This window comes from Rhinichthys klamathensis, unplaced genomic scaffold (genome assembly GCF_029890125.1).
Source record: "Rhinichthys klamathensis goyatoka isolate OS25496 unplaced genomic scaffold, OSU_Roscu_1.1 h1tg000678l_1, whole genome shotgun sequence".
NCBI lineage: Eukaryota > Metazoa > Chordata > Actinopteri > Cypriniformes > Leuciscidae > Rhinichthys > Rhinichthys klamathensis.
In genome coordinates this window covers 132,638-273,568 of record NW_026607110.1, presented here as the reverse complement: position 1 = coordinate 273,568, position 140,931 = coordinate 132,638, and the positions used below count along the sequence as shown (strand labels likewise).

Here is a 140,931-nt window from a genome sequence, read left to right as displayed (position 1 = left end):
CTATGAATCATTTTTGCAGTGTACATGGTTTTTTTAGTTCATTGTCGCGAAGAGACTTGAAGGCAAAGCATTTAAAACAACAAGCATTGCACTGATGCCGAGCTGTTTTCTCTTAGTACCTTCCACTTAAATCCTTTCAGGTATTTCTCTCTCTCTCTCTCTCTCTCTCTCTCTCTCTCTCTCTCTCTCTCTCTCTCTCTCTCTCTCTCTCTCTCTCTCTCTCTCTCTCTCTCTCTCTCTCTCTCTCTCTCTCTCTCTCTCTCTCTCTCTCTCTCTTCATCCTTCACTTTTAAACTTTGTTCCCTTATCCCCGCTGTCTTCTCTATTTCACTCGCTTGTTCTTGCTCTTTCTCTCTCTTTTTCCCTCTGATTCTCCCAGGAGCCCAACTGACCTAATTCTCCTCCGAAGACATGGCTGCACTCGCATGGGCGCGCAAGGCTGTTTCTCACACTTGCATCTTTCATATCCCAGATTCAACTCACCTTGTGAAAAAACAATATTTTTTATTTCATCAGCTGCAGTATGTCCATGTAGTGTCCTCATTAACTACCACAGAGCCATTTTTTCCATTCACAGCAACTTTAGCAAGGTGTTAGCAGTATAAAACTTTGTTTCTGGTGTGAGCTTACTTCCTCAGTGGACTCATTACTTATGTTTGTTGGCAAGTTCTTCATTAGCTTGAAGACCCTTCTGATAGGGAGGTCTGATTAATGAAGATTAAAGTTCTAATTTGGTGGGTGACTTACAAACCAAAATGGGTCACAACAAGTCTGTTCTAGTTGGTTAGAGAAATAGTTATTCTTATTAACTTAAAAACATGTTGTTATTGATGTCAAACCCATGTGTCCATTCAAACTCAAATTCACTTTTCACTTGGTAGAATCAGTGATCGGCAGCAGCGTGGCTAAATTTCTACATTTCTCAGAACTGTATCGTCTCTGTTTTTTAAAGTCACCATGAAATCAAAATTGACAACTTTTTTTACAGAATGTTGCAGTGCTTATTATAGGCTAAATGGTTTATCTATGCACATCATTATTTTTTTTTAAATTCATGCGCCCTCGTAATCTAACCTTCCTCTTCCCCTCAAAACGACATCTGTTGTCTTCATGACGTGTGTCTTGGCGGAGGCTGGGGCTTATATATCCTCCACAACTGACTGCAAAATGGCATTCAGATCTGACACCGTTTAGTTAGCAAAGCCCAACTTCCTACGATCCAATCAATTCCTAAAGGAATCAAATCTTTCTCATTCCAAGGCTGTGGGAAGTTTATAGATAGACCCTTGACCCCTCGCATAAATAGAGGCCTGGCGCGTAATACAAATTCATAAGGAAAAAAAACTGTAAATAATAAATCAGCTCCATATCACATATAAGCAATGACGTGCATCCAAGTGAACGAGACAGAGGGAAGTTAGTGAGACCCGAAGCCGTTTCCATTTCATGCTGACTTGAAATCATGGAGCTTTTCAGTAGCTAAGCTATTTTATTTCATAAGTATCATAGGGGTGTTATTAAACTCTAAAGTGTCATGTTTTTCTTAGGAATATTTCAGCAATAAAGTGTTCTCTTTACGGTTGTTCAGAATTAGAACAAGCGATGTCCGATTCGGTAATGGGTGACTCTTTTGAATCTGTTATATTTAATGAATCGGTCGATCCTTTCTGAATCATTGAAGTTATCAGTTGGAATTTGATCGATCGGACGGAGCTGTTCCAGCATAACAAGTGACTCACTCAACTGAATCAGTTGGGCGGTTTCTCCAACTGCACGGAGATCGCCTCTCGCAGCCCGGGTAACAACTTGTGCTCTACTATCCAGTACAACCTGAGTAACAGCTCACCCTCCCCATGTCTAAGGACATTAAGTCACCATGGTCACACCTTGCCATACCGAGTTGTATGAGATTAACAGAAATAAGCAAAATAGGTATTAAAATGTTACCCTCTAGCTCGAGGATAAATCAATTTACGAACACGTACTCAGGTGAGGTAACACCAGGTTTACTGATAAATAGTTAACGCACTCCATTAATATAGATCTGCAGCACAAAATACATTTTATAGAAGTTTAGAGGGAGAAGCATTGTGCATTATAAACGATGTGGTTGTTTGTAGCTTGGAGATGGTAACATATTATTCATACTCTCTTAAATACTATTCTATAGTACTCCAGTCTTGACAGTATGCGACCATGAAATAAGTCCACATTATTACTTTATTCCATCAACAATCAGTAATGCACTTTTTACTTCTCTTTTAGAGATTTTATGTTCATTTTATTGTTATTTAAGTCATTTGTAGCTTAGCCAGCAAAACCTTTTGAGTAGCTTGCCCAACACTGTGTTTGTGTGTGGTTTTTGGTACTGTGTTGATGTCAAATGTAAAACTATGACCTTGGATCTATATGATCTTGAATCTATGATCTATATAGCATGTTCATAAGTCTCACTTCTATAGCAAGCAAGCCTGAGGCTCATACTGGAGATGACCAGCTTACAGCTGCTGTATGGCTGCTTTCTGAGATCATTCTAACTATATGGCATCATTATGGCTGACATATAATGAATGAGGCATTTACAGTATTTGACCTGTATTGACCGTATTTCTACATTTCTGTTAGTGGATCATATAATTAAGCATTTTTGTGATTGTTACAAACAATGAATGACATAACAATTTTTTAATTGGCTGTGTGCATAACAGATGCTCTCCATTTCTGTTGCCAAATTTGACTTGTATAATAACATTCTACACAATGCCTTTGTTCAATGCTGTTTAAAATCTGAAAAAAAAAAAAATCCTAGGTTGTGTCCTTTATTCGCTCTTTCTTTTTATGTGTGTTCTTTCCACATTTGAAAACAGAGGCTGAGCACGAAAAGGGGGAGCTGGGTAAATGAACAATAGTATAAAGGATCAAAGCTTCATTACAATAAAGAGATATAGCGTCGAGACAAACTGTTTATAGTACAATCACCAATTGGGGTTTGAGGGGAAAAGAATAGGCTATACCACAGCTTCTGTAATGGTTAATTTTACATGAAAATAATAAAGTAGTGCAGAGTAGCTGAGGCATTTTTCAAACAGAACCTTGAACAGTCTGCAGTGTTAGTTTAGCATCACAGCTGGTGAAAGAAAGTGCCAGAAGGATGTGTGTGTGTGTGTGTGTGTGTGTGTGTGTGTGTGTGTGTGTGTGTGTGTGTGTGTGTGTGTGTGTGTGTGTGTGTGTGTGTGTGTGTGTGTGTGTGTGTGTGTGTGTGTGTGTGTGTGTGTGTGTGTGTGTGTGTGTGTGTGTGTGTGTGTGTGTGTGTGTGTGTGTGTGTGTGTGTGTGTGTGAGAGAGAGAGGCAATGCATGTGAATGTCTAGGTGAGCTGAATGTTGTGATTTTACTTGCACATATGCAATTGTCGGTCAGTCAACCTCAACATTATATACCAGAGAAGGTTTTTAAAAATCGATAATTATTACACCATAAAGTCTTCCTATTCTCCACTAAATTTATCAGCTGACAGGCCTATTTAATGACTATAGTAAACCATGAGAAGCTGAACCAAAAATACTGACACATTAGAAAGCAGAGCGCTTTGCATCATATTAAGCTTTAACAAAAACATTTTTTTATGTAATTAAATTAAATTACTTGCGATTAATTCTATAAAAAATAACCAGATGAAAAAAATAATCATGGTCCCTGACCTGTAAGCAAATTTAGCATTTTCCTTCCATCTGAAGTAGCACCTTCCTGTTTTTGCGGGTCTTCAAGCTGTTGGGTTGCACATACGGCCTTGCGTAACATTAGAAACGAGTAGGTGAGATGTATTTTTAAAGGAATGATCTGGATTTAACTGATCTGAAGTTCAGATTTATCGACAGCATTTGTGGCTCTCTGTCGATTACCAGAGACAATTTGTACTCATCCCTCAGCTTGTAAAACTGGTCTAAATTATTTTCAGTGGTAATTGACAGTATGTCACCAGTGCTTCCGATAAAGCTTAATTTGTACTAAACCGGAAACTTTCATTATAACAAGGTGCCTGATCGCATCAGTCTAACCTTTACAGTTTGTGCGACACATTTCAGTGTGGTTTGTTTTGTGAACCTGTCGCCACTAATTGAAAAGGCTGTCTTTGCTATAACAACTATATTAGACCTGACATCAAACCCACAACCCATAAGGATTGTTACTCACATCTATGTAAATGCTCTTTTTAAATGTGACATAAGACAGAGAAGCAAAAAAAAAAAAGCCCATTAAAATGAATATTTGGGGTAAAGAGTTTATGCTTCAGTTTATAAAAAACAAACAAAATGTGTTTTCGTTACTGCAGTTATAACTATGGTTATGTATTATTAATATACTGTTGTTGTAGTATTTATTAATATTTTGAATTATCTTCATTTTTAATGTTCAGTTTTCGTTTAAGTTTTAGTAATTCTGTTGTGTGATTTTGTAATTTTTATTAGTTTTTGTTTTTCTCAAATGTTTCTATATAGCTTTAATATATTTTTATGTCAGTTAGTTGCCGAGGCAATATTTCATATTTTTGTTTAAATTTAATTTTGAATTTACGATTACCATCTAATATTTAGATTTGTATTTTATTTCAGCTCTATTTCAGTTACTGAAAATTATTTGTAATTTTTTAAGTTTGCACCATGGAAGATTTTTTGGGTAAAGTGTAACAAAATGGCCATACTGATGATTACATAAAGAATTAGTGTTCAAAAGTGTCTTAGTCTTACCCTGATTCACAACGGTAAGCCTCCAATCCTGATTTAAATTTTGAGCAATCAGGTTCAATTTGGCGGGAAATTGCAGGTTTACATAATACATGTCTGTGCATTATTTTCATTATTGTCAGAATAGTCTGGTGCTGTGAGAGACTTCCCAAAGTGCATTATTGTAAACATGTTTTTTTTTTTTTTACTGAGGGAAAAAAGTACAAAGTAAAATGTCAAAGTACCATGTTTTTGGTGCAGGAAACCTTAACATTATAAGTGAGCATAAGGTGAAAACATAAAAGTTTTTAAAAAAAAGTGGATATTGGATATAGTGCCTGTGGGTGGATTTAATTTCGGAGTCACACAAACCCGTGTGTGTGTGTGTGGGTGTGTGTGTTCAGCTGAGAAAGTGCATCTGAGACCAAAACACTGAGCAACCCAAAGGTTTGTTCATAATGCTGAAATAAAGTCAGAGTTAGTTGGTAAGCAAGTGTATCTTTGGTCATAAACATGAGTTACTGCATTTCCTTTCAGTGATAAATCCACTCAATGCTAATGCATAATTCATAAAAAATAGCAAGCGAACACGTATTAACCCTCTCAAGTCTCTATCACAACCTGTTTTTGTTCCTTATTCCAAATGTAAATCTGCTAATCAATCATCAAACAAGAATGAGACATTACGTTTTATTACTCCGTTATCCTTCCTGTGTTTGTATCTCAGTTTTAGCTGTTCCTCACTCGTGAAATTGATTTTTGCTTCAGTCAATCGCTGCTTTTATCCGTAGGTGTCCATTGACCAGAGGTGGCACACACCAGCTCCTGTTTTAGCTCCACTCTCTCCCCTCTGGGAGATAGACAGTATCTATAGCTGAAGAACGGCCTGTAGGGAGACAGAGAAAGGTAATGATGCGGATGTCTTGTATGTGGCCCTGGCTGTGCGAGACCCCAGGGACCTCATTTAGATTCTGCTAGGACACAGGCATCTGTGTTAAAAAAGCAGCAGAATTGCTGAAAGAAGGCTCTCATGAAGGGCCCTTTTACCACAGCTGCCAGCATGCTTTAAAAACTCGTTATACAGAAAAACCGGAGCAATAGTCACATCTCCTGCTGTACCGGGCCGGCGAGAAGCCTAGCTTCTTCTAGCCTTAAATGGCTTTGGTTATATTTGATTTCCGCTAATGGCTTTAATGTAGCTTGAAAAAAAAAATTGTCGCAAAGAACCAGGACCCATTCACAGTTCTGTGTTTCTGCCGCAAAGCAAATGGCACGGGCATCATTTCATCGAAATCCATTTACAAGGCTTCATTTGCATTTGTTTTGGAGCTTGTTTTTAAAATATGTCCATAATTCTGACAAAATAAATAAATAAATACACCCGCTGTTCCTCCCTCAGACTGATGTTGTAAATTTACATCGGCGCACTGAGCAAAGTTTGCTTATTAAAAAGGCGGGTGTAAATTATTTTCTGCTCTGTTGTTACTTGCAGACAGTTCAGTGATGAGGGAACTATGAACGATGTGGAGATCGCTGATTGTAATTGGGAGGAGAGTTCGCTCATGCAGCGAGCAGGCAAACGGCTTAAAAAGTAAATGCAACATTTGCATTGGCTTCTCAGACGCAGAAGAGAGTACAGCGAGCAGCAGGAGTGCCTCATTATTGTGGCAAAACCACAATGAAATCAATTTGTGTCATCATTGGTAATGATTCCACTTAATATTAAAGACAATAGGAGCAGATTGAAGTCTCAGACAGAAAGACGAATGAATGCTTTGATGGCTTCTGTCTTTCTAATGAATAAAATCTGTCCTCCCACAGTCTTGTTGTACCTGCGGTCTTTTAACACAATGAGTTCCTCTCCTCTGCCTACACGAGTCTCAAAATACCATTATGGTTACTTTAACATTCCTTATGAATCATTGAACCGATTTTTAGAGTATATTTAGAGTTTTCATATTATTTTTCATTCCCTTCCCACTGGAGTAAGATGAACACATCAGTGGCATGTAGTGGATTTTGTTCTATGCTATCAACAAGAAAACAATATTATAACAATATTTTTTGTATAACATAGTATTTATTAAAATAGTATGTTCCTGTAGGTTAAATAGTAATATATGATAACAATGCCAAGGTCATGGAGATTCCCAGGGAACGCATGATCTAGTAAAATGTATATCTTGAATGCAAGTCCCTTTGGGTAAATGTGTACGCCAAATGCATAAATAAAATATCAAAAAGACTCATTAAAAATGTAAATTCTGTTGTCATTTACTCACCCTTGTGTATTTGTTTCTGCTGTGGGACACAAGATAAGATATTTCAAAAAATGTTTCATGTTTTTTTGTATGTAACCCCTCAGGTCCTACTCGCCCCGCTCTGTGCGGGCCTTGAATCTGGGCGCGCTAACAAGGAGGCTAAAGACTGCAGCCGGTAATGTCAGTTGCTAGCGCACTTCTTGCGGCGTGTGATTTTTTCCCCCCCAAACCTATTCAGCGGAAATCCCGCCCTGCTGCCGATTCTAAAGATTTCATTGGTCATGTCAATCACTGTACTGATTGCCTACACCAAACACTGATCCCTAAACCTACCCGTCACTGTAACCTTAACCAATGAAATTAGCTGCAGGGCGGGATTTCCACTGAACTGGTTTGGGGGAAAAAATCACAATCTTGAGACCAGGGGAGTGAGGTTTACCTGCACAGCTCTTACTAGCTAGTCTTTGTTACACTCACCCCCCTAAACCTCACTCCCATCCGGGTCACGGCACCAATGTAGCCCCTCAGGTCCTACTCTCCCTGTTCTGTGTGGGCCTCGAACGCGGGTCTCCGGTGTGGGAGGCGGGCACGCTAACAAGGAGGCTAAAGACTACAGCCTCTAGCGATCCTCTTTAGGCTTGGGGAGTGAGGTTTACCTTCACAGCTCTTATAGCTGGCCTCCGTTACACTCACCCCCCTAAACCTCACCACCCATCCGGGTCTCGGTATCAGTGTAACCCCTCAGGTCCTACTCACCCCGCTCTGTGCGGGCCTCAAACCCGGGTCTCCGGTGTGGGAGGTGAGCACTGTAACAAGGAGGCTAAAGATTGCAGCCGCTAGTGTCAGTCGCTAGAGTGCCTCTTAAAGATCAAGGGAGTGAGGTTTACCTGCACAGCTCTTACTAGCTGGCCTCCAATACATATACAATGAAAGTTAGTGTAGACCAGTGTTTTTTTTTTTTTTACGCCATTGTCTTTCATTGTATAGACAGTTGAAACATTTCTCAAATTATCTTCTTTTTTTTTTTTTTTTACAGACGACAGGTTTGGAACGACATGAGAGTGAGTAAATTATGGCAACATTTTCATTTTTGGATGAACTACCCCTGTTTTGACAGTGTAATCAGAAAATCGCTGTGATGTGGAGGCACTGCCTCCTTTCATGTGACTTTTCATCACGCTTTAGGACATTCAGTCTTCTCCTTCATCTTGTGCTGTTGATTATTTTCTCATCCAAATCTTACCCCCGGTAAACATTTGTGTATGTCACAAGTGGTCTATTCTCTCCCAGTTATTTTCAATCTATTCTCCTTTCTGTTTGTGCTCCCTGTGTCTTCACCTATGTGCACTTAAGCTCAGGGATCAGGCAATCATTCTTGTCACGTACATCATGTATGACCTACAGAAACAGGCAAAATCAACATCCATGTCTTCAGCATCAGTCCTGGTCAATTCGTAGCATTCCACCTGAAGGGTAACAGATTGATTTAATCCAGGCCTTCACTGCCCTTCCTGTATGGAAGCTGTCCTTTTGCATCAGCTCCAGATTTCTGAGCCTCCCTCCTGAGGAGCAGACAGTTTGGATGAGCATCTTGTGTTTGAATGAGAGCCTTTCCCTCCTCCCTCCCCTGATCTGTGGAGCATCCAGCTGCTCCAAGCAGCAGCCCAGCTGGACTCACTCAGTCTGGGTGGGGTTAACACTGCCCCCTTTACATTCATGCCAAAGTCAATTCCAAGAATTCACCACTGAAGTCCGACACGTTATTGATTTTGGAGTCAGTCCAAACCATGGATGGTTAACGAATCCAAGGCTGTGTTTACACTTGGTATTAAAGCCTGTCTCGGGTGATCCGTTCACAAGTGGTCAGAGTCAGACCAAGAGAGGTCAGTGTGTTTCTGCATGTTGATATAGCAGAAAAAAGTCTAAAAAGTAAAGTAGATTGACTGTTGCTTACAATATAATTCAAAACTTTAATCTCACCACAAATGTGATGTTTTAAATGTAAATTGGTTGACTAAATGAACTTGGGACATGAGTGTCAGTACATTATGACATCTTTTATATAGTCTTGTGTATGTTTTAGCAGGCGAACAAATGACATTTTGAAGAATACTCTGGTCACTCTTTTTCAGACAATTAAAATGAGTAGGGAAATGGAGCTTTCAAGCTTTAAAAGGACAAAAATATGATAAAAAGTGGTCTGTCTGTATACGGCTCATGAACTATATTTCTAATCTAAAGTCAAATGAAAGCTTTGTAAGACAATTAATATTCAGTAATATCGTCGCTTTAATATCATCAACTGCACTGACACTATCAGATGAGGAAAAAGCTTGAACTAAATAATGAATCTGCAGAGCTGCCTTAACTACATTTTATTTGTTTCATAATTAATGGATTTGGCGACATTAACAATGTTATTTTCACAATCTGTATAGTTTGAAGCACTATATAAATAAATGTGACTTGACTTGTGTGAGGAACAGACTGAAATTTAAGTCTTTACCATCAAATATTCACCCTAGTTCTCCTTGGCATGTTTATGAGAGAAGTAGCAATGCCCAATTTGTGAACTAATCATTCTTATGAGTCAGTGAATCATTTGATTCAGTTCACAAAAAGGCATAAAGGATGGGTAAATTAATTAGCATTTTTTAGTTGTGAATGTGATCGAATCGGATGTCGGAAGTTGGCATGAAATGGAAATTCACTGTATCTATTTTCTTAATGTATGTTATTGATCTTATTATGAATGATTCATCCATGCATGTTTCTTTTTTTTTTTTGACCTTACAATTTTGAATCAAAATAAATCTCTGGTGTCAAATGTCCAATCATTTACTTCACTTAAACCCTGCCCTTTTCTTACAATTGACAACAAGCTTGCATTCAGATCTGCCTCCATCCACTCAACAACTGATGAATTGAACCAAGTCACCTCCAAACTTTTTTTTTCCTTTTCGATAATTCGCTCGGATTTATGTCACAATAAGGAAGTAAATATCTGACGCTATACTTTCATTACATCACAACTTTAATACTAAGTGTAAATGGGGTCCTGTTTATATTTCTCTTTAAAGGAAACTTCCAAAACTCTGTGATAAAATTTTTGATTTCACATGAAATGTAATTGTAACAATTAAAGAAGCTAAACATTTGCTTTACTAATTCGGATGAGTCTTCTCTCAATATTTTCACTACATCTGAGGCTTCATCCGAGGCTCTGGCAAATATTGCGCTTAGTAGTGCCAAAATTCTGTTTCAGAACACCAAATGCATAATAAACCCAGCAGGATGATAATGATTATGGTGTTTGTCTGTGAGAGGTGGACATGAAAGCGGGACTGCATGCTATAATTTAGCACCAGATTAAGCAAGGGGAAAAAGGGAGGACATCAAACTTCTACGCTCCATGCTGTGACTTTTGAACTTGTTGCTGTGCTGGATTGTGAGGAGGTGTGTGCGCATTCGTGTGTGTGAGTTTGGGTTCAGATGTGTTTGGAGAACAGCACAGCTCCTCTCATCCATCCTGTGGGATTGGCTCTGGTGTTTAATGTGTGTGCCTCTGGAGATGAAGATTCATTGCTTTAATAAGAGCAGTACAGACAGGAGAGAGAAGAGCGTACCATTACAGAGAAGTGTCTTGGGGAAGGCTGATGGTGAGGGTCTTATGGTCTTTAATGATGGAGGGAGAAATCTGGTGCAAGCGAGTCTTTGTAGAAGACACCCCTCAAACCCTTTGGTGCTTCCTCGTCTTTTGTCTTGTATCTTTCTTGAACTCTGTCTCCAGGCTGGGGGAATGTTCAAATGCTAATTTTGGATTGTATGTAAGGGGTGGGCGTGTGCAAAAAATAGCCATTATGAATATGCATGGACCCTCAATTAAAACAACATACATTTTTGCCTGAACTGATCTGAGAAATCACAAGCTCTGAGACAGTAATCCTTTATCCCACCGCATCCCATAATGGCCATCTCTACAAGGTTGCCTTTTTTCACACCGGAGAGAGAAGGATGTGCGATTCCGTACGTGCGCACGAGTTCTGTAACACAGGGCACGTATTGAGTGTAACTAATGAGCGAGGACTGTCAAATGTGATCCATCCTTCCAGTGCAAGGTTCCCATCAAAACATGCGCATCACTACCCTAATGTAAGCATGTCACCTTCTGTATTTGCATCCAGCTCCGGAGGGAATCCAAGCTCGTTGTGAATATATCTTGTCAGCGCGTTCATACCATACGGAAAGAGTGTTAGAAAGTGCCTGTAGGAGGGAAGTAGCAACTCTGGCTCATAACTTCCTGGCCTGCACTACACAGTGGCCTACAGTCATCCAACAATGACAAGTCATATTTATTCAAATTAGCTATTTATTATCATATTATAAGTAAATGTTTGTTTGTTTGTTATAAAATTATCCAAATATGTTTTAAATACAATAATTTATTGACATGTATATATATTGTACACTCCCTGCCCACTTTATTAGGTACACCTTGCAAGTACTGGGTTGCACCCCCTTTTGCCTCCCGAACTGCCGCCTTCGTGGCTTAGATTCAACAAAGTGCTGGAAACATTCCTTAGAGATTTTGGTCCATATTGACATGATAACATGACGCAGTTGCTGCAGATTTGTCAGCTGCACATACATGATGCGAGTCTCCAGTTCCAGCACATCCCAGAGGCGCTCTATTGGATTGGGATTTGGTGACTGTGGAGGCCATTTGAGTATAGTGACTCATTCACATGTTCAAAAAACCAGTTTGAGATGATTTGAGCTTTGTGACATGGTGCGTTATCCTGCTGGAAGTAGCCATCATTTACAAACCATTGATACAAGGCAGGATGGATCCATGCTTTCATGTTGTTTAGCAAAATTCTGACCCAGCCACCTTAATGCCGCAGCAGAAATTGAGCCTCATCAGACCAGGCAATGTTTTTCCAGTCTTCTATTGTCCAGGTTTGGTGAGCTTGTGTCCCCACGAGCTTTGCAGCCCTTTATATTTCAGAATTGATGCACTACCCTCTGTGCCACAGCTCTGAAATGAGTGTTGCATTTTTAAGATGACATGTCAAGTTAAAAATAGTTTAACTTTTTAAAACACGTCTGTGTTCTGTTTCACGGTGCTGCGCCTCATCTAGTTAAATTTGAATGCAGGAAGACATCTTATGTAAAGACCCCCTAAGAAACGTGTCTGATTGGGGTCAAGTGATCCCGAAACCAGCCGATTCAGGAAACTAGTCGATTTTAAAAATCCCTACTTTTCATTGGCCTTTCCAAAGAAATCTGTCCATAGCAGTTCCTTATAATCTTTGTGCATGTTTAAGAAAAAAATACAAATAATTCTGTTGCAACATGCACATGAAATATTGTCACAACATTATTTTCTCATCTTGACTACATCTTAATTTAGACACAAGCCCCATGACTATCTTGGCGCTCTTGTAAAATGTTTTTAGTGTGTCATATTTTATTTATTGAAATGCGGAAATGTTCTAACAGGCCTGTCACATACAAATCATTGTGGCACAATTTTATTTTAATTAAATGTTATGGAGTTGTTTGCGTGGTACCAGAAGGCAGGTAACAGAAATAGCTATGCAAATATAACAAACATGATATCTCAGAAGTATGCGTAACAATGCCATGTTGACTTTGCTGTAGGATGAACAGCTGTCTAGCAAAAACTAGGAAGCATGCCTCGATGATTTTAATGTCTTCACTTCCTTTTCTTAGCAGACAAAACCTCACAATTTAGATATTTAAAAGATATCACAGTATTCCAGTTTGTCACTTATCAGATTCTCAGCATAAATTCAGCAAAGTCCTTCACAATGTTCCTGTTATGTAATATTTCAGTTGTTCCCGACCTCTCCTACTGTATCCCGACCCCTCCCGTGCATGGATCCATGTGAGGGATTAGGGATTAGGGGCAGGAGCTGGAGCTGGATTACACAGCTGACAGTCCAGTTCTCTCTCTTCTGATAAAGATGATGTCACTCTCATCACGCTCTTCCACACTGATACCATCAGTCTTAAAGATCTACTGTTTCCCTGCGCTGAGAAACATGTCCGCCCAACCATCTGTTGAATTATTTTCACTTGAGCACTATATTTCTGATTTTGTAATTGTGTGATACATCAGAAACACCTTTTTACAAATAAGATTTTTTTTGAAACACAATAAAGATACAAATCGTGTTGTTTGGAGTGATAACAGTCATCTATTATCAACCAAAAACATGATGTCCTTGTTGCTGCATGATTTTCTCCCTATTAAAAGTGTGTGTGTGTGTGTGTGTGTGTTGTTTGTGTGTGTGTGTGTCTGTGGTCCTGGTAAACCCTACGTTATGATCCCCACAAAGATGGCAATATCCGATATCCTTGTCCTTGTAGAGACATTTTTGGTCCCCATGTGGAAAACTATCAATCATAAATGGTGTTTTTTTTTTATGCAGAAAGTTTTCTGTGATGAGTAGGTTAGGGGATAGAATATACAGTTTGTACAGTATAAAAACAAGGAATGCACGATATATTGGCCACAATATCGGTATCGGCCGATATGTTCATATGTTATCAAATATGTACATATGATATATATCGTTATTGGCCCGATAAGAAAATTTGTCCTATATCTTAAAGCAGATAAATAATGGACTATTTCCTTCAGCTGAGACACTTCTGATGTGCACTGTTTGCCATGATGGTTTTGAATTGCTTTAAATACGATTGGAAGTCTGTCAAATAGGTTACATAACATTATAATGAGAACATTGTAATTGTGTGCTTGGGACATGGCTTTCAATAGTGAGACTTTTGTTTTTGTAATCAGGCTCTCAAAAATCATTTTAAAAAATTGGATTTAGATTTATTTGCCAATATATCGGTTATCGGCTTTTAAATATAAAGAATTATCGGTTAACGGTATCGGCCAAAATATTCATATCGGTGCAGCCCTAATAAAAAACATTATGTCTATGGAATGTCCCCAATTTGTTTATTCACTTGTATGTTTATTATAAAATATCTCACTAAATTTATAGATCTCCTTTAAACGTGATGAATTTCTTTGTAGCAAATTGTTACATTCCATTTAATAGGAAGAAATGGACTCTGTTTTACAAGAATGTGTATGTTTTACACATAAACTGTTCTGCTTGTGTTGAATGGATAATGTCCAATATTTCCAGTTTATATTTTCCAGTTTATATATTTTTTATAAAAACATGTTGAAACTGCATTCATTAGTATTTCACAATTTCTGTGTAAAACCTGTCTTGGTGAGGCTAGTTTGTGAAGACATGCTCCTCCAGAGTGAATGGCATTAGTTTTATTGAGATTGATAGCTGTATGTGTATGTGTACGCTTCTTGTTCTCCTCTGGACAGGTGGATGCTGTCATGCCATTTGGGTGCCTTGCTCTGCGAGATGGGCGGACATACAACAGCCTGTCAGATGTCACTGACAAATACGAGATCGGACAGGTCCTCAAGGCGTGAGTGTGCATAGATCAGCCATTATAGCCTTAAGAAAGCCAATCCATCAATTACAGACATGTGATCTCGCTAAACATTAATCCCAATACATAGGTGTTTATCTCAGCAGTGTAGTTCTTAATATAACCGATTCACAAACATAAACATAAAATGCAGCATTCAGTATCATTTCTCTCTACAGGAAAGAATTTTGTGAGCTGTGCCTGGTGAAGGAACGACAGACGGACAAGGTCTATGTGTGCAAGAAATTCCTCAAGAAAGATGGCAAGAAAGTGCGGAAGGCAGCCAAGAACGAGATCATGATCTTGAAAATGTACATGGTGACTCAAAACATCAACAGATGATGTAGGGTTTTGTGAGAGTGCTGATCTGAAAGGACAAAGAGAACATTTAAAGGGATAGTTCGCCCAGAAATCTGAAATCATTTCAAACATCAAAATTCATCTTTCATCTGTGGAGCACAAAAGTAAAACTATAGCTGTATGTTTTCATTTTTGGGCGCGCTACTCCTTTAAGGATGGTGGGGTGGAGAGAAAGATGGAGAGGGTAAGAGAAGCTGAATGTATCACTCGTGGTGGGATTATTTCTGTCCTTTCTCACTCTTCTTGAAGCATTATTTTACTCTTTTTTTAACGTGAGATGAAGAAACTATTCAGCTTTTTGCTGTCATGTGTCATTATTCCAGGCTCAAACACCCAAACATCTTGCAGCTGATTGATGCATTCGAGACCAGGAAAGAGTTCTTCATCGTACAAGAACTGTGAGTCTGACCTTGCGTTTGCCCTGATCAGTCACGATCCCTTCCCTGTGCCATTCAGTAGACCAAGGACACATCTCTCCGCACCATAACATCACTCCAGAAAATCCACTTTTTCTGACTCGGCTCCTCACGCAAATATCCACATCTAGCCAGAGCTAAAAATCTATTAAAACCCTGTCATCTGATTGTGCATGAATGACTTTGACATGCTATTACAGCTATTAAGATTACAGTAATGAGTGTCTATAATAGAAAATCCAGTTTCTGGACATTTTGTCATTTACCATTTCTGTTTTAATCTTAAAGATCCTATAGAATGATGTTAGCTTGATAGATTCCGGTTGCAGATCTGGCATTCTGTAAATAAAATATTTGAAGTGTTTGAAAAAGTGTATTTATAATTTTGGTGGCAATGGTGTGTCAGAGTTACACTAAATTAGGTGCATAAGAAGTCAGATGTAGAATTACATACATAGGGTAATATTATGTTTATTTTGGGGTATTTTGTTGAAATCACAACATTTTTAACAGTCTGAGAACATATTCTGAGATTTTACAGTTTCACATTTGTGCATTGCTGCACGTATTGGCAAAATATTCAGATCCGGATTGAAATTTATGACGTTTAGTTTTTAATTTGATTTAAAATGTAGATTTATATAACATTTGAAAACTGCACATTTTCTTAATGATTTAGCAAATTTGGGCAGGTCTTTATGTAATGGTTCATCAAAATCCTTATAATATAGTGATATTTCACTATGTTTTAAAATTATCTAATTGTTTTATGTTTGGTGACTAACCACAAGAATGCATTTTGGTCCTTTTTGAGGCTCTGGATTAATCCTGAATTATCCTGAATATACTGAAATAATCCTATAGTTGCCAAAAGTGATGTCCAGAGGGGATTATTTTTTTAATGACCCTACAAGTTTGATTAAACCCACAAAATATGAGGATATATAATAATTGAAATATTAATAACAATTTAAATATGAGGGAAGAACAAAACTAACTTACTTAAGGTTACTAATTTACTTAATCTGACAAAATTATTTGGCAAAAAAGGGTCAAGCTACAGGTTTTATTCATATGCAAAAAAAAAAAAAAAAGCTTAGTAAAACAAAACACTCACAGAAAAAAGTATACTGACTATAACATAGTTATTAATATTTCATTGGTTCTCTCTAGTGTGTTCATAATTTCTTTGTATGACAACCTGGCCAAAAAGGTTGTCCGCACATTTTGACATGTTTCATTGCGATGATTTCATTTTATCACAAATAAAACAATTTACTTCAAGCACAACTATGCAATATGCTTACAAAATCATTAACACATTTCTAATAATGTTTGAATAAAGGGTAAAGAAGTACATTTTCCTAGAGGGGACATCACTTTTGGCCACTACTATATAGGTCAAATATATATGTATATTTGAATATACCAAATATATGTGTGTCAAACCATTACAGGGCTGTTGTTCTATCTGTAGCAGATTTATGTTTGCAGTACCTTGTTTCCAGCTGTCAGTCCACCTATCAGCTCAAGGTCCCAGTTAGTCAAAGGCCCTGGAGCACTGGCCCTATTGCCCTAGGGCATACCCCATCCCTGACCAACCTTACTACCAATTAAATACAGCTTAAATTAGAATTACACACTATACACACACGCATATCCCCTGCTTTCATCTTATGTTTTGACTGTGTGTTCATCACAGGGCCACAGGTGGAGATGTGTTTGATTGGATCTTAGACCAGGGGAACTACACAGAGAGAGATGCCTCCAATGTGATCCGTCAGGTCTTAGAAGCAGTGGCGTACCTTCACTCCCTCAACATCGTCCACAGGAACTTAAAGGTTGGTATGCAGTCATAATATGATCATTTGTATTAATGGAAATCCATATATAGAATAAAATAATGGAGTGCAAAACCATATGCACCATAGGCCGGTTTAATATCTGAACATGTGACTCAAAGGCTGTAACTCTGTGTTAAAACGTGTTAATTTGCATGTGTGTGCTGGGAATGTTTCTATTTGTGGAGTATTAAATGATAATCATCAGTTATATTAATCAAACGCCTAGTCCTCTTTGACTCATAACACTGTACAACTGTAATATTGCAGGTGCTCCCTGTGGGTGTCATTAATGTTCAAAACAAATATGAAAGGAATAAACAGCATTGCCAGCTCCTGTGGTTCTAATGCTTCATCCTAAAGTCATTAAGGTTATGATGCTGTTTGTCATGAGACAACATGTGTTTATAGTGCCCTCTAGTGCACGGCAGGATATTAGCATCAGACATTCTCTATTATGTGTATATATATGCATCTCATTTGCTCTTGTCAGTAATGCATAATTCTGTGTTGCCTCCTGGGTGTTTTTAGATTTAGCTTTGATGCATTTCCTTTTAGGGTTTGTGCTTGAAATATCACTGACTGAGATTCATATATTATACAGAGTAGGTCAGCTGTGAGTTTTCAGATTTATCTTTTAAAGACAGAACTCATTGTTCACATTGAGAGCGGGTGAAGGGTGTGTCCTGTCTGGTCTCTACTGGCCAGAAGATAGACGAATATCAATATCATTTGGGACACAGCAATCTTTTATTCAGCCATAGTTGGGCCTAATGCCATGTCTTTCCTCCTATCACTACTTATATATTAAAGTATTGATTTTTTTTGCCCTCTGCCTTTTCTGTCATTTCAGCTGGAGAACTTGATGTACTATAGAGAGAGTAATCACAACAAAGTCGTGTTGCGGGATTTCTACCTGTCCAGGTTTGAGAACGGCTCAATCACTGAACCCTGTGGGACACCTGAATACCTTGGTATTTATTCATCACCATGATCTTTATTTTTCTTTAACTTTGAGTATGCGAATCACTGGCAGTAATCTTCACATTTGTTTGTCATATTTCCTGTCAGCTCCTGAAGTGGTGGCGCGTCATCGCTATGGAAGACCAGTCGATTGTTGGGCGGTGGGGGTCATTATGTACATACTGTAAGTTGGTGTTGGATACAATTGGTTTGTCAAGGATACTTTATTTTCTTTATGTGTTTGGTTTTTAAAAAGAACAGGGGGCTGGGGTCAGAAATCATGAGATTATTTAAAATATTTTGATACATTTTTAATTTCAATTTATTTGTATAGTGTTTACAGTATTTTAAATATGAGGGAAGAACAAAACACTAAACTTGGTTAAGGTGTTTATCTGACACAATTATTTGGCAAAAAGGGCAATCTACAGCTACAGGTTTTATTTTACTGTGCAGGAAAAACCATACTGTGTGAGCATACTGTAATGAGTGCACAGCTGAACATAACAAGTGTCCGTGACAACAAATGAATGATTAAGGCAGGCAATGACGAAACACAAAGAGTCCAAACAAATGTGATTGTGACACATACAATCACTAAATAATATTTTGTTGATTCTCTCTTGTTTTTTCATGTGTTCATCATTTTTTTTGTATGACCGCCTGGCCAAAAATTATGTCCACACTATTTTATAATATATATATATAAAACACAGTATTAATGTGGTTTTATAAATAAGAATATATATCTGCCCTTATATTTTAGGAAGGGGGTCCCTCACAAGAAGATCATATTTAGATGGTTCTTTGGCACCAAAAAAATTTGAAATTGAAACCCCTGATTTAAAACACTTAACAGTAATTTTACAGCACATTTATACCTAAATTCATACTCATGATCTTGTACCAAAGGAAATGTAGTACAACACAGCAGAACATAATACAAATTGTACAAATCTCATTTGTAGGTTGTCTGGAAACCCTCCCTTCTATGATGAAACTGAGGAGGAGAACACCGACATGCACAACCGGATCATCTTCTGCCGCATTGTTGGTGGAGAATTTGAATTTGATTCACCGTACTGGGATGACATTTCCCCTGCTGGTACTAAGATCAGGAACTGAGAAGCTCCTGATCCAAACTAGTAATATTTAAAATGTTTATTTTATTTTATTTTGATGCTTTACCCCTGAGTCTCTTTCTTCCATGTCATGAAGCAAAAGAGCTGGTCTGCAGACTTATGGATGTTGACCAAATGCTGAGAATTACTGCACAAGATGCACTTTCGCATGCATGGTAAGTCTACACACAAATAGTTGATTTTATTTCAGAGACAACACCTTTACTTATGTTTATTTATTTATTTGCTAGGATCGCTGGAAATGGGGCTTCGGAAAAGAATCTGAAGGAAGGAGTCTGTGCTCAATTTGAGAAAAACTTTGCAAAGGCAAAGTGGAGGGTAAGAGGAATTGCATTACTCACTTTTCTAGCAAACAGCACAATAAATAATAAGTTAATGGATAAGGACAGTATATGTAAAGATGATAATGGCAAATTAAGCTGTTGTTTAATAAAGGTTCTGATGGTTATTATATTAATGTTTGCTTTTTCCTTGCATGTGATACCCAGGAGTTGAAGGTACTGTTGATATTTGCGGGGCAGCCTAGAGGCAGAGATTCTTTTCTCTGTATAACAATCTTTGACTTGGGCACTCATATTTCCTCTCGCATCATACCTAGTGTACGATAATACATGGCTGCAGTGTCTCATGGCCTGGCCTGATTCTTCAAGCTACGATCATTCAGGAAATATGTAGTTCAAGTCGGATTGTTGGAAAGACTCTCGCTGTACTTAAGCCTCCCTGTATCTGCACACCAGTAACTAACAAATTTATCACTGCCCAGCTGGTCCCATGTGCATTCAGTCATATGCCGTCTGGCTTTTACTCACAGTGTCCTCAATATTCCAGTTTGAATTCCAGTTAGCCCTTCATTCACTCAGACAAATCTCCAGATTGACTATTCATCGTATTGTATGTGTATGAAAAGTTGTCCCTGTGTTTGTGTGTGCCAGAAAGGACCAAAGTGGTTCTTATGAAAAGAGAGAAAGAGAGTGGTTTGTCCTTTGAGAAAGTGGTTTGTCCTCAGATGACTTACTGTAGCCCTGATTCATTTATTCACATCATGCTTTTGCCAATGACACATACATATCAAATTGGGGATCATCCTGTATGTGTGCTAGGGATGGGGACGAGCAGCAGAGCATTCGAAAGACGGCAATTATCGAGAATGAGAATATTTGCGGTACTTTACTTTTTTATATATAAATAGCTTAAAAATAAGGATGCACCGATATAAAAATTCTGGCTCAATACTGATAAGCTGATAATAATTGTGCAATGGTTGAAACCAGATAAATGACCGATATTAAAATTCTGTACTATTTTTTCTAAATAAATGTAAAATAAAACACACACAAAAAAAACACAAGTAAATTTTAGGCATCGGAAGTTGAAAAAAGAATATTCGTTTTAAGATTTGCTAAATATTACATTTAACAGTGTTATTAAATTAATAGTGGTTTTAAAGATTAACTTTAAGTGAGCTTTAGATGATGGCAAAGGTAATCTAAACGTAAAAAATAGAGAAAATGAGCGTACAGTTAAATATCCAATATCAACTGATACCAATAAATATTGGCAAATAATCAATAAGGTTCCGTAATGTTCTGTGCATCCCTACTTAAAACATTTCACTCAGATCAACAGCCAGTAACAACTAATTTCATTGTTTGGTTCAGACATAATTTATCTTGCAGTTCTTGCATTCTCACATTCGAAAAACAGCTAGAACCAAACATATCAGAACAGGGATTTGAAAAGTTGAACTATTACAGTAACTCTTAAAAATTTGTTGTTTCGAAACGCTGAAAAAGCGATATAATGTGACGCCTCCCTCTGACACAACAAAATTACTAAAACGCCCTTCTTGAATGTGTACGTCTCATGAAAGCGATAGAGAGGGAAAACTGCTACCACCGATTGCCACACTTTTAACTATGCATTTCACCTCCATAGCAAAGAAGACCTTACATTACTTGATAATTTACCGGGTACTAAGTGTTGGGTGTTTTTCATTTCACTTTCAGAAAGCGATTCGTGTCACCACATTCATGCAGCGCCTCCGAGCCTCCGAAGCTGGATCATCTGATGGTGCAGTAGAAGCCAAGGGCGAAGGGGTCAGAGCAGATGGATTAGATGGTAAGGGGACACTAAAAGACTCAGGTGGCGTTTCTACTGTGAGCAAGTCCCATGAGGTGTCCGTCGTAAGCAGATCCGTGAAGAATCAAGAAGAAGACGAAGCAGAACACAAAAAAGTAGAAGAGAAAGAAGCAGAGACCCTTGCCCAATCAAACAGCTCTTTAAAAGTACAAGCAGAGGAGCCGAACAAGATAGAGACTAACGAAAGCACTTCTGAAATAGAGGACAAACCATCAACGCGAGCAAGCCAGAAAGCAGCGCCCATCCAGCCAATCAAGACCTCAGACAGCCGAGAGAACCACATCCCCACAGAGCCAGAGGCCACAACTGTTGGCAATGTTGAAAAGAAATCACCTCTCCCTGATACTCCAAATCGACGCAAGATGGCTGCAAATCTCTCGATGGATCATAGCTCATGTTCGGATGCCAAAACCAGTTCCTTGTCAGTGGAAAAGGAAACACCCCTTCAATCAGAAGACAAGAAAGACACGGCCCATGATATGGCCGCAAGCAGCTGGTGTCAAACACAGCTCCCAGAAGCAGTTGCAGAGAGGCCAGCAGAAGTTGGGGCCACTTGCGAGGTCAACCCCAATAGCAGAGAGTTGAAGAAAGGACGACCGGACAAGGGGAGCCAATCGGCGAAAAACATCCAGTGTACGTATGCGGGATTGGGATCTTCAAGTCTCGGCCATGATAAAACGGTATTTGAGCAGGAGCTGCAGGAGATGGTCCATGGTGCATCAGGGTACGGGAGCCCATACTGTCCAACCTACTCTGTCGGACAGTACAGTGGTCTAGAACCAGGAAGTGGAACCAGCGCGGACTGGCAAATGGATTGTGTAATCGAACAAATTGAGAAGCAAATGGCTGCCGTGCTAGAGAAGATCGAGGGGGATATGCCTTCTTTGCTGGAGCAGATCAGCGATCATCCTGAGACCCTTCCGAGAGCAAAAAGCGCCAGCTCTTCCCCATCACCCAGACCTCGCTCGTACCATCATTCGACCCCGCCACCCCTTCCCACCACACCTCGCCCAGCAATGCCTTCTCTACCACACCTGACCATCCCGCCTCCCTCGTACCCGCCACCTTCCCCACCCAGTCACGTCCAGGGTCACAGCCATCCGACTGGTGACGAGGGTAACAGCGATGACCAGAAGTCTACAAAGCGGTCTGGCCAATCACCAAGGGGAAGTGTGTCAGGAAAAGGCTTGTAAAAATGCTAAGAGGATGTGAAGGCTCAAGAATGAAGTAGGTGCACCATGTAACAATAAAATCTTTGGGATATAGATTATGGATCCTTGAGTACAGCATACCTTTTGGGGCTGTACAGTGATATTTGGGGCTTAAACGCCAAGAGCCTTGTTATTGATTGTATGTGAAGGATAAGAAGCTTTTTTAATGTGTAAAGAGGAGAGTAACTGAGCATTTTGTATTATTAGAGGAAACCGTTAAGGTTAACCCACTTGTAAATGGTTCTGCTCTACACTACCAGATCATAGCAAGCACTAATATGTTTCCTAAATAACAATTTCATAATTGTAATGTAGAATCTGTGGAGAGTTTGGATACAAAAGTTTATATAACTTGAAAAAAAACCCCACCTTTAATGAAACTTGTTCCCTTAAAACAAGTTGGCATCCTGCTCTGTTTTGGAGAACCGCTGTGCAATTGCTCTTCACCAGTTACTGACTTTGGAGGGTGTTATGATTTTTGTCACTTCATCCATCTTGGATTTTTGCTCTGAGATAGTGAAGTTGAAGCAGTGCATTTGTGTCCTCTCATCAATCATTTACCTTCTGTAATATTTCCAATAAGACTAGTTCATTTATCATTCTTATTGTATATTCTCACATTGTACAGTAGTTTCTATAAGTCTCTGCCAAACATGACAGTCTTTCATTGATTGAGAATGATAATACTCAGAATGCGATAATTGATCATAACTTTGAGACTGCTTTACAGCTATATTCTTTTTCCTGGCCCCCTTTGTTTCTGTTGTATATGTCCATATACACGTTTGTTTAATTATCATTCTCTCACTCTCTTTTCACAATTTATTATGCATACTAGTATATCTTTACATTGTATAATACTTTTGCTAATATATCTTAAAGTAAGCTCTAATGTCTATATGTAAAGTCCTTGCAAATGTTTGTGAATTGTAACTGTGGCTTCCACCTCCTCAAATATTATATAGTTTTTGGTGATGTGAATATTCTTCCAAGTTATTTTTTGCACTCTCTACACAAATATTTCAATAAAACTCAGATCAAACCATCTTGTTTTATAGGCTTTCTTTTGGCATGACATCTTGGATTTGTAAAAAAAAAGAAACTTTTTAAACTTTTTAAAGCTTTTTAAACTTCAACTTTTCTATTTATTTTTGAAATGACCGATCGTTTCGCTAGATAAGACCCTTATTCATCGTCTGGTGTCGTTTAAAGCCCTTTGAAGCTGCACTGAAACTGTCTTTTGGACCTTGAACCGTCTGGTTACCATGGAAGTCCATTATATGGAGAAAAATCCTGGAATGTTTTCATCAAAAACCTTAATTTCTTTTCGACTTAAGAAAGAAAGACATGGACATCTTGGATGACATGGGGGTGAGTAAATTATCAGCAAAAGTTTTTTTAAAAGTGAACTAATCCTTTAACCTAAGTATAGACGTTCAGCAAGGATATTCCAGCAGTATAAACTGAAGTATTTGATATGCAATTTAACTTTATTTCCAGACTCAGGGTCCATTAGAGAAGAAGAAACCACAATAGCCAGTAAAAATACAATACAAAACAGTTATAAAGACATTTATACCAATATTTTCTCATAGGTGACTGGTATTGCACCACACTACTGTTAGGGACAACAGCATAATAGCATTCTGTGAATCATCCAGCTGACAAATAAATGTAGGCTATACATCAAATTTTAGCCAGAAACTCATTAAAGCCAAAAAAAGATTTTACTCTTGCCTTACAAAATAGATCATTTACACTGCTCCACCTTAGGTTTTTTTTCCCAATGTCATTGTAGGCAACCTGAAGCTTACATACGTTTCACTTTTTTTAAACTTAACCCACAAAGATTAATTCATATATACATAAAAAAAGGCTGGTGAGAGTAGACCCGGCAACTTATTCTTAAGTCCCTCCCACTCTCCGACATCCCTTGTCACAGCCACCACAGAGAAGATGAGCAGCATTCACGACTCCTGGACCTGCCTTCGTTGGTGACAGCCAGGTAACAAAAAGTGATAATCATTTCATTTTATGAGTAACCTATATGAATTGACAATTTTTAGACACAGCAGAACATTGTCAACTTTGACTGTTTTTGCTCTATTTGCCCAACGAAAATAGTTCCAAACAAAGCAGAAAAGTGGCGTCTCCCAGCAACACACAGCTGTGTTTCATTATTGAATAATTCACCAATTTTTTTAACGAATCGGTTATGTCAATGATTCAATGACCCATTCATAAAGGTTGAATGATTATTACGACTTGCCGCCAGCTATGGTGGGTTTAGTTTCATAATATTAGCTATCATTTCATTGTTCGCATTTCAGATTTCTATATTCAAAATGTTATATTTAGAACATTAATCTCGTAACATTATTTGGGAAATTGTAATTGCAGTGTAGATGGATTTTGTTAATACTGATTTCATTCATCTAGGCTACTGATTTCCCATGTGTTAATAGTGTAATTCATTATATTATTAACAATATAACTTTAATTTTTTTATAAATAATTAAGAGTGGAGCCATTTTTTTCTCTTGCACAGGCCTGTAATTGGTCTATAGTTGTCCAAAATTCCCGCCTTGCTAGCTTTATCCTTGATAACAGACAACAAGGCAACAGACGCTGGCATGAAGAACCGTCCGTACATTATAACAAAGCTGGTTTTCTGCCATTGAGTCTGCTCTCATCAATTGTAAATCAGATGCCACATAAAGAATTTCCACTGATGGGTAGAATCAGTATAAACAGTGGTAAAGCCATGAGGCTGTGTGCCAGGCTTCATTTATCTAAGTATAGCTATCCATAAGAGCAATTGACTGGAAAACATGTTGATATAACAAATTAAAAGTGTTTATGTTTTAACTTTTCACACATTTTTTTCTACAGTCCATCTGACAGTCACAAATTCACCTTTGTCTTAGCACTTTGTCACTTGTCAATTAGATATGGTGTTACACCAAAAGCCTCTTTAATGCACTGTCACTCTGCTACATCCATTTAGCTACTTTTTACTACAATACAATGTCTTCAGGAATTCCCATTACATAGAACATTGTTTAGCAGATTTTCAAAATGTTACATTAATTACCTTTGTGTTTTGCATAATCTATGCATGTGATTTGTTTCTATTGTTTGTATTGTTAATGTCCTGCAATCTGAGCCTCCTCAATGCCTAGAAAACCCTGCTTTGAAAATGACAAAAGGCCAGTTGACATAAATTGTTTTGACATGCAATGTGGTGTGAGCTTACTCACACCACATTGTGAGTATGAGCTTACTTTTATGAGCTCATTTATTGAAAAGCATTAGAATTTGTTGCAAAACATTTCATGCACGACCGTTTCAAATGATAGTGAGAAGGAAAAACAAATGGTACGATATACAATTTTTTAAACATTTTGTTTTAAAATAATTTTAACCTAAAAACTTGATGTTGATAATAAAAGTATCATGTTCAACACAAAAGCAACTTGACGCACATTTCAACGTATAAAAACTACTATTCCCATAGTGCATTTCGCAACCCAAGCTTTGGGCGGGTCTATTTTGTAACTCAATGGGGGGATATCAATGGTGAAATTATGATTTCGACAAACTATATAAAGGTTTTTTATTATTACCGAATTACGTTTCTTATAAAATATTACTCGAAACGTTTAACATTGGGCCATCTATGCAATTCATGTATCTGGGGGTCTAATATGAACACGAGTTTGTGTTATTTCCCTGTATCTTGAATAATAGCACAATCTCAACTCAAACTCTGCACATGTTGGTTGTTCTATGCTCGTGAACTGAAGAATACTTGCCGAACTGTTAACGGTACAGGGAATAGCCGGTCAGGCAACCGTCCAGCCTCCCCTCACACTGGAAAGTCACGGAGCTCCCGCCACTTCCAGGGATAAAGTTACTGAAACGGTTTTATTTGACCTTTTTGTTGTTTATCTTTTGTCCGCGAGGTATTTCTGTCTTCAGTACCGTGGAGAGGCCAAGTAATATCGGATGTGGTGAGTTCTGCATACTTATGTGCCTAGCTAATGCTAACTTGCTAACGTGTCCACAAGAACACAGTTACAGCCAGGCAAAGCCAAGTTTTAACGCTGAAGTTCAGCTAGCCAGGCGCAACAATTTGCCTGTAAAAATTTTAACTGGCCACTTTAGGAACAGCCAGCTAACTGCATGCGCGAGACAATGCGCTCCATGCGCGCATCACGAGCCGGGGATGAAAGAAACCAACTCATCCTTGCGGAAAAGTTGGCCAGTTCTCCCGTCATATGGTTTAGGTTATTTTTCAGAATTCCTCCATGCTCTGCAAGAAGGTTATGCTAAGCTAACAAGCTTCGTTTTTGCAGGCTAACGTTATCGCAAAACGTCCTCGCATCGTTTCCAAGAAAGCTAGCCTGGATAGATAGCGAGATAATCTTGACTGCCCATAAATCTGCATAACTGCTTAAAACTATCTCAAGATTCACATTAGGAAAAATAGACCAAATACTGAATCCAACTTGTAAGTTAGGGATGTGGGGTACCCGGTCATTGCTTTGCTTTTCTGGTTAGATCACCGATCATTAAACCTCAAGCCGTTTATGTAACCCTGTGCATTGTTAGCATCGATTTGCTATACTGTAAACTGCAGCTTCTTTAAATCCCACGTTGCCCTCTTTAGTACGCATATAACTGCAATCTGAAATTATCATCTTAAGATTGTGTTTTGCAGCGAGCTAACTGGCTCACGCGACGCGTGAGGTTTTGACTATAAGTGCAGGTGCGTGAGCGGCACAATGATGCGATGCGTTGGGGGTTGTTTACGTTATTTTTACCTGCTATAAAGGTAACTCACACAGGGGACATTTGCTTCTTTTATGCACCATATGCGAGAATAAGCGGCCCACTTGGGCCTTTGTTACAAGTATCACCCCATCCCCCAACGCTTATTCCTCTCATTTAAAAGAAAGCCCATGCCTAACCCCTCATTTTAGCAGTCATTGCTTTCAAAAGACATTTTCTATGGGTTTGTTGGTTTAGGAAAGGCAAACTGATCCATGAAGGGGATGTTCTTCAGAGGTTACGAAAGCATCATTACCTTCAGGTGCATTTAAACTTTGGACAAGTGTAGACGTTCTTATTATTGTATGGTCATATGTAATTGCTTTATTTTATGCCACTCTTTATCCCCATCTGCATGGGTGAAATATTTTACCCACATGGTTTACATCAATTATGTCTGCTCCTTAGTAAAATATTTGTGACCTACTTAACAGTGTCAGCTGTCAACGAGCAGGTTGTAAGTTTATATGTGAATAAGTAAGTGCAGCACCTGCTTTAGTGTTTTGGTACTTGATGTCTATTAAAACATCTCATATAAGCAGCTCCTCCATCAGCCATTTAAAAATAATCTGCAGATTTGAATGATTATTTATTGCAAAAAGGTTTTGCATGATACAATGTACTGTAATTACCAGAATGCTGCTTGTCTGATCTGACGGGAGGTGAGTTTATACTGCTTCCCATGACTAGTAGTAATACATATTCATTGTTATCACCAAATGTACATTTAGTTTAGGCTATTAATTGTAAATAAATCATATCTTTACATTGCTGTAGCCTAAAGTGGTGCCATTGTGAGACATTTTCAAAAGTCACTTTTATGAGCATAAACATTTTCCATCCACAACAAGGTTATAATTGTACTGTTTGCATATAGCATTTAAAGCATAAATGGGTAGGGACATTAAATATCTTCGAAAATGCATTTGTTATTTTGCAGCACATTACGACTCAAATAATACGTTGTCATATTTTCCCTCAAAACATTGCTTTTACATTTAGTATCGTTTGTATCTCCCATGTAAATCGTTTAGGATATAAAACCCATTTAAAAGAATAGTTCACCCAAAAAAGAAAATTGTCATTTTTTTCATACTTCATGTCATTCAAAAACTGTTGGGCTTTCTTCTGAGCATGTTGAGTAACCAAATAGTTTTGATTAGCATTGATTTCCATTGTATGGAGGGGAAAAAAACATACAATGCAAACGCGTTTGTTACTGTAAACCTTTATATTTGCATGATGCTGCATGCCGGTAGGTGTCAGTATAAGGAGCCTTAGTAGTACCAAAACTTACGACAGTTGAGGAAAATCCACAGGTGGTGTATTTGTTATTTGTTTGTGAGTTAGACGGTAGCAACAACAAAACGTAATCAGAGTCTGAAATGGATTTAAAAAAATATGGACACAATTTAATATCTGGTTAGTGGTTCTCATCTATGGCTTTAATATTTTGCAAATAATGTCATGGATTTATGTAATAAGAAATAAAACCATTTTTAACAAATGTCAACATGCATTCTTTCTGGCGATGCCTGAATGTTTTGAAGTATTTGACTGGCTGTAGCCACATTATAATAGACATCCAGTTTAATATAATATCTAACAGACCTACATTACACTCTGCATTGTGAAGAGCCAGTGTCAAGGTCCAGCACACTTCTGAATGGTTGGTGTCAGTTTTCATAATATATTTCAGGATGGTAGGTGTCACTTTATAATGACACCTATGGCATTTTCTCTCATGGTAGTTTACAATATAAAATGCTTAATTGGTAAGTGTCAATTTGTGGTGGCACATACCCCTGCTCGTTTCACTTTTGTGTGAATAGTGTCTTTATTCTTTTATAATTCCAAATGAGACAGCTGAACTGTCAATCTTATGCAAATAGAGAAAAAATATTGGGTTATCAACAACTGTGTATTTAGAATATGTATTTAACCACATTGTACATTTTTTACATTTATTATAATAAATCTAAATACAGACAACGGGCCACGACGCAGATATTAAGTATGGAGAAGCCCGATGGTTGTTGTAACAATACACTCTGGGATACAATAAACCCCATGTTTGAAAGCAACATATTATTTAAATGTCGCTCTGCAGAATAGTGCATATGTTACACTATCTGGCAGAGAGTGGCATGTGACTCTAGGGCAGGGGTTTTCAAACCTGTCCTGGAGCGCAGCACTGCACATTTTATGTCTCCCTCGTCTAACACCTGATTCAAATCATCAGGTCATTAATTGAGACTGCAACACATGAATTGACATACAAAATCCACTGGCATGCAGTGACAACTGGATGTGCCACTAAGCACAGCGGCATGCGCCAATGGCTTCTGTGCCCAAGATGCCATGCCATACCATACCACTTACTAATACCACTTCTCAGGGAAAAAAAACTGAGACATTTTTCAAAATAGCTTCTTTTGTGTTTCACAGAAGAAGTCATACAAGTTTTGGAACAACATGAATGGGGAATAAATTGACAATTTTTGGGTGACTATCCTTCTGCAGCATGGGCTCAGTGCTATATTCACAGCATCTTGACAGTCAGGATAACTTGGTTCAGTTAATGCACATCTGAAAAACAATTACAGAACCCTAAAGTCCCGGCATAAACCGTGTACTTACTTGAAGTGGGTGGGTTTTTCCGTAAAGTCATAGGTAGGGCAGCCAATGGGCGACTGCGGAGGATTGCAGCACTCTTGGCGAGCCCACCTTTTCCTGTTCCTCTTTATCCGAGCAGCTCCGCCCCTGTGCCACAGCTGCCATTTTGGTTTTGTTCCTTTCGCTGAAACAAAACCAGAAACGAGATATACAGGCAGGCAGCAGACTGGACGACACAGTGACTCGGCAGGATAGTGAAGGGGGCTTTCACACATCATCTCGCCCAGCGCTGTTCGTGCTGTTCCTGTCCTTTTTTTTCCTCGAATCTACATCATCCCACAATCCGCACCATCTAAGTTAGTTTCACACGAGGAGCGGTTTGCTGACACTGAGAGTGGACTGAGAAGGATTATTGGTAAGAGGCAAACCATTACACTGTATGCTAACTCGGTGCAAGCAGCTGTCTGCTTGAATAGAGCTTTATAGCGAGTAATTCCTCGCTTATGCTCGTATAATTAAGCGCTTTTTGATCGGCATTAATCAGATCGTTGTGTTTGTGCAGGTGCGGCTTTCTTTCATTCACTGGTTAGCATGCGAACTTGTGACTAGTGAGTTAGGCCTCAAGCTCAGTAAACTGCCTGCACCAACTATTACAAAGCATGTAGCAAGCTAGGTGTATAAAAAATCCTTTCGTGTTGCCTGCTAACTTAACGTTAAGTGATCATCCGGTTAAATTAATCAAATCTGATTAGCGGCACGAGACCTGTTTGGATTTCACCTGGCGTGTTTGTTTAATTTAACATTTGATGTCTTGACATACTGCAGATTATTTTTTTCTGTCTCGTCGAAGCGGAAGTGAATATCTGAAAAGTATAAAGCAGGTGAAACCGTTGATCTTTACGTGATAATCGATATTGTAGAAATTATATTTTTTTGCTTATGTCACGCTCGGATTTATTCATGTTTCGGTTTTGCTTGGGCCATCCCAAATTAGAGGATGCACCTCAATCTGTTTGTACCGTAATTTTGGTGTGAAAGATTACTTGACCATCTGTACGTACGCTAATGGAATTTGTGGGCATTCTTCTGATTTTATTAAAGGGTCAGTTCCCCAAAAATGTATTTTCATTTTCTTACCGTCACGTTGTTCTAAACCTGTATGACTGACTTTCTTCCGGGTGGGAAAATTGTCAGGCAGAATGACAGCCTCAGTCGTTAGTACTATGGAAAAAATGAAAGTGAATAAGTGCTGTTATTTTTTTGCCTAATAACTCTTATGTTTCACAGAATTCATACAGGTTTAAAACAACATGAGGATGAGTAAATGATGATAGTTCACCAAAATTTTTGAATACTAACGTTATCCCGTTTAAAATTGAAGTATGTTCTGTTGACAACGGCACGATTGAATGCGGAATTTCCGCTCGAGCGCAGCTAGTGAGTTTGTCGTCATTCTAGAATAAACGGTTTGATTCTAGGGCCGTCGAACTCTATGCAACTAATAAGCCTTAATACAGTTTATTTTCTTTCCCAGTTAATGAGATATCTTAAAGTAAAACGCGGTATTTTGGATGGATGAGCAACCGTAATACCATAAGTGTTTGTGCTTACACGGAGCCGGTCTTGGGATTTGACATTCACTGCAGCTTTGTTTTAATGAATCAGCGGTTTTGTTAAGGCAGTGGGTGAGCCAGTAAATACACGAGCCATTCACCATAAACAACGCTTCTGTCCGCGAGATATTTATAGACGAAGAGCTTAATCTTGCTGCAGAAATCAGGCTCTCCTTGTGCTGTGAATAGACAAAACTTGATTATTGTAAATCCTCACATAAGTGATCTGAATGTAGTTTGGTGCTTTCCTATTCATCATATTTTCTTTTCATGGTACAAGCTCATTTAAATGCATTTATTTGCAAAACATTAGTAGTCTTGTTATAATAACTCCGCCTTGGTTTTATAGACCAGATTTTTCCTTTGCCCTTTTGATTGACAATGACTTCACTGCATTGCTGGTACAATCGTTTTTATACTCATAAAGGAACTGTCCAGTGCTGAAATAACCATTTATCTGCGGCATATACTGGCATATTTCAGCATTCTCCTGAATGCACATTACATATACACGGACGGATGATCATTTCTCTGTTTTCTTCTAGAAGTTTCAATGTTGTGCTCTTTTAATCCATCTTGGCTATATACCCTGATCTTAAAACATGTTTCTTCATTAATGAATAAAAGTACAATCCGTAGAGCAAATTTTTTTCCCCAGGTGCTTGCACATTAAATAATGTATTCAAACCATCTGGATGTTGCTATTATTGCTCATTTGCGCCACTGCTTTCCAGTTGTTTGTGGGAGTAACACAAGAGCTTTTAGCAAGCCCTAGAGCTAATAGCCTAAAAAAGCTTTTAAGCCTCTAGTAAGATATGAATTGGTTTGTTTAATTTGGTAAACTGATGTTATTCCACCAAAACTAAGTGACCTTTAAACAACTACAGTACAGAGAAAATTATTTTAATGTAATCCTAAAATTTAGACACTTCAAGCTCATAATATTTGCTTGTAAAACTCAGAGATTGAGTTTTCTTTCTTTTTTAGATGTCCAGCTCGCCGCTGTCCAAGAAGCGTCGCGTGTCAGGATCAGAGACGAAGACGGGATCCCACTGCTCCTCCTCTAACTCTGTCAGAACTGAACTGTCTCACACACCAGCTAACGTAGGTTCAAGTCAGGCTTTTTTTAAGCCATCTTGTTTGGATTTAACTTGAACATCTAGATGATCTAAATTTATATTGATTGATTGAATTGATATAAAATATTCAGATGTGCATTTTTTGGTTAAAATCTTTATTCTTTACTGCGCCTGGATGTTGAAAGGCAGCCAGTTTAATAAGTCATGTGCTTGACTGTCTATTTATAGTCTGTTAACTGTGGTTTTCGGTCTCTGCAGGGCATGGCTAAGAATGGAAATGATGCTGAGATCGACGAGGGTCTGTACTCCAGACAGCTGTGAGTTTGGCCTTCATTTCAGTTTGATGTATCCTTGTAACGTTCTTTTTAAGCAAATTAACTGACTTGATCATGTGAGTAGTGGCTAAATTTAGGATGTGTCTCTCAGGTACGTACTGGGCCATGATGCTATGAAGCGAATGCAGAGCTCCAATGTTCTGATCTCAGGCCTACGAGGTTTGGGTGTAGAGATTGCCAAGAATGTCATTCTGGGCGGAGTCAAGAGTGTCACCCTGCACGACCAGGGCATGGCCGAATGGAAGGACCTTTCATCACAGGTCAGTGGATGGGCATGACATATAAGAAGCTTTGCAATCACAGGAATACAATTTTTTTGTTAAAATATAAAACAATTACTTTAAATTGTTATAAAATATCACAATATTACTGTTTTACTATATTTTTTGATCCAATAAATTCAGCTTTGGTGAGCATGAGATTTAAAAAAAAAAAAGTACATTAACATAAGACAACTATATAACAGTGTTTAGTGAAGTAAAAATATGAATACATTTGAAGCCTAGCAGTGTAATAATAGTAGTAGTAATAAGTGTTTGTTACATGTCTGTCTTAGTTTTACCTGCGCGAGGAGGATCTTGGGAAGAATCGTGCAGATGTCAGTCAGCTTCGACTGGCAGAACTGAACAGCTATGTGCCTGTAACTTCCTTCACTGGTACCCTCACCAACGAATACCTGACCCAGTTTCAGGTACTGCCATTATTCTCCACTGGACTACACCCATCAGCTGAACACATGAACTAAATCCTACTTTTCCCACATACATATGGAACTTTGCATTGGTTAAAGATTAACTGAATTTGAGTAGCCTAAAAGGTGTTTGTGTTTGACCAGGTTGTTGTGCTCACCAACTCCAGCCTCGAGGAGCAGACACGCTTCGGGGACTTCTGCCACAATAATGGCATCAAGTTTATCGTGGCAGACACACGTGGGCTGTTTGGGTAAGAATGAGAACCCCCCCCCGCCTTAGTTGAGTTATTCATGTTTTTTGGATCATAATCTAATGTATGTTCTGTGTTTGATTAGGCAACTATTCTGTGATTTTGGGGAGGAAATGTTAGTGTTTGACACCAATGGGGAGCAGCCGTTGAGCGCCATGATTTCAATGATCACAAAGGTAAGAGCCTGTGTCATGGTAGCATTAAACCTTGTTTATTGTATTAACAAAATTTCACAATGTCATTAGTTATATTTCTGGTTGTCTGAATTTTTTGCTTTTTTTATTGTGTGTGTAAAAAGGATGGCGCTGGTGTGGTTACATGTCTGGATGAAGCACGGCATGGATTTGAGAGTGGAGACTACGTTACTTTCACAGAAGTGCAGGGCATGACAGAGCTCAATGGTTGTGAACCAGTAGAGATCAAGACACTGGGTAAGTTATCAGAGGGTTTTCTTCCTGTAACAGACCAAGGAACACCCACCCAGACTCTGTCAGCCCAGGAACCTCCAGAATACAAAATGGTGAAAAAAAATTAGCGGTACACAACCTTTTAAACTTCAAGCCCTTCCGATTTTAGAATTCCAAGAGCTGACCCCCAGTTTCACAGACAAGGCTTAAGCCTAGTCCCAGACTAAAATGCATGTTTGAGCTGTCCTAACTAAAAGGAGCTTGCTCTGACATATCTTAAAATCTCAGTGCCATTGTTTTGTTTCAAGATACACACCAGTAATGTCTTTTTCTAAGGCATGTATATAAAAGCTACTTAAATGCCCCAATTGAACTAAGGCTTAATACTGGCTTATGCCAAGTTCACACTGATTTTAGGCCCGATTTTCGCTCGCCGCCAGGTTTTGTGAGATCGCTGACAAATGCATGAAATCACAGGCAAATCGGTGCTCGTTCACGTGAGTGACAATCATGCAGTGTGAATTATCAAAGACGCGATCTGAGAGAATCGCAGACGAGTCGCCGACGCCTGTGAGATATTTGGCTTGTTAAATATCTGGACCTGTCGCCAATTCAAAATTCTGCTGTGTGAATGTGTTCTGACTGAAAACTACATCAGCGATGACCTACAGCCAATGAGAGTGCAAGATACAGGGTAGCGGGATGTTATAGGAGGAGTTATAGACCACAATATCAGTATTTTAATAGATATTAGGGCTGTCAATCGATTAATTTTTAATCTAATTAATTACATCTCTGTAATTAATCTAAATTAATCGCATACACAATCTTACAATGTTTACATGGTACAATTTCTGGTAAGCTACGTTTTTATTATTATTGCTTGACACAAATTTCACGATTTCAATTTAATTTAATTCTTGTGATTTGATGCAATATTGACTCATTTGGATAAATATTAGGTACACAAGATAGGCATTCATTTTTCTCAAGAAAAAAAAATCTCACCCAATGCTGTAAAAATACAGAGAGCCATATCAGCTGGTAGTATTTAAGGTTAAAAATAGCTCAAATTAAATATAATGCGTGTTTATTACAGAACTTTAATATAGGTAAAAATATAATACATATGTAATATAGTAGTAGGCTACATAAATTTAGAAAAATACTCTCTATAGCTCTTTTTCTATAGCCAACTATAACGTGCTAGATGGTCATGAAATGGCTTTCCTGAGGTAACTTAGGCTAAATGTTATGTGACATAATTGTTCTCCAGCTGTTTTATTGACCTCTTTTCGCGGTTGAAAAACACTGATTGATCGAGGAATATACATTTCGGTAAGTTTTAGGCTGCCCTACTGTATCTTTCAACATTGGTCATTCGTGTTTATTTACTATTAGCTAGAGATGATCGGTTCACGTGCCGCTATAGGGATCTGTCATGTCACATTTACAAGCGCCAAAACGGTATTTATTGTTTGATTTTCGTAATAAAATTGACAGAATCTGAGAGCTGAGATTTTTTTTGATATCATAAGTAACGTGCTCTGTCTTGTCTGTTTCCGTGTCCTCTCTTTGGTGCGCGATTTTTCTGTGCGTGAGAAAATGGTTGTGTGACGTGAGAGCGCGTGAAAAGTTACAACACACACAAGTGCGCTTTCTCTCAGACACACACTCCTGGATGCTTTGCATTGATGTGGTACTTTAGAGTTGACAAACTCCGTTTGTTATAAGTAAATGTTCCAAACAATGATCCAAGCAGTGCGTTCTTGTCTCCCTCCTTCTTTTTACACGAATGGTGGCTACGGCTAGAACGGCTCCGCAAAGGTCAAAACGGAATGGATTAATCTGCGCTATTTTTTTAACGCGTTATTTCTTCTCAGATTAATTAATCAAAATTAACGCGTTATTTTGACAGCCCTAATAGATATATTTACAATATCAAATGGAAACAAAGCACAAACATTTTGCTTGACCAGCAGCACACTGCAAAATTATTTAATTACCACTCTTTGCAGAACACACAATCCTTGCTCCCCTCGTCTCCCCAACCATTTCCTCCTGCATACTTTTTTTTTCTCCTTTTCGCTGCAAATCAGCACACAGACAATTTGGATCGCAATCGTCTTCCAGGCTATCATTTTAAAGAACAATTTCAGTCTCCCGAGAGAACTACGGTCTCACGCACACGTGATATTGCGTTTCCTTATTCTCTTATGTGTTTGGTTGTGAAATGTAGTTTGCGGTAGGGCTGCACGATTTGGGCCAAAATTATAATCACGATTATTTTGATCAATATTGAGATCACGATTAATTATCACGATTATTTGTTGATTTTAACCAAAACAAATGTTATTGTCACATAGGCTAATTATAAATGCTTTCACATCCATATTGTGCTACATTCCTGCTAATGTACAACTATGTGCATCAAAATAAAATAGGTCCTCTTATTCACCAAAATTCAGTGCATCTCCTTAAAGAATAAAAATAAATAAAACAAAGAAAATGTAGCAAAACTTCAACAGGGCACTATTTTACATTGTGTAAATATATTTTAGGAAGCAAAATATAAACATAGAAATATTCCATGACAGAATGTAACCAAATGAGAACATTTCAAGGCAGAACTATGCACTATGGAAGTTCGATTAATGGATGAAATTCAGAGTCATTGTTATTTGACGCTTAAGAAATGTAAAATGTTGTGGTACAGTGTCAGTGATTAGTTGTGAAGTCTTACTGCATAAATTTAATTCTCCATATGAAAGTTTATGTTATTAAACAATAGTTCAAAACAAGACGTTTGTAGTACTGATTATTGGAGTCCATTAATCGAACTTTCATGCCTCTTATATAGTAGGCCTAATTATATATTACTATGTAGTATGTATGTACCAATTTGCTAATGCTCACACTCGGTCTCTCACGCGCAGACACCCTCGGTATCTCTCGCGTGGTCGCTCGCACGCAGACACACGGTATCTCTTGCGCACTTTCGAGTGCGCTCTTGGACACTTGGTCTCTCTTGCGCACTGGGGCTCATGGAGGCACGTGATCAGACAGTGGTTTACGGAGCGCTAGATTGGCTTTGCAAAAAAAAAAACCTTTGATACGGAGCGTTCTGTGAATGGAATGATGCATTTTGAATATCGCTCGATCACACGAATTTGATCGTGGGAAGCCAAAATCGTGATCGTGATTTAAAATTCGATTAATTGTGCAGCCCTAGTTTGCGGACCAGACAGAAGTTGTCGGCGATTCTTTCTTTTGTAAAGTCATGCAGTGTGAAACCTCCTGTCGCTGATCCATCGTGCAGTGTGAACACAGCAGCAACTGAATTACCCCAGATAGTCGTGCAGTGTGAAAAGAACAGTGACCCGACTACTTTGAAAATCGTGCAGTGTGAACTCGGCATTAGGGTGCTTTCACACTAGCACTTTTGGTACGCACCTGGGTTTGATGATGTAAATGCTCTCTTGTCCACTTAAAAACGGGTAGTCTGCGGTACGGTTAATGTGAACTCTGGTACGGTTCGCTGCTGATATGAGCACCATCGTACTAAATCGTTGAAGTGAAGTAATTTGTGTGCACTTCACTTTCACTTTTAAATGAGCGTCAATTCATGGGGAGTTTGACATGCGATCTGACCGCACCAGTCACGTAACTGAGAACTATGAAAGCCGTGTGACCGGCCAACCTTTCTTTTACTGTCTATGCGGCCAACCGGGAAAAAAAAATACATTAAAGACATTATTCCCTCTGATTTTCTGTTTCATTAATAAAGTTTGACTACTCGCAGCAGTCTCGCATTTGCTTAGAGCCCGTGTGAATTGCACATATAAAATGAAGTTAACTAACAACCTCGATCCATCAGGAAACGCCATAGGTTGCTGAATTTCACTGCGCTTCATGAAGAGTTTTTCTATTGCTTGAAGCGTTCGCCGGAGATGTGTTAAAAGATAGTGCGGAGTGCATTCATGATTATTAGGCTACCGGTATAATAATCCTCCTGGTGCCGGGTCTGAGTGAGTAATTTACTCGCGTACCTTTGTTCTTTGATTAACATTAATGACACTTTAAGACCAGCCGCTTTATTTAAATCATTTAAGACTGCTCTTATGAGGGCACTAGACGAAACAGACATTTTGGCATAATTTGTGTGTTATGGTTTGTTCAAGCCCGAAAGAGAACTCGATACTGACATGCGTCTTTTCTGTGGGCCGTGTGTGTGTGTGATGGGCAGCGCGGTCTCTTTAGTCTTAAAAGCATTCACATTAATAAGTGCGTGATCATACAACGCAAGTCAACGGGTGACAGAAAAAAGACGGATACTGCGTAATTGCGTTAATATTTTTAACGCTTTAAACTTTTTTTCTTTTCTTTTTTTTTTTGGCTGTGCCGCGGTGGGCAAGTGATAAAACCGGTGTTGCGACTGAACACCGGTAACACCGACTATCGTAGCAAGCCTAGCACTGATATATTTTAAGATATGTCAGTGCAAGTTGCTTTCAGTTAAAACTCAGGACTTTCAGGACTAGGCTTAAGCCTTGTCTGTGAGGTTAGTGTTCTGAATTACTAGAAAAATGTGTATTCGTTATATAACTGCACATGGCATTTTACGATTTTATTAATGTTCGTGACAGATCTTGAAATTACTTGTAAATGTAGGCTCCCTCATAAGTTTTACAAGACCGTGGGAACCCTGGTTTTTCATGGTGTGAAATAAGATATATTTTTAGTTTTATTAGCTTAAGGCAAAACAATTCTTTAAATTTGTTAAATTAGACTATATTAAATAGTCATTCTGAGGTCCCAATGGAAGTTTAACATTACCACAATATAAAAAACTTAATTGAGCAAAAGTTGGAAAGCTAGATATTATTTATATGTAATAAAAAGTTGTGTACATCTTCTCCACAGACCCCTGATTAAAAACTAGTTGTAGATGTAAAACAGGTTATTCAATTATTTTGCTAAGTGACATTCAATAGTTGTTTATTTTGCTCTGCAAAGAGCTTGTTGATAAACTGAAGTACTCAAACTGTGTTGCCTCTATCATCTTCCTCACTGTGTGTCAAAACCGTATGCATCTGTCTTCATCCTGGCAAATTTAAAACCGTTCAGTTGTCTAGAGATGTCTGGTTGTTTGACAGGTTTTACTGCTGTTTATGTTGGCCTACTTTTTAAAATGTAACTGGATCAACATTGGACAACATGTGTCAATCACTTAAGTGACTGATTACATTAGTCAACTACCTCTGTCCTGAAGGAACAGGATCTGATGAATAACAGAAATAATATCCTGTAATCTAAGGCCAAAACATTTTATAACTGTTAAAAAGTTTGCTGTTAACTGTACACCGTTTGAAGGTCAGTGAGCTGTTTTATGTGACTGATGTCCTCTGTCATCAGGTCCTTACACCTTCAGCATCTGCGACACAAGCTCATTCTCGGACTATGTGAGAGGTGGTATTGTCACACAAGTGAAGATGCCCAAGAAAATTGCCTTTGTAAGTGGATGCCCCTGCTGGGACTAACCTTATGGAACTCATGTAAAGTGAATATTCTACTAGATTTCATATGCACACTTCTTTCTTTGCCCAGAAATCCCTGTCCTCCTCCATGGCTGAACCAGAGTTCATACTGACTGATTTTGCCAAATTTGATCGTCCAGGCCAACTGCACGTGGGCTTTCAGGCGCTGCATGCGTTTGAGAAGAAGCACAGTCATCTACCGAAGCCCTGGAGTCAGGTGAAGACTTTTTTTTTTTTTTTTGTAGTCAGATTTCTGACTGCGTATGGATCAATCCAAATTCAAGCTTATTCTGACCAAGAACTGCCTAAAATGTTCTCAACCAATACAATGTGTTGAGTTGTGGGCCTGACTCTGTTACTCAGCAGTGATGTCTTTCTCTCTCTGTACTGCTGCAGTCGGATTCAGACGAGCTTGTGACTCTGGCTGAAGAGGTGAACTCTGCACAGACCGGATCTGCCAAGCAGGAGCAGCTGGACCAAGCGCTCATCAAAAAACTGTCCTGCGTGGCTGCTGGAGACCTGGCACCCGTCAATGCCTTTATTGGTGGGCTTGCTGCCCAGGAGGTCATGAAGGTAATAGTCTCCCATTATTGTCTGAGCTTCAAATCAATGAGATATATTAGGTACGTGTTGCATTAGCCTCATCTGTCATGGTCTGTTAAATGTTTCCTTTTCTGCTCAGGCCTGCACAGGGAAGTTTATGCCCATTATGCAGTGGCTGTATTTTGATGCTCTGGAGTGCTTACCTGAGGCTGAGGGAACTGTTCTTACAGAGGAAGAGTGTGCACCTGTGAGTGCCCCTTGTCAATCACCTTCATTTTGCAAGATATTTCCATGTCTTCTGTATTTGTTTGAGATTAGTGAAGATGATATTAGTCAAATTTTGCCGTCCCCTCTTAAGATTGTGGGTTTCATACAAAGAATAATTTATTCATTCATCTGTTTTTTACAGAGGAACTGCCGTTATGATAGCCAGATTGCTGTCTTTGGGTCCAAGCTTCAGGAGCTGTTAGCCAAACAGCGATATTTTCTGGTGAGGAGCTGACACTGTCCGTTTATCTAAATGTATAATAAATGTTAGTTTATTGAAATCTCAAATAAAATAGAAATAGAAAAATTTGATGGAAAACATTTCTAATTTTAGTTAAAATTACTAACTGAAGTAAACATCAAAAAATAAATTCAAACTGTTTAGAAATATAAATGACAAAAGCACATAAAGAAATTACTAAAAAATTAAGCTAAAAAGAAAACTGATTTAAAAAATAAAAACACATGCTAATTCAAAATATAAAAAATTCTAATGGTTTATAAATTATACTAAAAAGCACTGCTTCACTCTCTGAAGTGTTAATTTATGTGACTTATTTCCTGTGTTCAGGTTGGTGCTGGAGCCATTGGCTGTGAGCTGCTGAAAAACTTTGCCATGATGGGGTTGGCTGGCGGTGATGGCGAGGTCATAGTCACTGACATGGACACCATAGAGAAGTCCAATCTCAATCGACAGTTCCTCTTCAGGCCCTGGGATGTCACGGTGAGATTGACCTGAGACATTATTAGACTGGAGGAGAGAGTTTTGCGGAGAGAACTTGATAATGGGAAAAGCCAGGTGCACACTGTATGATTTTGGCCACGATTTGGCGGTCTGAGACCAATTTTGTGAATCCTAAAAAGATTCCTCTGATCCTAAGCCAAAATCTGAAGTCTTTGATCGCTAGTTTGACATGTTAGACAGCCAATTACTAACCATTGCGGGCAAATTTGACCAACAAAATTCTGGCAGTGTCAAGTTTAGAGGCACAGTCCTGCAGTGTGACGACAACTGTCAAATCATAAACCAATAGCAGCACAACTAGTGAGAAAACAAGATACCACCGCTTGCTCCACACACGCATCTTTTTTTCTTTTTTTTTTTTTTTTTAGTTGTCCTTTCAAGAAAAGGCATGATCAAAATAAACACTAGAGATTGTTTTTGTTTGCTAGCCGCCATTTCTATCCCGCATGTAAATGCAGCTCACAGTCCCGAAACGGCTCGATGTGAAACACTTTTTGCTTGCGTCCATTTTTAACGCTGCTTCGCTGCCGTGCAGTCTTGACATTAACAACTGAGATCTTACAGTGTGACGTGGCTTACAGCAAGGGTCATGTTGGTACAGTCTGACAAGCAACAGCCATAAAGGACTATTCTAAAGTGTACACTGTGCACCTGGCTTATGGTTATTGATGACTTTGCTCCTCCTTTGAGCAGAAGATGAAGAGCGAGACTGCCGCTGCAGCCGTGAAGCAGATGAACCCGACAGTCCGCATCACAGGCCATCAGAACCGTGTAGGGCCGGACACAGAGAAGGTGTATGATGATGACTTCTTTGAAAGCCTTGATGGAGTGGCAAATGCTCTTGACAATGTAGATGCCCGTAAGTTCGAGTTTTAGAAAGTAAAGTGGCTGGTCATGTAGGTCACGTTAAAATGTAATGATCAAATAGCTGCTTGTGAAATCGATTCGGCATGCTTTGATTTTCCAGGTATGTATATGGACCGGAGATGTGTGTACTACCGTAAGCCATTGCTGGAGTCTGGTACTCTAGGCACCAAAGGGAACGTGCAGGTGGTCATTCCCTTCCTGACAGAGTCATACAGCTCCAGCCAGGATCCTCCAGAGAAGTCCATTCCTATCTGCACGCTCAAAAACTTCCCTAATGCAATCGAACACACCCTCCAGGTAACAAGTAATATTGTGTTGAACTTCTGTTGTCTTGAGCCTTAAGTACTTCCATTGACCTAAACTGACTTTTTACGGTTTGTCCATCCTCTCATTCTCTTAGTGGGCTCGTGATGAGTTTGAGGGACTTTTCAAGCAGCCTGCTGAAAATGCCTTGCAGTATCTGACGTAAGTTCCCATCACCCTGAACAACTCTGTAAGTTTGCCACTCATGGTGCTGTCAGTTGTTTCAAAATGTAATGCTTTTATCCCTCCCCAGAGACCCAAAGTTTATGGAGCGCACCCTGAAGCTCCCTGGAGCTCAGCCGTTGGAGGTCCTAGAGGCAGTATACAAGAGCCTGGTGACAGACAAACCACGCAACTTTGAGGACTGTGTGGCTTGGGCTCGCAACCACTGGCAGTGTCAATATAACAACAACATCCGTCAGCTCCTGCACAACTTCCCCCCAGAACAGGTGAGGCCTGACTGTTCTCATTTTATCAGCTGTCAGTGGAGGGATTGAGGCATGAAGTCAAAAACTGTCCTGAGATCATCATGAACAAGTCTAATGGAAATTTGTTTTTGGCTTTTGTCAAGAAAAGTACATTCAGATGGTAAAATGTCATATGGTGTGACACCTCCCAAAAAGAATAGGATGTGTACAAGTGTAGGTGTTTCATATCAAGCTTAGATTTGTGTATCGAGCTTAAATATTTTTAATACTTTCTTTTTTTCTATTTTAATTTGTGGTGAAACAGAATTAGTGACGAGTCATTTCAACAGATCCGTGAAAAGGATTATAAAAAAAAAAGTGGGGCAGGACTAATTAGATCTGAATGCTAGCTTGCAGTCGGTTATAAGAAAGGGGTGGGAATTTAGCAGACTAAAGGATTGGAGAAGTCTAGCATACATTACCAGGATGGTGAGTTATAACATTACAAGGTAAAAAAAAAAAGACTTGTGCGTGGATGAATCTTTGATAACAGTGGTTCTCAACCTTTTGTGGTCCAATGCCTTCTGCCCATTATCTAGGTCTCTTACTGGCCCCCTTCAAATAAAATGTCTAATTGTCTTCCCTGAATATTAATGTTGATTATTCTGTTTATTACAATTAGGATTATTATTATATTTACTCTACCATTCAAATGTTTGAGGTCAATAGAATTCTTAAAAATAAAGAAACTGATACATTCATTCAGCAAGGATCCATTAAGTTGATTCAACAATAAGTGTAATAATGCTATGATTAAACTTTCATAAATCAATTTGTTGATTTTCAGTGCTGTGGCCTTTGGCGATGTTGAGGTTTCTTTAAAATTCTGTCTGACATACCCTGTTGCTCCAAAAGTTAGAGATTTGTTTCAGGAAAGAAAGGATTTTGTAAGGCTTTTTTTTTTACTAGTGATTTTACCTCTATTTTTGATTAATTTTGATAAATGTTTTTAATTGGTAAATTAAATAATTATCCAAAATGTAATCATATGTATCCCTTAGTTTTAGAAGATATCATGTAGGGGTGGGCGATATCTCGATATTTAAAATATATTTTTTAAACACGATATGGATTTTGACATATCGTATATATCGATATATTGTTTATATTTAATCCTGATTTCGCCACTTTGCTTGTTTGCCTTCTCTGTGCTGTGCTCGCCCCCGCCTCCTTGCTTTTGTTCCCCCTCACCTCGCGTGTTGTCTCATTCAACAATTGTCTCATCCGCAACCAGCCCGGAGGCTACAGAACTCCGAGTGTGTCTGCGCGCGAGCGACAGAGCACGAGAGAAACCGAGTGTGAGCATTAATTGCATTAGTAAATTGGTAGCCTACATACTACAATATATAATTACTATATAAGAGGCATGGAAGTTCGATTAATGGACTCCAGTAATCAGAAGGCTACTACAAACGTCTTGTTTTAAACTATTGCAGGGCTCGAATTTCGGCGCGGGTATTGCGCATAATTCTAATCATTCCCGCAGGTCTCCCATTTATAATGCGGGAAATTCCCGCAATCGTAATCCACACAGATAATCAAATCAAATCATTCTTTTAACAACTATCTGCCAGACGCAATTTCACAAACAGCGTGAGTGTTCAGCGGTGCCGCTTCTTTCTCGTCTCTCATAATGTGTTGTGCAAGGCAAGCATCAAGAGCTGCGGCGATAAAACACACTCGCGTTTAGGAGTCGGGACATGATGGATATTCACTCGCACAATCGGGCCAGCAGTGCATCGTGACTGAAGTTTACCATTTGCACGTCTTTTTAAGTCTTACCAGTTTAAACATTCAAGCGATTTTAAACTAATCAGTGCTCGCGCGCTCTCTGAGAGATTATTTTCTATGCGCACATTCATAGAAAATCCGCCTTAAGAACAGCTGGCCAGTAACAAAAGTTATTTTTCGCGGATTATATTGCTTTAACACGCAAAATTGTCAATTTCGGTCGTCGTGAGTATACTTTAAACATAGTCGGTTTTGTCTTTAATAAGCATAAAACGCATGCCAGTATAATGAACACAGGATCCGTGCACTACCTCTTAAAGTGACGGCAGCCATATGTGTCTGTCTGTCTTACATCTTTAAGTCTGAGTCCATTCCATTTCAAATTTTGCTCTTTTGGATGTTAAGTGTGGTGTGCCTTATGATACAGGTTTGCTCTCTGTCCAGCTCTGTAAATGTGCAAAAGACATTTTATGTTTAAAACCATTAATTTAAAATAATTCACATTTCGATTTTCCATTTCATATTTCTATTTCAATCTTTGTTCATCAAAAATACACAACAGATTTGATTTGACTGGATAGTTGAAAATATAAATATTAGTTTCCAAGGAGCAAAAAAGCCATGTAAATACAAATATTATTGAGTGTTAAATAAACGCTTTAGAAATTTGGCATTGAAACGTTAATGGTGTAGATTATTACTAACAGCAGAAAATCAGCAAACAAGCATTCATAATAATTTTTCCAACGAAAAACAAGAAAAAGCATACTGTCATGTTATATACTGTCTAAATGCTAGATGCAAGTTATTTTCACTGAAAGTTCGGCAGTTGCGCTACAGAAAGCTGACAGACTGACATTACTGACACTGGAAAATAAGCGTTCCTATGGAAATTATAGGAATACACTGTTGATTCTATATGCAATGGTTTAAACTGGCAGGTTACACTGTCTACATCGGACGCGAAAGACACGACACATCGCATCAAAAGCACATAAAAGAAACCTTTATAATCAGTGATATTTTTTTTCTACACTGGATGTGCTCCAATTCGCAGACGGATACTAAAATTCTATTTCTAACGCACTCGATCCGCCCGCTTGCGCTACTGAACTCATTTGGAACGTACGCTTTATGACCAAGGAAGCGCTAGTGCAGACGTGCGCCTGTTATGTTGCAGAGTGCAGACCATTTTCTTTTGCAAATAGTAACAAGTTTTTATCTCTTAAATCTTTGGCATTTACGCTGTTTAAACAAACGCCGCCCAAGATCACTTCAATCTTCAACACGCCCCCCCACCCCCCCGTAGATATTGCTTCCAGCTCCCCGATGTTCTCCAAACTTCCCTGTTGAGAAATGCTAGTTTATAATAAGGTCTATAACATGCATTTAAGAAGTAGGGTACATTTCCATGAATTTACAACTTTGTTGAACATTATTGTAATATCTTCCACTCTCTTTGTCCAGCTTACCAGCTCTGGTGCACCATTCTGGTCGGGTCCAAAAAGATGTCCTCATGCATTAGAATTCAGCACTAACAATGTGAGTATTCAATGTGTGAAGACTCAAATAAAACTGACTCCTTTTGAAATTTTACGTGGTGAAAATGAGTGATCGTAATATTTTTGTTATTGGCAGGATCTTCACATGGACTACATTATGGCAGCGGCTAACTTGTATGCCATTTCATATGGCCTGCCAATGACAACTGACCGCCCAGCTTTGACCAAGCTGCTGCAGGAAATTAAAGTGCCTGAGTTCACACCCAAGTCAGGAGTCAAGATCCACGTGTCTGATCAGGAACTGCAGAGTGCCAATGCATCAGTCGGTAAGAGAAGAGGTGATTGAGAACATTTAGGTAGACGTAGATTTAAAACAGTTGAACGATAGTGAAACGACACTATTATTGATGCAACTCGGTCTCTTTTCAGATGACTCTAGGCTTGAAGAACTGAAGACACTGTTGCCTGCTTCAGAAGCGACTTCTCAGTTCAAGCTCTGTCCCATTGAATTTGAAAAGGTGCCGCTTATAACTCGACCCCAATTTCCCGGCCAGTAGAACTTCGTAACTTCAGTTAAAATGCTAATTATGTTCTCTTCCTCAGGATGATGACACAAACTTCCATATGGACTTCATTGTAGCTGCTTCTAATCTGAGAGCAGAGAACTATGATATTCCTCCTGCAGATAGACACAAGGTGAGAGGGCAACTGAAATGGTTTTTCAACTGTCTTGGGAGTTAAGTCCCATCATTGCAGATGCTCACCTTTCATTTTCTTGTTTCAGAGCAAGCTCATTGCTGGGAAAATCATTCCAGCCATCGCCACGACGACAGCTGCCGTGGTGGGTCTGGTGTGTCTGGAGCTGCTGAAGATCGTTCAGAAACACACGAAGCTTGAGTCCTACAAGAACGGCTTCATGAACCTTGCTCTACCTTTCTTTGCCTTCTCTGAGCCCATAGCTGCCCCCAAGCACAAGGTACGTGGCAACGTTCTCCATTACAGCAGCGATGTTGGCATCCCTTTAAATGACTACGGTATTCTCACACACTCGCCTTCTTTCACAGTACTACGAGATTGATTGGACGCTTTGGGACCGTTTTGAGGTGAAGGGCATCCAGTCCAATGGAGAAGAAATGACACTCCGACAGTTTTTGGACTACTTCAAGGTAATGTTTGGTGTTTGTTGCATTTGAGTACTGGACAGATAAATCAACCGATTTCTTTATCCAGGACTATGAATGACACGTTTTTAAGATGAACCGTTTGAAGTGTTAAGAACCGTTTGGTGGAACTTGACGAAATTATGACAGAATTATATTATTATTGTATAGTAAAATGTACAATTATATTATGATTCTAAGAAGTACAAGGAATATCATACAATCAAGACATTTTATAATTGTGTAAGGGTAATCATACAATCCAGACAATTGTTTCATCCATGTTTAATTTACACTGTAAAGTATACAGTGTAAAGTGTTTTTTTTAACTTATTGACAAACCAAAAGCTATTTGTTGTAAATGAATTATTTTCATTTGAATACTTAAAACATTTATTAAATTAAGAAAGTTATGATTTTTTTTCATTAGATGCCATATGATTGTTTACATTAATCCTCGAGCAAACGTGTGGAATGCATTTCCTTCCCCATTAAAAATATGACATGAATATTGTGATTTAAATATTTATATGGAATGACATGGGGAAAAAATATTGTGAAATTGGGCCATATCGCCTAGCATTATTCGTGCCCATACCTTGTAGAAACAGGCAAAGTGGGGTCTTTTTAGTCTTGTGCACTCGTGGTTCACGCTCTGTTCCTCCCTCAGAATGAACACAAACTGGAGATCACTATGCTCTCTCAGGGAGTTTCCATGCTCTACTCTTTCTTCATGCCCGCGGCCAAGCTTAAAGAAAGACTGGAACTGCCGTGAGTTTGTTCCTATCTTTTTAGACATACTGAATTATAATCATATGGGCAGAAGTGAGGCATATGGAATTGCAGAAAATGAAAATTTTTCCCTCTGTTTTGCTCTTCATAGGATGACTGAGATCGTGACCAAGGTGTCCAAGAAGAAACTGGGGAAGCATGTTAAAGCACTAGTCTTTGAGCTCTGCTGCAATGATGACACAGACGAGGATGTCGAGGTCCCGTACGTCAGATACACCATCCGCTGAGAGGGCTGTTGGGGTAGGAAGGGGACATGTCGGAGGAGGGAGAGGGCGGCCCACTGGGGATGGGGAGCATCAGTATGCTTGGAGAGCCCAAAGAGAAATCAATCTTTTTTCTTTTTTTTTAATCAGTTACTGAATAATATGAGTATTATATCTCAAACGCCCCTCTTTCTCTATTGGTTGAGCTCTCTAGGGTGTGATTCTTTCAGGCTGGTTATCATTTGGAATATGGGGAGCATGTGAATCTTTGGCTGTAACTTATTTGAACTGGTTGTTGTAACACGGCTTCAGTGAATGAATTAATCTGTACACCGATTGTCACTCCCTCCCTCTGAATAATCTCTTTCACACTGATCTCTGTTCCTGTCCTCATGATACATTTGTGGGCAGCACCATCTTGCTTTGTATTCTGGAGTAAAATATTGACTAATGCCAAAAAAATGGAGTACTAAGGAAAAATATCAGTTATGTTTGCTTTTTTCCTTTTTTCCCAAATCGCTGCCTTGGCTTGATGTCACGTTTAAATGTATCTTGAAATGCCCTTTTTGGCCAAGGTCTTGGAGCGAGTTGGTCCACTTACTGAACTCCTGCTCTCCCATAGGCCCAGTGGGAACATCCCTTTGCCTCTCTGGCGAGTTGGGTTGGGTTCAGGAACTTGCACATAACTTTTTTTTTCTTTTTTTTTTCTCCCCATTTTTTTTGGGCGAACTTCTGGTGTACACCTTGTAGAACATAAACTCTGTATTCTTTCTACTTTGTTAAACTCCAAAAAAAACAAAAAAAAAAACATTACAGTACAAAAAAAGTGATTTTACTCTGTAATGGGAGCACTTAGTGTGTTAGTGAATAAAGTTGAAAAATTTCTTTGCTTAATTGTCTTTTCTTTGCTACTGTTGTTTTTAAAATGTATCTATGACGTTAATAAAAAGTATCTGCAGTTAAGCAAAATGGTTATCAGGAATATTTCAATGTTTCTGTCACGTTAAGTTGCACAGTACACATTCAATCCATAGGATTTTTATTAGATTTTTTATAGAGAAGAAAAAAGACAAAATATGCAATCTCTGCCACTTGTTTTTACCGCTATCTTAGAGCAATAATAAATGGCAGAAATAAATAATAGTTGATTAGGATCAAGGCTTTGAATATAGATAACATTTTCTCCAATTATTGTTGACCATTGCTTGAGGTTTTTATATGCTGGATTGTGAGTCACTCAACTTAAACTGGGCCATTTCATGACATGTTTAAATTTACTCCAGTTTGGCTGTTACACTGTTCTGAGTCACTAGCTTGTAAATTAAATTATTCAACTCCATGCAAAATTATAGCACATTGTTTTTCTGTTTAAATTGTACTTTGTCACCCTTTTCTATTGATTTCTCTCAACCCTACTGCAAAGAAGCTCAAAAGTGTGATGCTGCCACCATTAGCTTTCACATTTGAAACTGTTTCTCTTGCTCATCACATTACATAAGTGTTCTCCAAGTTCTTGTTGGCACACTTAATGTGGTTTTTATTTATGCACTTTTCAAGAATAGTTACAGTTTGGTGCTTCGTGACTTTTTTTTTTAAGCATTCAAGGCACCAATAACACGTTGTTTAGCATTAACCTAGCATCTAAAGTAGTGAGTTTTAAATATAATAAATATGTATTAAATTAACATTTAAGCAGAAAGAAGAGTAAATCTCATTCCATTTTCTCTGCGGTTTGTGTAGTGCTGAATGCAGTTGTCAACCTTCCCATTCTGTTATTTTGAGGAAAAACATCATGTTTTGTATTTTAGTGGATTTTATAGTGCTAAATTATATTAGTGGAATAGTTATGATCCATTTATTACCTGTTAAGTCACATTTTGAACATTGTTGTAAATCTTGAATACTTTTGAACACCGGCTTAAAAAAAAAGGAGGGGGAGGGGGGTCAAAAATAAGTTTATGAAAAATGCATACAAATACTTAACATTTGGTCTCAAACTAGTTAGCCTCTTCTGAGTGACCACTAAATTAAGGCTATATTTGGAACCATGTTACTAATTCTGTCTTTATTTTTTTATGTTTATTTAAATGTATTGCTAGGAAATACTGAAATCGGATTCATTGTTTTTACATTTTCAGATATCCTAAATTTTGGTAACAGGGCTGCAAAATTGTTCAAACCTGATTTAATTGAAACTGCTCATATAGTATATAGTTTGACCATCAAATATTTTCTAACGGTTTTCAAAGAACATTTTATTAAAAAAAATAGGCCATCATTTCTGTGGATTCTTTTTTGAAAAACCGTTTCTTCCTGACAAGCCGAATTTGACACGTGAGCATCTTTGTCACATTTCTCTGTCATGAACTGTGCCTGTCATGATCTAATCAACCGAGCAGTATATCATTTTCAGAAATGGGTCAGAAGATTTGGTTTAACTTCCGTCCTCTTCAGTGATGGAGTTAAGTATGGCTGGCGTAATTACACAGAGACTCGAGGATCTGTCAGAGACGTTAAAGAAAGGTGGTTTGGCTTCGTTCTGCCTGACAACAGGAAGTACACATTTTTTTCTTGCACAGGATGTGGTTTCAGACATGCAAGTGTAAGAGGAAGAGGGGAGGGCTGGGAGAGAGTGCACATTAAGTTTTTTGTCTTTTCTTTGAAAAGTTGGAACAGGTGCTTCTAAGATTTATGGTCTGATTTTTAATGTAATACTATTTTATTCACCGGCGTTTCTATTTATAAGCACGTCTGAAGATGCTATGAGAGAGGAAAAGATGGAACCTGAAGAGACGGAGGTTGATTCATCACCTTCCTGGTATGACTTTTTTCTTTTTTCTTTTCACAGATCATCAATAGTTGCTTAAATTAAACATTTAAGACATTTTGGTGTCGAAATATCACTCTGATCAGATGTCGTACCCTATAGATTCACTATAGTCTAATATCCGATTACTAATGAATTAACAGATAATATATTCATGTCTTTTCAGTGTCATTATACTACTTATTTGGTCATTTTTCAGGTCTCCTATATCTAGAGAGAGACTCCTCACATGTGCCAACTTGTCAGATTTTGCAGGGGTAAGATTTGTTTCTGTCATAAATCTTATACAACAAATTTTGATGGACAGACCTTGTACTGTAGGTCTTGCTCCTTTGAGAGAGACCAATGTGTTATCTGTTGGTTTTCTGAGCAGAAGAAAAGAAAACAAGACCCAAGTAGTGATGCTGAGAATTCAGCCCGAATCTTGGAGGACTGTGTAAGTTGTTGTCTATGATATAAGATACAACGTCTCTGTTGTAAAACGTTTTGAAATTGTCTTATGGAATAATGGATGTTTGAATGTGATCATTTGAGCATCTGTTACAAAACAGCCGCGATATTTCCTGTTAGTCTGTCTTGAGGTGATCTAAAAATGATCTACTCGGAGGTTAAAGCTCCTCCCTATAAGCTTGAACTTAATCATTGATTATTTATGAGGAATCTAATGTGGTGAAAGTGGTCTGCCTGTTTGTGCTCTACAGCGGAAACTTGTTAAGACAGACCAGGTGACTCTTTAACAATCCACTTTTTACTGCTCTATTACACAAGACGTCTAGAGAAGATAGCACCCATTATTCATAGCCATTTTTTCATAGAACTGAAGGAAGATTACAGTAAAAGAATGAAGCAACTTGTTTTCAGCTGCAAGTAAAAAGCTGACAGGAAAAAAAGCTTTACAACTCAGTTTCCTGTCTCAATCTGCTACATGCACACACTCTTAGTGATAGTGGTTCAGTCTCACTTGATGTTGGCATTTGCATTTCTTCAACTACCGGCACTTTTAAAAAATCAACTCTCCTAAAACACACTTAATGATCCATAAAAAAATAATGATAATGGCTGTGGGAAGTGCGCAGGTGGAATATAGCAGCTTGAATTCTGTTTTGAACAATTAGCATCTAGGACCTGAACTATGTGTTTTCTGAATTGAGTCTGATCATATTCTGTGGTGGAAATGGCCCAGTTTTTGTCTGGCTGTGGCTAATTGTATAGCTAGAATTGAATACATGCTAAATACACTCAATTTTTCACACGTTTGGAATAATTTGGCAAAATTACAGCTTTATTGGAAATGACGCACAATAAAAATATTTCTTATCTTCCCACATGAGTTCATGTCTGGGAATGAGGCAAGGGTTAAACAGTGAAATCAAGCAAAAGCTAATTATAACGGCTGTTAAAAAAGTGTCCAAAACCATTATAAAATTACCTTCATATAGCAAAAAACAGTTTTAATAAAAAAATGCCTGGAGCTGAAGAAACAGCCACTCTGTGTGAAAGCGAATGTCTATCTCATTGGTCTCTTACTGATACTGATGTATTTACTGATATTCGGAATAAACTCTTTATACCGTATATGTTCACTGCTTTCATCTGATTGGTTGTGGTTATATGCTCGTGCTGACATCTGTGCTACGCTTCACGTCTCTTTCAGGAAGACGATGACTTTCCCATCAGTGACCACATGCAAGATTCTGAGGTACAGAAATGAATTAATACGCATCTTTGTTCCTAGTAGCTTTCTGCTGAATACAGTAATGATCCATCAACCTTTAGTTGTCAAAAGATCACGTTCAAAGTCTGAGAAATCTCTAATTTCATAGTTGATCCGTGCTGGTTAAATTTCTCAGTTTCAGTGAATATCTTGGTGATGCATGCTAGGCATTTTATGGTCCACGTAAACATGTACATTTGAACCTTGATCCTCATTCTCTGTTGCTGGCCTCATATTAGGGTCCATGTAACAAAAGGGTCAAACCAGTAGACAAAGGTGCTTCAGTCACTGGTATCATAACACCGGTGAAGACCCCTGCACTGAAACGCTTGGGCCAGTCCATACAGGTGAGTTATGCACACATACCGAAACCTTATTTAGCCAAAATCTTTAAACCTTTCTTAGCTTAAAGGTGCTCTACGTAACTTTTAGCAGCCTCTAGTGGTGATGTTTCAGATTGCAACCAAATTTTACAAGAGCGCTCGTGCTCGAACTCATAGACAATACCGTCTATTACGCAAATATCTCGGCGAATACTTGACGGATTCGGCGAGCACCGAGCTCGTTGGGACCATCTAGTCGAGCTGAAAAGAACCATATAAGTTCCATAGTTTTTGGTGGTGTTTTCGCGGAGATATTAGCAGAAAACCATCGGGCGCGCTGCAAAATTGCGGACGCCGGTGACGTCACGATCTCAGAAGAAAATCGCTCGTATTTCTGGAACGCAAAGACCCAGAGAGCTCAAATTCGGGGGAGGAGGTCCCAGGGGAACCCTTGCCCGAACGCTAGAGTGGCGGGCCTCGGGGATGCCCCCTACCGGATCGCCGTTCGCTGGGACCCCCGATTTCGAACGGCTATAACTCGGGGAGCCGGGCGAGTTGGACCTCGGGGGTGGGCTCGTTCGAAAGGCCCCGTCCAGCACTACGAACGATTAGAGTCTTGGGAATATTGATCAAAGATTGACTGAGATATAAGCCGAAAAACGTGCGCCTTTAACCGGACGTAACTCCCTGACCGTCTACAATAGACTGTATAAGGAGAGAGGCTCGGGAGCGCGCATGCACGTCACATCCGTTGGATTTCGCGGTAAATCCGACCCGGAGACTTCACATAGAAATAGGAATACTGGCCTTCAGAGGTAATAGCAAAACTCGACAAGTGGATCGTTTTAATGTGTGATTACAACCCCTTCACACACAGGCAATAAAAAAAGGATTCATTTTAGTAGAAAAGTTACATAGAGCACCTTTAACTATCACCAACAATAACAATGAGAACTACATTTTTGTGGGTTTTGCTAGGTTTTTTTCAGGGCCTTGCTAGGTGTTTGTATACATATAAATCATGTACATATATATATATATATACAGTACTGTGCAAATATATTAGGCACGTTAGTATTTTCACCCCCCCCCCCCCCCCCCTAGTGTGTCAGTAGGAAATGTAAGTTTACATTTCTAAACATTCATTACGCCATTAATTGTAATAATCCAGTGAAAGAAAGAAAAAACGAAGCCAGACTAAATCCGTAAGAACTGCCTCAACGTCTCCAAGACGCTTGAAGAAACCTTCCTGCAAAGCCAAAAACTGTGTGTAAGAGTACCCGGAGAAAAGCTGTTTTAAGCGCAACAGGTGGTCACACCAAATATTGATATCATTTTGTTAGTTGATTTAGTTAATAGAAGTTAATTGATAAATAAAATCTATTTATGGCATTATTTTTGAAAGCATTTTGGCTTGACAGCAGTTTTACACAAGTGCCTAAAACTTTTCTCAGTACACGGTACCGTAGACAAAAGGTTTCTTCAGGCGTCTTGGAGACATTTTCGCAGTTCTTCTGGATTTAGTCTTGTCTCAGTTTTTTCTGTTTCTTCATGTAATCCCAGATAGACTCGATAATGATGAGATCAGATCTCTGTGTGGATCATACCGGCTGTTGTCAGACTCCTTGTGGATACAAAAATCTCACTGGATTATTACAATTAATGGCAGAAAATGTTATTCTCTAATATTTCCTACGGACACATTGACATTACAGCAAAAGATATAAATAAATGGCTTAAATCCATTTTTTGGGTGAAATTACTAACGTGCCTAAGACTTTTGCACAGTACTGTATATATGTATATAATATATGTTTTTTCATGAATCATATAAAATATTTATATATAATTTTAACATATTTTTAATACAGTACAATAATATATATAAATATATCAGTTTTACACTCTCTCTCTCTCGCTCTCTCTCTCTCTCTCTCACACACACTCACACACACATTTAAATATAAATATTTGTGGGGGTTTTTGTTCAGCGTTCAATCAGTTTCCGCACAGAGGCCCGGCCCTTGCCCCCAATGCCAATAAGAACACGTCAGAAGGCCTCTTCATTTCCGCGGCGGCGGAGCAGCCAGCTGTGGAGTGATACAGTGGACACTACGAGCCACGAGCTCAGTACCAAAGAGATCAAACGACAAGAGGTGTGATAAAGTTAATGCCACAACACAACGAAATGCTTCACACTCTAAATGTAGTTTTGCATGATGTAATTCAAGTCTTAATTCGTTCAACTTCTACTTAAAGATACATTCTCATGATTGAGCTTTAATTAAAAGATTCAAACTGGTAGTCATGTACCTTGATACCATTTAAAGAGCTTTCAGCTGCCCAACTACCGCACTACTTTAGTTGTGAAACAGGAAGTGAGCTGGTATATGAGGCCATGTTCTCTATTTCAGTGTCAGAATTTCCTCTGAAAGACACTAGCTCTACCACACAGTAGCAGTTAGCACAGCCAAAACTGACTAGTAACTTGTGACAGCAGCACAGTTACAAATGGGTGTGTGTTTGCGGTATCTTCTAAAAGGCCTCATGAGAACTACCTGTACACTTTATAGCCTTCATTTATGTATGATTTACCTTTTTATTTTCTTCACCTGCAGGTAATCTATGAGTTAACCCAGGGAGAGAAACAGCTCATTGAGGATCTAAGTCTAGTGAAAAAGGTTTGTCCAGAATTCAACAGGTTCGGTTCTTCTGTCTTTATTGGATAGATTTTAATTTCAACTGTCCTCACAGGTGTACTATGAACCAATGCTGAAATTAGACATCTTGACAGAAAGTGAGCTGGGACAGATATTTGGAACCCTTGATTCTTTAATACCCCTTCATGAAGGTAAATGTCAATGAACTCTTTGTAGGCGTTTCTTTGAAGTGTATTGATGTATTCACCACTATTTGCCTGTGCGATCAGATCTTTTAGCTCGTCTTGAAGGTCTTCGTGGAGCAGAGAAGACTGTGCAAGAGGTCGGCCCAACCATGATGGATTGGGTCAGTCTTACATTAGATAGCCTAGATAATAAGAACCCATTTTTTATAGTCCATATTTCATTCTTAAATAATTTTTTCATTCTTAAATCATTATTGACTTTCACCCAAGTTCACCCACATAACTCAAGGAACACATATGCTCTTTACTCTTCTTTCATAGTTTCCCTGTCTGGAGGCGTACATCACATACTGCTGCAACCAGGTTGGGGCAAAAGCTCTGCTCGATCAAAAGAAGCAAGACCGGCGGGTCGAGCATTTCTTGCGACTGTGCCAGGAGTCATCCTTCAGCAGAAAGCTGGACCTGTGGAACTTTCTGGACTTGCCCCGCAGCAGACTGGTGAAATATCCTCTGCTGTTAAAGGAGATCCAGAAGACCACCCCGCCTGAACATCCGGACGAGGAAACGTTGCCACAGGCTGTGAGTTTAGATGCTTCCACATACAAACTAACAATGGATATGCATACAAGTCACTTGTTTTGTTCCTGAATGAATCAGTGTTTTGAACGAATCGGTTGAGTGATTTGATTAAATGATTCACACTTAAAGCTGCTGTAGGTAACTTTTGTAAAAAATATTTTTTACATATTTGTTAACACTGTCATTATGTCCTGACAGTAGAATATGAGACAGATAATCTGTGAAAAAAATCAAGCTCTTCTGGCTCCTCCCAGTGGTCCTATTGCCATTTGCAGAAATACACGCTCCCGGTCAGAAACAACCAATCAGAGACAGGAGGAATGTCTTAGCAGTGTCAATCACGCTCGTGTACGCGCTGATCACACCCCTCTCTTGCACAGCGCGAGCTGTCGTTCAAACTCAAGATTGCCGGCGTGCTGCAGCTGTGCTTATGACGGAGAAACAACCTAAACTGCCAATTCTCGAGTGACACCCGCTCATAAAACAAAGAGGTAAAAGGAAAAAGACTGATGACGATAAACAAGCGAAAAAGAAAGAATTACACAGAACCCATTGATTCGGTGTCAAAACTCTAGCCGCATAACATGTAGATAAAATGTCACGCACTCTGCTAAGCAACAATCGAAACCTGCTAATTCACTGGCTTGTCATGTTGCTGAAATAATGTACTAGCACACCTTATCTAGCATTATATATCGCTAGAATAATTACTTACATACTGTAACGTTAGTTACCGTTATATTAACGTTATCTTACTAGCTATTTATAACTTATAGAAAGAGTGCAACGTTATAAAGTTACATGTATTGCAAAATACATAATGATTTGAGGACCAAGTTTGTACTCAAAGTATGGGCAGGCCATAGTCAATGTAAAGCATATTGTTGACGTTTAGTCCCTATTAGTGAATGTGCCATATAACTTTTTATCCGCTGTTATCGGTGGCCCTGTTTACTAGCCTGCGTGTTCACGGCAGGCTCCGCTGTGGAGGGAGGGCTGTAGCGCAGCAGAGAGCAAGGGGGTTGGACCTGTAAGTTGTGCTTTTTCAAATTTTCAGGCTAAGTCAAAGTTTTCTCAAAACTCCCTACTGCAGCTTTAAAGCCAGTGGCTTGATTCTGAATAGCATACCAGCATATTCGTACTATTTGCACCATCTAAATATATGGGAGAAAATAAAATAAATGCTAGTATGCTACTTGAATTCAGCCAGTCGCTCATTTGGTTCATCGAGTGGTTATTGTAAACTAAAACTGAAACTATGTTAGGGAATAAAATGGGGGGAAAATTGGAATAAAAAGAAATTTAAGCTAAATAGAAATATATATATATTTAAAACTAATACTAATAAAAATGACTAGCACATTACAAAATTACTCAAATAAAAAATATAAAAATAAAGGCTAATTCACAATTTTAATAAATACTATAATAGCATATAAATAATACTAAAATAACACTAGTTTAGTTTCTTAATTAATTAGTGTTTTTAGTGGTGCATTAATTGATTTCTCAGAAACACTACTGATAGTGATATTTGAAATCAACACCCAAACACACCCCTCCCTACATTAATCCGCCCCCAAAATACAGGCAGGCAACGACAGCTGGCGCATCACACAGCTCGAGCGATTATGGATGAATCAGATATGATTCAACAACAACAACAGAAGCATACAACAGCGTATCTTTGTTCTGTGAAACAGCAAAAAACAAACTTTCTCACGTATTGATTAGAAACAAAGCAACCTCGTGTTCATTTTCAGAGCTTCCCGCAGTCTAATGTCTCTCTATCCAGTGCTGGAAAGCTTTTCCAATATTAATGCAGATCAAGCTCTTGCCTAATTCTTCTTCCAATTATATTCCTCAGACCTTTTATGCTTTGGTCAAATTTCAGGCATCTCTACAGTCTTTCTACAAAAGAAAGACTCTCTCTCTTCTCCTTCATGCTGTGTATAGGCCCTATATTGCTGATTCTACATTGCTCTACTCTACTCTATTGCTCTAAATCTACAAGGGTGCTTTTGTGCTCCGTAGATGATCCACTTAGTTGTTTGTCCTATTTACACAGCCAGGACTATGTACAAACCCAATACCTTTTTTATTTGCACATTTTTGTGCCAAATCATCTGTGTGTGAAGCGTACCTTGCAAATGAGCGGGAATAACGCAAAGAAAGAGAGTGAGAACAGACAAATATTCACAAAATTGTTTAGGTGATTTACTTCAACAGTGTTTCTCTAAAACAGATTAAATGAATCGGTGGAGCGTTTCAAGTATTCACTCATAAATACAGTCATTTTCTTTCACCAGCTACTGGTGTAACAATGCAACCAGCTGAAAAATATAACCATGACAGTCTTTCAGCAATGCGCAAACACGGACAAGCGGAGTGATACAAACTGTGAAAAGGTCCACAGAGTTGTTGGACTGTATAGTAGTACTCTTGGAATGCCAATCAAATTCAAAGACTAGAACTAACTGTTGTATAATGCAATTTATAAATGAAATGATCTAATTATTAATGCATTCTTTGATTTCTTGTTACATCAGATGGAACTTATCCAAAGGATTATAACAGAAGTCAATCTTAAAACTGGGGAGGCTGAGTGTCAGTTTTACAGACGGGGTCTGAGCTACTCAGAAGACAGCCAGAGGGTTCCAGAAATACAGGCCTCTCGTTTTTTGTACTGTCACGGTGAACTGAAGAGTACTAAAGGACAGGTACCTCATACATTGTAATCTGTTTACAAAATGACTTTTGAATTAACAAAGCAGGTCTAATAACTAAACACAACCCACACGTATATGCTAATCCTCCTTTCTCCTCTGTAGAAGCTGCATGTGTTCCTCTTTGAGCTAGTTTTGGTTTTGACTCGAGCAGTGGCACAGGACAGGGAAGGGCCGCTCGTGTTCCAGGTGTATCGTCAGCCCCTCCCAGCTGCTCACCTCCATCTGGAGGACCTTCCCGATGGAGAGCCAAGCAGTTCTGGATCCTTTCGTGGGGCCTTTACAGGCAATGATAAAGGTAATGGCATTGCATCTTACACTTGTAATAATTTTAAATAAGGTGATGCAAGCATATGACACATACAGGATGGCAATAAGGTTAATATTGAAAATATTTGAAAAAACTAATTTTTGTGTTTTCTGCATTTTGGATGAATTACTGATTCTATTTCACAAATTCTCCAAATTTGCTTTGTTACAGTTTCACCCGTTCATTTCTGTGTGTAAACTGTATGTGTGTGTGTGTTGTGTGTCTATTTTACACTCTTGATGGTTTAGAGCTTAACTCCTTAATTTCTGTGTGCTTTTTCCTGCATTGTGGCTGAGTGATTGATTTTATTTCACAAACTGTCACAGTCAATGAAGGGGTCAAAAAAACAGCAATGAAGGGGTTAAACTCTAAAACATCAGGAGTGAAAAATTAGGGTGTATTCACACCAGGAAAGTCCGATAGTTCACTTGCTTTGGTCCGGACCAAATAATTTTTTTATTTTTTTTGGTACGGTTCGCTTTCACACTGCTCTTTTTGCAAGTGAACCAAAATTTGTAAACAAAACCACACGTGTGCTAAGGTCGTCCATTCATTGGACAAGGATTCTCAAGTAGGGAAATCAGGAAGTGCAAAAAAGGCTCAGCATGGAGATATTTCGTACTGCAATATTTGTTCTTTTACTAATTTTGTGCTATTCTGTACAAACGCAATATGAAGAAACTGCGCAGAAGACGGATAAGGTATAAAGTTTTGATTCATAGAGAGGGGCTATGTTCACACATTCAAATAATGAGATTCTTATTGTATATACTGCTAACAAGTGCTGTCAATGTTAACGCTTGCGATTAAGTTTGTCCATTTTAACGCAGCATCATTCTTGTATTGTAACTATCATTACATTATATGAACTGCAAAAGCTTTTTTTGCATCTATGCGCGATTAGACTAAAGAGAACGCTCTGTATGTGAATGCTCACTCATTCACTCACTCACTCACACTCACTCATTCATTCCAATGATGCACACACGACGCGCAGAAAGACGCGCAACAGTATCGTGTGGCCAGACAGCGCGCCGGAATGGAATTCTCTTTCGCACTTGAACAACAATAACACAAACCATTATGCCAAAATCTCCGACTACGGAAGCCTGTTAACTCAAAGGCGCAGTGCTTTCTTGCAATTGGGTCGGTTCATGTTCACACCGTAAACGAACCGTACCAGAGTTCGTTTGGAACCGTACCGAGACCACCTCTTCAGCTGGGTCTCGGTTCGGTTGTTTGGTCCGCACCCGAGTTCGATTGCTGTATTCACACCTGCCCAAAAGGTCCGCACCAAGGGGGGAAACGAACTAGAGTTCGATTCAATCGAACCAAACAAGGCTGGTGTGAATACGCCATTACACACACACACACACACACCACTGAATGGGTGTGTAATTTTTCACTCTTGATGTTTTAGCCCTTCATTGCGTTGTTTTTTTTTGTTTTTGTTTTTACTGTAGCAGATTTGTGACCATTTAGCTTTTTCGAATCATGTCCCCAATTTTTTGTTTATATAGCAAGTGGGACCAAAATGAACAGTACCATAGAGTTATAAAATGCTTTTATAATGCATGCAATGGATTAAAGGTTTGAATTGATTATTTGTCTCTTTTATATATCCTTTTTATTTGAGATTGGAGACTTTCTAATTGCTTTTTCATCTCGTTCTAATTCCACATTTTCTGCTTCTACCATCCCCAGTGAAGAACTGTTTCCGTGTGAGCACCACAGGCCGCTCCAAGTCTCAATCCCACAGCCTGCAGGCTAATGACTCCTTCAATAAACAGCAATGGATTTCTTGTCTACGCCAAGCAATGGTCCAGTCACGGGACAGACAGGCTCAAAGCAGCCACTGCACACCCTCTTTTAAGCGTTTAAGCCCTGACCCGGCGCTCTATAACAACATCGCTGAACTGAACCTTAACTCTGATGTGGAGATGCCGGACACATAGGCCAGGGCTACCGGTGCTCCCCAGGTCACAAACACAGGATTTCACTTGTGACCGTGACAGCTGACTTTCTCAGGACAAATGAAATCACGCAGTTTCTGTCTCACACCCTGTCTAGAAACTGTGAGAATAACGTCATGTAGCCATATTAGTATACTTCATATGTGAATGTTTGTTGGTGTCATGTCTATTAGAGGGAATATTTTGTATTACATTTTTGCTTCTTGCTTAAGCTGTTTATTTTTTTACATTGAGAATTATGTGTGATATTTGGTGAATATATGTGAACCATCTCTCAGTTCCTCTTTCCTTTAAATTGTGTTTGAATTGCGTATCATTCCTCTCCATCTGATCTGGTTAATAAACAACAACATTAGTGCAATCTGAACGGTAACTAATCTTATGTGCGGCCAGGCTTTTTGTCATTGTACTTTGGCAGCATTTAGGGCAAATAGTACTGCAAGTTTTTTATTGATATAACCTGAATGTAGCCTAAATGCTTATTTTGCCATTTCTCTTATTTAAAGGTACTCTGAGACATTATAAAAAGGTATTTGTTGCCATTTTCCTTTCAGTGCATAATGGTTACCGTTTTGTTTTCAATAAACTGACAACTTCCATAAATGTGGACCTATTTAGTTTTTAACAAAACGGTTAAGATTATTATCTGAATGCATTGTTACAGCACGGACTAGTGTTCGTTGTCACACTTTTTACTCCAAAGTATATTTCTCATGGTAGGTTTATATTTTATAGTCAATTACTATATAGGCACATACCGTAAAGTCTTTTTCTACATGTCAATTTTATTTCCCAATAATGGGGCATGCTGTCATACTATCTGGGATAAGTTTGAATCTTGAATCATTTGAATCTGCTATGATTCTATAAATGATTATAGGCTTCTCAGTTAAATTAATCAGGAGGGCGACCCCTAGGTGATCTGTGATGGTAATAGCCAATGATTGTTTGTTATAATTATTATTATTATGTCTTTGCCCGCCACTGATGGATTACTCCTATATGGGGAGGCTGCAGACCTGGAGCCGGCAGATATACGCCCCTGACAGTTTTACGCCCCGGCAGTTTTAGGACCCTGTTGTTCCTGATGCGTCCAGTAGAGGGATATACTGCGAAATAACATAATTAAATCGACGCTTACACATTAATAACCCGTCCATAGACTTGACAATTTTGTGTTTTTTGTTAATTTAAATATATATTTTACTATATTACTAAATATATACTTTTGTGTTCAACAGAGGAGGGAAACTCATACAGGGTTGGGTGAGTAAATGATGACAATTTATTTTATTTTTGGGTGAACTGTCCCTTTAACAACATTCGTTTATCACCATTGTGAGAATATTCACACATAGTCTTTAGACACCCAAACCTGGTAGTGGGGTAGGTTGTAACATCAACTCATAAATGCTGTGATATTCTTACAGAGGTTTGAATGGTGACTTTATAGTAAACAAATGTGGGTATGTCCTATAAAAGTTTGAGCACTCTAAAAATTCAGTAAGTTGCAAATGCTGAAGCAAAAGGTGTTACAACCATCCTGTCTCTTTGAAACTGGCATGCTTTCCAGAATTTTTTTAAACATGTGCTTCAATTTAATATAGTGACTGTGAGTTGCGTGTAGATGCTACTCTGAGTGTCAAAGCTGTTCTTAAGCAAAGGAGAAGACATGGCTAATTATAGAAGGTCCTACAGAGAGAGAGAGGAAAGATTAGCCATGATTAAAGCTTGTTCACAAACACAGCGACAGGACAGACAAGTGAACTGCTGCTGTAATGAGAGGACAATAACGCTTAAATGCTTTAAAATTGGGCTTGATGTTTAGACAGAAACACTGGCGCTCACTGACCATCAATCAAAAAAAAGTTTGTTGAGACGATACTGGGTTTCTAAGGGTGAGTACACAAAATGTTTGTGTGATCATTTTATGTAATTAATGCAAAATCATTTAATGAGAAATATACCTTTTAAATCATTTATTTTATAAATGGTTATGCTATTTTAATTTAATGTTTCTAAATATAACAGCCAAGCATTGAAACTGCTGCATTCTTTATAGGCAAGTGAATGATCATCTCTCTTTATATTCACTCAATTCATAATTTATTGATCAGTCAAAATAGATGATGTAGCAGGCATTTTTTTGAGACATTGTAAAAAAAAAAAAGTCTTGACTGAACTTAAAATGTCATGTTCCCATCACTGCAAAACTGACATGCTGTCAAACAATGTGACCATATTAAATTTTCATGTTCCAGTGCATGCTGGGAAGAGGACTGAATGAAAAACGAACGTTTTCAGCAATATTTACTATCTAAGAATGATTTGTTTTATTCGTTATTTCATTCACAGATTCCTTGGTGAGGTTGCATGGCATGAAGACGTAGGAATGCCAAGAGCTGAATCCACTGCAATGGATAACTCGTGTCAGGCCCTGTGCCGCACCCTAGTCTCTCAAAACGGCCTTCAGCCAGAGAACGTTGACATTTCACAGTCTGTACTATACACGTCCATCATGGGTCTTCTGCTGGTGACGGACAAAGAGGTGAGACAGTGCTGTGCCATTGACACAATCTGTCTTATTAGTGTGTTTGACACATGACACAGATTATTTATAGACCTATCCTGTCAACACATGTTGGGAACCAAAGGCTTAATAATTCATATAAAAAAAGATGTGTTGTGGCACCTTTAAAGGTGCTCACCGCCGTTTGAGTTAAGTATATCTGGTCTTAACCTCAGTGTCATATGTGATAGTGCCTTCCCTCCCTTTTTTTAATTGGATCAGAGATCTATAAATGGACACTCAATCACTGTAGGAGGGACGGTAAATGGCAAACCTGTCACCGCTTGCGATGTAACCGTGGAAGTCACACTGACAGTCATTTGCTTATCCCACAGAGAGAGCTGCAACTGGGAAATGGACAAGTTGGATTGCGTAACGTTGGAAATACTGTATGTTCTAATTAACAAATATGATGTAATGCTTATGTTTCAAAGAAAAATGGTATGGTTTTCCATACATATTCACACAATATCTTTTGTTTTAAGTGTTTTCTCAATGCCATCGTGCAGTGTCTCTCCCACACTCGTAGTCTTCGGGACTACTGTCTGATGAAAGCCTTTCTTCAGGACAAGCACTCCAACCAAGAACCTGTGCTTATGAATGGTAGAAACACTTCAGCTGTCATTTAAACATGATTTTTTGGGGTGTAGTGGTGCAGAAATTCTAAATTTGAGTGCCATGGTTTGGGTTTGGGTAGCATGATTATTTAAAGAACACAAATGTATTTATTTATTATTGTAATTAATTATGTATTTATTTATTACATTTTATTTTATTTAAATTTTAAAATCAGACATTCCTTCTAAGGCACATTTTTGTTTGTGACTTACTCATAGAATTCTCTAAAGTTTTGGCTGGCCTGTGGGAATGTGATGGCGGGGAAACCACTGTGAATCCTGGGAAGTTTTATCGTGTCTTTAAAGAGTCTGTGCCTTATTTCAGTGGCTATAGGTATGTTCAATACTAATTACACTCTCTGAATAACACAATATTGAAAATATGTGTTAGTGTATTAACATTTGTCGATAATATCAGCAATTGTTATGTACTATATATAATATAATTTTCTTTCTCTCACACAGTCAACAAGATGCTCAGGAGTTCTTGCGGTTCCTCCTGGACAGGCTACATACAGAAATTAACCGTCGCCCATCCAAACGTCCTGCAGTTATTCAAATGAAGGAATCAACATACACACGATTCAGGTACTCCGTGAAGAGACAGATCCTGTGAGGAACAAACTGAGCTGGAGGCATTCAGATCCTCTAAATCCCTCATTCTCTCCTGCAGGATTTCAGAGGAGGCCTTTGCAATGTGGCAGAGGCATCTTGACAGGGATGACAGTAAAGTTGTTGGTAAGTCGCAGCGCTGTTAATATAATGAGGTATGTTTTTGGTTCTTTAATAACTTTCATTTTAAATGCCATCTGGAGGGCATTACAGCTGTACATCACTGTGCAATCAACAGTAAAATTGACTTAATGTTTAAATATTTTGGTTGCGTAAATTATACACTTTTTACTTCACTTAAGTGGACATTTTTACAGAAACACATCTTGTAAAAATACCAAAGTAAAATAAGATAAAATAATGAACAATTAAACATTAGACAATTAGAAATAGTCATTTACTACATGCTGTATTCAACTTCAGGCACCTTACATATTATTATCATAATCATTATGTATATTTGTGTTTTGTTTTTATTGTTTAATGATTATTTGGTTAAAGTCTGCATGAAATGGAAGTTGCGAAAGTCTCTTATAGTGTGGTATCTGCTGTAAAAAAAAAAAAAAAAAAAAAAAAAAATATTGATATGTTGTGCTATGTCTGTATCTTTTTTCGTTTCTGTCCATCTTAAACCCTGGTCACCTGGTGCCTAAACATTTTTCCCCTGTCACAGATTTGTTCTCTGGTCAGCTGCGCAGTTCCTTGCACTGTTCAGTCTGCTCCCATTACTCCAACACCTTTGACGTGTTTTGTGACCTGTCACTCCCCATCCCAAAGGTAACAATCTCAGGCCCTGTCCTCACCTTCTGGTGTTGTGTGGATGATATGTCATTCTTTTGTGTGTGTGTTGCAGAAGAGTGATTATGGCCGAACTGTCACTCTGAAAGATTGTCTAGACCTCTTTTCACAAGAGGAAAAACTTGATAAAGAAAACTCACCGGTAAGTGAAAAGCATGGCTAGTTTGCCTGCATTGAAAATGGTCTTTTATGCTGATACGTGTGTATTTGTATGTGTCTTAGATGTGTGAGCGGTGTAGCCGTCGCACTGAGAGCACAAAAAGACTGACCATCCAAAGGTTTCCTAGAATCCTGGTAATACGTATCCTTTTCAGTCAGTCGGTGCCTTCTTCAGATACACACAAAGATTTTATAATCAAACTCTTTGAGTCCAGATAATGCAAAAATGGGTGAATTGGCGATCGTGACAGAAATCCATACGACCCCAGTGGATGAATCAATGTCTTCTGAAGCGAAACAATTGGTGTGTGTAATATTTGTAACTTTTTTTAACTATAAAAAGCTTAGAAGTAGCGGTTCTCTGTTCTTCCACGCTTACATCACGTGTCACAACATCCCCTCTCATGATTGTTACAGTAGACCGGAAGCAACGATTAATAGTTTAAAAAGTGGCAAATATTAGTGTTTTTCTTACACACACCTTTTGTTTCGCTTTAGAAGACATTGATTCATCCACTGGGGTTGCTTGCTGTGTGTGGTTTTTCAAGCATCAACCGAGCGACACCCATTCAATGGCATTATATGGATGGATTTACAGAGATGGTTTATTTATCGAAATAAAGAAAGTCATAGCTAAACATCTGGGATGACATGAGGTTGAGTAAATGATGAGAGATTTTTCATTTTTGGGTGAACTATCCATTTAATCAAAGTACATGCTTCACAAAAGATACTTGCTTATCAACATTGACTTAACCTACCATCTCAGACTTAAATCGATTTACCATGTCAAGGTACTCAATCTCTAAAAGCACAGTGTCCGTTTCCTTCCCCCTGACCGGGCTGGATTTGGGGCCATTTGGACCTGTTGACTGTGGTGAGAACAAGAATGAGTATAATGTACTAACTTTATTCATGATAAAGTTTGAATATTGTTATGTTTAGTGGTGTATGCAATATGGCCGAATGTTTGCTTTCAGGTCCAGTGCTGTATGATCTGTATGCAGTGTGCAATCATTCGGGAACAGTAAATATGGGTCACTACACAGCCGCATGTCGAAAGGAGGAGGGTTGGTGCTACTATAATGACTCATGGTGGGTGCAGTTTTTGCTCTGACCTTTTCTATACAATAAAATAATGGTATTTAAAGGGCAATTCACAGAGAAATTCTCTCACAATACAAGAATAGTACATTTCTCCTATTAGAGATAATTTAGAAAAATTGTATTTCTTTGTTCAATGACATTCCGAATTTTTTATCGTAAAAATGAATTAATAGTTATTTTGATTCATTGAGCCGAAGACAATGTTCTGTTCTTTCCACAGTGTTGATGCAATATCAGAGGAGAAGCTTCAGTCCAATCAGGCATATGTTCTCTTTTATGAGCTCAAAATCTGCAATATCACCAGAAAATGAGGGCAGAGAATGTATGTTATTATGAGAGACTTCAATGATTACGGTAAACTTCCACTGAAACAAAACTGGCACTGTGATACGGGTTGAAAGCTAATGAGCAAGTGTGGTCATTTCACTTCATTGTTAAATTTCATTGCCATATTGAGGTATTTTTTTTTACTACTGTAATTATTGTTTGTATTAACTTAATGCACATTCTTTTAGACAAAAATGTATGTTATAAATGTAAATATAGATGTGTTAGGAACTGTTGTTTGCATCAACATTGTTTTTGTTTGACTTTTCTTGCATGTTCTTATTCTGCAATTAAAACCTGAATTGTTGTTTAATTAAGAATGCAAAGCAGGGCTAAACTAAACGGGGAATTAATAGTAGTGGATAATATAAAACCTTTGTCTGACTGTGTGAGCACATGCCTGTACTTTATGTCTGACTTTACATATACAGTACGAAGACTTCCATCATTTAAAAGCTTTTATGCTTTTCTCATGGAATGACATGTAAAGTACTGTGCCATAAATGAATGCCCAATTCCTCCAATTTAAGCCTGGCGTAGAGCTGACCGTAGCGTGCGTGCGTGTGCGTGTGTGTGTGTGCGTGCGTGCGTGTGTGTGTGTGTGTGTGTGTGTGTGTGTGTGTGTGTGTGTGTGTGTGTTATTTATGTTATAGCCTACCTGTGTAAAAACCACTAATGCTTGTTTTACTTTAGTATAGGGAGTATTTTACTGCAGGCCACCCACATATAATTTAATAAATTAATATGTAATACATTTGTCTCCAGTTCACTTATTTTTATTTACTGTGGTACTGCATTAAAGAAATCGGAATTTCAAATATGACTGATTTTACAATAATAAAATCACACACACACACACACACACACACACGGGTTGGGTTTTCATGTGGGGACTTTACATAGACATTTTGTCCCCGCAACATAGCGTTTAGGACCACAAACAAGCACACTCATGTTTACATTATCTAAATGGGGACATTCCATAGACGTAATGGTTTTTATACTGTACAAACTGTATATTTCTATGCCCCTATTACACTAACCCTACCTCTAAACCAGCCATCTCACAAAACTTTTCAAAATACATTTAAGTAGGAACAGTACACACACACACACACACACACAAACAAACAAACAATCAGTCAGTCAATCAATCAATCAATCAATCAATCAATCAATCAATCAATCAATCAATCAATCAATCTTTACTACAATATTTGCAGCTTGTAATATTTTTGTGGAAACTTTAATACACGACCATTCAAAAGTTTGTGGTTACTTAAGATAATACATGCTACTCTTTTGAACTTTCTATTAATTTAGAGAATCCTGGAAAAACTATCATGGTTTACACAAAATATTAGCAAAAACTGTTTTAACATTGATATAATAACCATAATAACTTAGTACCAACGATAATCAATAATAATTGAGCATCAAATCAGCATATGAGAATGATTTCTGAAGGATCATGTGACTGAAAACTGGAGTGATGCCAAAAAATTCAGCTTTACCATGACAGGAATAAATAACATTTCAAAATATATTCAAATTGAAAACTGTTATTTTACATTGCATTTTCACGATATTAAGGTTTCATATACGTAATGAATGAATTACTTTAAAAATAAAATATTAATTGAATAGTTCAGTCATTCACTGCTCTATTCTAAACTTACTTTTTGGTTGCTTATTGATTTATAGAGCAAACACCGCCACCTGCTGGGATAATGTGTAACGACGTCTCAACGCAGCCTTCTCTCCCCTCTCTGTCCATAATGGTTTAACCCGTTGCCTAGGCACTCGGTCCAAGCTATTGAGAGCAGCTGCAACAAAACACTTGGTAGGCCTCATGAGATACGACACTCTACTGTTGCATCAATATTTGCAAACAGACAGGCTTCATTGACAGTGTCAAATCGATGTTGAAGTATAGCGACAATCTTAATTTGTTTTATTTTTAATAGCCGCCTGGAGGATATGAAAAGAGGCTCGTGCGTAATAACGTTACCTGCGAACTAGCCCGCTAGCCAAAGTTAGCGGACTGGGACTCTGCTAGGGTTAGAAAACTTTTTATATTGCAGTAAAAACCCAAAGAAACGTTATTCCTGTCAAATACGCCCGTGACTGCAGATATATCGTGAATACGAGAGAGAAAGATTAGATGACTGATGATAGTGGATTTTGGATTAGGCAGAAGATCATGTTTAGTAATTTGTTACAGTTGTAACTTAAGTTATATAAAAGTTGTTGCTTAAAGCTGTATTGTGTTCATTTACAGGCATGCAAACTACAGTAACATGTTGAGTTCTGTTTTATGCTTTTCTTTATTTTTATAATGAAGTGATGATTAGGTCAGAGACTGCCATGGGCGGACGCAAATGCTGGAAACCACAATCTAAACTTTGTTCTCATAAACACTCTTGGCTAATTTGCAAGTGATGCACGGACTCCAGTTCAGCTCTATCCGGCCATGGAAAAAAGAGAGGTATGGTGTCGTCGTTTCTGTACTTATAAATATGATACAAGTAGGAAAGGTTAGTAAATTGAAACCATGTAATATGCTTAAAGTGGCCATTGACAGTAGGACTGTATTTGGCAGGTATTCATCACACATACAATATCTCCTCGTGTACGTTTGCTTAAATTGTTGCAAAAAGTTGATTCCCTTAAACTATTATCATCAGATACCAATAATCTCAAGATATTTTGTGCATCATCACGTTTTCCTGATGCAATAAAAGTTCAGTGGTTCTTAACCTTTTTGTATTGATATGTCTGGTACTTCCACTGTAATGACAAAGCTGCTTGTTTTCAAAGTTTTTTTTATTCACAGAAATTACACAGTCGATCTAAAGTAATTATAAGGAAATTATATTTAATATTAAAATGATTAAATTCTGTAATTTCAGTAGATTCAAAGAACTGGGTTTTCTTCAGGTTCAATATTGAATTTAAATGACTATGATTGTGGGATAAAGTTTTTAAAATATATATATATTTTACTTTATGGCAATTTCTCTGCAAATCCTACATTATAACAATTTCAACATATTTCAGAGCTTAATATAAACATAGATGTTCATCATGGAAATTTCCATGGCTTCATGATATTAATAGTTTTCGTAACTTTTCCATGTTTAGAAATCTCACATTCAAAATGTCCTCATATATGCACCAAGGGTACCTTTAAAAAAAAAAGACAGTTTTTGAGAAATAAAATAAAAATATGATGTCAGTTGTCATCTTGATTTTTAGCTTATTTAAAAGCTTGCTTTGTCTTATTTTAAATAATTTTAAGCCATCTTGCATCCTCTTTCCGGCCCCCTGGGTGAGAATCCCTGATCTATACACAGATAAAAACATGAATTAAATTGAATTTATTTTGACGCATTTAAAAACATTTTGCAGCCCCTTTAGAAGTTTAGATGCCCCCCAGTGGGCCCTGGCCCCCCATTTAAAAACTGCTAATGAAACAGTTACAGTATAGAGAGATATTAGGCACCTCCTGAGACAGCCTTCACACCAAAATAATTAGACACACTCTTGACAGGGTGACAGAGTGTTTTAAGACGGTGTCGGGTAACCCAGGCCTCATTTACACTGTTCAATGAAAAAAAAAAAGAGGGCTCATTGTTTTGTTTCCTCAAAACAATGGGAAAGGAAAAGGAGCTGGACGAGATCAGCCTGCGCTTGCACAGGGACGGTGTGTCCCCTGAGGCTTCAACAGACGAGCGTGAGCGGCACCTGTGGCATTTGCTCCAGAGCAGTGAGGGCAGCCTGACTGCCGCCACTGAAGACCTGCAGAGTTTGCGCACACAGCAGGCCAGCGAGATGAGAGAGGTGAGCCAGCAGATGGCAGGCCGGGCCTCCACCCCAAAGAATAGCTAATCATGGTCTCCCTCATCAACATTGTAACATGACGACACTGTTTCCTGACCAAAACAAGCTCCTTCTGTAGCTAATGCCTTTGCTGTGTCGACTGGTTGTTTGATGGGTTTTTTTCAAGGTGGAAAATTACGTGGAGCATATTCGAAACATGCTGGAGGAGCGGGAGTCTCTTACAGCGGAGTACGAACGTGACAACGAACAGCTCCGTGCTGAACTTGCTCTAATGAAACACCAACAGGGTGAGGGTTTTATATTGATTAAATCATTTGATCATACTTAAGATTGTGTTCGTAGTAAACAATGTGCCTCGAAGTTTTGTCCATACTACCACTCATACTCATTTCTGCATTATACTTTACTGTATCCTTAGAATAGTTTTTTTGTAGTCTCTACATTTATCAAATGTGCAGTATATAATAGAGCATACTGTGTAGAATCCTGTATCCCAAAGTTATGCTACAAAGTGACATCGCCACCTACTGGCATAAAACAGCATTTTTAGTCGTTTTCGCGAATCCGTGTGAACAGGGATCTTTTGACAACGTTGTCGTCTTTACGCAAAAAACGTTTCCGTTTTTAGTATGTTGTTGTGTAAATGTACTCTTAGAATAATTTATATATTATTATAGTATTTATTAATATTTTGATAATGATACTATTTTATATTAATACACATTTTATCATTTTATTTTAATATTAGCTATTATATTATTATATTTTCATTTTAGTTTAGTCATTTTATGTGCTTTTGTCATTTTATTAGTATAATATTTCCATTTAGCTTTAATTTATTCTTATTTCAGAGTTAGTTTTAGTAATTTTAGCATTTTCAAGTTACACTTATTTTATTTATTTAAATGCCAGAGCAACATTTTTAATTTTCATTAAAGTTTAGAATTTTTTTAAAATCTAATATTTATAGTTTATTATATTTTATTTTAGTTACAAAAATGATTAAGTTTTAATTTTTAATAAACGGTAACAACACTTTTTCTCTTTTATTTACATAGAATTTGATTTCAAATGCAAAATAATGTGTTTCTTGCTATATTTAGTGCATATAGCACTATAGTATGCTAGTATTCCATTCGCAACATAGCTCTTGCGTTCTGCTCAGTGCTCAACTTGAAGCCACTTATAGTCCAGTCAGTGGTCCTTACGTACGTCGTGTTTGTCAGACTCCCAGTGTAAGGAGGTGGTGGAGATGCTGGAGCAGGAGGGTCTAGCGGACATCAGCCAGAGCAGTGCGAGTGAGCAAGTGGCCTATCTGCTGGTGGAGAGAGTCACTCTGCTGGAGAGACTAGAGGCTGCTGAAAGAAAGCTGGACACCCAGACCCTCACCGGCAACCTCAGAGAGGTGCATCTACAGGTACAATGAGAAATAAAGCCTAACTTCTGTAATAGTGTTCTTAAAAGTGTAGGTCAACAGGTAGAGCATTATGCAAAGGCTATATTTAATTGCATTTCATATTTAAATATTATTTAATTGTGTGTATTTAGGATACCGAAAAGACTTGAAGAGCACATATCAACATAAAATGTATAACTTGAATGAACTTTGGATGAAAGAATGCATAAAATGTAAATATTTATGCGGTAATAATGGCAATAAACTGTGTGTGTTAAAAAATGTGGAGTCTTCTCTTGATAGTAACACCTCATTTGTGGCTTATTAGTTTTATGGTCATTTTAATATCTCCTCTTTTATGGAAATCAGGAGGAGCTGGATCATATCCGTCACGCATTGGAAGAGGAACTTAGACAGCAAAAGGAAAATATGAATGAGGTGAGACGATCTCAGAGTGTCCCATAAGCAGGCAGCAATTTCATAAGCAGTGTGCTGAAGTCATGGACTCAAAGAATGTCCCATATCAACAGTGTCTCATTTATATTTAAGTGTTTCATTGTCCATCTCTCTGTATGTTGTGCATCATAATTTCTCCTGATTCTTTGTCCCTCCCTAAATGGACAGGAATCATCAGTTCAAAGTCCTTGGAGGAAGTTCTTTGGTGTGCGCAAGGCGACACTAAGAGCACAGAACCTTCCTGTACGTTCCCGTACCTTTCATAACTTGATTGGACTCATAAAAAAGGCATCACATGAAGGTTAAATCAGGAGAGGTGGAACCTTCCGTATTGTCCTTGAGAGGATGATCCACTTAAAGCAGATTAAGGCAGCTCCATGAAATAATGCATGCCTTGGTTGAACTCGAAGCAGAGAATAACAACATGCTGAGCCTAGCATGATAATATTAACACTTCTTATTTTCACTCTAGACCCTAACAGCACTATGGAGCGCTTTCTTTCAGGGTGGTTACTAACCGAAGGCTGTTTGTCCCAACGTTACTGTGGTCTCTGATGGTTATAAGGGAGAGAAGGCACATATTAAACTCTGTTCACACTGGAACATGATCCACATTGAGCTTCACCTGTGTTCTGTGGCTCATGCATGTTAAAAACGCATGGAGGCCGACATGCTTATTGCTTGTCCACCCAGTGCAGCCAGGTTTATGTTTATGAAGCTCTGTCCCCTGTAGGCCCACAGTGAAGAACTCGGCAAAGAACGCACAGAGCGGCAGAAGCTGGAGAGGGATCTGGAAGAGGCATCGAGTCGTCTTGCTATGGCACATGAAGAGATTCGCCACCTGACAGATGAACTAGATATCGCTCGTAAGGTCCAAAACTTGTCTGGTATGTGAATAACAATTCAGATTTGATATCAATAAGCTGATAATTATTTTCAAATTATGGTAATATTAAAATAAATGTACATGCATAAATGAAAAATAAAATCAATCATTTTTAATGCTACAAGTGAATTTAAGCAGGGTTGGACAGTAGGGTTGGACAGTAGGCAAAATGGAAATTATTTTGAGATTTTCTAAAGATTACATTTAATGGTGTTGTTAAATTTTCAGTGTTTTGAAAGACTGAGCATTAGATGCAGTGTTATTTTAGTATTAATTATATACTATTAATATAAAAACATTTTGAATTCAGTTTTATTTAAAAATTTTCAGTTTTTCTTTTTTAATTTTCTTTAATTAATTTTAGTAATTTTATTATAGCTAATATTTTTTTATTATTATTTAGATTTAATTTATATTCATTTCAGTTTTAGTAATTTTAGTGAGTTGCCTTTGGAAAATGCCTCATTTTCATTTAACTTTTAGTTTTTCTTCTAATTATTATATTTTAATTCAATTAACGGCACTAGTCAGATGATGGTAAATGTAATTTAAATGTAAAAAACCCCCAAGAAAAACAGAGGAATTGAGTACGGAAAATTAAATATCCAAACTGATTCTGATTGACTGATTAACTGATGATCACTTTAATATCAACTGATAATTTTTTGTGCATCCTTGCTTATTTGTTATATGCAACTAAACTGACTATTTTCCCCTGTCGAATGATAAAACAAACAAAATCACCCTGAACTACCTGGTAATGGTGGTGGTGACTTTTCCATGACCAAGCATCACTCATGTGGTCTTTAGAAAAAATATCTAGTTTTAGATAACTGTTTTGTCTTAATGCATAATGTAAACAAAATTTTCGTTTCAGTACCTGACCTGCAGAAAACTGGGGAAGAAGTGGAACTGTTAAAACAGGAAGTGGACAAGCTTAAACAGTGTGGTGAGATTTTGTCTGCAGCAACATTTCGCATCATAAACATTTGCTAGCTTAATTATAGTCACTTCAAAGAACTACGGCGTCGACCAAAGTACTGAAAAGTAAGATATAACAAATCATGGAAACATTACAAATGATGTCTTCTGGTTGTAAACTCTATGTTTGACAGATATGGTGGAGCTGCATAAGGCCAAGGAACGCAATGAACGACTGGATGGGGAGATTTGTGCGCTGAGGGATAGAGTTCGCTCATTGGACACAGAGAGGAGGACTCTTCTTAAACTGGCAAGAATAATTATTTTAAATTTTTTATCTTGGTGCCATGACATGTTAGATATTTGCAATATGCAAACACAGAAATGTTATATTTTGCTATGTCGGTTGTGCCACAGGTTGAACAATCAAAGCTGCACTCGGTTCAAGGGATCAGCGAGACATTAGAGCACAATAAAATATACTCTGCACAGGTAGATATACATTCTACTACAATCCTCTCTTGAAGGCGCTAGTTTGCATGTATTGCATGACACAAGTTATTTAATATTTGTAGTTTCCTCTCAGAGCTTACAGATGCTTTTTTGTCAGGGTGTTGGGAATAATGTTAATGCGGATTCATCGGTGGCTCCAGACGATGAGACACTCCACAAAAGGTGAAGCTTTGCCCTCCTTTATCTAACTTAAAGTTGTACATGTCATTGCTTCCACACTTTAAAGATGCTGATATGGCAGTTGTATTTTGGCAGGTGTCGGAGAGAGTCTGAAGATAAGGACAGCCGCCTGCGAGAGCTGGAGAGGAGGTTGCAGAAGCAGCAGCGGGAACACGAGGAGTTGGTGGAGCGGAACGAGGAGCTGGAGGCACTGTTGGGGGAAGCGCAGAACGCAGCGAAAGACGAGCGAGAGCATCATGAGTGTGAGATAGAGGGGTTACAGAGAAAGGTACGTTTTTAGTCGTGATGTTATGGGGCTGAATTTGATAAATAATCACCTGAATTTTGAGAATGACTCTGAGTTTGGTTCTAGATTAAAAGTATTGAGGAAGAACTGAGTAAGAGGGATATCAAGAAACTTGAGAAGAAAGATGAAGATCTGGTTCGAGGAACTGACTCTGAGGTAAAAGGTCGAAGGCCTGTTTACACCAAGGAGAATAGCAACCTCATAAAAATCACTTGCACCCTCTGATTCTGTGGTGGAATATCTTTCATCTTTTAATCCAAAGCTTAGTGAGAGCATTCAAGAAAGACTGAAGTTCCTCGAGGGTCGTCTTGCTGAAGAAAAAGGTTGGAGGAAGCAGTTGGAGGTGGATCTATCTGTAGCCAAGGCTGCGCTCAAAAAGGAGAAAGAGGTAATATCATTGTCACACATGACTCGTTATAAAATGCACAGTTTAGAGTCCTGAAAAGTCCATTTTTCATATTGCACTATGCATTTGTTTAGAATAATGATAATAATGTTATCTGAAACCATGAACTACACATAAATGCAACATGTGGACAGGTCATGCAAAAAGACCATGAGGAGCTGAAGAGATTACGTGTGGAGGTCCAGAGTCTAGAGGTAGAATGTCGACAAGGGAAGACACTCAACAAGAACCTCACGCAGATTAAAGGAGAAAAGGGAATTTTGGAAGAAAAGGTAATAAATTGAAGGTCATTCATACGTTTAAATCACAAAGAAAGCATTCCATTTATTGTTGGGATGCTGTGATGTTCTTCCTGTAGCTTGCAAATACTCACTGAGGCTATGTTTGTACTCTGCAGGTGGCCCAGTTGGAGCGTGCTCAGACGCGGCTCCAGGACAACCTGACACTTCAGACAGAGAACAGCCGGGCTGAAGAGGACCTGAGAGACAGCAGGGGACAGGTGGTAGAGCTTAAGTCCATGGTGGACAAACTGAGAACAGAACTGACTCGACTAGAGAAGGAGCACAACACTCTAAGGTAAGGCAGTCTGACACAGATACAACAGATCAACTCTGTATGACATTAAAAGGATAAATAATTAGCTCCTGGACTCAGTAGAAAGCATGTGGTAAGAGGCACTTTGCCTGTATAGGGATGAGCTGATGGAGAAGCGTGGGCAGGTGATGCAGCTACAGAGAGAGCTCAGCGAGAAAGCCCACGAGAGGCTTCAGACTGACGGGGAGAAAGAGAGACTCAGTCTGGAGGTCCTGCATGTGAGACAGCAGCTCCAGTATACCAGAGAGCAGACACCCAGAGCATCACAGGAGCAGATGGCCAACCACAAGCCTTCTGCACAGGATGAGGGGGTTTGTCAGGTAAGGCCTGTTTCACACTGGATGCGTAAGCAGCGCATATTTTTTTCAGGGCCCATATTAACAGATTAGAGCATTCGCACTGCACACCGAGGCGGTGCTGCAGTGCCGCGATTGTTTCGGCGCTGACATCATTCTAATATGATGATATATTGCAAAATAAATATTTTTATTCATTCTCAGTGTGGAAAACAGTTGTGCTGCTTAATATTTTTGTGGAAACCATGATAGATTTTTTCAGGATTTTTTAATGAATAGAAAGTTCAATAGAGTAGCATTTATTTGAAATAGAAGTGTTTTGAAACATTATAAGTGTAAATAAATTGTCACTTTCGATCAATTTAATGCATGAATCTCATTGAGAATGTCACTTTTAAACAATTTAATACATTCATCCTGAATAGAATCATGCAAACTAGAAGTATACCCCAAACTTTTGTATGGCAGTGTACATGGAGTTTTTGAACTCTTAGCTGAAGTTGTAATGTGTAAACTGCTTGGTTTTATGTGCTGCTTCTCTAGCTGGCCTGTGTGAAGTCAGAGATGAGTAAGCTACACTCCACCCTGGAGGAGGAGAGACAGCTGGCTGGCCAACACCAGCTGGCCCTGCAGGCCCAGATCAGTGAAGCTCAGGCCCGGGCTAAGGTCAGCCCTGCTCTCCAATCTTTACACACCCACACAAACATATTCACATTCATTTTTAATTTCATTTATGCACAAAAAATTTGTATAATCTGCTTAATTGTATTTTTTTAAATGTATATTTCCCTGTTTGCTATGTGGCCATTATGTGGTTGTGCACAGGCTCAGGACTCACTCCTAAAACAGAAGGGAGAGGAGAACAAACAGCTGAGACAGGACCTGCAGAGAACTCAGCATCTCTTCACCTCTGCTGAGCGAGAGCTACGCTATGAGAGAGAGAAAAATCTAGACCTTAAGAGACACAATGCACTCCTAGATCAGGAAAAGATCAAGGTAAAAAAAAAAAAAAAAAAGAAAAAAAAAAAGTCTCTTAAGTTACATTTGAAATGAATGTTATTGCATTAGAATAGATAACAACATATGAACCAAGTGACATTTGTTTTAAATAAATATAGTAGATGACATTTACTTTGATATTTATTTACATAATGCATAAAATGCATCAAGTGTGGCATAAGTGTACTTTTTGGGGGTCAGTAAATTAAAAAAAAAATGTTTTTGAAAGAAGTCTCTTACACCGTGTCCTAACTACTCTCGACGCACGATAAAAGGTATCTTTTCCATGTTAATCAGAGTTTTTGTCCTAACCAGCCGCAACGGCGACACGCAACGATTCTATTTTAGAAACGGTTTCTATCAGTCGCAGTCGCGACGCGTCACGTCTAGTGTGGACAGACAAATGATTTGTCGTGGAATCTTATCACATCGCGTCTTGTTAGGACACAGTGTTATGCTTAAAATAACTTTTAAATTGAATTTTAACTCCAGTCTTCCTCATTCTTATGCTGATTTGCTGCTCAAGAAACATTTCTTATTATCAATATTGAAAACAGTTGTGCTGCTTAATATTTTTGTGGAAACCATAATACATTTTTAAGCATTCTTTGAGGAATAGAAAGTTCAAAATAACAGCATTTATTTGAAATAGAAAATCTATATGTATTATTATAAACATCTTTACTGTCACTTTTGATCCATTTCCTCATACTTTAGAATGTTATTGAAATTTTTTTAGAAAGTAGGCATAATTTTTAGTTTTTAAATTATATTGAACATGGGCTATCCCTAGTTAGATTTACACAGGACTATTGTTAATGCTCAGAAACCTTATGTTTCTGCTCTGTTCTTTAGCTGTGTGCGGAGCTGAAGCAGGCCCAGGCCAAAGTAGCCCAGCAGGAGGGCAGCGCAGCAGGACAGGTGGCAGAGCTGGAGAGACTCCAGCAGAGAGCCAGAGATCTGGAGCTGGACATGGCCAGAAGCGCTCAGAACCGACAGACTAACAGAAGCTTGATGGAGGAGCTCAATTCAGAGAGGGCACGTGTGATTGCTGCTGACAAGAAGGTGTGTGTTCAGAGCAGGCTGAAATTCTCTTGTTCAGTAGTATAACAGTTATGAAGAATGTCTTCAACATCTCTGCAGGTCGTAGATCTGCAGCAGCAACTGAAGAACGCTCTGCACCAGATACGCCTGGAAGAGGCCAGAGCAGGAGAGACCAGCAAACTAGAAAGAGACACCAGAGACATGTCCGATAACCTGTCTGCTCTCAGAGCCCGACTGCAAGAGGATCAACTACAGAGGTCAGACGGGTCACTGCACCACAAGCCAATATTAGTGGTCGACCGATAAATATATCACTTTTATTTTTCAGATTGCAATGCCTGAGCGCAGATGCAGAAGAAAGTAAAAAAGCAAATATAATATATTGTATAATTATAAAGTATTATAGCGTTGGCCTTTCTAGTATTAGTAATAGAAATGCAAACGCTGTAACATTCTTTTATACCGTTGCCATTCAGAAATTATGCATCATTATCATTTAAACATGTTTTTGAATGTATAGAAAAAATGTAACTCCACGAACCTCGCAACCTTTGGCAAATCTTCTGAAGTGTGCATTCGTAGCCTGCTCAAACAGCAACATTAAACACTGACTGTAGTTGAAAAAGTGAAAAAGCGTAATAGAACCCCTTTAACCTGTTTAAAGCCAGATGAAACAGCACTGACAAACAGGAGAAACACTGTGTGCAACGATAGTCAGAAGGCAAATCCCCATCATTTACCATGGATTTACTGTAGTAACACTAACTGCACCATGGTATTGTGGCAGAAATGTGGGATATTTATATGGAATTTTACTATATTGTTAATGTAGACATGTATTAAAGGTATTAATGGAATATACTTACTGTATTTTTTGTGATTAAGCTATGGAATTTGCATTTGCTAAATGCTAAATGTATTTAGGTTACAGTTTTTAATACAAATACCATAGAAACAATTTTACCATGGTAGTGAGATGCTATATGTGTGGTTTTTACTATGGTTATCATGATCTAAATGTATTCTACTATGGAAGACCAATGGTTCATTTTAATAAAACTCAAACAGTCAAAATATTTTAATTTTAGCATATAAAAATAAGGGTGTTACAGTTTTTACAGATGCTACTATTTTTTCAAGCTACTGCCAAATGTTTGTCATGTTCTGACAATAAAGAGTAGCTTAAAACCACAATTAACGGTCTTAATGGTTTCTACAACTTTCACTTAGGAGCAAAAATCTGCCTTTAAACTAAAGAAATAAATATTTGACATTTATCATAATAATTATCAATATCGACTGATATGAAAAAAATGATCATGATAATTTTGTTTGCCCATATCGCCCAGCCCTAACAATAAGTATATTGTACCTAATAATTTTTTTTATGTAAGTGCATGGTAAGTCACTTAATATAAAGTGTGACCATTGCAGCAATTGTTGCATGTTACTTACTGTATAGTGGACTTTATAATGACTTTCTGTGTTTTCTGAAAGGAAATTACTTGAGCAGAAAGACGAGGAACTCCAGCAGCAGGTGCGCTCATTGCGGGCGAAGGAGGCGACTATGACACGCAACAACTTGGAGATGTCACACCGCACGCAGGAGCTGGAGACGCGGCTGCAAGTGCTGGAGAGCGAACTTAACACAGCTAGAGAAGAGGTTTGTGAGTTGAAACTATCACACTAATTGCTGAAATGATACACAAGTGGAGCTGCTGACCATGAAATACCAATGTGTCCTGCAGCAGAGAGGCGGTCAGAAGAGCTGCCACAGGCTGGAAGAACAGCTTCTGTCTTCCCAACATGAGTCTGAGAGACTGCAGGAGGAACTGAAGCTGGTTGTTCAGCAGCTTGACACTCACATTAGGTATCATTATTCACTGGGTAGACATTATACTCTTAAGGCTGGAATACAAGACTTTTGCTCAATTTTTGCCCTGGTTTGCAGTCTGGATGAGTCTATGCTAGTTGCCAAAAGATTTTAGGCAGTTGGAGTTCACAGAATTCATAGATATATCATTAACAAAGTTCAGGAGGAAGCACGTTCAGATAATTTACCCAATCAGCACGAGAGGAGGCCTATATAGCCAACTTACCTCTGTCCCATGACAGTTTTCCAGCATCCCTCCTCCATCCCAGCCAGGGATACGGGGGGAGTAATCTGTGTTCGGGCCAAATTCCGAGCTTGGAGCCCCCTTCTCGGACAGCACGCCAAATATGCATTATATCTGGTTATTATGTTAATGTAAACTTGTGAAAATCGTGTAGTGTAGGATGGACAGGTTTTCTTATGCTTCAGACTTTGATTCCATCCAGTCGGAGGATATCAAACAGGTTTGATATTTTGAGCCAATATTATAACATATATTACATGGAATGTGTTAATATGAAATCATGAAACTCGTGTCCTGCAGGAGACACAACGAGAAACAGTCTCAGCACAAAACCAAGTTGCGCAGAGCTAAACAGATCTTCATGAAGACAGTCGCCCAACATGAGCACAGGATCCAGCAGCTGGAAAATGATCTGGCTCTTGCGACAAGTCTCTCAGAGAAAGTGAGTGTTTTCAGACCCGACCTTCAACACTATATACTTAACATGTACTTCACCTTGAGTGTGTTCCACTATGAGCAGGAGAAGGACTGGATTAGGACTATGACAGAAGAAAACGACCAGCTCCTCCTGGAGAGACGAGAACTTCTGCAGCGAATAAGTGAAGCTGAGGAGATGGGAAACAATGGACTGAGAACTGCCACTACCATCCAGCAGAGGTAAACATCTCATTACCCTGTACATCTATGTCTCATTACCCTGTACATCTACATCTGACAGGAAAGCACAGAAACGTACTAACTGTCTCTTTGCCCTGTCTTCTCTTAGAGTTAAATTTCTGGAGATGGAGAATAAAGAGCTGCAAGAAAAAACTCTAACATTGGCCAATCAGATAGGAATTTTAGATCGTGCATTGAGAAACCTTCAGTCGATGTGTACAGTTGAGGTACACATTTATTTAGCAATTGTTCTTTTTATTATAAATTAAATAAGCATTTCAAATTTGGATTGCACTGATGCTTTTATTTTGTGTTTTTGTCTTAGGAGGTCAAGAAAATGTTTCCTTCTGGAGCTCATCATGATAGCCTGTTGCGGACATCAACGCCAAGGTATAATTCAGAACTTTTTTAGTCTTCCAACCTACTCAATATTTCTGTTCTCATATATAGTCAAATAAAAAAATACATGGGACACAAAATACGGTGTAATATAATCTATTTCAATACCTCTAAATCTATTTTTATCAATATTTTTCTGTAACTAATTTAAAGGTTAGTATCCAATATACACTTCCATTTTTATGTATGCGGTTAATTTCTTTTTTTAAAATAAATAAATAAATAAATAATTTTATTCCGGAGAGATGCATTAAATAGTCAGTAAAAAGTGTGACAGTAGACTTTTACATTGTTAAAATAAAATATTTTTCAAATAAATACTTTTAAAAAAAAAATATATATATCGTTTTTTGCACTTTATATTCATCAAAGAATCCTGATAAAAAATGTCATCACTGTTTCCACAGAAATATTAAGCAGCACAACTTTTTTTCAACATTAATAATAAGAAATGTTTCGACCAAATCAGCATATTAGAATGATTTCTGAAGGATCATGTGACAATAAAGACTAGAGTAATGATGCTGAAAATTCAGCTTTGCCATCACAGGAATAAATTACATTTTAAATATATTAACATAGAATTTTTTTTTAAATTGTTTAAATTGTAATACTATTTCACAATATTACTGTTTTACTGTATTTCTGATCAAATAAATGCAGCCTTGGTGAGCTTAAGAGACTTCTTTTATAAAAAAAACAATCTTATAAAGGTAGTATGTATCTTGTCTCATCTGCCATTTAGATTTATTTTTCCGCTGAGGCTGCAGATCAGTATGGGATTATTTTACTGTGTCAGTGACCAAATGGTGACGTCTTACATTGCAACATCTTGCTCTAGTCCACAGCCTGGGCTCTGTGACTCATGGGGAATATTGGATGCCATTCGCAAAGTCAAAGTGGGTGAGTCTGGAGTGAAGAGCCTAGAGATCTCCTCGTCTGTGCCCGTTTCACAGTCCACTGAGATAGGCTACCTGAACCTGACCTCACCTGTGGCTCCCAACAGCAGGTTAGAGCAGGAGGAGAGTCTCAGTGCCACAAGCGATGAGGCCTGAGGGAGTTACAAAGACTGTGAAATGCCATTACAGAGTTTGCCAATCTGAAAAGTCACTGGATCAGTCAAGGTTTAAAAATAAGCGACTGTAGAAGGGTAAAACGTTGTTTAGATGGGTAAAACATAGACAACTTGCTCAAGAAATAGTTTCTGTGGCACCATGACTGTGTCATGTTTAAAGATGTATTATTGCTCTGGCTCATTTCACCTGCGTTGAATTCAGTTGCATTGCCTTTGTGGCTCACATAGAGTCAGATTAGAATGCATGAGATTTTATATCATTCACAAACATGATACTTCATTGGATACTATTGTCAATAGCCTTGTCACATCTGTAAGGTGCCATATGTATTTTTTTATACATTTACCCTATAATGGTACAACTGTGGAAAAGCACTTAAAGCACTATTAACTATTATGTTACCATCTGCGGGTCTTTACAACTGAAATACACTATTGCCTTTGGATAAGCAGTAAGTATTTGAGATCAAGTTGAAATCAAGTGTTTGCATGTGTCAGCAGACCTTTTTTCATATTCTGTGCTGATTTTAGGTGAAAACCTGGTAAAATGTTACATTGAGCTGAGTACTACACTCCTTTATAGCTGAAAGCTTATACACTACCATTTTAAAGTGTTAGGGTCAGTAAGATCCTTTTTATCACTATTATTTGAAAGACATGGATACTTTTATTCAGCAAGGATGCATTACATTTATCAAAAAAGAAAGTAGACTTTTACATTGTTACAAAATATTTCCATTTCAAATAAATGGTTTCTATTAATCAAAGAACCCTGATGAAAACATGTCACGGTTTTCACATACAAAAAAATACAAAAAAAAACGTATTATCAGTGTTGAAAGTTGTGCTGCTTAATGTTTCCACCAAATCAGCATATTAGAATGATTTCTGAAGGATCATGTGACACTGAAGACTGGAGTAATGATGCTGAAAATTCAGCTTGCCATCGCAGGAATAAATTGCATTTAAAAATATATTTACAATAAAAAACAATTATTTTCTATACAGTAGTTCACCATATTACTGTTTTTAGATCAAATAAAAGCAGCCTTAGAGAGAGATAAAAGAGACTTTTTTTCAGAAACATAAAAAAAATCATACTTACCCCAATATTTTGAATGGTAGTGTATCTGTGTTCAGTTCATAGTGTAAAGACTTTATCTATATTGATAGTTGATCATCTATGTGTTGTTACTTTTACATGTCCACAATTTTTTTTTTCAGTTAGAGGGCAAAAACTACAGCCATGAAATGGCAAAATATTTATTTCGACCTTATGTGTAGAGTATATGCTTTAAGTACTAATATAAGCAGTGCGGTTGTGAGTTAACTTCTGCTGGTCTGCTGGTGTTATGTCCCTCTGACAAAAGGATTTGGCTACTGACAAGAAAACAGACCTGGTAGCATTAGGAACCTTACGGTATTGTTGTTTACTAATGGAATTGGAGTTTTTAAATATTCTTTTATTTTGCACTCCCTTTGTGTTTTGTATATAGTCCTCAGAGACTGAAATGACCTGTGATCTGGAAGCAAAATCATCTGACAGATGAGAAATTGTATCACTTTGAGCTGTGGCAAAAGGATCAAGATCCTGCAGTTGTGCCTGGACATTATGAGAGCATCACACATTGTGTCCTGCTGCTATATATTAGGATGCAACTTTCACAAAATATTCATATAGGGCTCCTGTCATTGAATTGCGAAAGACATCAGTGTACATGGTACACACTGACAAAGCATGTATTTTCTTAATAAACTTATTTTCATGATGCCCGTTCGATTGGTTATGTCAATCTGAGATAAAATTATTACTTCATACTCAGAAAACATTCAAAACTACTCTCAGCAAACAACAGTGTTTTACTGAACTTATTGTTCTCAAAGCAACACACCAATAGCTGTTGTTCATGAACAAATTATTGGCAACATGATCAGTGTTGGGGGGTAACACATTACAAGTGAATTTGCATTTCCTTCAGCCTGAGGCTTATTCATTTCACTTTCGCTGTGAAAAGGCCTTTACATTTGCCAAAAAGAGAACTTTTGTATTTTTGGGTTAGTTAGGCCCAGCCCAGGTGAGAAAAAGTAAAGTAGTAATGCAATTAGTTACTTTTTTGGGGATGAGCTCAGTATTGTAGTGCATTACTTTTAAAAGTAACTTTACCCAACACTGAGCGTGATAAATGTTTATGTAGGTATGTTATCACAAAATAGGTGTGTAATGACAGTAAATACAAACTGGTATACAAGTGTTGCCACATTTTCCAATTCTTTTATATTATATACTTTTACCTTTATATAACTTCATTAAATGAGTCATGCCATCCTTCAAAAGACAAAATCCAGAAATCCGTGTCATGGTGTTTTCTCTTTCTCTGTATTTTACACTCAAGAGTCCCTGAAAATCTTATGTTATTGCCATCAAAGTAAGGGCTTAGATCTAAAGACAAAAGGGAATCAAGGTTCAATCTAAAATCCTAAACAGGATCACAACTGATTTTTTGATTCCAATGTGTGTTTAAAAAAAATACAAAGGCTCAGGTGTAACAGTCTGAATTTAATAAACAAGATAGAGATACAAAGTGTTCTTGACATTGATATTTTCTTAATTCACCTATCAGTCATGTCGGTGCATATTAAACAAAATCATTATATGGAACCACAATGCAAGACAAAGGAAAACGTGAATTATTTCAGAACATGTGTAACAATGTCTTACATAATACATGTTAACAGTTAATTAATAACGATTACGGTGTTCCATGCGGAAAAAAGGCTTAAGAAAAAAACGGAAAAACATCGACATGGAGGAAGAAAGAGAAAGAAACCGGTCTTTCAACGATGATAAAATTAAGGCGTACATGTAAAAATGACAAGGATACCTATAAAAACAATGATCAGTACTTACAGAAAAACAAATATTAATAAGTTGAAATATACTAAACAGATACAAAAATGAACAAAGTACAGTATCTAAACCTTGCAATTTGCACTATTAATGAATAATACAGGGTATATTTTATAGTAAATGTACACGTCTTACTGATTTAAAGTGGATTTGAGGCTGAAAGAGCCAGGACTATACTGTAATGTAATAACCGATTCCTGGCAATGAGCTGAGGTTTTGTAGAAAGCACCAAGAAGTAGATCCTCATCAAGTTGCTGTTATCTAAAATGGCGGTATTGTTCACATTCCCAAATATTAAAGAACAAAAATCCGGTTTGACCCAGTAAGCCATTACTGTGTAATAAATCACACATACTGTATATATAAATCAATATTATATATATTTGGGGGAATTTAGAGCATTTGAGAGCAACAACTTGGTCCTTTGCAAACAGAAAAAAAACAAAAAACTAAACATACATGAATTGAACACAATAAGCTTAACAAATGACTGGTATGAATGACCACAAAAGTAAATGAATGTTGTAGAGCTGCAGTGTTGTGGCCTGTTGACATAGCATACATCACATACGGCAAGTATGATCACATATGATCAAATTTGGCTTGAATAATTCAATAGACCAAGTGTGCTTTAACCCAGTAAGTAACATTTTAGACTGCTGCCCACTCTGTTAAAAACGTGTTTTATCAGCTTGTTTGCTGATTTTGCTTGTCAAAGCAACAAACAAACAAAAAAAATAGATAAACATACCGGATTTACAGTTATTTCTTTTGGATGAACTTGTGTTCATTTCCACCAGTGCGTTTTTGTTACATGACTACATTCAAAATGAGATTTTTGACTTCTATATTTTCTTTAAACAGCATTACTGATGTTTTTGGTGTACAAACGTCCAATTTGACCAATAAAAACATTTCAAAATAGGTCACTGCAATTAGATTATATCATCTAAAAAAACGAATGAAAACTTTCAGCTATCCATCGGTGTAAGTTAACGTCTCAAGGTGCTTTTGTATCGCTTGTCTCGGGAAGAATAGAGGGAATGAACACTTAACGGAGTTTAGAGGTCACGTTACACCCTAAATGTGTAATTCAGTTAACACCACTGATCCCATGTGACACTTCTTCTGTTACATCACAAGAAAAACCCATTTAATGGACATTGTCATGATGCAATTATGCCATTTAATTCAAAAATGACAAAAAAAGGACACTTTTTCTTCAAAATACTGTGATTGGAAAGGATGGCATTTGCATTGCACACAAAAAAAGGCCTTGTCTGAAAAAGTGAAACTAGTAAAACATCTATGATGCAAACAACACAAGCCATTATTTTAGAGAGCGTCATATCTTATTGACCCTCTTTTATGTAAACGAATCGTCTGGGGGAATAGTTTTTTTTTTTTTTTACAATTCCTTATTTGGGTCTCTTTTGCCAGTGTAAAAATACTGGGGCAATAACCATGCTCATAAAATCCACAAAAAAATGGACCTCAACTCTGCCACCTCACGGCATACAGAACTCAAACATCACTTTTCATTTCTCAACCATGACCTAATACCCCTTATAAAAGGATAATACAAGCTTAAAGTGGAAGAAGTGTCACATCCACAGTAAAACAACACGATATCCTGTTAAAACAAACGATAAGGAGTAGAAGTGGAGACGGAAACCAACAAAATCCCTCCGACTTTCTAAAACTAAGCTTGAACTCTCATAGCTGCCCAAAGCGAGAAGCTGGTCCCATTCTAAAAAGATTCATTTTACTTTGAGCGAAACCACGAGGCTGAAAAAGTGCTTAAAGAGTATCTTTGGAAGTCTCCCTTACACACCTTTGAAACAAAATGTAAAAGTGATCACAACTGTGACATTCTGTTTTTGGAATAATCAATCAAATCCTTTTTGACTGGTGTCTGTAGTTGAATTGAACAATTCAATTCAGTTCAGACAGCATTTGTTGAGTCTGTGGCCTATAGGCTTAATATCACTAAGAGCTAAAAGGGGCAAAGACAATATCAGACTCAAATGTCCTCCGAGGTCTCTTATCACATTCTTCTTTTTTCTCAACGGAAGACCATCGCGGCGAACAAAATACCTTTTCATGGAAGAGAAACGTGAGGGGAGAAGCTCAAATTAGTGAAATGCGTATGGGGATGTTGGGAGATTCTGTTCTCTGTGGGGAATGGTGGCTGACGAGATGCTCCACCACGGTGTGTTTGGACATGTGCTTCATAAGGTAGGTTTCCTGAAAAACAGAAGATGGTTTTATAATATGACAAGAGCGATATTTTCCCATACGTTGAGGAGGATCGGTACTCACTGAGGTGTATGCGCGGCCACACATGCTGCAACAGTACGATTTAGCGTTCTTGATGGCATGTGCGGAGAGGTGGATCTGTAAGGAGGCGGAGTCTGTGTAGGCTCGGTAGCAGTTTGGACATTTGTATGGCTTGTCTTTGTTATGTTGTCTCTGGTGAGACTGAACAGGAAAAGAAATAAGGAAAAACATTTAACACGTATTAAGACGGTAATATAAAGTATCGACAATTACATATTATACGATTTTATTTTGATTTATTTGAGTTTGGTCAAAACAGCAATGTGAAATATTGTATGTATTAATTAATACAATATTGTATAAATATGTATTTATTAATAGTGCAATAATATAAATATTGATGAATTATTAATAAAAGCAGTCTTCAGAAATCATTCTAATGCTGATTTGCTGCTCAAGATACATTTCTTATTAACATCAATCTTGATAACCGTTGTACTGCTTAATATTTTTGTGGAAACTATGATACATTTTTGTTCAGTATTCTTTGATGAATGCAAATTTCAAAAGAACAGCATTTATTTGAAATATATATATATATAGTAATAAAAAAAAGTAATTCCTGTCACTTTTAAAAAAAATATATATATCCCTTTAAATCTCTAAATGGTATGGCACCACCCTATCTCTCAGATTTGTTGCAGATATATTCCCCATCAAGATCACTTAGGGTCTTCTGACCAGAAACTCTTAACTGTCCCAAGGTCTAGACGTAAATTTTGGGGTGATTGTTCTTTTTCGGTGTTGGCTCCGAAACTCTGGAATAGTCTGCCTTTGCATATTAGAACTGCCTCCAGTGGTCTCTTTTAAAAACTCATCTTTTTTCTCTGGCTTTTCTGTCTAACTCTAACTGCTGATATGTTAGTAGCTTGTTTGTTTTGTGAGAGTTGTTCGATATATGTATTACACTGTATAAATGTTCTGTACATTCGCGCTTTGCATGTTTCTACAAATTGTACAGGACATCGGTCAACTACCCGTTGTTTTTAATTGTGCTTAGTAAATAAATTACCTTACCTTTATAAAATTATTAAATATATTAAAAATATATTATTTTTAATATATTGAAGAAAAAAAAATATATATAACATTTTAATTATATATATATATATATATATATATATATATATAACATTTTAATTATATTAAAAATATATATTATTCTTTGTTTTTTATATATATATTAAAACATTATTTACTCTTTACATTTTCTACAATGTACTTTTAATCCAGCCCTTATCTTTAAGCTGTCCTCACCTGTAGGTTTGAGAGTTGTGTGAATGCCTTTTCGCATCCAGGTTGGGCACATTTATATGGTCTGTCACCAGTATGAATCCTTAAAAGCAAAGAGAGATATATTAACACTCTAAACTGTTTTTTTTTAATAGTTTTCAGTTGCACGTGCACTACAGGCTGTGAGTTTTGCGGACCTGGTGTGCTGTTGGAGGTGTGATAGCTGGCGGAAAGAGTTCTCACAATAGGAGCAGTGGTAGGGCTTAATGCCTAAGTGAATCCGTAAGTGCTGTGCTAGGTATGAGGCGTTGGCGAAGGACTTTGAACAGTGAGGGCACTTGTGAGGTTTGGCCTCCGTGTGGGACTTGGAATGAATCTGCATCTCTGACTTGTTGAAGAAAGTGAGTGGACACACTTTACACCTGTTTGAAATGCAAAAATGAAATAACTAATTACTGAAATGAAAGTTTATGCGTAATATGAGATGTGATACAGGTCGTAAATGGTATGATTTATTATTGACAGTGACCTGTATGTTTTTCCTTCTTTGGCGATGGTAACCGCCTGGTCAGGGCCTGAGGCCAGGAGCGGGTAGGGCAACACCAGCAAGGGGCCCGTGTTGTTCTCTGCTTTAATCTTCTTGCGGCCCCGTGGAGCTTTGGGCTGTGGTCCCAGCATCCCTATCAGACCTCCACTTTTCATGTGCTCCATGCCAGGACCGCTGGCCAGGCCGGAAATGGTGTTTAAGGAAGGTGCTCCGCCTAAACGGTTCTGACTGCTAGATGTCGGGGTGGTGGGAGTTATAGCCTCAGAGGTGTTGTGGCTTTCAATGCGCGAGGACAGCATGAGACCTGGTTTTGAAAATCAAAAAGAAGGTTAATAACTTGACTATGGCAAATGGAAACTTAATGACTTGTGTGTCTACCACCTGAGCGATGGTTTGCTCTGGAGGCTTGGTCCACTGCTTGTCGCATATGCCAGTCTTCCCATAATCCTTTTGCCTTCACCGCAGACTTGTCATCAATATTCAGCTCTGAAATTATGTAAGAAAATAGCACGGATGTCACTACAGGGTCAATGACATACAAGAGTGTCCATTGGCCAAATTCTTAGAAATGTACACTTTGTATTGATGGTGGTTTCACATGGTTTTGACAAGTTACATTTATTTGAAGTATAAATATATCATGTATAGAGTATAAAAATTATTGTGTGGTGTAACCATTTTTTTTATTTTTATTTTTTATTATTCATTCAAAAATGTCATTATGATTTTGGTGAGTTTCACTAAATGACTATGATGTTTTGTTCTGCATATTGGTTGGACCACATGACTTTATTAAATATTAATGAAATATTAGTGAAGCAGTTTAGTTAAATTATTATCCTTTAATAATAATAGTAGTAGTAATATATACTAATTATATATTATATATTTTTACATCACACAACTTAAGATTTTCTTTCTTTCTTTTTTTTTAAATACAAATAATTTTAATGAGGCCCTGATAAAAATAAAAATGTCTTTTAATTTAGAAACTAAAACATTCACATCATAGAAGAGGTGTAAAAAATAATGACATACAGTATGTGAATTGCATTTTGATGCATTTTTAAATTAATACATAGTAAAGCTGCACGATTCTGGATAAATTGATTCACAATCTTGTTTATAGAGATCACGATTCTCCCATGATTCTGAATAGACAACTAAACAAAAAACATGTCATTTACTAGAGGTTCCGACAAAATCTTAATTCCTGCAGTAGATTTAAAAATGCATCACATTGTTGAACCACATAAAAGATATCTACATCCACAATACTAAAATGTACAATACATAATGATGAAGTGTGAACGTGAACTTTGTCATGATAATGCACGGAAGGGCGATCGGTACCTGCAATGGTGCTTGATGCTGGGCGGGCGTGCAGGGCGATGTCAGGCTGAGAGGAATTGTGGGCCTGAAGACTCGCTACCTGCTGCAGCTTGGGGAGAGACATTAAATGTTGCCCAACATCTGTAGGTGGAGAGGCCACCAGCAGGGTCTGCTGAGAGGGAACAGTGGTGGGCGGCAAATGCGAAGGTCTAATCTTTTCTGCCATCAGTTGCTCTTTGATCTTGTCGATAAGAACCAGGTTATCCAGCTGTAAAAAGTCATCAGTTAAGTCTGACAGGGGACATCAAGTGACATGAGACACTAAACCATCCGAACAAAACATGGGGGGAAACTTTTATCTAGGTTTCGTTGCATGTTTTGGCAAACCACATTGAGTTGTACAGATTTGCAAAAATGCCTATTGTCATGTTTTCTTACATTCAAATGCCACAGTTTCGCTCTGTAATGAAAGGTACAGTATGACTAACAGTCCAAGTAACCACGCTGTACTAAAAAACACAATACTCACTTGGCCAGGCATAGATGGAGGTGGTGGCCAGAAATATGGATTATTGAATCGAGGCTCTGCCATCCTTCTAATAAAACAGAGTGAGGGTCAAATCACAGGTTAAAATCACACATCAGCCTAAAAGCTTTTAGAAACATATTCCTCAACTAAATCTCAGTGTTCGTAAGACAAATTGAGTCTAGTTAGGAATTAATTCTTACTAATGAGATGTAAATAAATCACGTTTATTTTAGTTTTGCTTTTTAGTCATTTAATTAAAAAACAATACATACCAGTGCAATATCTATAATATAAAGTTGTTGTTTTTTTACAAAAAATAAACCTAAAACCTCAGGTCTTTATTGTTTTCAGTCAGATGAATTATTGAATTTATTTCAACTGTATGTGATATGCTTGTTTCAGTTGTTCACAAATTGATGAAAATAACAATTCTGTCCTCATTGTCAGGTCATTCAAATCTTGCATGTCTTTCTTATTTTTAAATGTATTTCTCAACTAAATCTCAGTGTCCGTAAGACAAAATTGAGTCTAGTTAGGAATTAAGTCAATTTCTTACTAATGAGATGTAAATAAATCACGTTTATTTTAGTTTTGCTTTTTAGTAATTTAATTAAAAATAATACATACCAGTGCAATATCTATAATATAAAGTAATTTTTTTGTTTTTTAAATTAACCTAAAACCTCAGGTCTTTACTTAAGGTTTTTATTGTTTTCAGTCAGATGATTTATTGAATTTATTTCAACTGTATGTGATATGCTTGTTTTAGTTGTTCACAAATTGATGAAAATAACAATTCTGTCCTCATTGTCAGGTCATTCAAATCTGTATTTTGTAGTGTATTTTTTTCCTTATAATGAAAGTGAATGGTGACTGAGGCTGTCATTCTGCCTTTTGTGTTCCACAGAAGAAAGTCAGTCATAGTGGTTTGGAACGGAATGAGGGTGAGTAAATGATGACATAAGCTCTATTTTGGTGTTAACTCTTCCTTTAATGCTTTTCCAAAAAGTTTCCTGTACATAAATTCACACTGTAATTACTTGAGTTGTTACTACTGTAAAACCAAAATAAATTGATTTGGGATTTTCTAACGTGGGAAGCTTTCTTGTCATTAATCAGTTTTTTTTAAGGACTGTGGTGGATTAATAGCCAAGTAACAATAACTGTAGTAACAGATATTTTGTTAGAAACTATTGTTAATAGTACGGTAAATAAAAAAAATCTTAAAGGGCAATGTCAATAACCCTCAAGAATCGTAACTTAAATAAACACTCAATCTAAACAAGTATCTATAAAGTAAAACAAAACAACATTTGCTACACATTCGACAACTATTTAAAATATCAGTTATTTTTGACCCATTTCTGACCTTGATGGTTAACAGTGTTTTTATTTTTATTTGGTAACAAATGATTTGAGTCATCATCAGCTCAATAAGTGAAGTGTCAAGAATTGTAATTGCCATGTGACTCATAATCTGACTCGAGTTCAACACTTATGAGTAAACATCCTGGCAAACATCTGAATTTTAGATTTGAAATTAGGTTTGAAAGCATAATCAAAACTATTTAAACAAGTGACAGAATTCAACAGATCAGTATCTAAAGTAGAAAAAAAATCCTGACGCCTCTTAAGAGGAAAACAACCGTCACAAAACTTTTGTGATTTGATTCCCCATACAGCAGCACAACGTGGTTATCTCGGTATCTACGGATCACCAAGAGCCTCGGACTAATTCCTGCACAATTTCACCAAAAACATTTCAGACAAAAGAAAAAAAAGAAAAATGGCAGCCTGTTATATTTTCATAAGGACGCCATATTCTGCAGAGCCTAAAAATTCACACTCAAGTCGGTCAATTTTTTCAGGGAGGAACCGCTCGATCAACGAGATGTTTGTGGTTATAAGTGTGTGTGTGTGTGTGTGTTTGTTTACGAAGAATAGCACCTTTGAATTGCCCGGCCCCCTTGAAAAAAACTGACACTTCCGACAATCATACCGTGCAAAAAATGTCTTACAATTGGCGAAACGCTGCGCGCGGCTGTCATTTTTTACAACATCTGCCGTCCCGATCGCTTTATAACAGCGCTATAGCGAATGCACATTTAAAACACAAGTACATGCATGTACAATGCATTTAGATAATGCCATTTATAATGTTATATTCCGCTTTGTGCAACCTGTGGTAGATCAAAGGCGATAAATCGCTCCCGTCGAACACTTATCTCTCATACAATGCAGTAATGTGCACGATTGCTCAGTGTGGGCAAAAGGAAAAAGACGATATGAGTGCACAAACCTTTTATATCGATCGGTCAGAGTGTTTTTTTTCTCGCAGGAGAGGCTTTAATAAAGCAGTGAAGAGGCTGGATGTTCTCTATGCGCCTCCAGACAGCACAGCTTCCGGGTCAGTCTGTTCACTTCTGGGTGCTGTACACCAAAATCTCTCATTTTAGCTGGTAGCCTTCATCTGCTTCCTGCTGATCATTGCTTTTAGGCTAAAGCAGTTGGTCAGGCATCTTTATCTGTTTTAGCTCTGCGCAGCTGCTTCTATTTATGAAAGAAGGGAGGCATTTAAGACACAGAATTGAGACTTTCCCATGCAAAATTGACTATAGTAACCTGATTAACTATAGGCCTACTTAGGTCTATAGTTCCATATAAAGTAATATTTTTAACTTAAAGCATTTTAATAAGCAAGTTAACCCAGATTGGTTTTTATTTATGTTGTAGTAGCTAGTTTGGTAGTCTGGTTGTTTTGGTAAATTTAAAGGTGCAGTAAGTGTTTTCTGAGAACTGTTGGAATAGAGTGGTGCAGGTATGACATCACTTTTTTGGGGCCAAAATGCAGAAACGAGTTAGTATTTTAGCACTTTTGATTCCATCGTCCCAAAGTCAATGTTTTTTTTTTGTTTTTTTTTTGTTTGGCTTAAATGAAGTCTGTGTCGAAACAAGCTCAAGACACTTTCAAGTTTTATTCTATGACATAAAATACATCAGTATTATTACCCCACTCCACTTTTTTTGATTTGAAAAAGACAGTTACTGACAAGTGGCTAAATAGGACTACAGAGACTGTCTGGGACATTAAACGTCATCAGATCAGTCTGCTTTTACGGCCTCATTATGCTTATAATTGTGCTCTTATAAACTATTCTAACTCAAACTTTCTGGGAAAATGTTTTTAGATAAAAACTGAAAGAGTTGTCGGAAGCTTATGATGGTGACTTTGAAGTTGTGGGACCATGATGTAGTTCGTTTATAGCCTACCGTTAGCTTTTTACTTCTGGCGACTGCATTTAGGCTTAAAAATTCATAAAAGTTGTGTTCATCTGTGATAATTATCTTGATGGACAAAACGTGTAAGTATCATAAACTTTCGTTGATATAATAATAATAATAATTTTGCTTCGTGATTTTTCTCTGCGTGAGAAAATGTACGTGTGGCGTGAGAGCGTGTGAAAAGTGTCAATTGCGTGAGTCTCATGCTGAATGCGTGAGAGTTGGCAGCCCTATTTTATATAGCAACATGTTCATGTTAACTAATGCATTAACTAATGTTAACTAATTGTGCTGTTAATGTGAATTGATGCATTAGTATATGTGTGAGTTAACGTTAACAAATATTAACTAATGCTGAACAGAGATGTTGTTCATGGTTAGTTCATGTTAACTAATGCATTAACTAATGTTAACTAATGGAACCTTATTGTAAAGTGTTACCGGAGTATCTTGTATTGAATGCGAAAGCGAACGGGTAGCCCTGTTGATTACTTTTGTTATCTTTTTCTTTTTTTCTCGATAATAGGCTACCAAAGCCTTTGGAAAAATCCCATTGGGTTTTTGTCGAGGGAAGTGTGATGCTAACTGCTGATTAGCCTACAAAGTGATGTCATACCTGCACCACTCTATTTGAAATCAACCCCAACAAACACACCCCTCCCTTCATTGCTCCGCCCCCAAAATGCACGAGCATACAATGCTCGTACAATGCTTTGACCTTTTCTCTTTTGTAATGTCTCTCAGTCATCTCTCTTTCAATAGTCTTTCTTCAAATCTCCCCCTTGCTAACTCCCTCTCCTCCCCCATCAAGACACGCCCCCTATTGCTGATTGTCTACAAGTGTCTCAAAAATCACTTACTTACTTAATAATAATGTACTTTGTCTTTGGGTTTATCAGTCTTTGTTCACTCCATTAAATAATTAAGTATTACTACTTAGTATTATTACTTCCACTGTTCCACACTAACAACAATGTCACTACAATGTAAAGCACAAGAATAGAATATGAGGTAATAAATGTTGTAATAAAGGTAAAATTACCATTCAAACAAGTATACCAACTTTGATGTTGGGCTTCAAGCTTTAAGGCTGGCATGAAACGGAAGTTGTGATAAGTCTTTTCTTCCCTATTATGATGTATAGCCAAGTGAAACGGCTTCTCGAACAAGAAAAAATGTAGGGCACCACTTGATTTTGTCCATCAGGAATGGATTGGATCACTGGATGGTTGTTGTTTGCAAAAAAAAAAAAAAAGATGTGCACAGATAAATCATTCATAATAAATACTGCAATATTCAGTAAAATAGAAATGTCCATTTTGATTGCATGGTGACTTTAAAAGCTTGAAGTTTAAAGGTTTTACAAGCCCTACAAAAATACACAGATAGACCATCAAATGAAATGTATTCTAATTGACATTCAGTCATGCCTACAGGCTTGGTGTGTTGGTGGTTGTTCAGTACAGTAATAATTTGCACATCACAAGTTCAAACCCACAAGGGGTGATTCATAAACTTCAAAGTTATAGTATTCCCTTTTATCACACTGGTAATGTCACGATTACCAGTGAGAGTGCCCATCAATACCCATCCACCCCGGACTATTGTCATTCCTTAATGAAACTACATTTCCCATAACTCTCTACCTGGACTCATCATCCATGATTGCATCCACCTGTGTCTCATTACCTTGTTTAAATCACCCTATAAGAGCCTGGTTTTCACCTTCATTCCCTGCAAAGTCTTGTACGTGTAACACTGCATTTCTGAGCGTTTCCACTGCGGAGCTTGAGCAATTGGCGGAGCGTCATGCATGCATGCCGAGCCTGAGCGTCTTCACGAGCGTCTTCAAGAGTCTCGTCCCGTCCCGTCATGTCATGTCATGTCATGGCCGCCCTTCCAGAGTCTCGTCCCGTCATGGCCGACCTTCCAGAGTCTCGTCCCGTCATGGCCGACCTTCTAGAGTCTCGTCCCGTCATGGCCACCCTACCAGAGTCTCGTCCCGTGATGGCCGCCCTTCCAGAGTCTCATCCCGTCATGGCCACCCTTCCAGAGTCTCGTCCCGTCATGGCCGCCCTTCCAGAGTCTCATCCCGTCATGGCCTACATTTCCCTACATGAAACTACATTTCCCATAACTCTCTGCCTGGACTCATGATCCCTGATTGCATCCACCTGTGTCTCATTACCTTGTTTAACTCACCCTATAAGAGGCTGGTTTTCACATTCATTCCCTGCGAAGTCTTGTACGTGTAACACTGCATTTCTGAGCGTTTTCACTGTTTTCCATGTTCCTGGTTTTTGTTACCTGCCTGTGTCCTGGTTTCCCCGTTCCTGTCTCACCCTCTGGTTTTGTTTGTCATTGTTTGGACTAATTACCCTGTGCTTTTGACCATATTGCCTGTAATACGGTTTATGATCTTGGATTTTCCCATTTGAAAACTGTATTTGGATTCTCAATCTTCGTGTCTCGGAGCAGTTCGTGACCGCGGTAACCTGAAGTTGTTACCTTAAATAATTATTTCTACTTTAAATTTAGTTTTATTCGTGTAAATTAATGTATTAAGGTTGATTCAGTGATGCGAAATAATATTTAGACTTAGTAAAATCTCTTGCACAATTCACAACAGTTAGTTCCAGTTCTCGAATCTGATTGGCTGAGCGGCGTTCCCTTAGCACTCAGACTCTTCGCCGATTGTATCACTCTGCTTGTGGCGTTAGAGAGGTGGTGAGGTTTCTCTCTGCAAGTTTCTTCTCTCTTTACACCCAGTAGGTGGCAAAAAGTGAATTGTTTTTGTAGGTGAGTCATTGAATCATACATTCAGCATATTTGTGTCAAAACATTATATAAATGTATACATTTAAATGTTATTACATGAAGCAAATTTTAGGGCTAAAGCAGACACCAAGCTACAGCGAGCTAGACCAAGAAGCAATTAGCCCACAACATGTTTACATACAAGAGATACAAGAGAACCAATTTGTCTTCTTTGCTTAGCTACAGTAGGACATTTAACCCTATTGAGAGTATCACCTAGAAGTGAAAACACAGAACAAACTAGTTTTACTTTATCCAATCAAAATTCTATTCAAACTTGGGACCCCACCATTCAAACTATAAATAGTTACTAACTGAGGAAAAATTAAAATGATCCTCCACTGGATGTTATTGTTTCCAAATGTGTAATTTGGTAATTCATAATTTCATTCATTTTTATTATGTTATGGAATGTGATATAGCTTATGATCAAATTAATGAATGCATGGGATAAGTTTATTAACCAAACGATCTGATATTCAACCGTACCACGCTGAGGTTATTGGTCTGACGTGTTTTCCTGTTTCTCATCTGTCACACTCTCTTAGATCTTGTACATAAAGCTTTCTTGGTTGGTTACTCACTTTCCTGTCTGCACAGATACTCTGTCAGAGTGAGGCAGATGGTGGATGCCACACATGCTGACATGAAGCAGAGTTGGAATATTTCATGGTCTCATCAATTTGTAAGTCTATGAATTCAAATCATACTATTACTCGTCATTCATGACTCTTTAGCTGAAACTGAACATCTCAACATGACTGTGTCAACACTGTGTTTTGATTGGGTAAGTCCTTTTTATTTACCAGCATTCCTTAGAAATGTGCTATAATTGCTATCTTTCCTTATTGTAAATGTTTGTACCTCATGCTCTGTTATTTTTTCCATTTCTGATTACAGGTTGTTGAGAAATACCTTCAGTAACCACCATCCTGTTACAATAACCTTAGTCTTAGTCTTAATTTGGCCACATATTGTTGCGACTAATTTTGTTAACCTCAATGAAAATAACAGATATGTGTAATGCAGACTTATGTTAAATGATCATGGCTACGTAGCAAAATATATATTATAGTAATACATTTAATAAATAACATTTTTTTTTTTAAATTCATGAATCATATGTGGGTCTTTAAGCCTGAGGGTTTAAGACCTCAATGCAAAACATGGATTCAAAAGGATGGGGCATAAGAAACAATATATAAAAAAATGTATTAGATTGTTAGAATTAAGATTAAAAAAAAAAAAAAAGATTTTAAAGTCCACTTTTGGCTAACTTCGAAGGGATCTTTCTGTCTGTATTTATTTTTGTCCTCCCTTACTCACCCTCAAGTTGTTCCAAACCTGTATTTTCTTTCTTCTGTTGAACACAAAAGATGTTTTAAAGAACGTTGATAATGAAACAGTTGACGGCCATTGACTTCCATGGTAGGAAAGAAATTAAATGGAAGTCAATGGCTACCATCAACTGTCTGGTTACCAACATTCTTTAAAATATCTTTTGTGTTCAACAGAAGAAAGTAACTCATACAGGTTTGGAACAACCTGAGGGTGAACTAAGGATGTGTTTGTCAATAGATTGATTAATGTAATTACTGAAAAGGATGGCATTAATTACAAATAATCTGCTCAAACTGTTCTAAAATTTGCTAAAATACCGACGCAAGTCTGATATTACAGTATAAACTCAATTATTTCTCATCAAATTCTTCAAATAATATGAGCAATGCTACTCACATTTATTTGACAGCTCTGTCCTCTTAGTGTATATCAACAGTTGTCTTTTATTTCAGGAAAAAAACATGTTCATACTTCAATGTATATAGTGTTGTTTTTATCACACTATTTCTCACAAAGTATCTTTGTATGAAAATTTACAAATATTTGAAACCCCCTGATTAAATACATCTATTCAGATATATGATGTTGTCGGGTATATATGATATTCAGATGCTGGGTATTTAAATATGATGGTATTTCATATGTTCAGAAGACATTGACAGGTTGTTAAACCGCATGTTTTATTTATTTGATTGCAGTTAATTGTCTTTATTTCAGGTATTTATACTATTTATTGCCTCCCAATGCCAATGCCAAAGTACAAGAGCACCCATGGCAGATGGAAGTTGTTCAGCAGGTAAACGGATGTGCCTCGCACTGTTTAAAATACAAGTAATAGTAAAACCACAGTGAAACACGCATAAAAGATGGACCTCCACCTCTCTGCAATAAGTATTTTATCATATTTTGCAGGATTTTTCAAAAAAGAAAATTTCTGTGTAGAGTGTCAGGCCGATCATTTCTCGGACACTGTAAATCAATTGAGATCTTGCATGAAATGTTCCCATTGTGATAGTGGTGGTAAGTAAAATATTAGAATACACTATTTGTAATTTATGTAATTGTAGCAGGATGACCTTTAAATCTGGATATACTGTAAGACTCTGACAATCATGGTTTTACAGACAATGAAGTAGAGGTTACCACCTGCACATCAACACAAGACCGGGTCTGCGTTTGTCAACCTGGGTTTTACAAATCAGGTGCTTTTTGTAAACCCTGTAATTGCCAAGACTGCAGTCCCATAGAATGTAAGTACTACTAAAGGAAGTGTACAAACTTTTGACCAAGGGACACAGATGATGCTTTCTATTGTAATAAAAAAGATGCTGAACATCTTGTGGCCTGGAAACTATGACTGAATATTTTTTTTTTTTTCCTTTTATCTGTCACTCAGGTTTGAACTGTAAAGAGAAATGTAACCGACAAACGACTACTACAACCACAGCAGTAGCTTGTAAGAATGGCTATTTTCTGGATGGTGGACGATGCCAAAGCTGTGTAGAGTATGTGGCCGAATATTCACAATTTTCTGTGCTTTGAATCTTGATGTTTTTTTTGGTAAATTACTCTATTTATGGAGAACAAGGATTTTTGAAAGTTTCTGTTTGATTATTATTGCATGTAGGTTAATGGGTTGTGGTTTTCCTGTGCATATGGTTTAACATCAGCATCAGAATTTCCTGCTTTTGACTGTTTACTAAGGGTATGGAGTGGAGCGAGTATCTGTATTGGTAACTGTCTCAAAATGATTTGTATCTATATCTGTATTCGGATAAATCCGGAAGTGGGTTGGGCTTTAACCGGAAGTTCGTCAAATTACATGAGTAGGCCGTTTTAAATGAATCTAGATTTGCTATCGCAAGCTTTTTTTAAATTCATTCATATAGTAACTCATTCACTTACACACTAATTATTGCGCAGTGATTTTAGAGGTTTATGCAGCTATAATATCGTGCTATGCTATCCGTTTGCTAACCTGTTATTCGGCAAACACAAGGAGTAACTGTGTCTGCCGAATAATTCGGTAGAATTCGTTATTCGTTTTGAAGGCATTATAAGGTATTCGGCTTCGGGCACATTTCTATTGTTTACCCATGATATTAGCAATAAAACACTATTTCAGTTTCCACCTCACCAAAGAATAGAATAAATTGTTTTTATAAGCTTGTAAAAATGTTTGTGGTATATACGTTGGTAGTTATTTTATAGTTGAGCCTACAGTTTGGAGACATTTGTCATGAAAGTGATTTAAGGCACAGTAAATGTTAATTGTCCTATTGCTTAATGTAATTTGTTTCAGGTTTAGCTGCAAGAGCGAGTCGTGTAAATCTTTTTGTACCACAGTTGAAACACAAGGTATCACAACATCCTAACATCCTCTTAGAAATATTTATGCAAACCTTATAAGTAAGAAATACTAATGTTATTTTTTTTTGTGTTTAAATAAATTGTCCATTATCTTAGGATTTCCTAATCTGCTGTTGCTGGTGTCTCTCATCATTGTGGTCTTATTGGGTGGTCTTCTCTGTCTTCTACTCATCCGGTTCTGTAGATGGAAATGGCTTTGCTGCCCGTCCAAAACCTGGCATATTGGCAAACAGTCAAACATTCACATTCAACCAGGTTCATATACTGTCACATGTACTCAATTTGGATGGACGTTGGTTTTGTTTCTGTTCATTTTGTGATTTGAGACATATTTCTGTTTTAAAATAGGAAATGCACATTGATTTAGAAGATCTGTATGTTATATTCCAGATAATGTATGTAGTGACAAAGATTTTTTTGTTTTAGCAGATCAACCTAATGATGTAATAAACATTCCCATAGCAATGGTTTGTATTTTTTTTTTGTACATTTTTCCTATTATGCACAATGAAATTACAAGGTGGAAATGTTGATCTCTGACATGTTCAAGTGACAGTCATCACCTTGATAATCATTTGTTTGTCTTTAAAGGAAAGATATACCTCAGCCTGCAATGAAACCTCTATCAAAACTTTACCGGTGACCAGCTTCCCACACAGCGTCTTCAGTGGAGACTTACAGAGCATCATGGCACCCCTGATAGCAAATGGAAACCCAAAATGTAATTATATGAAAAATTTAGATATTGAAAATCTTAATAAAGTGTAGCCTAGGTGTACTCTGTTTTAAAACCGTTCGAATCTTGTGATTGCTTTTCTAATCATTTCGAGTCTTTCAGTCTTATCCCTTTGCGAATCGTGTAGGCGTATGAGAAATTGTATGCTAAGCCTGGAGTCTAGGTGATCACAATCAAAGTCAAAGAACTTCTGAGAACTGTCTAATCAGATAGTAACTTCTAATAACTCGCACACTTTTTAGTTGCTTCCTTGGCGGTGTGGTAGGAGCCTCACAACTTTATGTTGAAAGGGCATTAAAAATGGCTGATTAAATGCAGTAGATGATTTTCAGAGTAGATACGAATAAAAAAAGGAGGGATTTTTGTTTTAGTTCTCATTAAACAGCCTTAATATTTTTTTCTTTTATTTACTTAACAACTGCATGTTAAAAGTTGCACGGCTCTCTGGAATACTTAATTCTGATTGGAGTATTGCACTATTCAACGGTCTGATATTTGCTAAAACACTGTATATCAGTCCACTCATCCGGCGCTACTTTCATGTCTTTTGTATCACACTGCGGGCTCGCTCTTTTCATAAAAACGTAACTTGCTTTTCTATGGCTTATTTATTGTACATCGGTAGAAATCAGAGAAGGTGCTGGTCATTTTCTGTCTTGGGATTTTCTGTTAAGTTTACTTGCATTTCATTTAACCCAAAAACACTACACAATAAAATACATACGTTCTAACAGAAAAACTCTTAACGCGTTCCGGCCGCCCATCCGCACAAAACAGTGCCTGGTGTCTCGAGAATGCACTCCCTGAAAGAGGTTCCAAGGTGCAAACGATTATTCGTTATCTCTTCCTAAACTTGAAAAACGCAAACCCGGGAAAACGCAGACGGCGCGAACATGCGCATCACGTGTTCAGTCAATAGGTATGCGCGTTTGAATATATATGTGCGCAGGCGTGTAGTCCTTCACAAATCAACCCTCAACAAACTACTTGTCTGGTCTTAAAAATGCATAATACAGAATTTTTTGTTGCATTTGCGTAGCCACACGAACCGGAATTATCCCGACAACGTTTTATCTGTACAGAGGTAAAGGGAAGGGAGGGCTTCACAGGGGAGAGACTAGTTGACACTTCAGGACTGCGTTGTCGTCGTGTCCAGGCGCTGGTCCTTCTTCAGATCTGGATACGGCCTGGATCCGGCGGACTGCGGTAATCCTAGGGATAAACAGAGAGACTAATATTAGCGTAGATGCCATCCTTCATATGATGTACCAAGTACATCAGGATTAATGGGAAGTGTTCCCGGTTCCGGCTGATCTAAACTATGCAGCCTAACATTGAATTATAGAAGTCTATAATGTGTTATATGCTAGGTCAAAGAGATGTGTTTTTAGTCTAGATTTGAACTGTCAGACTGTGTCTGCTTCCCGGAAGATTGTTTTGGTGCTAAATAGGAAAAGGATCTACCGCCAGTTGTAGTGTTTGTCTTGTTGCTAGACCGATTGTTATCTTGTAATGGACTATTAATTTCAACAACATTTCAAATCTCCGAAAAGCCAAGCTTGATCGTGAATCCTCAATCATGTTGATTTTCGTTTTATAACGAGCTCTGCTTTCTCTTTTTGCCAGCAGACTTTCCTCTATTTTGCGTGGGGGTTTTTTAACGGGACTTTTAAATTGATGATGTTTTGACTCGTTATTTAAATTTAGTTAATTTTGAACGAAAAAAGTTACAGAGTGTACAATTAAGTATTTTCAACTCAAATATCAAAATCAATCAACAGGAGATTTTACCTGACAGCTCGGGGTTTCTTGACCTTTTACACTTAAAACCATTTTACTCTGTTTAATCCAACTCCTCTGTATCTAAAGGCCAGATCTATATATTTCCCCAGTGATGCAGGTGTTGCAGAAGGAGTCCTGGCCAGCACCAGTGCTCTACACCATCATAAGAGAGATTCCTGTGACACGCTGGAAGGAATTTCTGCGACTGCTTTCCGTGTCAGATGATCAGATGGATCGAATCGAACTGGAGGCAGGGCCATCCTATCTAGAAAAGCAGTACCTGATGCTGCGCCTGTGGAGTCAGAGCAGTGGAGCGAAGCTGGAGAATATCTACTCAACATTACACTACATGAACCTGTCTGGCTGTGCCCAGGAACTGCAAGAGAAGCTAGAGCAACTGCAGGCTAGCATGTAATCTGCCTCATCTTGACTCCATCTCCTCATGTGTGAGGGCTGCAGTTGAATTTCACAATCATTTACAGGGAACTCTGCAAGGCAGATGCTATGTCTTCTGTACTTTTAACAGGAAACGCTCAGTCATGGTTAAAAATATTCAGTTTCCTGAGTTGTTTTATTTAAGCATACTGTAAAATAAATACAAATTATAAAGTGCATCAGTGGCTTTGTAATAACGGATTATAATCCTTGTCCTTGGTCCCGTGAATCTGCCTTGTCACTATACCGTACAAATGTGAATATTTATAGAATAATTTACTGATTCTAAATTTGAATTAAAAAAATATTTATTGCCTGGTTTCACAGACAAGGCTTAAGCCTAGTCCCAAACTAAAATGCATGTTTGAGCTAATTTAACTGAAAGCAACTTGCACGGAAATATCTTAAAATGTGTCTTTGTTTTGTCTCAAGATGCACACCAGTAATGTTTTTTTTTAAGGCACTTTTATAAAACCTACTTAAATGTCTTAACTTAACTAACGCCTACTACTGGCTAAATTGAAGCCCTGTCTGTGAAACCAGGCCTTTATCATCCACTATCAATTTAAGGACGTACTGTACTGGTTTTCAGGATAAACGTAGGTGCTTACTGTATATGTTTCACGCTAAAGGTTATTATAAGCTCTCAGTCATATTACATGGGCTAGTATTACTTCATTCACATTGTCACACCAGTGTATTTTTTAACTTTTCTTAATAAAAACATAATTGATTGATGTGTGGAATATGTATAGTTCAGATCTTGACAGTTATTATAAAATAAAAAGTGTGACAGTGAAAGTGTCCTTGCTGTGCAGAAAGAGAAAAGTTCTGACATTAGGTTTAGTGAATGTCAGCAAACAGTTGCTGTGGCCTCTGAACAAGGAATTTCCCCTACAGTGGAGGTTCATCTGACTACTGTTTAAACCACATCAAAAGCATCTTTTTTATTTTGTTTTTCCAGGCTTGTATTACCACAACCTATTTGCTAGTTGTCAGTTCAAAGAAAGGTATGTTCTCTGAGAAATGTGAAATGTCATCCCTCAAACCCACTTTGGTGATTCCAAATGACATTATATTTATTAATTATTGTGATTATTAAATAAATGTGAGAATATTTAATTATATTTAGGCCTACTGGATGAATTGCCTTGTTAAATGTAATATTTTTTCCAAAAAGTAAACAGTAATACTTTTAACTAATAAAAAAACATTTTACATGGGAGTATTTTAATGTAAAATGTATTCTTACCATGTTAAAATTAAAAACAATTTATAGTGTTCAGAAGGTTCTGTCAAAGTTATGAGCAAACATTCTTGCAGTAACGTCATATAGTGAATGCAGTCAAACTGATTCAAACCGGTAAGTTACTCGTCTTTTTGAGCAATTCAGTAAAAAAAACAAAATTTTTGTTCGTGACAGACTACACTCGCGCTGCATGTTTGTTTTTCTATGCAGGCCGACATGAAAGCTTTATTGTAATACTTCTTATTTTCCATTATTTTGCGATACACAGCCCTGTTAGCCTTTTACATGAAAGTAATATTTCTACATGGTACTTTGAAGTACTTTGGATGTGTGTCATGATCTGCATACTGACATAACCAGACAGGTGCAGTAAGCGATTTCTGAGAAACGCTGTTAATATTTGAAATCATCAAAACAAACCCGCCCCTACCCAAAAAATCACACTCCAATCTCATGTGTGGACACGGCCCTTATTGCTGATTGGCTACACGTGTGAATTGGTGCTTGGTCAGATCCACTTTCAACAGCTTTTCTCAGAAATTGCTTACTGCACCTTTAACATGCCCTGTGCCGCCTACTATTTTGAGTATTGCATATATTACTATTAAATTAATATATTAAGTATTGCAGGTTCTACAATCAAGCATGTGTCCTTGATGGAGAAATCTGACATTTGACTGATTAAGAAAAATAAGGGGGGAAAAAACAGACATAGTAACATTTTGTTTGTGTTTTGGAGTTTTATTTTGTCCATAAGTATTATAAAGACATTTTTATAGATAATCAGGTCTCATTGATACTTAAGTCCAGTGTTACATGATTTTTCATCCTGTTTGTCTCTATTTCATCAGCACTTCTCTGCTCTCTCTGCAGCCTGAGGACCCATTCCCTGAATGACCTACCAAAGAGCATTATAGTATCGAGATATTATAGTTTTTATTAATATTTTGAATGTTTTTTATTTTTATGTTTTCATTTGATAGAGCACATTTTTAATTTAATTTAGAGTGTTCCATTATCTCTACTATTTTCATTATTTTATGTTCTGTTTTATAATTGTTACTTTTATCTAATCCTCTTTAAGTGTCGCAATTTCAGTCATATTCAAGTTTGTGTATTTTAAAAGTAAATTTAAAAAACACTTTTGTGGACAATTTTGGTGCAACAACATGAATTTAAGCAAAATACCAACAGGATGTTCATAATAAGAAGATATAATGTTTTAATAACGTTTTCTAGAACGTTTGTATAACCAGAACGTTTTCAAAACATTAAAAAAAAAGAAGTTTTAAACATTCCCTGGGTTTTGGGAAATAACGGTTCTATAACGTAATGGTTAGGAAATTTAAACTTTCTTAGAACACACATTGTTAGTTGATCGTTTCCATAGCAACTAGTGAACACATGCAGCGCGAAGCGGTCTTCTTTAACCAGCAGTCGCATCTTTTGACAGTTATTTTGAAGAAGAAGAAAAAAGTCTACGAAGATTCATATGTGGTCTATCTAAATAGTGTTTAATATGCGGTACATCTCAGAAAATAATGTTTAACTCGTTTAAGATAAGACAGGAGAAGCCGACCAAAAGTGCGTGGACTGTACCCTCTCGCTCAAACTCTCGCAGACACAGAAAGGTGAGTAAATCATCCGCTAATCTCGATATAGTGCCTGCTCTTTTCATAAAAATCTGTTTTTACTTTGGTGTCTGCTGGAAGCCATGTTAACATTTATTGCTTAGAACTGATAAGCCATTGATACGGACTAGTATCTGTAGTTTTGTAGTAACAACAATTCATTAGATAGCCTAGTGCTTATTCCTAATTTTTTTTAGTGAAGCAAGTACTTATGGGATATTTGTTCTTCATTTGCTGATAGTCACTATCCGAAATGGAACTAGTAACATTTTTAATAAGATTCCTACTTGAACTATAAAGTAGCCTGTAGCCATTATATCACAAGGAAACAACTTAAATGGGATGTTAAATGGGATAGATATAGTTACAAGCTACTACTATTTAATAAATAAACTTGTAACGCTGGAAAAGATAGTTGTCACTGGAATCCTAGTAACTAGGGAATAAGTACCTGGTACAATGGACTAATTTAATATAGCCTAGTAAATATTGGAATAAATAAATACTATTGCCTATGAACAGTTACTAGTACTACAGTTACTACTTTAAAAAATAAAGTAGTAACAAAAAAGATACTAGTTATATTTCAAAAGGAAGACATTTTAAAACAGCAATTTAGTGTCATTTATTTATCCAATTCATATTTATAGTAACTCATTCAATGCATGATATTAATAAGAGCAATAGAAAAATGCTTTTTAGTAATGTGCTTTCAAATTCTTTCAAAGATCTTTGAGGACCCTTGTGGAGGAAATGTCCAAATGTAAATAGCATTACAGTGAAGAGAGATGAATGGCATGCATAAAGGTGCAGCTGAACTGTGCAGAGAGGGGGACAAAATATTGCTCTCTGGGGACCCTGGCAGAGCTGCTGCTCTGTACACCCATGCTTTTGGAAATCATGCAGGATCCACCGTAGGACACATGCGTGGCCTTGACACAGGTTTCTTAGAGGAGGTGATCTCAACTCTGGAGGCCTGGCTTGATGGCGTCTCGCACAACTCAGTTGAGGGCCTGAGCAAAGGTCTTGTTGCTGTATTTCTGTCTACATTATGCCCCAATAATATTTCTGCTTCTCTTTATAAAATGGAGTCTGTCCTGCAGGGGACAGGTCATGCCTCGGACGAGATTTTCGCACGGTGTTCCGCTCTTCTAGGGGGAAAACAAATGCCCCAACCTGAAGGTCACACACGGTTAGTTCTGGAGTTAACTAGGGCTCTAGCCTGCTTGCTCTCAGACCCTCAAAACCCCAAAGGTCCTCAGCTTTATCTGCAGGCCTTTAATGGAAATAAATCAGAAACTATTAGACTTGTTAAAGAAAGGCAAACTAAACATGTGGAACTATTAATTAAAGCCTTTTACCAGCAAATGTATCTGAGATATTCCATACTTCATGCTAAGGGGCAGATAGAGCAAGCATCGAGTCCTACACAAGCAAGTGACGACATGGATCCCACCAAAACGGTTGAATTTTTACTTGCCATTTCTCCTAATGACATCCAGGTGAGAGAACTTCAAGCTGCAGTCTTGTTTTCATCAGGAAAGTTCACAGAAAGTGCAGAAGCTTTGTCGCTGGCCCTTAAACTAGATGAATCACAGACTGAACATGTAATGGCACCAGAGAAAAGAGCTTGTTTACTGGTGGGCAGAGCAGCTGCTCATTTTTCAGTAGGAGGACGAGCAAGAGAAGTCTGCAAAGACCTGGGTGACGGCTTTGCACTTCATCCGGCGACAGCAAGACAGCAATTCCAGAGCCTTTTCTCGGACAATGGCATAGGGTTGACTGCTCGCATCCAGCTGCGCCAACAGGCCGAGAAGGGCGTTTTGGAGTTCAGGGAGGCAGTTCTTATAAGGCCTGACCTCCGGTCTTCAAAAGGAGTGGAGTTGTTGGATCCCGTTATTGCTCAGCTGCGAGCTCTCTGCCACTTGGAGTCAGACGGAGGAGGTAGGGAACTGCGGGTGCGTCTAGCAGACTGCCTCCTCTTGCGTGGGGAACATAAAGAAGCCCTTTCCATAAGTAGCCAGCTAGCCGCTGCAGCTCCAGCCCAGCAGAGCTACCAGAACACCGTGCAAGTGCTCAGAGGGTTTTCACGACTCTTCACCGAGGACCATAAAGGTGCTCTGGAAGATTTCCAAGCAGTTATTAATCATAATACTCCTCACCCACCCAGCTGTGTCCGTGCACTCTGTGGCAGGGGTGTCCTGCGTATGATGGGGGGCTCACACTACCTTACTGCTCTAGATTACGTTACGGCGAGCCGATTACAGCTGCAGGACACCGCTGTAACTGTTCGGTGCCTGGTGCCATGGAACTACCGTGGGTTGCTGTGCACTGTGTTGCTGGAACAGGGAAGGGTTATGCTTGAGGGGACCGAAGAACAAAAAGCTGACTCAAATCCTACAGCAAAACAAGAGCACGAGGAAGGTCACACCAACAACAAACAGAGGTACATTTGCATTTTTCAGATTCTGAATGAAACTTAATTGTCTTGCAAAATCTCTCCTTTTGTCTTAAAGTGAATATCCACTTTGTGAATTGTAATATTGTCATGCCCACATACACTTTGTAGCATTTAAAATTATTTTAGTTTTTGCTGTTGAATTTTTAATGTGTTTAGACAAAATAGTATAGAATCAGCCATTACATGAAAATAATTATTGGCTTATCGGTGTCGATAAGCACTCCTGGAGGGCCACCTGTCTTTAGAGTTTATCTCCAACCTAACTTAGAAGTTTATAGTTGCTGTGTCTCATTTCGAAGGCTGCACCCTCCAGAGGTCACATTTACCGCGGTTGCATAGATTATGGAGGCTGACTCATTCCAGAAAAGTAACCATTAGATTCCGAGGTAATTAGTAAATTACAGTAATTTATGTCTCACAAGCAATAACAATCAATTTTAGAATGGTTACTTTTCTGAAATGAGACAGCCTTGGTGACGTATGTTTCCGACAAATGCAACCTCCCTAGGGTGCAGTCTACGAAATGAGACACAGCAAAAGATCCTGAATACCTAGATTAGCTGGTTCAGGTGTGTTTAATTTGTGTTGTAGCTGTGTTCACGTCACGCCATGTCATAATTACTGTAAATAAAGCTGTGTATGCTTTCAAATTCGCTCTTGCGTTACTTTGATGTCGTACACCGATCGGACACACTTTAAATCTGCAGTGGTTAGGTGGTACAGCACAGCCATGTGGTACAAGTCATTGCTCCCAGAAAATCATGAGTTTACACATTTTAATTTCAAGTTATACAAGCACGTGAAGGCTTTTTACCGTTCAGAATCGTTACGGTAATTACGACATGGCCTGAACGCACCTCAAGACCTTGGCCCTCCCGAAGCAGGATTGGACACCACTGTCATATTCATTTTCCTGTGCTTCCTTCAGGTCTTCCGTTGGAGTGCACGCTCTTGCTCTTCTACTAATGGAGTTACAGCCCGGTGCCGATGGACCCCAGATTCTCACAGCAGATGCTCTGTACCAGTTGGGTCGTGTTGAGGAGGCTTACCGTCTTCTTCTCAACATTGAGCACACAGCCCCACGTCCACCGATTCTCGCACGTCTTGCAACTCTGCAGCTGCATCGAGGTTTCCTCTATGATGCCTATCAGGTGCCAGATAATATTCCTTAGTTTTATCACATTTAAATGATTCAATATTTCTATGATAATAGTTTTTTCATTTTCTGCTTCATATCAAGTAATATCTCTGGTGTCTTACAGCTACTGAAAAAGCTGATTAATTCAGGAGACACAAGCTGCCTACGTCCCCTTCTCTCTGTAGCATCTTTACAAGACCGAGCACTTCTAGAAAAACATTGTCACACCGCTTCCCAACGTATACTGTGTGGCCAACAAGCGGAAAGTGCAATAAGGGAAGCTGTGGCCTATTTGTCCATTGCCATTATGGCTTCAGGTAATGAGGACATGTTAAATTCAGACACATGCAGTAATATATTAATTTACATTACAAAATATATATGGTTATTAGGGTCAAATGTAGAGGAAAATGTGCAAATGCAAACAGGAATTTACTCCATTGATTGTATCTGATTGACGCAGTTTCTACAAAAAAAAAAAAAAAGTTTCCTCTCCAGCTCTGCAATTTTCTTTTACTTTCTTCTGTAATTGATTTCCATTATATGATCTTGGTCTTTATGTTTCATGTAACTCTCATAATCACTTACAGCAATTATATTGTAAATAAAGAGATAAAGGTAACTTAATTTTCTTAACTGTGTTAACCGATTATTCTTTAGGTGGTGGCGCAATAGATTCCCTGCTGGAGAGAGCAAAATGTTATGCTCTATTGGGCCAATGGAAGACGGCTATCTTTGACTTCACTGCGATCCTTAAAGAGCACCCAGACCATGTGCAGGCTTTGTGTGGAAGAGGATTCACTTATCTTATGCTGAACCAGCAGAAGGTGTGGTACCAGAAAACAAAGACCTCCATCTATAGAAACCAAAAAGTGTTTTTAAAGATGGGTTCATGATTCAGTAACATATTACAATAAGGTTAACGCATAGTTTTATGCAATAAAATGCAAAAATCTTGGTTAATGTTAACTTCTACATCACTAATGCAGACATTTTAATTTATATTTATACATATTACATTATTTATATAAAAAATAACGAAAATGCTGTAAACTGTAATGCATTATTTAATTTATATGTCAAGTTGAACTTAATTGTAAAGTGTTACCAATATTTCAAGATCAGTGGCTGAAATAACAGACGCTTAAAGTAATATTTCCTACATGCTTGTAAACTGACACTATTAACATCAATAATTCACCAGGAATGCACACTAGACATACTAGTTGCCCTTCAGTGTGGTGCTGAGGAGGTCACTCAGAGCATGCTGTCACTTAAAGAAAAAGCAAAGAGACTGGTCAGTGAATGGTTGGGTCAGTACTGTCGCAGCAGCCTGTCAGAGACTCTGTTGGCTAACCCTGTACCCTGCCGGGAGGAGCACCTTCGAGAGGCCTTTTTGATTGGTGGAGCACTAATGAACACTGACTGCAGGGAACCCAGGTGGCACCTCCTGTACATAGATACACTATTTGCCAAAGGTAAGGGAGCAGTATATAGCATAAAAGAGTCAAGTATGTGGGCCAGTTGGTTGTTTATTCCACATCAAATGTGTTAGACACATTAAAAATGTATACATTATGTCTATGTAAAATGTGTTTTAAAAGTTGGCGTTTGAAACGATGTTTGTAAAGGGGAGGTGAATGCTGCAGGAGCGCATCTGAAGCAGGTGTTTGGTCAAGAGCCTCGAGATGTCGCAGCTAAGGCCAGGTGGGGTGTCGTGAAGGCCTGGCAGCAGAACTACAAAGTGGCAACCAACTATTTGAGTGTGGTGGCTGAGAAAGATCCAGCAACTCTAGACTTTCTAATCAGTCTCATGCAGTCAGCTCAAAGAAAACGCTTGGCACAGGTAATCACTAGTCATGTGTGTTTGTGTGTGTACCTGGTTTTTCCTACGTTATGTGGAATAAATGTCCTCACAAGGATAGTAATACCAGTAAATTTGACCTTATGGGGACATTTGTTTTGGTCCCTATGAGGAAAACAGCTTATAAATCATACTAAATTAAGTGTTTTGAAAATTAAAAAATGCAGAAAGTTTTCTGTGATGGGTAGGTTTAGCATAGTGTAGTGTATTGTAGTTTGTACTTTGTGTGTGTGTGTCAATGGGAAACCATGGGAACTTATATGAACACAGGAAACAGAACTAAAACACATGCAAATCCCACCCAAAACGGGCACAGATACAGATAACCCATTACAGTTAAATTGCACATAAATTACACATTTTATCCATTTTATTATTCTATTTTCTCTTCTGTATTGATGACTTTACTTAACTCTACAGTGTCTCATACAATGATTCTGTGCTTCCAGGCAGCATCCCAGCAGGCCGGCATTGTGTCTGAAAGTGGCCAGTGGGAGCACGCTTTAGCCCTCCTCACGCTAGCAGTGCGAGCGGTCAGTGAGTTGAAGCTTCAGTACCTCAGGCAGCGTGCAGCCTGCCTGGCCCACCTGGGTCTCCACGACAGGGCTGTGTCTGATTTAAATAAGGTCATTCAGGGCCACAATGCAGATGGGAGTGAGGAGCCAAAGGTTTGGGCAGAGGACCTTTGCCGCCGAGGCCGTAGTCTGCTATTGTGTTCCCATGAAGAGTCTGGCTTACAGGACATTTCTCAAGCCCTGGATCTGCATGAGGGACAGGCACTGCTGTGTGTGGAGGCTGGTCTGGGAACACAACGCCTTGCTGAAAAGTTCCTGCGCTTTGCCCTGCAGAACTATGGAGAGCAGAAACTTGACAAAGCTTGGCTTCTGACAGAGACCGGGCTTAAAGTGGACAGTGGCCATGTAGAACTGCGCAGACTGAGGGCTAGAATAAAACGAGAAGTCTCTGGTCCATGTACTGTCCACTAGAGATGAAACATGCTCAAGATGTTTATTTATGAACTGATGGTGAGAATGACTTTAGCAGAATGTCTCATGTCTTTATATTGATTTGTTTAATCAGGCAAACGTTATGGCAAGAATTTTTATAGGGTTTTTGTGTTGGAATTTTTATTATTTAAGTTTTGTCAAAATTTCACATTTGGTGTAGTCTTGTCAGACGTGTATATTACTTTTTGTTTGGGGCAGTATGATTTTTATTAAATGAATTAATTTATTTAGCAGGGAGTGACAGTAAATACATCTACAAGACATTTACAATGTTCCAACACAAATAACATTCAAAATAAAAAATAAAAAATTTATTTTGAACACTTTCTATTCATCAAAAAATCCAGATTTTTGTTGGTCTTCGTTTGTTGGATTTGCTGCAAAGACAAAGTCCACTCAAGTTGAGTCATTATCCCTTTCTTTCTTGTCTTTCTTGAAAGAGATTCCACTACTCTGTACACCACAACTGTCTCTCCCCTCTTTACGCTCTTCCAAATGATGAGTCCCACCACCACTGTCTCAGCAAATTTTAGAAATTGGCTGCTAGGTGTCTAGTGACACACTTGTGGGTGAGTTGTGAACAGTTAAGAGCTAAAAGTAATCCAGTATATGGCATAGACAGAGAGTACAAAAAATGTGCAGTTTTTGTTAAATTATTGCACCTTTTGAGTGTGAATGGGTTTTGTTAAAAACTAAATTAAAAGTCATTAAACATCACAGATCCAATTAGGAGAGCTGTGTGTATCACTACGTCCACAAGAGGGAGTACTACCTCAGGTGATCTTGATGCTAAACCCTACATCTCTTACATAAAACCGACACATTCATCAAATGAACAAAGTGAAAAAAGTAGAAAAAACTCTAGTATCAGATATACATTTCCTGAAAAACAGTTACAATAATATTTTAAAGAATATTGTAAGAATAAGAACCTATAAACCCAGATACATTTCGAGGGAGAAAAGAAGAGATGCGAAATGAAATAAGAAAAAATAACTAGGACAGAAAAACCAATGAGGTTTAATAAATCAATGCAAACAACAACAACAAAAAACTTAAGTGCAAACGTAATTTAAAATACCCGACTCAAAAAATCCGTTTATTCGTTAATTTAGCATTACTATATGAACATCAATATTTTTCTCAATGTTTCAGTATATCGGGCTGTCCCATAGACTGTAAAAAAATAGGTCTGTCCCTAACACAATTGGATTGTTACAATGACTGGCTCACAATATAGGCCACGAACCGTGTACCGAAAGTGCTTTTATGGTGTTTTTGTTGTAATTTTAGGCCAGGATGTTCTTAAAATTGTATGTGTTCCGTGGAAAAAAATTTACTTGGTACATGGCATGTTCTTTCGAGCGTTGCTCTTGCGTCATTAGAACGTCATCGCTCAAACGTAAACAAGGAAGTAACAAATCCATTGTGAATGAGCCGAGACCTCTAGTCCAAGTCTTCAGAAAAAGACGCTGTCAGACTGTCTGTGTTTTGTTTTACATATATTCATATATGTAACCACAGGAGAAGTTTGTATTCATACACGTAATCAAGCACATATATGATCGTAATCCTATTCAGGACCAAGAAGTCCGATGTGAGGCGCTGAGAGCTCGGTGTAAGGTAACGCATGAAAACACGACGCCCGTCCCTTATTTCTTCTGATAATATCACAAAGCGTTTGATCTGTTTACAAAAGACAAGTTCACTTTAATTTCTCTGCCATTCAGATTCACAGTCTATTGTTTGTCTCTGCAAAGATTTGATTTATCAATACCATGCTAAAATGCCTCTTTGGACTTAATAATTTACTCCAATTTGGTAACCAGTATCTTTCAGACTGACCTTTATAACCCTGTTAAGTTAAAGGAAGACAAACCTATAAAGCAAAGTCCCAACCACAGATCTTCAGTCTTAGGAATTTTGCATGGTAAGATATCAAATGCTATGTAATATAGGCAGATCAAATTATGTACTACATATTTGGTTGTAGGAAGAATGAAACTATAAAACTTAAAAAAATCTATATGTTGTTAAATCTGCAGGAATCTGCTATAATGCCATCGCCTGTGGATGTTATCGTGGTTGGAGCTGGTAACAGAGGAGAAAATTATTCAGACTATGCTGTGATTTATCCTGACCGCATGCGGGTATTATTTGTGTTTTAATCTCATATCGACAGTCAGCAACTCTGTTATTTCATCACAACCAGAAAAAATAAATAACCATGACTATAACTGTTTCCTCATAGGTAGTAGGAATTGCTGACCCCAGAGATTTTGCTCGAAAGAAGCTTCAGGCACATCACAAAGTAGCTGATCTCAACACTTTTAATGGTACGTCCAGCTTTGTTTCCCAGCTTTATGTTACAATAAAAGTGTTGGATGTGTTTTTTTTTTGGAAGTACATTTGTTTGCTTTTTACATAGATTGGCGTTCTATAGTAGAGAGAGAGAAATTTGCAGATGCTGTATTGATCTGCACTCCCGATCGTCTTCACAAGGTTTGTTTGGTCAATGTTCACATGATAGAGTTTATTTAGATCAGCATGGCATGCTTAGCTATTTTTTACTTGTTAATGAATGACATAACTTGCACTTCAAGTTGTCTGCTTTAAATGGGTTCAGTCAGTGTCCAATCATTGTTTTGTTCTTCAGGACCCTGCTGTGGCTTTAGCTAAGAAAGGCTACCATGTATTGCTGGAGAAACCAATGGCTGTAAGTGTCTTTTTGCCAAAAGGCTCCATGACTGATTAGTTCAAAACGGCTTATTCATTCAGGAACGAAGCAAGTGACTGACTTTATGAATGGGTCATTGAATCATTCACTCAACCGATTCTTTCCAAACGCCAATTCATTCACGAACGAAATACCACTGTGTGTTGCTCGGAGATGCACAACGGTTCTGCTGTGGCTTTGTTTAGAACTATTTTCATTGGTGAGATAGAGCAAAAAAAGGCAATATTGTATCTAAAATGTAAGAAATTTAATATTATCTTCTTGTTTATTGAACTGTTGTATAAAGTCAATATCACATTTGCAATTGTGCTGATATTTGGGAAAACAGCATTCTTGCTCGTGTAAACTATTAATAAAAAAAATAAAAATAAAACTCAGTAAGGGGCATTATCTTGAATTTTGGTGGCGATTTTGCCCAAAGCCATCCATTAATTTCTACCCTGCATACCGTTAACGCAAGGATGGAAATGATCCACAACCATGGGTCTATATAAAGGCAATAGTAGGCATTTTTGAGGAATGTATGGGTGTGCATGCAGCCTGGGGCCCCGGGTAGTTAAATGCCCAGGGCCTCTGATTGGGTTAATGGGGCCCTGTCCATGACGACATTATGATTTTTTTAATTTTTTTTATGGGATCTGTTGATTGATTTAAAAATTAAAATGCATTTCATACACTACATACATTATTTGAATATACCTCTTCTAGTAATTTCTGAATTAAATTAAAAATCATTTTGATATTTTTGGGGGGTATAAAGTAGAAAAATGGTACAACTGTCCTGCTATCATCATTAGGAAAAAAACTATTATCATAGTTTATAATATTATATTATACTATATTATTATTAGTTTTGTCATAAACTTTTATTTATTTTTTGTTCCCCCTCCCCTTTTTAAAATAAATAATTCACAATATTTGCAAAAAAAAGTACTATGTGAAATATTTGTTATATATAAAATATTTATTATACATCATATATATTAATAAGTTGGAAAATGTGCGGTTTTATTTATTGATGTTACACCACATGACATTTTTTAGAATCGCTAAATTTAAACTTCTCGAAAATAGTATATTAGGTTTTCAATAGCATATTAAACAACCATTAATAAAAAGAGTGCATAAACAAGATTTTTCGCTCTTTTACTATATTTCATTGACACACAAACCTCTGTGGTATTGTTCGTAATTTGTGTATCATTTTATTTTGTTATTAAATGAAAAAATATGAATATTTGTATGAATATTTGATTATTTATATTATATTGATGTCTAAGGTTACAGAGGAGGACTGCACAGAGATTGTAGAGACTTGCATTCAGAGTGGTGTCATGCTCACTGTGTGCCATGTTCTCCGATACGACCCTGTGATCCACAAAATAAAAGTAGTTACACTTTCCTATAAATCCTAATAAACAATCATATTAGCTCTCAGGCACAAGAAAACATACTTTTTTTCTTTCATTCAGCTGCTGATTGACAGCGGAGTGATTGGAGATGTCATCCACATTCAACATTTTGAACCGGTAGGTTGTGTTTAAATAAACTTGCAGTGTGTGTGTGCTGCGTGCAGCTGTGTTGTGTCAGCCCTGTCTTCTCTGATAGGTGGGGTTCTATCATTTTGCTCACTCCTTTGTCAGAGGGAACTGGAGAAACGAGGCAGAAAGCTCTTTTGCTCTGTTAGCCAAATCCTGTCATGATTTGGATCTGATTCATCATTGGGCTGGCGGACGAAGGTACACTTAATCTAACATGACTTGCTGCACGTGCACTGCTGAGCTGAAGACAAAGTAATAGTGAATTGATAGAAAGAATGAATGGAATGTCTTATCTTCGTTTATCAGTGTTTCTCTATATGTTCAAACTGATAGCATGGGATGGGTCTTTTTAACCTCATGTTAGTGGGTCACTAATATAGAAAAGGCTCTCAAGTCTTAGCTCTGTATTTTTGCTTCTGCTTTTTTTACACTTCTTTCCGCAAAACATAATTTTTCCAGCTTCTTTGTGTATCAATATTCATGATGTTTTAAGGTAGATCTTAAGGTTTAGATGGTTTTGAAATAATAGTTTTGGGGATTTTATTTTACAGGTGTTTAAAAGTTTCATCATTTGGGTCGCTTAGCCACTTCACAAAAGAGAATAAGGTTGGACTTGGACAATTATGTGTTGTTATTTTTTTTTTAACTATTAAATTAAAAACATTGCCATTGTGAGATTTTTTAAAAAAAAATCAAATTATTTCTCAATTTTTCTAGCCAGCAAAGGCTGCAAATCGCTGTTTAGACTGTCCTGTAGAGGGGGATTGTGCGTACTCTGCTAAGAAAATCTACCTGGATCGAGTGAAAAGAGTAATGTACACTATGTTTATGTACACTACCCTTCCAAAGTTTGGGGTCAGTAAGATTTTTTAAAGAAATGAGTCCTTTGATTCAGAATGGACACATTAAATTTCTCAAAAGTGATAGTAAGGACTTTTATAATGTTACAAATGATTTATTTTTCAAATAAATGTTGTTCTTTTAAACTATCCATTTATCAAAGACTCCTGAAAAACTTGCATTACAGTTTTTACAAAGTATGAACCGTTTTCAACTGTGATAATAATAATAAATGTTTCTTGAGTAGCAAACCAGCATATTAGAATGATTTCTGAAGGATTGTGTGACTGAAGACTGGAGTAATGATGCTGAAAATTCAGCTTTGCCATCACAGGAATAAATGACATTTTAAATTGGAATAATATTTCACAATATTACTATTTTAACTGTATTTCTGAACAAATAAATGCAGATAATACTTCCTTTAAAAACATTAAAATATCTTACCAACTCCAAAACTTTATTTACTATGCTTTTTGAAGCTTATAATCATATGATGCAAATAACACAAAAAGAACATTTACTTTATTTATTTATTTTATTCATAAATCAGGGGAATGATGGCTGGCCGGTTTCAGTAATTTGTCGCAACTCGGTTCCTGATATTGAATCTGTGACTGAAGCCCTCAGAACAGGACCTTATGGACGCTGTGTCTACGATTGTGACAATGATGTGTGCTCAAACCAGGTTGGTGAATCTCATACAGTTTATATATGCTTGTAATGATGTTTCCTGTCATTAACAAAGAATATTGTTTTATTATTAATTATCATTTATTGCAGGTAGTGACCATGGAGTTTGAAGGAGGCTTGACTGCCGCATTCACCATGGTAGCATTTACAGAGGAAATATGTAAACGCAGAACATCTATCCATGGTAGTAAGGTGGGACGTCCTGCTCATTTGTGTCAATATTCCAACACTTTGAAGACTGTAAGGGGGTTTAACACCTATTTGTTTATTCTCTCACAAGGGGGAACTGTCCTATGATGGACATGAGATCAAAGTGTTCGACTTCCTCACTAACAGAAGCACAAAGCACACCGCAGACACGAGAGTTCCAGGTAACTTTGGTAAAGGAGGTCACGGCTCTGCGGATTATCACCTGATTGAGTCCTTCATTGCAGCTGTGATGGTAAGACGATAGATCTGTAAGATCATTTTCTCTGTATTTGTTGTAGAATCTGAGTGATTTGATCACTCCCAATGTTTCCCTCTTTCTCAATATAGAATAAGGACCCAACTCTGATTAGGTCAGGTCCTAAGGAGACATTAGCAAGTCATAAACTTGTGTTTGCGGCTGAACGTGCCCGTTTGGAAAACAGAGTTATGATTTGCGGGAACCCATGTGATGGCGAGAGCTCATAAAAATGTATATGAGAGAACCAAATCTGCACATTGACGACTTCTTTTATATGTGTTCACATTTTCTTTGTTGTTAGACGTAACTTACATTCTTTTGTGATTTATTCAGTGATTTTAGAAATAGACAAAAATTTGCTTTTTTTTAATGTAATCAAGTCTGTTTTAATTAGAAGATTTATAAAACAGTACATGTTGAATAACATTTCTTCCATTTTATGTACCTTAAAGATACTCGTATTTTTTAATGTAAAACCTGATGTTTCATATTAAAGTTGATCTAGATCAAGTTATGTGACCATGTATTCAAACTAATCATGTGGAATTATGAATTACCTAAATAAAAATAATCATATTTTGTTCAGTTTGCAAGGAATTTTTATTTTATTTGATTGTTTTAACAGCCATCCAAAACTTGAGATAACAAAATATGGATTTTACAGAATCAATGGCAATTAAAGTGAAAATCTTCATATTCTGTTTTATCTTTCAGTGGTTTCCTCCAATAATGGTCTTCTGTGTTTGTACAAGAACAAAAGATGCATAGTCATTTTTGGTCATTCAGTGGACTATATAAATGGCTCACTGTCAATTTAAGTGGCTTGTCTGCCTATGCTTTGAATTTATATAAATGTAAAAGAGAAATCTGTATTTTTGATTAAATGAAAAGGGAATATTTCTTAATTCAACACATTTAGCACCATATTTTAAACCAATGACAAACAATCATTGAAATACATGGAAATGTAAACACTGGTGGTGTGATAGTGAAATTGTCTATAGTTATATAACAAACAGCCATTTTTTGACATTAGTCACTGTATGTAAATGGAGTTTCAGACTGAGGAGAGGTGGAGTGTCACAGTGAGTTGTAGGGTGTCATAATCTTGCAGTCTGTCCACACAGTTCCCAACCTTGTTAGTTTGGTGACTTTCTGGGCAGGTTATCTTACTTGGAACAGATTACATACCACCTTTAAAAATGCTCTGTAAATAGGTACATTGTGACTGATTTACAAAACATTTTGTTTTCTTACAAAAATCGTGGCTTTAAATATGGGCCTTGAAACACTTTGTTAATCATACACTACATTCAGCAATGATGCAATAGTGACCTAAAATGTAACTTTAATGTTTAGAAACCATTTATATTTCAAATATACGGTTCTTTTGAACTTTCTATTCATTGAAGAATCCTGAAATAAACAAAAAATGGCATGGTTTCATCTCTCTCTCTCTCTCTTTCTCTCTCTCTCTCTCTCACACACACACACACGCACGCACACACACGCACGCACACACACACACACACACACACACACACACACACACACACACAAAAGTTTAAGCAGCACAACTGTTTTTAAAATTTATTATAATAAATGTTTCCCGAGCAGGATTTCTGAAGGATCACGTGACACTGAAGACTGAAAATTCAGCTTTGCCATTACAGGAATAAATTGCATAAAAAATTTTTTTTATAATATTTAATAATATTACTGTTTTACTGCATTTTTTATGAATGCAGCCATGGTGAACATAAGTAACAGGAAAAAAATCGTACCGACCCCACTTCTTTTGAATGGTACTGTGTGTGTAAAACCATTCTTATGTAAATAGTTGATGTCAATTCAATGGATGTACGAATGATTTACACAGAATACACGGTTGAGGCATATCTGATGTCCATATGGTAGAGCGAAACTTTTATTATATCTCTTTCCTAAGCTTTGTGGTTAAGGCCCACTGTTGAAGTCATTATTGAATTCTCTTGTATATGAATCTAAGTGCATTTTGATATCTCTGCCCTAACTGACTCACAAAATGTCAAATAAATACTCTCTCCTTGCCACAATGTCTAAAATACAGGATATGCCACATTGCGTCACTGCTCAGTGGCCACTTTTCAACAAGCATAGTTTCGTTATGACTGTGAGGGAGGGTGAACACTGGTTGTGTAATGAATCGGATGACGACTAGCTCCCACCTCTAACATGAGCATTGCACAGATGGATTTGATTATTTAGCCAACAGAAAATGTTCTTTTTGCTATGACATCTGATCAGTGAGGCCAAAGCAAATGATTTCCACTCGAAACCAGAATGCATCATCATGAGCTCAGCTTTGAGAACCTTGTGACTCATAAAATACAGCTGTTGACTCAGACAAAAGCAGGCTTTTTATCCTTTGGAAGCACAATCGCATTCTTACTGAGCTGTGTGATATGCTTAGCTAGTTATCAAGGTTTAGTGATGTCACTAGGACGTGTCGAGGTGCATAACTTATTGTACATTCAAAGTTGCACACCTATTTTTTCATCTGGATTATGTTGATTTATGGTTTCTATCGAGTACAAAGGTCATTCAAAACTATACTTTGTTGTGTATAAAATCTATTTTTAAACTGAAAATTGCTTGCTCAATAATCCTCAAATGGCTCTTATCATGTTTTCTGTCATAACAGAGTTGAAACAGCAAATTATCCATCCAGAAGTATTGTTTTTCTTGTGGTCAGTTCGTGGAAGCAGTGTGTGTTTTCTGAATAATTGGTTAGTGGGAGTTAAAAGGTTTAGTATGGCAAACTATAAGCCACAGAAAACCCAAGTAAAAAAAAAAAAAACTCCGTACGTGCACATGGCCTAAATCTGTGAGTGGCATCCTCCTGAAGTCTCTGAATGACACTCAGAATCCATTCTTTTGATGTATGTAGGTCACGCTGATGGAATCAGGAAAAAGCCATGTCAGGAACTAATGTTACTGTTCAACATGACTCTGATATGGTGAGTCACAGGATGTAGCTTGAGAGGTGAGTGTTGGCTGAAAAAGGCAGCAGCAGATTCCAAAACAAGTTCCTGGCTGGGACCTCAGAGGAAATCTGTAGGACTGCACAGACAGACCGCTTCCGTATTTACAACCGGATACTCCTTTCCACACATGACTAGTCAATGCCTCTCACTTTTTTAATCTCCTCTGGCCTTCAGAAAGGATAAAGCCATAAACGCTAGACGGTTTTGTCGTTAAGATTTTTAGAAACTTTTTTTTTTTATGTCTCATGCTCACCAAGGCTGCGTCTATTTAATCAAAAATACAGTAAAAACATTTATATTGTTTAATATTATTACATTTAAAAGAGCTGTTTTCTAATTTAATATATTTTAAAGTGTATTCCTGTGATGGCAAAGCTGAATTTTCAGCATCGTTACTCCAGTCTTCAGTGATCCTTCAGAAATCATTCTAATATGCTGAAGAAACATTTCTTATTAATATGTTGAAAACAGTTAAACTGTTTAACATTTGAGCAAACTAATAGATGTTTTCAAGATTCTTTGATGAATAGAAAGTTCAAAAGAACAGCAATTATTTTAAATAGAAATCTTGGTCAAACGTTAGTGTCTCAGTATTAACTAACTATTAATTACAACTTTTGCCTCAATAAACTCCAAATTACTGCTTATTAATAGTTAGTAATGTAGTTGTTTAGGTATTGGGTAGGATTAAGGGATGTAGAATATGGGCATGCAGAATCAGGCATTAAGATGGGCTTTACAAGTTCTAATAAACAGCTAAAATCCTAGCAGTATCTGTAAGGATTGCTCAGAGTCGGTAAGATCCATTTGCAGCTTTTATTTGATTTAAGCAGACAATAGTAGAAGGGCTAGGCAAAGAGTACTCAGATACACAGGCGTAGAAGTCCAGGCCAGGCTGAGATTCGTCAGAACACGGTAAACAGTCCAGGGTCGAGGGAGCCAGAGAGTAATCGAAAGCCAGGAAACAGTCCAAGGTCAAGGTAGCCAGAGAATGATCGTAGATATCAGCAAACTGTCCGTGATCTAAACCAGTAAGAGAAAACACGTGGGTAATCGCTCAGTAAGAAAGCCAGGGCTAAACAATACTTCGCACTGAATGAGGGTTGTGAGCTGGTTATATACACGAGCAAATGGGATACAGGTGTGAGAGCAATCAGTGGTGAACAGGTGTGTGTGTGTTTAGTCCAGATGGGGTGCATGATGGGAAATGTAGTTGTTAATACTCAGGAGACGGCTCCCAACATGGGTGTGAAGGAGGGGATGCAGGAAACTCCTGCGTTACAGTATCCCAGATAGCATACATATCCGGGCCTCATCTGGCCAACTATGGCACATATGGCTCAGTTCTGACAGCGGCAAAGGTCACATGGGCCGTATCTGGCCCACACACGTCAAGCCGGTTTTAGTATGAGTTGTGGCTTGCTGTGTGTGGCCCAGATGTGTCCCATGTGAACTAACTGAGCCATATGTGCCATAGTTGAATATGTATATGTATGGTTTTGTAAGCCACACTTAGGTTGAGTCATCGCTGTCATTCTATGCGGTCGTGGGCCACAAGAATGTGGGAGATGTGGGCCACAACTGGGCCAGATGTCATTTGCTATCTGGGATGCATGCTAATAAGCAACAGTTAATAGTGAGAATTGGACTCTGAACTTAAGTGTTGCCAAAATCTTTTATACCATGTTTTACCACTTTTGTCTTTACTGCCACTTGATCACTTTCATGCATCCTTGCTGAATATTATTAATTTCCTTTAAAAGTTAATAATTAAAATAAACACAAACGGTATGTTTCTTATTATTTCTCCCTTTTTAATATCATATAGAACTGAGTTGTTGCCCCACATGCACTGGTCGTCCGGGTGACAATATATCAGGTCATTTGAATGTTTTCTGTGGTATTTTTTATTTTATGTGCACATTTTTAAAGTGCTGACCTGGTGATACTCTGGTAAATATAAACGTCCTTAAAAGCACAACATTAATCTCAATGTTTTACACTATAAAACGAATGCTTTTTAGCAGTCAAAACACAAGCCCCAAGTAACCAAATTCCCTATAAATGATCCAAGGAAGTTTGTTCTCTCTTCTTATTCCTCTAGATCTGCCTCTTTTGTATTCCTCTCTGAGTTTGAGTCTCTGGAGCTCAGCCTAAAGACAAAAGGCACTTTTCGAGGAGATTAATGTGCTGGTCTTTTCTTCACAATGCACTGCGGAAACCTCCCCTCTGGGTGAGCAAACCTCATGGCCCCTCTGTTGCCTAGAACCATGGGTAATTGAGTGACCCGTCCTTCTATTGCCGTATCCCAGGCAAACAGCAGTAATTACCTCTTTCTTTTCTACGATCATGCCTAAATGTCCTTACATAGTTTCTGTTACCATGAAATCATTTGTTTTTTGTCCTCAAATCATTTGCTACTTCCTAGCACACTTATTCAATTAAATGACTCCCTTTGTCTCAGTTCCCTTAGCATCCTGGGAAAGTGTGCGTGACTTGAGAATGGATGCCCTTGTATTCCTGTGACTGGAGTTCAGTGTTTGTGTGTGTGTGTTTGTCCCAGACTCCTCTTGAGAGTGGCTGTTGTGATTTTTCTAAGCTAAAGTACTTTAATGAAAGGGGCAATAGATAAGCATTTTCCCTCATGTTTTTGTTATCTATAATACAACCACTTTTTTTGTATGAGCAGCTGCTTTGGTATAAAAATACACATCTATACTTCCGTTTGCTCTTTGGTCCTGCTTGTGGTTGATAGTGCCGCACTTACTGTCGCCGCAGCTGCTCTCGCTGCTCTCGCTGCTCTCGCTGCTCAAGGTCACATTCAAGTGATTCAGAGGAAACTGATCCTCCTCGCAAGTAAACCTGTTCATTCATTGAAGAAACTTCTGAGTAGATTTAAACTTCATTTTCATTAAATATTAGTCTAACAATATCTTTTCATGTGTTTCACGTTTTTTGTCAGTCGTTGAAGTTTTGTGTGGTTTGCACATGGCAGCCTGACACATCCCAACAACCTTTGTTCAATACACAGAACATGATGAAATGCAAATATTTCCAAATCAACCTTTTGGACTATTTAAATGTCCAACTTTGGTACCATTTGTCTTACAACATTTCCTAAAAGTGGGGCTGTTTTGTTCATGCATGAAATGAGTAATACTTTTACAGCATTGATCCTGGTTAATTTGATACGGGGGTTTTAACGTTTCAAGTTATTTTAAAAGAAAATGAATTAACAATCAACTGTATGTGTATAAATAATAATATACATATATTTATGTTATTTATGTATTACTATGTGCAAAAGTTTGGGTTTTGTAAAGTCTCTTATGCTCACCAAGGTACAATCAGTAATATTGTTTACAATTTACGAATTTAAAATAACAGTTTTCTTTTTATATTTGAAAATGTAATTTATTCCAATGATGACAAAGCTGAATTTTCAGCATCATTACTCCAGTCTTCAGTCACATGATCTTGAGGAAATCATTCTGATATGCTGATTTGCTGCTCAAGCAACATTTCTGATTATTATCAATGTTGAAAACAGTTGTGCTGCTTAATATTTTTGAGGAAACCGTGATGCAATTTTTCAGGATTCTTCAATGAATAGAAAGTTAAAAATAAATCTTTTAAAAAATCTTTTGTGACGTTGTAAATGTCTTTACTGTCACTTTTGATAAATGTATAATGCATCCTTGCTGATTAAAATGATTAATTTCTTTAAAAAAAAATGTATTTCAAACATTTGAACAGTTGCGTATAACACAATATAAGGCTCTATATAGTCATCATGATCATATTCTGAGTAGGAAATTGTGGATTCATCTAAGGGCATTATTGAACTTCTCAGTTCTTTGACCTCCTTTCATTAGATTACATTGTGTGAGTGTGTCCACACACAGACGTGTAGCTGTACATTGGTGCTATGGAGTGACAGGGGCAGCCAGTGTGTTTGCATGACCCTGCCTTTCCAGTGAAGCTCACTGGTGCACTTGGTTACAAAGAGACTTACTCATAAGAAAAAATGCAGTGGGTGATCTGAGCCTCCATGGCCCATTAAAACAACAAGAGAGAAAGCTACTCAACAGCCCTGTCAGGTTCCTCCACCTAAACTAACTCAAGTCGATCATGTAAAAGGGGTAAAAAAAAAAGAAAAGAAAAAAAGAGAAAAGGTGATGGTATATTTGAGAGACTATTTTGCAATTAACAACTAAGCATTAACAGAAGCCAACAGCAATAAAACATTTATAGCTCATCTCATTTCCAGAGATCTCTAATGTCCTTTCCATTCAGTTGTTTTCCTCTCTTAGAGATAAAGAGTATCTCTGGAGCACATAATCAGGACAGAGGAAATACTATCAGTCACCGGGCTGTTCCTTTCTCTATTGCTCTCTAGAGAACATGCAAAGGATTCTCAAGCTGCCATCATTCATGTTGTGGAGAACTCAGCCGGAACATCCAGAACAGAGGGTGAAAAGATGTATGTGTACGTCAAGGGAAGCACTCTGTGAATCGACAAAACATGCACCGAAAGCAGTCATCCTTGTAAAACATTTGCCTTGCAGTTTACGGCATGTAATTCCTCCGTGTACACCAAATGTATGCAATATGCTTCAGATAATGGCTAAAATAGTTGAGACATTTGGTATTTTGCATCAGGAGATAGCATTCAAATATAGAGTTCCTGTAGAAACACTTTGTGGTTTTCAGATATTACTCTGCACTGTGTTCGCCTACCTGGGAGCACTTCATTTTGACCACACACCCACAACTCATTTCCAGAGTGGCCCAATATTCCAGATAAGCTGTTTCTCAAGGCTGATTTGGGGGTTGTATAGAAGGCCCACGGGGTGCCTATTGTTCACGGCTTTCACAGGAAGTTGGTTAAATCTCAAGACTATGATGTTGGATTCTGTTCCCAATTGCTAGCAGGGTTATATTATGTGATTTCAGATTTACTGTATATGCTTACATTACAAGCAGTGTTGCTATTGTTAACTTAAACTATTAAAAATCGGTTTCAGTAATTGAAATAAAGCTGTAAATATTAGATGAAAATCCTTGGCAACTATAACGGAAATAAATACACCGTGTTCCAAATTATGCAAGTGACATATCAGTGGTATTTTAGTAAACATTCAGATTTGAGTTTTTCAAAGAAAGTGTTGTTTTTTTGGTTTTATTTCTCATATCTTTTTTAATAACTGGTATCAATCTCAGACAGGTTTGTTAAGTAGTTTGCCAGGTCTTATTTTGTAAATCCCTTAATAAGCCTTTATCTGACCAGGTTCTTCTGTGCACTCACAAATCTTTTGACAATCACTCACTTTAAAAAAAATCTCTAAGTTTTTGCAAAATATAATTTGTTATGCATTTTACAAGACATTGCACTATTTCATGCTTTTTATCTTCAGAAAGGCATGAGAACTGTGACTTGCTTAATAATGTGGAACAACCTCTTTTCCATTTACATAAGACCTGGCAAACAACTTAAACCTGTCTGAGATTGAGATTGATATAGTTGCCACAGATTTTCATCTAATATTTACAGCTTTATTTATTTTATTTCAGCTTTATTTCAATTACTGAAACCGATTTTTAATAGTTTAAGTTTAAGTTAACAATAACTGCACTGGCTGTAATGTAAGCATATGAAATCACATAATCACATAAGATAAAAAATATATAAAAAAATAAATGAGAAATAAAGCAAACAAACAAACACTTTCTTTGAAAAACTAAAATCTGAATGTTTATTGTACTAAAATCGTACTGATATGTCACTTGCATCATAATTTGGAACATAATTAAGTCAAAGTACTAAAATTACTAAAAATAAAATAAATAAAATCTACATGAAAATATATATAAAAAGTAATAAAAATGCACATAACAAAATTACTAAAACTAAAATTAAATATAAAAATAAAATCTAATTAAAATATATATTTTAAAATACTCCAATAAATAGTACAAAATTAACACTGATTACAACAAAGACATTAGCAGTTATATAATTTTACAGTTAGGGTTAGGTAGGTACTTATTTTGAATAAGTAATTACTTGATGACTGCGAAAAAAAAGTATGTATATGTAGTTTAATAATAATTCGTTAATAATTCGTTACATTTATATAGCGTTTTTCTGGGTACTCAAAGCGCTTTACATAGAGGGAGGAATCTCCTCAACCACCACCATGTGCAGCATCCACCTGGATGATGTGACGGCAGCCATTTTGTGCCAGAACGCCCACCACACACCAGCTTATTGGTGGAGAGGAGACAGTGATGAAGCCAATCAGTACATGGGGACGATTAAGAGGCCATGATTGACAGAGGCCAAAGCGCAAATTCGGCCAGGATGCCAAGGTTACACTTACACCCCTACTCTTATTCAAAGGACATCCTGGGATTTTTAATGACCACAGAGAGTCAGGACCTCGTTTTAACGTCTCATCCGAAGGAAGGGAAGTTTGAATGTATGTAGTATGAATGTAATCCGGACATACAGTACATTCGCCATGTTGTCATTATCATGTGAACTAAAGCGCCAGTTACGTCGCTTCACTGTTATTCATAAATGTAATGAATGGCAGGGGCCTCTCCCATGGCCTCGTGGGATAGTAAAGTGTCCATCGTATGCACACTTCAGAATCTTGCCGGAAGTTACTCTTTTACGAGTACTGTGATTTCAGACATACTTCTTTTGTCACATACTGTTTTTCGCCTACGTGGATTATCTGCCCTGGGTGGACCTATTGCCTATTTTGTGACACTGATAACTAAAACCATAATCATTTGCTGTTTATTTAGATGATTATGAGAGATTATGTGTCATTTTTACAATCACGTTGAGTAGAACAATCAGTTCCCAATTAGAGAATTTCAAAACATTCACAGTTCAAACTTCTTTGTGTTCAAATCGAATTAAAAAAGAAATGTCATCACATATACAATGAAACAATGAAAGGGTAAATATATTTTTAGATTTCTAGATTTTCTGTCACCTTCCTTATTTAAAATTTTATAAACTTCCTATCACAAAAAGGCAGTGATGAATGATGTAATCTTTATAGAGATTGTCTGTAAACAATGATATGCATAAATATTCCTAGAGGAATTGTGGGTCAACTTTGATATAGTTATCTAAGGATGCTGTTCACATGATGCATGACACCAGCAGCTGTGTGGGACCAGGGACAGGAAATGAGTTGACCCTCTCCCTGGGAGTTCAGTCCCCCTGTGGCTCCAGCCTCTCTCAACAGTCATCACAGGCTTCAGGGACACAAGCAGCACAGCACATCAACATGCTGGCTGCTGAGGGGGGTGTTTTTCCACAATCATTTACGCTTCAAACATTCATCTGTGAAGTTAGCATGCTTCTTTGCAATGATTGCAACTCTGTTTCCCATACATGATTTGTCAGAATGATTTAGGCTATTCATCCACACTTCAGAGAGTGAATATATATATTCTGAGTCTGAATGTTTTATTCAATCTTATTAATGGGTTATGTAAAGCCTTCTGTGACTTCAGTGGATGTGATTCATCACGTTAGTATATGTGGGTCAACTTTCTGTAGCCTCAGACTCGAGAGTTGTTTGTGTTCTAGAGCAGTGATTCAAAAAAACACATCTCCATATGGAAGAGAGATCCGTTCAACCTCCACAGTCCACAGAAAAATCCACCCTCACACTCCCCCTTTCTACGCCCACATGCTATGACAGCTAGACGTGCCCACGTGTACCTCCCTATTGCAGCCTGTGCATGTGGAGAGTATTAAAGAAACATTCGCGGTTTGGATGTGAGCAGTGTTGCCAGATCTTGCTAGAAATATAAGAGACGTGGTCTGACTAAACAATTGCAAAATAAGCGTCTTGCCTCACCAAAAGTGACCCTTTAGTTTTTGCATTTGACCCCTTTTCCTCACATTTCTTAATATAATTGATCTGCTTTATGTGAAGAACTGCATCTTTCTGGAAATAAATGTTTATGACACAGTTACATCCTTTTACAAACGTCACTAAAAAGTTTCACAGTTTCATCGATGACTATCTCTCACGAGTAAAGAGTCAATCAATTCTGAAGAATTGATCTGCAGAAAAATCTTTAAATTCATTCTTTAATGGTTATTCATCATGACAGTTCATTTGAATCATATGCTTAAAAATTAACAAAAATGAACTATGTCAGCAAAGAGTTGGAAATAGGAGAGCTGAGCTCTTTCTCTTGCTCATTTTAACACAACCCGACATTATAGAGAGAAACATCTGAAATTGCACACTGAATAATGACCAAGCGGTCATTTTGTGTTGCAATTGTATTCTGGAAATGATCCCCCAAAAAAGGCAACCCTACTGCCCATATTTGGGCTTTATTAAATAAACGAGCTCAAAGTCGATTATAATAAATGGACATGGTAACTCTGGATTTGAGCCACCACAACATGCAACAGAATGTGAATATTAATGCTAGCCTATCTCAAAGACTATTTGGCATTTATATTATTATCATGCGAGACTGAAATGTGTTTTTATAATAATGTTTCAAATACAGGGAATCTTTCTAAGTATTAAATAATTTAGTACATATCTGAACCAGAGGTGTTGCATGTCACAAGGTCGCACTAAACGGCCCCTTTAAGGCTGGGCGGTGCCTACGGTCTGACGTAATCAGTCCTTCCTTATAAATAATTTCCAGCTCGCAGCTTTCCATGATGAAAGCGATAAGTTGTTGAGCGGCAGCATCTTCTACTACACGTGTGTTTTGTTTAATAATAATAAATTGTGGTGAATGTTTTACAAAGATACGCTTGGATTACTAACAGCACTCGTTTAGTTATACTGGACATAAGAGAGCAATTTATAAACACAACCCTACGAAACATTTAACCGGTAAGTAGCTTTAAGTATTTTTAAGTTCTTATGTTTTTTTACACGTTTCAGAGAAATATGTCAAACTATTAGGTGCAATTCACAACTCCTTATAGGCTAATAGTTGTTCTTTGGACCGGGATATGAGATGAGTCGCACCTGAGTCAGAAAGGGTTTGTCAGTGGGTGTGTTGAAACCGATGTAGAAAACTGTCCATATATCAGAAGGATCTATTCGCACTGCAATTTCGTACTTTACAAGTGGCCCTGCGTCACTCATAGAACTGTTTATAAGACAACAACAACCAGTTGAGTACGATCTGTCCCGTGTAGTAGTAAACTGATTTATCATTTACTACAGATGTCTGAACTCTTGCACGTCTTGTGTAGTAATTCATCTCCTGTTCGCGAGTGCGCCTGACAACCTCGTGCTCCAGATGATCCTGCTTTTCTGTAGGCTGGCCTGCCTATATAATTTCTGTTCGTATCTTTATTCCCGCTCTAGGCGTTCATCTTTGTTGCTTATAGCCTGCCATGTAGCAGGCCTACTCATTTGGAGGGGTTTGGGATCTCTAGACTAGTTAATAATTACTGAGGAGGTAGTGTTGTCTTATAGGCGTTAATGATATATTATTGCATATTATTACATAATTAAGAGAAATAATTAATTAAGGTGAGGTAAGGTGATGTATCAAAATAAGTGAATGGAAAAAATGTGTCTGTACAAACACCACAAAAATAAATGTCTATGTGCAAACACCATTCAGGATGGAAGAATCAGCATGAATATAGTAGTCATTCAGTAGTAAAAAAAATATATATATAATAATAATAATACAAATTATATATATATATATATATATATATATATATATATATATATATATATATATATATATATATATATATATATATTTATTTTTTTATTATTAAAGCAAAGTTGTGCAAGGAAAAGTAAATACAGACTTTGTTTGGGCAGCAAAACATGAATTTATCTCCTCAGGAAAAACTACTTCTGTCCAAATAGAATCTTCTAGTGAAAGCTATATTTTTGTGTCCTTCTGTAGTGTTACTTTTTAAGATGTAATTTGCACCACTGTACTATTTGGCATGTTGATGGTGTTCCTCTGAGTAGTGGATCAGTGCGTCCTCTGGCTCCTCTCCCAGGTCCTGCTGGTGACGTCCTCACACCTCTCTCATGCCTTGATGGCAGGGCTTTAACCTCACGGATAAGAGCTGCCTGATGTTGAAAATGCACAGGCACTCACCCCAACGCAAACGCACAAAGAACCATTTATGCTTTAGCGTCGCATCTGCATTGAGGTCTTTACTAGGAGAATTGACGATTGTTAGTTTCTGCCTTTCACGTTTCTGACTGAGGCAAAGCAGAGGCAGAGCATGTGATAAGTTGCATAATGTAGCCTGCATGGGTATTTCATTGATTACATTCTGACTTGTGCCCAAGCATTCCAGCACATTTCTCACTGAATGGTTTTGTTTTCTAGCACAGATGCTTTATTGTGTTTTGGTGTAATGTCTTAAGGAACTGTTGCATCACCGCAGCTTCATAGCTGAGCCGTTTGTTGGAAAAATGGAAAAACTGCATATTCATCTAAAGGCACATGTGGCTTTTACAAGACAATGCTTTTTTTTCAAGAATTTTTTTTCTGTAATGATTTTGTCCTGTTTAAATGGGTGATTTAGATTTGACATTAATTGCTTCAAGTGGAGGTTCTTTTTGTCCGCACAAATGATTACTTGCAAAGGCTTGAAGAGTGATAGTTCCTTATTGCTATAAGGCAGTATAAATAACACCTTTTCCTTAAATGTATACATGCATATGTGTGTATTTATATATATATATATATATACACTGTACAAAATAGTTATACACAGTACACACACATATTATGTAAACACAAACTTTTATTTTGGATGCGATTAATTGCGATTTATCGTTGCCCAGCATTCATTTTTATGTAGGCTATTTTTAAATCTCTTATGGTCACCAAGGCTGCATTTGTTTAAAGCTGCAGTCCGTAGCTTTTTTGGGGTTAAAAATGATCCAAAATACATATTTGAGAAAATGCATAACCAGCCAGTGTTCAAAACTATCTGCTTGCCTTAGCTCGATTCAAAACGGTAAGCTTGTAATAATGTTTTTAACTCCAGTGGTACTGGTGGATTTCCACGGGAGATTCGAGCATGTCTGTGTCATTACGTCACATATGTACACATAAAGAAGGAGTCTCGGCTATATTGCGAGTGAGGATGTTGGAGTTGGAGATTTATAGCCTTTTCTCACAGCACTTGATATAATTAAACTTATCAATTTGATGGCGGATCCAGAAAGGTTCAAACGACAATCACCAGTGACAACAGATTCACCCGCTGTAAAATGCAAAAGACTTCGTTCGGACTTCGGAGTGGCTACAGAAAAAAAAAAGACTACAACCGGACCCATGCGAAAACAAGGATAATATCGGAGATGCACCGATTCCAATTTTCTAGGCCGATCCCGATTCCGATTTTTCCTCGAGTTTGACCTGCCGATACCGATTTAGCCGATTCCGATTTAATTTTTTCAAACCACTTTACAGCACACACAAATATTTATTTTCTATCTTCTCTTTAATAGAACATTTTGCATAGAACATTTTTTTGAACAGATAACCGCTATAAAATAGAACTATATAAATTACTCCTGGTGTGGGAAATTCACACACATCTAAAGTGCAGTGTTATGGAAGAACCATTTCCTTTTCACATCCAATATCCAACTAAAACAATTAGATTTTTAGCAAACTAAACTTCTGTATGAAAACAGGTAATGACAATAAAATAATATATAAATAACAAATAAAAATAAAATAAATATTGCCTTGCAGTATAAAAATATTTCTCTCTCACACACACACACACACAGGCCTATTGCAATCACTTGTACATCAATGGTAAGTTATATTTCTCACACAGTTCTTCTCTCATCTGACACATGTCCAGCCAAGCTAAACAGGACAAGTGGGGCATGTGCAGGGAAACGATTGGGAAATAATAAAAACAAGTTTAAATGGGTAAATTTTCTATAAATATTTTTGTCTCTTCATTTTCTTTCTGACATAGCCTAGCCTACTTCAGTTCTTGTTAAAACACACCAGACATGCAAATTCTGTGCATTTTGGGCACTTTTTGGATGAAATCATTTATTTTGTCCATCAAAAGTGAGCTTTCACTTAAATTGAGCGCAGCAAAAATGAACTAGATCGGCGCTGAAACCCGCGCTGTTGCTCACGCGACGCTCCTGCTCACGCGCTTCTCCGGCTCCCGGTGTGAATGCACTCATTGATTAACATGCACGCCAAACAAAAATAAAACGCGCTGCCCGCTTGCGGTGTGAAACGGCCGTAATTCATGAGGTTTCGTGTGCACGTGTAATGCTGATGTTGCGCGATGTTAATCATGCGGCGCCCGAGTGCATTTGACCGGCATAAAATCGGATTATGTCAGACTGACCGGCCGGTCGCCATGGCCGATCACGTGAAAACCGGCCGATTCCGGTCACCAGCAGATCAATCGGTGCATCCGAAGGACATTACATGTAGTCACGCAATCCTGACGTTGTTAACATTAACAATTTGAGAACAAAGTAGAATTTGCTCGGTTTTGTGTGATATGCGATTTTTAGATTTAATCAGCGTAATTTACTGCAATGTCAGAACCAGAACAAAAGTGGATGTTACTTACTTGTTCAGATGACATTTTCCAGTGAAAATTATTATGTTGTCATACTTCCAAAAAGAATAATCTGTGATTGTGAATGCCAGTATCCACACCGCGCGGTGATTGACAGCTGCACACTCTTCTCAAACATTGTGTTCATCCGCGCTGTGTCGTGTCGAAGTACAACTTGCGTAATGTTGATAATTCCGCGAATGACTGCAATTGCAGATTTCGAACAGAGATGGCGACAAAGAGGAAAAACTGCGGACTGCAGCTTTAATTAAAAACAATTACAATTTAAAATAATTGTTTATTTTAAAATATAATAATTTATTCCTGTGATGGCAAAGCTGAATTTTCAAGCAGCCATTACCTGTCTTCAGTGTCACATTATCTTTCGGAAATAATTTTAATATGCTGATTTGGTGCTCATAAATCTTTTTCTTCTCCATTTATTTATTTATTTATTTATTGTCGATGTTGAAAACAGTTGTCCTGCTTAATATTTTTGTAGAAACTGATCCATTTTTTCAGAACTCTTTAATAGAACGTTCAAAAGAACAAATATTTGAAATAGAAATCTTTTGTAAATTATAAATGTCTTCACTGCCACCTTTGATTAATTTAGTGCAATCCTACTTACTCCAATCTTTTGAACAGTACTATATATTATACATCTTAAATTTAGTGCAATCCTACTTACTCCAATCTTTTGAACAGTACTATATATTATACATCTTAAATTTTATAGGAGGGACAATAAAACGTGTAACTAACTTTTAGTTTGTAATGGTCATTTTATGTCTGTGTCTTTCTTTCTCACCAAAAACCTGTTGCATTAAAAATAATCATTTTAAGATGACTAAAAAAAGTGGCCTAATAACCCCCCTCCCCCCATGCAGGTTTTCCCATTGCTGCTGGAAGAGTGGAGCGCAAAAGTCCTGTCTTGATTACCCATGGCTGGATTATGAGTTCTGCAGGATCAAGAATAGTGGAGACCCCCACAGGCCTGAACTAGCCTCCACTCTCCGAAACATTATGGCCACAGCCCAACCATACTGGGATCAACACCATGACCATGACACCATGGATAAGTGAGTGTGAAAGCAGTCCTCACCTCAACTAACTTGTGTATTATGAGAGACCTTCTTCTCTAGTCACCAGATTTTGACACTTTCAATTTTTGTGTTTTGCAGGCTGTTTTTTGGATTTGGTTCCGAGTCCATGGATCACAGCTTGAGAATGTATCAGCAAAACTCTGCAAACGTGGGCTTTGAAAGTGAGTGAGTAGTGATATTGAATTTTATCAGCTATATCACAGTCTGGTCACCCTCTGTTCTTGGAGCATGATGCGGATGTTTCTCAGGAAGTGCAGAAGGTTATAGGAAGTTGTACGAAAGTCTGATAAGTGAATCCTTTGATAAGCTCCCTGTGTTGAGGCTGGAGATAGATCCATCTCAAGAGATAGAGCCATTGAAAAATAACAACTTAAATGATGTTTATGACACCATTGAGCATGTATGTCATATGGTAGTTGATCTGAGCTTAAATCCTCATTTTCTTTTCTGTATTTTTACTTCATAGGAAGGACGTCTGGCTCCAGTTCTCCTCCGTGTTTGTCTCCCAAGACTCCAAATCCTACACAGCTGCTGTTTCCCTTCCAGTGCCACCCACCAGAGGAAGACCAGGTGGTTCCGTCCTTACAAAAACTGTCTGTTTATGAGCACATACCCCCTTGTTCGCCCAGGAGAACAACTAAGCCCCTCCCGCCCCTCCCGGACATAGGCGACCTGTCATCTGATGAAGCAGAAGACAATGAAGTGGAGTTTTTCTCCAGCACCTCTGAGAGCCAGTGTCTGGTGCCTAAAACCTCAACCTTCCAGTACGGCTTGCCGGGGAGGCGCAGTTTTCGGCGAAACGGTCAGGTAAACTTTGCGTATTGCGAAGGGCTACAAGAACATCAGAAACTTTGCGGGGTGAAGCCTCAGTGGGAGCAGGCGGTAAGGCAGAACCAAGACAGACACCAACGCCGGCTACATCGGTCCCATTCCGGCCCTGCCGGATCCTTCAAGGCCACCAACTTCAGGCCAACCAGCATTCACCATTCTCCCCACAGCCTCCCACAGGAGAAACCCGAAGTCCCACCTCGCGTTCCAATCCGCGCTCGCCTCAGCGAGAGCACGGACTGCAGGCAGCCATCATCCGATGACTTTGATATGGACAAACCCCCTAAAGTTCCACCCAGGGAGCCCATCCCTCAGGTCATACCACGTGCCATTAGTCCAAAAAGTCTCCCGATTTACATCAACGGGGTAATGCCTCCTACTCAGAGCTTTGCGCCCTATCCGGAGTATGTCAGTAAGGCTCAACACAAGCAGAGCTGTGAGGGCTTGCCGGCTCCTCGCAGCCCCTGTATTCTGCCCATCATGGAAGATGGGAAGAAAGTCAGCAGCACACATTACTTCCTCCTCCCTCGTCGACCCGGGTACTTGGACAAGTTTGAGAGGTTTTTTAAAGAGCCGGACTCGTAGTGATTATTAGGGATTGAGCGGTTAGAATCTGAAATTATTGCCTTGTTTAAAGTGGAAATAAGGACGACCGGATATAAACTGATATGTTGTTTGATTGAACTGATTCTTCAGTGTTCTGAATTACTGGTCTGTTTAGGGGTTGGACAGTATGTCCTCGGACTACACGCAGAGAAAAACAATTGCAAAGCAACTCTGTTAAAAGTGTCCTTTTACTGTAGTAAAGAGATGACTTGTCAACACAAGAGATTTAAGGTCACTTGCCATAAAAGCTAGATGGTTTAAATTTTATCTGAAAAATTGCAATTAGGGTTTTCCCCCAAAACGTGCTGCCCTATGTATTGGTGTCAATGTTTTTTGTTTGTTTTTAAACTCTATTTCCTTACAGTATGTTAAATTAGAATGTACAGTATCCTTTTATGAAGAAATGGGATGAACTGTGTAACCTGAGTATAAGCTGGTCTTATGATTTTTTTTTTCTTTCTTTCCGTTCTCTAATATGGTTTGGTAAAGGTGCATGTTGGTTTTCCTTTTAAGAAATTATGCACCAAGAGTATAAATTCAGATATTGCTGAAAAATTACAACTGACTAGTATTAGCTATAGGGATCACCTGAATTCCAGATAATTAAAAGAACGGTCAACATTTATTGGATCATTTTAAAAGCCAAGACAAGGACTATGCCATGTGTTTTACAGCAATGAGAAGTGTGGTGATCAAAACAAGTAGTGATAAATGGAAGGGACTGGACACAGGGGTTAGTATTCTAGTCTTCGTGAGAAGATTAATCCATACGTTTTTTTTTCCATTGCTTGCTTTTTTTCATTCAGATGTGAGACAAATGAATCCTTTTGATTTTAATTTTTAAAGAGTTGGCACATGCAGTTTCATTTATCTGTTACAAGGGTAGAAATGCCACTGCCTTGCCATTTGGTGTCAAAATGCAGGACACTGGTTGTAAGTGGGTAGTTGGTGAATGGTATTTTGCGGTATTTTTGTACCATTTATCATGAAGTTGCTTCATTGAAGCATTTTTCACAAAGGAAAATTATGAAAGGAAGAAATGGAAGCTCATGACTGGTCCTGGCCTTGTATTTCATGCATTTCTCACCAAAAGTTGAGCACACTTGTTGGTTTTTGGTTAAACTTGTTATAATCTTGACATTTTTCAGACCAGTAACTGTTTACGTTTTTAGCTACCGGTACTTATGTTTAGTCCATCCAACAAAATGACTGTTTTCTGTGAGAAAGCTAATGTTAACTGACTTTGTTTCATCTGCTGAGGAAACATGCACTTCTAAAATGTACAGTATTGGTGTAGTTTTTCACACCAGACTATTTAAATAAAGTAACTTATTTGTACACAGATTTCTTGAATCATTTCAATTGCAGTGTGTTGAATTTATCATACCTTTGGTTTTTACATTCAAATTTACAAATCACAGCAAACCTTGTTTTTATCAAAAGACTGAA

The 140,931-nt window shown here is 37.8% G+C and overlaps 10 protein-coding genes across 24 annotated transcripts; 9 read left to right on the top strand and 1 right to left on the bottom strand.

The window, feature by feature from the left end:
• Positions 1-8,022: 8,022 nt before the first annotated feature.
• On the top strand, positions 8,023-23,597 carry camkvl (CaM kinase-like vesicle-associated, like). 3 transcript variants are annotated; one of them, XM_056241820.1, is made up of 11 exons: positions 8,023-8,044; positions 14,371-14,477; positions 14,660-14,791; positions 15,164-15,238; positions 16,959-17,097; positions 17,951-18,071; positions 18,169-18,244; positions 19,029-19,165; positions 19,279-19,357; positions 19,433-19,520; positions 21,209-23,597. In XM_056241820.1, the coding sequence occupies exons 1-11, from the start codon at positions 8,039-8,041 to the stop codon at positions 22,532-22,534; spliced, it is 2,286 nt and encodes a 761-aa protein (XP_056097795.1). In that variant the 5' UTR covers positions 8,023-8,038; the 3' UTR covers positions 22,535-23,597. The 3 variants fall into 3 exon arrangements, with proteins under 3 accessions (XP_056097795.1, XP_056097796.1, XP_056097797.1); XM_056241821.1 differs by lacking the exons at positions 8,023-8,044; positions 14,371-14,477; positions 14,660-14,791 and adding an exon at positions 14,822-15,024; XM_056241822.1 differs by lacking the exons at positions 8,023-8,044; positions 14,371-14,477; positions 14,660-14,791 and adding an exon at positions 15,024-15,052.
• A 2,743-nt stretch (positions 23,598-26,340) lies between these two features.
• uba1 (ubiquitin-like modifier activating enzyme 1) lies at positions 26,341-49,463 on the top strand. 3 transcript variants are annotated; one of them, XM_056241831.1, is made up of 26 exons: positions 26,341-26,565; positions 32,602-32,718; positions 32,952-33,010; positions 33,120-33,288; positions 33,585-33,719; positions 33,864-33,970; positions 34,056-34,146; positions 34,269-34,401; positions 39,793-39,890; positions 39,985-40,131; positions 40,311-40,487; positions 40,597-40,704; positions 40,867-40,947; positions 41,296-41,448; positions 42,163-42,328; positions 42,437-42,633; positions 42,737-42,801; positions 42,893-43,088; positions 46,305-46,379; positions 46,476-46,677; positions 46,769-46,857; positions 46,943-47,035; positions 47,124-47,315; positions 47,404-47,505; positions 48,170-48,270; positions 48,383-49,463. In XM_056241831.1, exons 2-26 carry the CDS (start codon positions 32,602-32,604, stop codon positions 48,516-48,518), a joined length of 3,189 nt encoding a protein of 1,062 aa, XP_056097806.1. In that variant the 5' UTR covers positions 26,341-26,565; the 3' UTR covers positions 48,519-49,463. The 3 variants fall into 3 exon arrangements, with proteins under 3 accessions (XP_056097806.1, XP_056097807.1, XP_056097805.1); XM_056241832.1 differs by lacking the exon at positions 26,341-26,565 and adding an exon at positions 30,143-30,416 and having other exon boundaries at positions 46,476-46,665; XM_056241830.1 differs by lacking the exon at positions 26,341-26,565 and adding an exon at positions 30,143-30,416.
• A 1,633-nt stretch (positions 49,464-51,096) lies between these two features.
• arhgef3l (Rho guanine nucleotide exchange factor (GEF) 3, like) lies at positions 51,097-62,394 on the top strand. Of its 2 annotated transcripts, XM_056241834.1 has the most exons (13): positions 51,097-51,312; positions 51,521-51,578; positions 51,695-51,757; positions 52,976-53,020; positions 53,275-53,382; positions 55,350-55,514; positions 55,977-56,039; positions 56,113-56,209; positions 56,288-56,364; positions 56,525-56,782; positions 59,332-59,502; positions 59,614-59,806; positions 61,523-62,394. In XM_056241834.1, exons 1-13 carry the CDS (start codon positions 51,257-51,259, stop codon positions 61,771-61,773), a joined length of 1,605 nt encoding a protein of 534 aa, XP_056097809.1. In that variant the 5' UTR covers positions 51,097-51,256; the 3' UTR covers positions 61,774-62,394. The 2 variants fall into 2 exon arrangements, with proteins under 2 accessions (XP_056097809.1, XP_056097810.1); XM_056241835.1 differs by lacking the exon at positions 51,695-51,757.
• A 1,068-nt stretch (positions 62,395-63,462) lies between these two features.
• Positions 63,463-68,666, top strand: usp21 (ubiquitin specific peptidase 21). 2 transcript variants are annotated; one of them, XR_008805678.1, is made up of 13 exons: positions 63,463-63,689; positions 64,147-64,339; positions 64,696-64,749; positions 64,846-64,963; positions 65,197-65,311; positions 65,443-65,565; positions 65,651-65,715; positions 66,263-66,366; positions 66,443-66,529; positions 66,610-66,688; positions 67,316-67,446; positions 67,527-67,641; positions 67,874-67,961. XR_008805678.1 is itself a non-coding variant. In XM_056241836.1 (13 exons), exons 2-13 carry the CDS (start codon positions 64,184-64,186, stop codon positions 67,962-67,964), a joined length of 1,215 nt encoding a protein of 404 aa, XP_056097811.1. In that variant the 5' UTR covers positions 63,465-63,689; positions 64,147-64,183; the 3' UTR covers positions 67,965-68,666. The 2 variants fall into 2 exon arrangements, 1 of the variants encoding a protein (XP_056097811.1); XM_056241836.1 differs by having other exon boundaries at positions 63,465-63,689; positions 67,316-67,423; positions 67,874-68,666.
• Positions 68,667-69,767: 1,101 nt separating this feature from the next.
• On the top strand, positions 69,768-84,189 carry ccdc30 (coiled-coil domain containing 30). 5 transcript variants are annotated; one of them, XM_056241814.1, is made up of 30 exons: positions 69,768-69,823; positions 69,948-70,040; positions 70,420-70,468; positions 71,644-71,823; positions 71,990-72,110; positions 73,050-73,240; positions 73,589-73,657; positions 73,844-73,918; positions 74,409-74,562; positions 75,439-75,510; positions 75,677-75,792; positions 75,900-75,974; positions 76,093-76,157; positions 76,251-76,443; positions 76,528-76,617; positions 76,724-76,849; positions 77,002-77,139; positions 77,265-77,443; positions 77,559-77,781; positions 78,301-78,423; positions 78,583-78,753; positions 79,612-79,821; positions 79,900-80,057; positions 81,298-81,463; positions 81,549-81,670; positions 82,218-82,359; positions 82,438-82,574; positions 82,684-82,801; positions 82,900-82,964; positions 83,815-84,189. In XM_056241814.1, exons 3-30 carry the CDS (start codon positions 70,454-70,456, stop codon positions 84,026-84,028), a joined length of 3,708 nt encoding a protein of 1,235 aa, XP_056097789.1. In that variant the 5' UTR covers positions 69,768-69,823; positions 69,948-70,040; positions 70,420-70,453; the 3' UTR covers positions 84,029-84,189. The 5 variants fall into 5 exon arrangements, with proteins under 5 accessions (XP_056097789.1, XP_056097786.1, XP_056097788.1 ...); XM_056241811.1 differs by having other exon boundaries at positions 70,325-70,468; XM_056241813.1 differs by having other exon boundaries at positions 69,789-70,040.
• Positions 84,190-88,483: 4,294 nt separating this feature from the next.
• On the bottom strand, positions 88,484-95,349 carry znf362b (zinc finger protein 362b). The gene is made up of 9 exons (XM_056241809.1): positions 95,237-95,349; positions 92,938-93,004; positions 92,430-92,676; positions 91,458-91,562; positions 91,059-91,380; positions 90,727-90,951; positions 90,554-90,632; positions 89,279-89,437; positions 88,484-89,203 (listed from the first exon to the last, which is right to left on the bottom strand). Exons 2-9 carry the CDS (start codon positions 92,998-93,000, stop codon positions 89,087-89,089), a joined length of 1,317 nt encoding a protein of 438 aa, XP_056097784.1. The 5' UTR covers positions 93,001-93,004; positions 95,237-95,349; the 3' UTR covers positions 88,484-89,086.
• A 4,108-nt stretch (positions 95,350-99,457) lies between these two features.
• si:ch211-112c15.8 (tumor necrosis factor receptor superfamily member 25) lies at positions 99,458-106,129 on the top strand. The gene is made up of 10 exons (XM_056241810.1): positions 99,458-99,823; positions 101,095-101,173; positions 101,290-101,397; positions 101,502-101,627; positions 101,774-101,882; positions 102,680-102,735; positions 102,844-103,002; positions 103,174-103,214; positions 103,339-103,468; positions 105,376-106,129. The coding sequence occupies exons 1-10, from the start codon at positions 99,794-99,796 to the stop codon at positions 105,678-105,680; spliced, it is 1,143 nt and encodes a 380-aa protein (XP_056097785.1). The 5' UTR covers positions 99,458-99,793; the 3' UTR covers positions 105,681-106,129.
• Positions 106,130-109,236: 3,107 nt separating this feature from the next.
• ttc34 (tetratricopeptide repeat domain 34) lies at positions 109,237-115,360 on the top strand. The gene is made up of 7 exons (XM_056241829.1): positions 109,237-111,026; positions 111,970-112,192; positions 112,304-112,496; positions 112,840-113,006; positions 113,384-113,657; positions 113,811-114,025; positions 114,493-115,360. The coding sequence occupies exons 1-7, from the start codon at positions 109,369-109,371 to the stop codon at positions 115,027-115,029; spliced, it is 3,267 nt and encodes a 1,088-aa protein (XP_056097804.1). The 5' UTR covers positions 109,237-109,368; the 3' UTR covers positions 115,030-115,360.
• Positions 115,361-116,544: 1,184 nt separating this feature from the next.
• On the top strand, positions 116,545-121,579 carry zgc:154075 (uncharacterized protein LOC556929 homolog). Of its 4 annotated transcripts, none has more exons than XM_056241825.1 (14): positions 116,545-116,666; positions 117,096-117,200; positions 117,302-117,386; positions 117,479-117,552; positions 117,707-117,766; positions 119,068-119,175; positions 119,260-119,316; positions 119,396-119,526; positions 119,880-119,934; positions 120,046-120,138; positions 120,722-120,856; positions 120,952-121,053; positions 121,142-121,303; positions 121,399-121,579. In XM_056241825.1, exons 2-14 carry the CDS (start codon positions 117,108-117,110, stop codon positions 121,534-121,536), a joined length of 1,293 nt encoding a protein of 430 aa, XP_056097800.1. In that variant the 5' UTR covers positions 116,545-116,666; positions 117,096-117,107; the 3' UTR covers positions 121,537-121,579. The 4 variants fall into 4 exon arrangements, with proteins under 4 accessions (XP_056097800.1, XP_056097801.1, XP_056097798.1 ...); XM_056241826.1 differs by having other exon boundaries at positions 116,545-116,673; XM_056241823.1 differs by lacking the exon at positions 116,545-116,666 and adding an exon at positions 116,908-116,980.
• An 11,578-nt stretch (positions 121,580-133,157) lies between these two features.
• LOC130076663 (ERBB receptor feedback inhibitor 1) lies at positions 133,158-139,640 on the top strand. 2 transcript variants are annotated; one of them, XM_056241828.1, is made up of 4 exons: positions 133,158-133,232; positions 137,833-138,024; positions 138,127-138,209; positions 138,515-139,640. In XM_056241828.1, exons 2-4 carry the CDS (start codon positions 137,969-137,971, stop codon positions 139,459-139,461), a joined length of 1,086 nt encoding a protein of 361 aa, XP_056097803.1. In that variant the 5' UTR covers positions 133,158-133,232; positions 137,833-137,968; the 3' UTR covers positions 139,462-139,640. The 2 variants fall into 2 exon arrangements, with proteins under 2 accessions (XP_056097803.1, XP_056097802.1); XM_056241827.1 differs by lacking the exon at positions 133,158-133,232 and having other exon boundaries at positions 137,826-138,024.
• Positions 139,641-140,931: the final 1,291 nt, after the last annotated feature.

What these genes read in the sequence shown, in the direction of transcription:
- usp21 (XM_056241836.1), top strand. Translation starts at nt 64,184, where the DNA reads ATGCCAAGAGCTGAATCCACTGCAATGGATAACTCGTGTCAGGCCCTG. An exon ending in TGCTGGTGACGGACAAAGAG is followed by an intron (nt 64,340 to 64,695) that starts GTGAGACAGTGC and finishes CTTATCCCACAG; the next exon opens with AGAGAGCTGCAACTGGGAAA. An exon ending in TGTCACTCCCCATCCCAAAG is followed by an intron (nt 66,367 to 66,442) that starts GTAACAATCTCA and finishes TGTGTGTTGCAG; the next exon opens with AAGAGTGATTATGGCCGAAC.
- ttc34 (XM_056241829.1), top strand. Translation starts at nt 109,369, where the DNA reads ATGAATGGCATGCATAAAGGTGCAGCTGAACTGTGCAGAGAGGGGGAC. An exon ending in TCCTCTATGATGCCTATCAG is followed by an intron (nt 112,193 to 112,303) that starts GTGCCAGATAAT and finishes GGTGTCTTACAG; the next exon opens with CTACTGAAAAAGCTGATTAA. An exon ending in AAAGAAAACGCTTGGCACAG is followed by an intron (nt 114,026 to 114,492) that starts GTAATCACTAGT and finishes CTGTGCTTCCAG; the next exon opens with GCAGCATCCCAGCAGGCCGG.
- si:ch211-112c15.8 (XM_056241810.1), top strand. Translation starts at nt 99,794, where the DNA reads ATGACTGTGTCAACACTGTGTTTTGATTGG. An exon ending in CAACACTGTGTTTTGATTGG is followed by an intron (nt 99,824 to 101,094) that starts GTAAGTCCTTTT and finishes TCTTTATTTCAG; the next exon opens with GTATTTATACTATTTATTGC. An exon ending in CGATGCCAAAGCTGTGTAGA is followed by an intron (nt 101,883 to 102,679) that starts GTATGTGGCCGA and finishes AATTTGTTTCAG; the next exon opens with GTTTAGCTGCAAGAGCGAGT.
- uba1 (XM_056241831.1), top strand. Translation starts at nt 32,602, where the DNA reads ATGTCCAGCTCGCCGCTGTCCAAGAAGCGTCGCGTGTCAGGATCAGAG. An exon ending in GACACACGTGGGCTGTTTGG is followed by an intron (nt 33,971 to 34,055) that starts GTAAGAATGAGA and finishes GTGTTTGATTAG; the next exon opens with GCAACTATTCTGTGATTTTG. An exon ending in AATGCCTTGCAGTATCTGAC is followed by an intron (nt 42,802 to 42,892) that starts GTAAGTTCCCAT and finishes ATCCCTCCCCAG; the next exon opens with AGACCCAAAGTTTATGGAGC.
- znf362b (XM_056241809.1), bottom strand. Translation starts at nt 93,000, where the DNA reads ATGGCAGAGCCTCGATTCAATAATCCATATTTCTGGCCACCACCTCCA. An exon ending in CACCTCCAACAGCACACCAG is followed by an intron (nt 90,633 to 90,726) that starts GTCCGCAAAACT and finishes TTTGCTTTTAAG; the next exon opens with GATTCATACTGGTGACAGAC. An exon ending in CACAACTCTCAAACCTACAG is followed by an intron (nt 89,438 to 90,553) that starts GTGAGGACAGCT and finishes TTTCCTGTTCAG; the next exon opens with TCTCACCAGAGACAACATAA.
- zgc:154075 (XM_056241823.1), top strand. An exon ending in TGATCTCAACACTTTTAATG is followed by an intron (nt 117,387 to 117,478) that starts GTACGTCCAGCT and finishes CTTTTTACATAG; the next exon opens with ATTGGCGTTCTATAGTAGAG. An exon ending in CCTTCATTGCAGCTGTGATG is followed by an intron (nt 121,304 to 121,398) that starts GTAAGACGATAG and finishes TTCTCAATATAG; the next exon opens with AATAAGGACCCAACTCTGAT.
- LOC130076663 (XM_056241828.1), top strand. Translation starts at nt 137,969, where the DNA reads ATGGCCACAGCCCAACCATACTGGGATCAACACCATGACCATGACACC. An exon ending in GACCATGACACCATGGATAA is followed by an intron (nt 138,025 to 138,126) that starts GTGAGTGTGAAA and finishes TGTGTTTTGCAG; the next exon opens with GCTGTTTTTTGGATTTGGTT. An exon ending in TGCAAACGTGGGCTTTGAAA is followed by an intron (nt 138,210 to 138,514) that starts GTGAGTGAGTAG and finishes TTTACTTCATAG; the next exon opens with GAAGGACGTCTGGCTCCAGT.
- ccdc30 (XM_056241814.1), top strand. An exon ending in TCTAATGAAACACCAACAGG is followed by an intron (nt 72,111 to 73,049) that starts GTGAGGGTTTTA and finishes CGTGTTTGTCAG; the next exon opens with ACTCCCAGTGTAAGGAGGTG. An exon ending in AGTCGATGTGTACAGTTGAG is followed by an intron (nt 82,802 to 82,899) that starts GTACACATTTAT and finishes TTTTTGTCTTAG; the next exon opens with GAGGTCAAGAAAATGTTTCC.
- arhgef3l (XM_056241834.1), top strand. Translation starts at nt 51,257, where the DNA reads ATGAGAGAGGAAAAGATGGAACCTGAAGAGACGGAGGTTGATTCATCA. An exon ending in GTTGATTCATCACCTTCCTG is followed by an intron (nt 51,313 to 51,520) that starts GTATGACTTTTT and finishes GTCATTTTTCAG; the next exon opens with GTCTCCTATATCTAGAGAGA. An exon ending in TTTAATACCCCTTCATGAAG is followed by an intron (nt 56,210 to 56,287) that starts GTAAATGTCAAT and finishes CTGTGCGATCAG; the next exon opens with ATCTTTTAGCTCGTCTTGAA.
- camkvl (XM_056241820.1), top strand. An exon ending in TTCTTCATCGTACAAGAACT is followed by an intron (nt 15,239 to 16,958) that starts GTGAGTCTGACC and finishes TGTTCATCACAG; the next exon opens with GGCCACAGGTGGAGATGTGT. An exon ending in GGATGACATTTCCCCTGCTG is followed by an intron (nt 19,166 to 19,278) that starts GTACTAAGATCA and finishes CATGTCATGAAG; the next exon opens with CAAAAGAGCTGGTCTGCAGA.